At 39.8% G+C, this 144,179-nt stretch overlaps 1 pseudogene; it reads right to left on the reverse strand.

The window, feature by feature from the left end:
• Positions 1 to 14,325: 14,325 nt before the first annotated feature.
• Positions 14,326 to 88,425, reverse strand: LOC121519183 (annotated as a pseudogene).
• Between the last annotated feature and the right edge of the window lie 55,754 nt (positions 88,426 to 144,179).

Below are 144,179 nucleotides of genomic sequence, written 5' to 3' on the forward strand. Positions count from 1 at the left end.
AACAGAGAATAAGAGGCTTGAAGTGGAAGCCATGCATCTCCGCATCAAGAGTGTTAGAGCTTGAAAGACTAACACCTATGACCTCCAACCTTTTGTCTGTTGTTAATGAGAGCACTGTGACTTCACATGCTGGTTTTGACATTAGCAAAGACATTCCTTTAGTGTCTCCATTTCACGAGTCTAAGGTTGATTTTTATTTCAGTGCTTTCAAGCGTATAGCAGCTGCTTTAAAACCCTGTAAAGTGAAATTGAATCTGTTTCTAGGTTTGTTGTATGACAGGTCAGTGTTATGAACCCCTAAATCAAATTTCAGTCAAATAAAACATCTCCAAGTTTATTAAATTAAGCTTCAAAATCATGAAAAATGAGGCAGTAAAATCTGCTGAAGCCACGCCCTCTCAGGAGAAATATGATCCTCTCAGACTTTAAGAAAAAAAAAAAAAAAAAGGTCATAATCTGGATGGTGACTTTAGGATCAAAGTGCAGCTGCCTGGCTCTGTGCCAGAGAAGAGACAAAGCCTGTTTTCTGTCTCATATCTGTTATGATGCTTTAAATCAGTGATACTCAACCCATGGCTCTCGAGCCACATGTGGCTCTTTAGTGACCCGTTATGGCTCTTTTAAGGCTTACTTGAAAAAAAAAAAAAAAAAAAACTTTAACTAAAAACATTTATGAAGGTTAACAGTGTCATCAGTAAAGATTCATGGTAGGTCGCATCAACAAATCTGCTTCCCACATGAAGAAGACAGGCTTTAACTTTCAAATTTAAACGTTTATTGTTTTAAATCCGTATATTATTACCGTCGGATGTGCTCGACGGCGGAGCGTGTGTAAGAGAAGAGAGCAGAGGAAGTCCGTAGGTGGTGCATCTCTTCACTAAGCTCATTCATTGAGGCGTGCTGACTTGTGTTCAAATTGAAGCTTCCCATTTCCTCGTTTTAACTTTTTCTCCAGCAATGCCTGCCGATGCTCTCTCACACCCAGATCTTCTGACAATTACGCCGATGCGCATCATCAAGTAGCCTACAACGCACACAGATCACATGTGGAGATAACGTCATATTTAATATCTAGTGAAAGTTGTTCAAACGTGGGTGTTTTATTTGATCTTTAATGCACCAATGATCATAAATATTGTCAAAAGAGCAGAAATATAAAACCAAAGCTCCAAAATGAGGCAGGGTGAAACGATGTGTCTGGAGAGCTGTAGGTGTGAGGCAGGGCTGGTTTGAGTCATTTGGAGGCCCAGGGCAAAACCAAAATGAGGCCCCTCCTCCTTTAACTACAGAATTGAAAATGAGCAGAAAAAATGAGAAAGCATCTCTTTTATGTTAATAAAGCCACAGAACTACAGTAAAGGCCCCAATGTGAGATATAAATACCCAAATAGCCAACCATCATTCATCATTTTCTTTGAAAAGCATCTCATTGCTCAAACTCAGCTCATTCTAATATCTTAAAAAATCTTCAGGCCAGGTGGAACTTTCACAACGCTGGTGTTGGGCCAAACACTGGTATCTCCAAAATGACCACTTTTCAGGGAATTAAAAATTTATTAAAATGATATAAATATGATGTATAAAAATAAATTAAAATCATGAAAAATTGAGATACAAGATTTTAGCCTGACATCAGTGATAAATAAAATAAATATATGCTCATTATCAGTGACATACTGGTTTTTCTGACACTATGAAGACATTTGCATTCCATTCAACCTCATAATTATCCCCCAATCCATTGTTTTATTTCATTTCAACTACAGATTAACTGATCTATAATCCACCTTTCATTCCGGGTTTGGATTGTCGCTCTCGCTAAAGTATACTTTAGACAATTCGCTCTTTGGTAGAATAAGGTTGAGGACAACTGCTTTAAATGATCCATAGACCACTCTGGCTGATAGAGTTGGTAAATTTACCAAGAGTGACCTGGATGCAGCGGAGGACCTCAACCACATACCAGAAGTCAGAAAATCGCTGCCACATCTCGTCGTCAAATACTGGAAGTAACTTGAACTGAACATCTTCTTTGTTGTTTTCACCGTGCATCGCCACAACATTAATATTGGCAATTCTGCCACATAATGTAATACATGTAGATGAAAAATATGTGTTTTCAGACCAACAAGCACAGCAATTACATATTATTAATTTTATTAAGTCGATTTATGATCCAAATGCAAGTATCACTAAGCACAGACCTAATATGCTTGTGTGCATTTTGTCTGCTCTACAGGATTTACCATTACCGCATGCTGAATTATAATAATGTAACAAGAAAGGACAACTTGTGACAATCATATATCCCTCCACCAGTTGCACAGGCTCCTTCAGCAAACGTGCATGCGACAACGTAGGACTGATTTATCTTATGTTAATAATAGTTCTACAAAACGTATTTAATAAACTTTATTTAGCTTAAGCATTACGAATTAAGCCAGACTTCATCTAAAGTTTACTGTACGATCTCATAAAAACTACAGTGCTCAACCAGCTGCTCTCATCATCATTTTTACTCTGCAGGAGGCTGTCATTCTTTTTGTGATGATGTGAATAGTATATAAAGAGAACACTATTTCCTATAAATAGTTATGTAAATGCTCAGCCTGTCTGCCGATGATTCTTTAAAGCGGCCGCTCACAGATGTGCGGTAAAAAAGATTTTTTTTTTCTATCTAAAATAAGAGTCACCATTTCTTCAGTTTGTGCAGCATACTCATCGCTTAACAATCTACATGCTGACTTGTGTCCTTCTGTGACTAAAAGATTAAATAATCTCCTTGATAGTCCATGTGTACAAAATGAAAAAGGTCTATTCATCTGTCTGTGTGCATGCCCTGAAACGCAGGTTCATCGACATTATTGCATCCGTAAAAATGACAGCCTTCAAAATTCTCTGTCATCCTTAAACAATACATACACGGAGAATATTCAGTTAATAATTAAATACACACACACACACACACACTGAAATTGTCTTACATATACAATTATTTTATTCTAAATCATAGATGGAGTAGGCTACATATTTTTATTTAGCTGAGACAATACAAGAAAGTGGATTCTGCTTTTATGTTTCACTGTCAGTTATTATGGATCATTTATTATAAATGATTAATTAAAATCCATTTAATTCCATTGTTTGAGCTATTTATACCGAATACTTGCACAATCCTTGTCTACTGTATTGAATGACGTAGAGACTTGCCTCTGGCAACATGGCGGTGACATCAGCGTCAGGCCGGCCAGCCAATCTCCTGTCTTATATTATGTCTGTGCTCAGTGATGCTTGAATTTGGATCATAAATCAATTTATTAGAATTAATATTACACAAACGCTGTGCTTGTTAGTCTGAAAAGTCACATATTTTTCATCCACTTGTATTTCCTTATTTGGCAGACTTATGGAGGAAACAATGAAGAAGACGTTCAGTTCAAGTACCTTCCGGTATTAGAAAACGAGATATGGCGGTGATTTTCTGACTTCCGGTATGGGGTTGAGGTCTAAATACAGTATTTAGTCACATATAGATCGCAGTGTTTTTACGTGTTTACAGCAGCCATATTCCAACATATCTAGTGTGCTAAGACACAAACTTTGGATTTCATTTTACGGGGTCTTTAAAGAGTACCGGCCTCTGACTGTCGGCCTTGCACATGCCTCAGTTTTCGCCAGTCATTTGGGCACTAGGAAAACGTATAGCACAAGAGCTACGTAAATTCTTTTGGCCTGGTTTAAAATCAGATGTGTCTAAATATTGCCGCTCCTGCCATACCTGCCAGCTGGTGGGTAAACTAAACCAACTCATCCCACCGGTGCAGCTGCACCCAATTCCTGTGCTCAGAAAGCCCTTTGAACATGTGATTTTGGATTGTGTAGGCACGCTGCCAAAATGTAAATCTGGTGACCAGTATGTCCTGACTATCATGTGTGCTGCAACTCGCTACCCTGAGGCAGTTCCTTTGCACACAGTAAAGGTAAAACCTGTGGTTAAAGCTCCAACCAAATTCTTTTCCACATTTGGGCCACCTAAAACAGTGCAAACTGACCAAGGCACTAACTTGACATCCAAAGTATTTGCACAAGTAATGTCAGAACTAAAAATAAAACATAAGAAGCCCGTTTCTTTCCACCCTGAGTCTCAAGGTGCCTTGGAACACTTTCATCGGACACTGAAATCCATGTTGCACAAATTTTGCCTCAAGACCAACAGAGAGTGGGATGAGGCCTTCCTCTTCTTCTCTTGGCTGTGAGAGAAACCTAGCAGGAGTCCCTAGGTTTTAGTTCGTGTGATCTTGTGTAATACAGTTCATGGTCCTGCGCGTTTCCTCAAAGAAAAGTGGCTGCCTGAGTCACCAAAGCTCGAACATAATGTGCTTGATTATGTCTGTTCATTCTGCGAGCGCCTCTGCTTTCTATATCTTACATTGCATATAGTTCATCTTTACTATCTTGTACTTATTAATATGAAAATCACATATCAAATGAAAACACAGAACAGTGAGTAAATTTGTTTTATTGTAAGAAACATTTGTTAACATGTGTTGACATGTTTAAAAAAATAATAATAGGAAAATAAATACCTGAAGTGCAACAGTTGAACTTTATATATTAACTTAAATATCAATATGAAAATAATAACAAAGGAAGAATGTAGTTACCATGGATGTGAACATTCAGTGCTGACTTTATATTGGATTGTGTCCAGCCAATACAGATACCTAGCCTACAGAAGCTTTGTAAGCTGGTGTTTAGGCTTCCTCAGGCGGAGAGAGAGAGTTGCACTGCCTGTCTGCGTGGTGCTGAGGATTTGTGCTTCCAGGTTTCCTCGGATGACCCGTACCACAGAACACCTACGAGAACTACTGTCACAAGAATCCCTGAACTGTATGACGGCTAAAAAGGCAACTAAAGTGGAGCAGCTGGCCCAAGCTACATTTATTACACTGACGAAAGACCACTGGACATCAGTCAGCAACTTCAGCTACCTCGGGTTAACAGCACACCTGATCATTAATTTTACAGCACAAGTTATTTTCTACCTGATGTGTTTGTCTGCTGGGCTCTACTACAGTTTATAAATATTATTGCTCAGTGAATTAAGACACTCTGATTTACAAACCATAAATACATTTAAAAACTGTAGTTTAATATTTCTTCATTTACATGACATACTTGTACTAATTTATCTCAAACAAAAATGCAAATAAATGATAGTATTTTAAATGTTAATTTATAGATAATTATAACAATAATAATAATGATCCTTTTTTTTTTAAGTAAAAAGCGCTTTCAAAGAGCTGTACATAAAGTTAAGATAATGAAAATTAACACTTGATGATAAGAATGTTTGAAATTCCAAAAATTACTAAAACTAAAGAAATACTGTGATTAATCATGATTAATCACAGCGTAGTGATGTAATTAACTTGATTTTTTTTTTTTTTTATCAATTAACAGCACTACTTATAAGCCATTTTGGTCTCTGAAATTGTTCAGTTCTTTTCATTGAAGGTGTTTCAGTTTCTTCTACTTTGTTTTCTTGCTTTCTGACATTTTTGGCTGAGTGATGAAGTCTGATATTTTTTATCTAATCATTTATTTCAGTGTGTCCGTCTATATCGTTCACCTGTAAAAAGGGAATTATGTTTTAGGAAAAAGAGATTACATAAAAAAGCTATATTGTACTACAGCATACAGAAATAAAATGCGTTTTTTGTGTCTTTAATAAGCATGTTTATTATTCAGGTTAGAAATAAAACATGGTTATCACAGCTTAACGACCTTTAGCTGAGCTTGGTGGGCCCTACATTTGGCTGGACCTCAGAAAGCTCTTCCCTTTATATCCTTTATGGCCTTGCACATCAGGATTTTTCAAGAGTACCTGGATGCATCCGAAGACCTCCACTTCACACCGGAAGTTGGACAATCGCCACCATATCTCGTTTTCTAATACCAGAAGTCACTTGAGCTGAACGTCTTCTTTGTTGTTTTCACCGTGTGTCCCTGCCATGTTAGAGAGGCAAGCCCACCAAATAAGAAAATACAAGTAGACGTAAAGATGTGAGTTTTTTGGTTAACAAGCACAGCGATAACGTTACATGTTTACAGCACAGACATAATATGGGACGGGAGACCGGCTGGCCAGACATTGGCGTTTCTGTCGTGTTGCCAGGGCAAGTCGCTACGTCATTTAATACAGTAGACAAGGGTTGTGAAATAAAAGCTCAAACGACGAGATTGCATGGACTTTAATGAATAATTTATAACAAATGATCGATGTTAAAATAATAACTGACAGTGAAAAATAAAAGCAGAATCCACCTTCTTGTATTTTCTCAGTTAAATTAAGAGATGTACTCCATGTTTTAAAATGAAATAATTTTATATATAAAACAGTTTCATATATGTGAAGATATTTTCATTTGGAATCGATATATGCATATTTATATATTAATCTGATCGTTTGACCTTTTTATTCCAATAACTTGCACAACAAGGCCTTCTTCACATGTATTCGCGGTTTCGTTAATTGTGCCCGACCACTTCCGCCATCTGCATGAAAAACAATTTACAACTTATTTATATTTACATACTTACTTTCCACTGTCAGTTATTATTTTAATATGGATCATTTATCAAATGAGTCATTAAAATCCATGTCATCTTGTCATTTGAGCTTTTTATTCAGAAAACTTATACAGTCCTTGTCTACTGTATTGAGTGACGTAGTGGGCTTCTGGCAACATGGCGGCGACGTCAGCGTCCAGCCAGCCAATATCCCATTGCATATTATGTCTGTGCAAAGTGATTCTTGAATTTGGATCATAAATCAATTTAGTAAAATTAATATTATGCAATTGCAGTGCTTGTTAGTGTGAAATGTCACATATTTTTCGTCTAATTATATTTCTTTATGTGGCGAACTTGCCTCTATTAATATGGCGGCAATGCGCAAAGAAAACGACGAAGAAGGAGCTCAGTTCAAGTGACTTCCAGTATTAGAAAACAAGATATGGTGGCGCTTGTCGGACTTCCGATGTGAAGTGGAGGTCCTGCGATGCATCCAGGTCCTTCTTGGATTTCTGGCCATAAATGCTGAACATGTTTAATACTTACTATTTTAAATGAAAGTGGCTCTGATTATCTTTCAAACAGACTGGAGAGGGAAAGATTGCTCTTAACACACATCACAGCACAGGAAGATCTGTTAATCTTTAGAACCATATAATAATAGGGATGACTTTGGTCCGAAGGGAGGAATCAGGCCCAAAAGTGTCAGGATTATCTTGTAGAGCTTGGCTTTTAATTCAGAGTAAAAGGAGGCGTTGGTGCACAGAGTTGTCAAACAGCATAGCAGAATCACTTCATTAGCCAATCACTTGGATCTATCACTGACATCTCTGCTGTGTGTGAGCGGCATACGAGATGTCTAAACCCTGTGATGAATCCTCTCTCATTGTTAACAGAGTCATCACAGTTATTGAATCAGACTAGATTGACAGCATAGAGCAGTCAAGTGCCTTCTTTAAGCTCTCCTTTCACTCTATCACTTCCTGCTTTAAAGGCTCCAGCATTGTGTCGAACATTTCTGGACTACAAACACTTTGCAGGGTTGCTGTCCGGCCTGCTGACACAGCTGAACTCGACAAAGATTGCCAGAAATGTCTTGACTCCAAAAGGCATCGCTCCAAATCGCAGCAGCAACAGCAGCAGCAGCCTCCTCGCTCTTAACTCAGGAAAATTGGCCACAGCACAGAAGCGTTCACAGACTCTGGCAGAGGATCCTGGCCCTGCTGAACGCCTGATAAGGCTGATTCAAATGAGTCCACATTCCCTTTTGTTTTGATTACAGGAATTATAAATATCAGCTGTGACCCCTCTTGTGATGCAGCTCTAAATTAATATATTCAAGCCGTCCCAACAATCTGGACTCTGTATTTAAACATGACTCAATGATGCCCTCAAGTGGCCTGAGACCACCATCTGCAGCCAATACAACTTTAAATACAATCACAGGCAGCAGATTTGTTTAGGACTTTGAGTTCAGCCCTCACTTCAGTTGTTGAAAATGCAAATTAAGAACATTTACAATCACCATCTGTCTGCTTTTTTAATCTCCTCCTGCACCAGATGGATGACGGAGAATGAGGTGACGGCTCCTAATGACTTGAAGAATAAGCAGACACTCTTTAAGGTTTCTAAGAGAGACAATGTTGAAATCATCTCCAATATTTTAGCATAAAGAGAATCCAAAAGCTGCATATTAATTTCTTTTTTTTTAAATGGCCTAAATTGGCACAGGAAAAACACCCACATATGCTTTATAATTGAACTTCCAGCGGAGGCATTTGTGCATTAGAAATCTCTGAGTCCCTGCTGTACACAAATTGCAACTATTACCCACCAGGGAGGACTGCTGCCTTTGTGATTTTCGGCTGTACCGAAATAATTGCACACTTTATTTCTGGGGATGATTCAGTGCTTCTGCACAACAGTCGAACAGTCCCACACGGTGACACAAAGCCACATGTATATAATTTTTTGGTAAGTATAGTTCCTGTAATTGCAGCTTTCTGTCCAGGATGCTGCATCAGGTTGTTTTTGGCAGCATTAACACAGTTAGAAGTAGATGTTTCATGTTTGCCACCTGTTGGTCATCAGCTATGTCATGGGAAGAATGGAAGCTGCCAAACAGGAACTAAAAATATGATTGAATTCAATTTTTTTAAAGCGTATAAACCTGGTGAACGAGGGGGCTGGTGGCCAGGGCCCAGGTTCAAATCTGGCTGATGACCTCTCATACCTACTCCTTTTTTCTCTCATCAACCGTCCTTTCTGAATAAAAGGCTAAAAACCTCCACAATAAATCCTTAAAAATGGTGAACTGCTCCTTAACTCTCCACCAAAAAAAAAGCATCAATAGTATTTAGCTTATTTAGTTTCTACCTTACATGAGTCTGCAGACTCAGCAGTGTTTTAGTCCCTCCAGCCCTGAAATTACATGATCCAAAAATAAATGCACTAAAAGCAGAGAGTCTCTCTGCTGAGCTGAAGTGGACTGTTTGGTTTGACTTTGGATGTTTAAAATTGGAAACTTTTATTTACTTTTAGAGGGGAAATAGTTCATTGAAATTACAGGAATTTCATGTAATAATGTTCAGCCCTGAATGTTTTACCTTTAATTGACTTTAAAATCAATCATGGTCAATATTATTAGGCTTTTTCACCAAAAAAATCCCATTTTATTGTCAAAGTGAAAACAGATTTCTACAAAGTAATGTCAATTAAATGGGGATGTGTAATGTGAAATAAGTAATAATAATAATAAACTTTATTCGTATAGCACCTTTAAAAACAGAGGTTTACAAAGTGCTTTGACAACAAGCAGAATCACAGTTACAAAGCAAAACACAAACAACAAAAACATCACAAGAAAGAGAAAACCCAAACAACAGAAGAACCCATGAAAAACTCAGCCAGCAGTGTAACTCCAACATCATAAAAACTAGCTGAACATTTTAAAGACAACATGGGGTCAGCTTATAGAGACATCATAAAAACTCAGATATGAAAAGATTTTGTAATAAAAAGGAAGACCACGAATAAAAATAAAAATAAAAACCCAGAATGACCTAGACCAATCCCAATCCAGGCAACACAGGAACCGACTGCGAGACCTAAGGACCAGAAATGTAAAAGCATTTAAAATATTAGGAAGAGACAGAAAGGAATATAAATAAAATGGTAAGAATGAGAATAAAAACAATTAAAATGTGTAGAGATTAATAAGTCAGCACAAGAAAATTAAAATTCTAGACAGTAAAAGATATTAATGATAATCATGATAATGATAATAGTCTGGTAAAACCGACATAGCAGCAAGAAGAAGGGGACACAATTAAAGCATGGGGGCTCTAAAAAGCAAGTAAGAGTGGTGGAGATATTGCATAAGAATCAATAAGCATAAAATACAAAGTCGTAAAGAGCAGATATAGAGGTTTTAAGGTTAAATTTGACAGTAAAGTAGAAGAACTAGAGAGAAAAATGATAAAAAGACGGAGGACAGTAAAAGACATTCAGCCCATGACCCCTAAAATAAAGGTGCCAGAGACCAGGGACCCCAACTGTACGTGAAGGTGGTTGAACACAGCCATGAAGAATAGCCATGTGCAGACATTGCTGCCCATAAGGGGGATAAATGAGGGCTTTCTGGGTCTAAGCCTAACTGGGGGCCCATGGAGGTCAGGAAAATCAGGTTCCATTGTAAAGTTAGCTAGATAACCATATCCATATTTCATATTTAACCTGAATAATAACCACTCTTAACATAGCAAATATTTTTCATTTGTGCTGTGGTTTCTATATTAAAAATCCCTTTAAATCCCTGTAAATCCCTTTTCTTAAAAACAGAATTAAAATAGTAAAAAGTTTCCAAAAGGTGGTGGGAAAGGTGGTTAAATAGGATTTTAGAAGTAGCAGAAATGTGTTAGAAGTGGCATAAATTTGATAACAAAAAATGGGTTGAAGTGGCAAAAACAGGCACAAAAAGGGGTAAAGGGGATTAAAAAGTGGCAGAAAAAGGTTTAAGTGGCAAAAATTGGTGAAATTGAATTAAAAGTGGGAAAATGTGTTTAAACTGGCAACATTGGTTCAACTCGGGCAGATAAATAGGCAAAAATATTGACAGAAATGGGTTGAACTGGTCAAAATGGGCATATCAAACAGTGAAATGTGGTTGAAATAGGCAAAAATGGGTGTGGAATGTGATAAAAAGGTGTTGATAGTGGCAATAATGGGTTAACAGCGGCAACAATATAAGGAAAGTGGCAAGAAGTGTATTAGAAGTGGCAAAAAGGCAGTAAAAAGTGGTGTAAAGGGTTTAAATTTGATTTAAAAAAATGGTTCCGAGTGGCAAAAATGTGTTGAAATTGGCAAAAATTGTTGGTAAAAAGGGATGAAAATGGGTTAAAATGTGGCCAAAATTGAGCAAAGTGGCAAAAATCCAGTCCAGTCCAATTTGTGCAAAACTGAAACGAGGCAAATAATGGTAGCAAAGTTGGGTGAGAAAAATCGTTTCAAAAGTACTCTCCAGGCATCTGACGACCCCCTCTTAGTGTTTCACAACCCCCAATGAGGTCCCGACCCCAAGGTTGAGAACCACTGGTATAGAGACACCTGTGTCTGGAAGGTCCAGTCACTGATTAATCAGTATCCATGGCTACCATTGCACTATGAAGGCAAAAGAACACTTCAAGCAACTCAGAGAAAAGGTTACTGAAATGTATAAGTCAGGGGACAGATATAAAATCCCTTCCAAGGCACAGAACATCTCCCAGAGTTCAGTTAAATCCGTCATGAAGGAATGTAAGGATTATGGCACATGTAAATCTGCCTAGATCAGACTGTCCTCACAAACTGAGTGAGCATGCAAGAAGGAGACTAGTGAGAGAGGCCACCAAGTCTCCTATGACTACTCTGAAGGAGTTCCAAGCTTCAGCAGCTGAGATGGGAGAGACTCTGCAGACAACAACTGTTGGCCGGGTTCTTCACCAGTCAAAGCTTTATGAGAAAGTTGAAGAAAACTCAGATTAAATCTGGACTAGAGTTCACCAAAATGCATGTGGGAAAGTCCATGGTCAGTTGGAAGAAATTTTGTGGTCTGACGAAACCGAAATGATGCTTTTTGGACATCAGACAAGATGTTATGACACAGCACATCACCACAAACACACCATCCCCACTGTGAAGCACAGTGGTGGCAGCACCATGCTGTGGGGACCAGTGTTAATGTCGTCAACTAAAACTATGACTAAAAATGTTCGTCGACAGCCTTTTTTTCCATGACAAAAACTAGACTAAGAGTAACAAAAATAGATCTGTGATGACTTAGCTTTTGTAAAGATGACTAAAACAGACTAAAATGTAATTTAGTTTTTGTTGGACATTCAAAATCCATGATATTTCTCCACTGTGGGTAAATCTGTCAAAAACAATACATCTGTAGGTATTCTGCCTCTCAGCTGTAGAAAGCAGGGACCCCAGGATCAGTAGGGTAAATAGAACACACTACCATGGCTTGGTACCAGATTTATGCAAGAAAATAAATCCTAAAATGTAAGGGCTTGTTATGGACTTAAACTAGACTAAAGTGTTTTGAGTTTTCATCACTAAAACTAGACTAAAACTAAAAAGGATAGAAATGACTAAAATGTGACTAAAACTAAAATGCATTTCATTTAAAGACTAAAACTAAGAACAAAATTAAAAAGAGCCACCAAAATAAACACTGGTGGGGATGTTTCTTGGCAGCTGGCCCTGGAAGGCTTGTAAAGGTAGAGGTTATATGAATGCGGCAAAATACAAGAAAAACCTGCAGGAAAATCTTATTCAGTCTGCAAGATTACTACAGATTGAGAGAAGATGTAGGGTGAATCCTATTTTTTAACCCTTAGCCCTTCCCTTCAGTTTCATGCATTCACGTCAGGATAGGGGTGTCCCAATTCTCTTTTGAATCGAGGGCTAAGGCTAAGGGTCAAGGGCTACATAGGCTTTGAAACAAAGATTTTCCTGGACAACACTTAAAATAAAGGGGTATGATGAATTTCCCACCATGCACTTCGCTCACTTCCGAAATGGCACAATGGCAGACATAAATGTAAATATTTTCAGCAGTGATTATAGAAAGTACGACAGCTGTGTTTTCTCATATATTCAATCTTTAGCAACAAGGGATGGGAGTCTGTTATGTTTTAAGTATGTACACGCGTAAACCAGGGCCGTTAACTGTATGAATAAATGGAGAAGATCAAAATGGAGATCCACAGTATGATCATGATGATGATGGTCGAAGCTTTATTGTCACCTCTGAAGACGATGTGTGATGATTAACAGCAATCAAGTGGCATCTCATTTCTTAAGGGATAGTTTTGCCCCTGCCCCTTACCACTGTGTTTCAAGAGACAAGAGGAAGGGCTAGGGTGAAGGGTTAAGGGGTAGAAATGGGATTGGACCTTCTTTTCTAGCAGGAAAATGAGCTGAAGCATACAGAGAAAGCTACACAGAAACGGTTTAAAAAGAACAAGATGAATATTCTTGAGTGGCTCAAAGCCCAGACCTCAATCCAACAGAGAACAGATTTGAAAGTGGCTGTTTATGCCTGGTTTAACCTGACTGAGCTTGAGCGGTTTAGCAAGGTAGAATGGAGTAAATTTTCAGAGTCCAGATGTTTGAGCCTGATTGAGGCCTATCCACACAGACTCAGTGCTGTGATTGCAGCCAAAGGTGACTCTACTAAATACTGATTTAATGGGGCTGAATATTTATGCAATCACTTATTTTACATTAAATATTTTTATTAATTTGGGTAATGTTTCAGCGCGCACCTTAGTCCTCTGCACCTGATTAAATGACATCAAGTCACTCGTGTGCTCCAGTTTCTTCATTGGTTTTACCTGGTAGATCTGTTGAAACACCCTTGAATGTTTCTGAGAGTTTGTCTCCCGTTATTCCTGTGGCTCTTCTTCTAAGAGAAAGTGTTAGTCATGTCCCTGGCCCTCCTTATCATTTAATCTGCTCTGATCAAAAATTAATCTACTCATTTAAAAGCATCAGATACTTAAAGAGTTTTTATCCAAGTAGAAGTGAAAAATGATCTATTCTAGTTTTACTTGAGGACCCCATTGATAAGCACTTTTCCTTTAGAATGGCTCTTAGAAACTTTCACAACTGGAATAATTTCAGGAAGGAACTGAAGAAGGAAACAAGACGTTTTTGTAAAAACTTTATTGATATAGAATAACAAGCATTACAAAAACACTTCATAATCATATGAACCTTATCTAGGTTGTTGTTAAAGTAAATAAAATAAGAAAATGAAAAGAAAAAGATAAAAACAACCAATGAAATATAAAACACATCCTTGTTGAGCACATGTGCAGAAAATTGAAGTCTTTTAGCTGCTACTGTGAGTTTTTCTGCTGTTTTATCCTCATTTTAGACTTTCAGAACTTCCTGAATACTTTAGATCAATACACTTTCTTTTTGTCCTCAAACCTTAAATACATAATCACTTTCACAGGCTTTCCTTCCACTATAACGCTCTGAAGAGACAGAATAACGTCTGATGCTGCAGATATAAAAATAATGCTGGAAACTGACAAATCAAACTGCATTGACATTTCCAGTCAGAACGATTTTCCTGTTATTCTAAGAGAGGTGATTTTGTGTTCAGTCTAAAATAAAAAAATCTGATTGCTCTCCCGTCCACGCTCTTTGTGGGTAAAGTACTCTTACGGCTACTTTAGCGACCACCCGCTTGTTATCACATTGATTTGGTCCGTAGGAGGCCTAGTAATGACTAAATGGTGCGGTCTCCTTCAACTCATGGTACCCCTGGTGGTTTGGCTCTGTGAAGAGACAGAGAGGGCAGTTAGGGCTCTGAAGTACCACAAATCTATCTCTTCTACATTAGCCATTAACTGTCAAAGCTTTAGTTCAGATAAAAAGGCAGTTCATGACTTTAAACAAGGAAGACAAATCTATACATCTGAAGGTAAATCATCATGGGAGGGGAGAGTCACTCTAGGTTTAAGACTCGTTTTATTGTGAGATATATGAAAAAGCTGAGTAAGCTTTTATGTTTAGGCAGTCTTAAATGGGTCCGAACATCTCTTTCACTCTATAAAGGTGTTTTTAAAACCTTTTTCCTAGAAGTATAGATTTTACTGCCGTGGTGGTCTCAGTACATTTACATGCACAGATGAGTGTAGCTCATTCAACTGGACTGTCACAGCAAAAGATTCTAGATGAGAGGCAGGATGTGATTTCCGCACTGAGAAAAAGCTGATGTTTTTTACAATACAAAATACCCCAAATGGTGGACAGCATTAATAACCAGCAGCAGAAACTATCAAGACACTCATTAAAAGTTTGATTAAAGGCGTTTACTATCAGATTTACTGGTGTGGATTTAGTCTTTAAATATCCTGGAAAGTCAACCAAGCTCCAGGTCCACTAGAAAAGCCTCTCCAAGACCTACAAAGGTGTGGGTTGTATATTTAGAACAGCACAACAGAGGGCTCCCATGAGAAAAAATGAGTAAGTGGCGACAACTTATGGTTAAAAAGTGATGTAACTTTTTGTAACTTGTGTCTCTTTTTTGTCTTACACAACAATACTGGCAGAGAGGGTTAAATACAAGAGCTGGTTTCCATTTTTCCATTTTTGTTGTAATTTTAAACATTTTAAAAGCCAAACTGGTACCAAATGAAGGGCCTGTTGGAAGCTCTTATTACTGAGCTGAGCCAAATGACATGGCTTAAATGAGACTCCAGTCCTTAAATTCATGCCTGCCTCTGTTTTTGCTTCAATGTGTCACTAGTTTATAACCTGACAGGCCAGATGGATTTGTTTCACACATCCATCTGGAAAACCTTCAATACTAAGTGTTTGGGAAAGGGCACAGGATTTGAAAAAAAAACTTGGAGTGTGATTGGATGAATGTTCTGTCTGTCACATCTTTACGGGCCAATCAGAGCAACAAAACACGTGACGTAGCCGCGACTGAGGTGCACGTGTGCAGCTACTGAGGAATAACACGAACCATGACAACTGTAGACATGCCAGTACATGACTTTGGTTGTTTGTGAAAACATCTCACTGCTGTTCTTTGTTCTTCTTTTGACGAAAAAATGTTGTCAAGTTGTGATAAAGCTGGCGCTTAAGCAGCATCTACGCTAATCTCTTCCACTATAATTGCACCGGCCTGTGGTCCCTGCTTGTTTATGTCATGACTCAGCCGCACCCAAAAGCACTGCCCCTCATCGCTGATTGGTCCCGTCATTTTCTAACCAGGCCCAAACGGTTTAGATGGATTCGCCAATGAGAAACACAGAAACGGGCGTATTCATCTGCTTTTCAAGGTTGGCTAGTTTCAGGACATTAAACAAGCTCAACACTGTTTTTTATGTATTGCAATTTAAATGGTTGTCACAGCTGCAAACAGTGAAAAGAATTTTAAATGCACTTCTTTACAGAAATCACCTTCTGTCCTCATCTGGAGTTCTTTACTGAGACACGAAGTCAACTAATAATGACCCAAAACCCAAAAATTGCTCTGACTTTACTCTCATTAAATAATGGTTTCAATCTGGCAAAATATGGTCTTGAAACTCATTGATTAATAGCCTTTATAACTTAAATCTATTTCTTTTGGCTCATAAATCTACAGCTCTAATTTGAAATAGCACAACTCTCTTCTCCTACAGCTTAGTCCCCATTAAAGTTTGACTCTAGTGATGTTTAGTGTTGAAACTTTAGTCTTATTCTTTCTTTTATATGGCCCTGTTCTCTGTCAGAATATCATTACTTTAAAATATATTTATTTCTGTTTTTGTTGTTTATGATTTGCCATGATGCCTTGGAGTTCATTCTGACTGTTTTTAAGTATAAATGGAGAGATTACAGCTGTATAGCACTCTTCCCTTGGGATGAAATCCCCTTGTGCACAATATATTATGTTTTATTTAATCTGATCTCCAGGGAGAAAAAATACTCTTAGCATTTGTATTTGATTGACTGCAAGTATGCAAATTTTCCTCTTTTCTTTCCTTACATTCACTCCGAATTGACCTCACTTTGCATTCAGTATGTGTACATCCAGCCACCTTGTGTTTAAAGCACTTGATATTCATTTCCAGTCTGTATCTGTAGTCTGAAGGTCACTTAATGATTTTCTGCACATCCCAAATGATGTAGACAAAAATAGCGACTAGCAGGATTCGTTTGAGTGAGTAGATAAGTGTTACGGTACCCAGACTCATATTCTCCTCAATGAGCGGCCTCTTCTCACTGCAGTTCACCACTCGTCCCTGAGCTGCTCCCAGAACAGTCATGATATCCACCAGGCTCAGCTTCCCCTCCTCCTTGGCCTCCTCCACCTCCTCCGACAGCTCCTTGGCAGCCTCCTCCCGCTCCTCCAGCTCCTCTTGGGTAAGCATTGCGTTCAAGCCTTCCCCTGCCGTGGCATTGCCCACCTGCGGTGGTGGCAGCGAGCACAGCGCTCTCACCTTCCCGTACGACTTCAGGTGAGCTACGTTTGCGCGCAGGAAGAGGAGCAGGACGTTGAGGTCGTTCAGCGGGCAGCCAAGCCTTCGCTGGTTGATCAGGTCCAAGGCCGGGAGGACCTCGTAGACCGAGATGAACGTGGTGTCCCAAACGAAGAGCCGGAGCAGGCTGAAGAGGACGATCGGAGCCAACAGGACGTAGATGGCGCCGTTAGCCACACTTATCACCTGGAACACCAACTGGCCAATCATTTTACACTGAACCAGCTCAGGAACCCAGTTCTGATCCCGCAGCATGCCTGTGCGGACGAAGCAGCTGAACTCATCCTGCAGGAAGGCGGAGAGGTGGAAGTAGGCCAGGTAGAGACAGGCAGCGGTCATGAAGGTCAGGAGGAGGAAACCCCGCAGGAACAGCATGCTAACCAGGAAGTAGGACCTCTGTTTGCACTGCATGTATCTCTCCAGCAGGGGGTACTCAAAGTACCGCTTCCTCTTTGCCCTAAAACAGAACAGACAAAGACACTAAGAACCATGTTTTCCTTCATGTTCCTACAGCTATTCACATCTGGGAGCCTCCCAAACAAACCACCAGCTCTACTTTTAACTCCAGCGAGCTCCACAACCACACAGCCAGGCCTCCATTACACATGTTGAAGGTTAGATGCCATCTGAAAGTGAACATTAAGGGGAAAGGCTCAGCATGGTCTTAAACGTTCCTAAACCACATGCTTCCAGTCTATCAGGAGGTACAAAATGACAGAATGACTTTTCTGTTTAAACCTTTAATCATGTTATCTCAGCAGCAGATGGTTACGGCTCAAACAGCCCAGGACACTGACATGACTCCGGAAAGTTTAACGCTGTAATAGAAAGGAGTCTATTTTTAAAAGCATCACTGTGTTGCTGTTTGTGATGACATTTCTTGACTTTTCCTTGAATATTCTGCTTACGCCAGGACTTCTAAACCTTTTTTCTGTCAAAGCATATTTACTAAATTAGAAGTAGACAAACCAAACATGCAGAGTGTGCAGGCAAAAAGGTTACACCTCTGTCTCTCTTAACCTTCTGAGCTTTTTTTGTTTTTTTTTTGTTTGTTTGTTTGTTTTTTTAGTTTCCCCCTCTTATTTGGGATCAGGAGGACCTCAAAGGTATCAAACCAGGGTCTTGTGTTTGAACAGGAATTCGTTTTCACCAAAGGGGGCACATATGGTGATGTGATCTTTTTAATCATGGGGCAAACTCTGGAGGTCTTTCTAAAACATTGCCATTTTTTTTCTTGACAAAATACCACAAAATAGCTGAAAATATGTCCCAAAGTGTTTTACTAAACTTTTCTGAAAAGTCTCAATATTTACATTAAAAGTTAATGTCCATGAAGATTTCTGAAAAAATTAAAAGGACATTCCATCCAAAATTTAGAATCAAATTCCCACAAATTTGCAAATAAATCCACTGAAACTTCCATGGGAAATTATGAAAAATTTCCACAATAATTCCTCCCAAAAAACAAACTTAGGCAGAAAATTCGCCCACCTCAATTTCCAATGAAATTCCAAAAGATTTACAAATACCCTCAAAATCAATCAATCAATCAATCAGGAAAGATATTTGAAACCAAGTATCTAATGAAATTCCTTAAAATTTAAAAATAAATTCTCTAATTTTCATGAAACTACCAAAAAAAATTTCGAAGCACCTCACCCCTCCACAAAAGAATAGAAATCTCCAAATCATACTGAGATAAAGTGGAACTATATTAAACACAGAGTCATGGCGTAGAACGGCATGGACTGCTTGGGGCTAATAGCGAGGGCTTCATCTCTCTTCCTCTCAGCTGGTTGGTAATGCTCTGGGTGTCCTGGTTAATAAGCAGCAGCAGCAACCTAGGATAACCTATCGATCAGCAGAGGACTGGCCCAAACTGTCAGAAATCAATTGGCAGGGTGCAGTTGTGGACCTGGGTTTCTTAAAGTTATCCCAGAGGGATAACGACTAAAGTGATATTTGGGAAAGAGAAAAAAAGGGGCCAAAACTAATCGGCAGTAAACCAGAACTCCGAATCTTCCCAACTTAATTAATACTGACAAAAGAGAACCAAACCACTGCTGCCTAGCAGCTGACTAGAAAAGTTTAAGGGGTTGGAGAAAAGCTTTCCTGAAATGAGACACTAAGGTCACCAGTGTAAAATTTAACAAAAGGACTGGGCAAAGGCCTCAAGTACTAATCAACTTCAACATGTACATCACAGAAAATACTCTCTGATACAGTGCCAGGATTGCTTGTGCAAACTCTCACTCAAACACTCAGGAAAACACAAGGAGATGCGCTCACTAACTCTGATGGTGAGATAATAAGTCAGCACTGAATGCTGCTACCCAAGAGTATATAAAACCTCATCACTCCTGGTCCCAATCAGTGGCAATCAACCCCAACCAGCCCCACACACCTGGCACTGCAGTGATTGATCCACTCATTGCGGGGCAGGTGTGGTTACCCTCACACTGAACTCTCCACTGTGGATCTTATGTCTTTTCGGGACTAGTCCCAATAAACCAGGATGGTTGGATTTACTGCATTAGCGGAGGCTACAGTTAGATCAGGGCTGATGTTGGACAGTGGTGTCTAGTTAACAAAGCACTGGTGAGTTATATGATTGGACGATTTGTTGTTGTCAGTGGAAGGAGGTATCTGGCTGTTGTAAGCTGCTAAGTTATGGTAGCAGCTAATGCTAACAGGCTAATGTGAAGCTAAGTGCTGTCGTTGTTTGTGTTTAATACTGCAGGTGTAACTGACTGCATGTGTGTAAGGAAGTACATAGTTTTTATTTTGTTTGTTTAAACAAATAGGAAGTAGGCAAATAAGCGAACATGTTGGTGCAGTCATTTCTAAGGTCTGGTCATGCTGGTGTCTACCAGGCTAAAAATAACAGGGTAACGGTTACTCTAGTATAGCTTGGCTCGGCGTTTACTGTGTCAGATTTGGGTCACGTTTGGAAATAAAAATGTCTCCTTTTAGCGCAGACTTGAAGCTGTATCACCGAGTGCAGAAAAAACAACGGTAGTTGTTCTAAATGGCAAAAATTCTTGAGGACTAACAGTAATTTTGACTGGAGACAAGTCTAGCAGACTCTGGGCTTTGTGTCTGACCACTCCTAGTGTCATGAATAAAAAAACCACAGGGTATCCAGCGCTGATCAAGTGGCAACTGAACTGGTTCTAATTTCTTGAAGATGTTTTGCCTTTTGGAGAAGAGGCGAAATGTCTTCAAGAATTTGGAACCAGTCCAGTTGCCACTTGATCAGCGTTGTATAACCATGACCTGGATGACTGAGAACCTACACAGACAAACCACAGGGTATCAACAGGAGCTCAAGTTCATTTGCCATTCAAACAATGTGAGTGTGCGTGGTAATACCACAGCTGCCTCAGGTGGAAAGGATTAAGAATGTTCTACTCCACACCAAAACATTTTGTACAAGATATACAACAGGGCTAACAAACTTCAGGCTTGCACTCACAGGAGGTCAAAGTCCTGGAATAAAGACTCTAGCTGTCATAGTTTGGGTCTCCTTCAGTCTAATTAGCATAATAAAAATGGTCCCACAGTTGCTCCTTTCAGAGTCTCACCAGTCATGTTTTTGGAGCTGCTCCACACTCATTAGAAGCAGTGACTCCAACAAGTCCATAAATATTGACACGTATTAATGGCTCTATGAATATTAAATGTAATGACAACATTGGGTGATTAATATTCTTCCTCCAGGCCAACCGTCCCCGCTCTCTTACCTCTGCAGCTCGGCCTGAAACGTCAGCGGGTTTTTGGTGTTCTGCCTCATATCCAGGATGCTCTGGGCCAGCCGGATGGAGCGGTTGTACGACTTGTCCAGTTCGTCGATGATGAAGAGCAGGTCTGAGGCCAGCGTGGGCATCACCAGCTGACGCCAGATCAGAGCTGGCAGGTACATCAACACGGCCATGGCAAGGAGAGAGTACGGGAACATCTGAACGGATGATCAAAGAGAAGGAGACGGATGCAGAGAGAGGAAAAGAAAAGAGGAGGAACAGAGATGTGTCATTTAAATAACAGATTCAAGGCAAATATAACACATTCACAGCTCCGATCAAACCTGAGAACGCTTTCTTTTTCTGCAGTGCTTTCTTTACATGGTTCACATTGGGTTTACGACTGAACATCTGCCAGATACAGCAGGGAAAATACAGTGGCAGCAGTTTAAAGCAACCTAAACTCCTCTGCTTTAACTGGTGTTTGGATCAAATAAAGAAAAAAATTATAAATGAAGAGGGATCAGTGTTTAAGGTAAACAGCTCTGACTAAAGGCTTTACTTGAGGAACTGGTTCAATAAACATTTTCCACTCTTTGCACCACACTGTTGACAACAGAGGACTTAAAATTGGAACGGTGTCATGGCCATATTTCCTTTTTCACCAAACCAACTATAAATAAGTCCTATCAACAAATATGGGTGGATGACTTCCTTGCCTGACTGTGGGAGGATCTGGTCTTCAAGCTCAGGCTTTACTTCTACACAAAGAGAGAGAGTCTAAGTCTTTTGATAATATGTTTTTTTAGTTTTAGTCACATTTTAGTCATTTCTACTTTTTATAGTTTTAGACTAGTTTTAGTCCATAAAGGTCCTCACATTTAGTCTTTACTTTTAGTACAAGCGTTTATTTTCTTTCCTAAATCTGGTACAAAATGATGGTAGTATGTTCTCTGCACTCTGCCAAACCTGGGGTCCCTGCTTTCTACAGCTGAGAGGGAGAAGAGATACAGATGCATTGTTTTTGACAGATTTACCCACAGTGGAGAAATATCGTGGATTTTTAATGTCCAACAAAAACTAAATTGCATTTTAATCTAGTTCTAGTCATCTTGATGAAAATTGAACTTACTTTCAGTCAGTTTTAGTCACCATAGATACATTTTTGGTGGAAAAAAGGCTGTCAGTGAGCTTTTTTAGTCCTAGGAATTAAGACTGGTCTAAATCTGATATTTCACTTTATTTTAATACATTTGCAAAAAGGAAATTCTGTTTTTGCTTTGGCATTAGTGGAGAGCAGTGGTTCTCAACCTTAGAGACACTAAGAAGAGATCTCCAGATTCCCTGAACAAAATGTACAAATATTTTTTGAATTCCACTGTTGCCACTTTACACCAATTTTGCCAACTTTTAATCAGTTTTCATCATTTTTTCCCCACAATTTTCAACCAGTTTTTGCCATTTAACACTTATTTTTGTCCATTTTAAACTCTTTCCGCCACTTTCTTTCTGCCTGTTTTGTCACTTCTAAACCAATTCTTGCCACATAATCCTAGTGTTGCCTCTGTTAACCCATAATTGCAACTATTAACCCCATTTTACCACTTTTTATGCTCATTTTTTCCCATTTTAACCACATTTCACTCCCTGATATGCACATTTTTGCCAGTTAGATCAATTTCTGCCAATATCTGCCTTCTTTTCTTTCTCAGTTAGCACTATTTTGCCAGTTTATATCAATTTTCTCCCATTTCACCAAATTTACATCCCTTTTTGCCAATTTAAAGTCTTTACAACCAATTTTTAATTCCCTTTTCTATTTATGCCCATTTTTGCCTTTTTTCTGCCATTTTTTCCCATTCTCACATGATTTTTGCCACTTCAAACCCATTTCTGCTGTTTTTTAAGCTCAATTTCACCACCTTCCCCACCTTTTTTGCCATTATTAACCCTTTTTTTTTCAATTTTTAATCCATCTTAATTTTTTTTTTTTTTTTAACAAAAAACATTTTTAAGAAGGCTATTTACTACACAAATGATTTAAAAAAGAGATTTGTTTTAATTGATAAGAGTGATTATTTTTACAGGTTAAATATGAAATATGGATATCCCAGATTAACTCTACAACTGACCATGATTTTGCTGACCCCCAGTTTGGCAGGGCTCCAGAAACCTCCCCCTTTATCCCCCCTTATGGACGGCCTTGTCTGCACATGACTTTTCTTGAATGTGCATGGCTGTGTTCAACCACCTGCAGGTACAGTGGGGGTCCCCGTTCTCTGGCACCTTTATTTTTGGGGTCACGGGCTGAAAAGTTTGAGAACCCCTGGTGTAGAGTAATGAGAATGAAAATGAATGCAAAGGTTTGCAGCATCAGGCTACGACATAAGAAAACGCTGAACTATACAGTATATCAAACACTAAACAAGCGGTCTTGTGTATTGGGAGGAAGTGACAGGAGGTGGAGTCTGTCTTTGTACAGGTGAAGCCAAAGGTGAGACCTGATTCATACATTTGAGTGAATGAATTGTTTTGTGTTGTAGTTGTTGACAAGGAGGAAGTGGTGAGGCCTAATGCCAAAGTAACATGAACCAGTGTGTTGCAGCTTATTAGCACTCACTTTTTCTCTGTAATGAAGAATTTCTGGCCTTTTGTTCTGCATGACTTTGCTTGAGGCTGACAAGGGACACAACGGTTAAAAACATTCTGTGACTAACAGTTTTCAAAATATCTACATATATACACAAAGAAAAGCCCATGTGCTTTTCAGTTAGATTTATTTGTGCCATTCCTCAAAGCAGTAGAGACCCAGCTGGTCGACAGCCCCTCCCACAATGCATTGCTGTAAACAATAAGGCGATGCCCAGGGCAGAAAGCCGAAGTAAATGATCAAAAATGGATAAAAGATGGATAAAAAGATGCTTATTATCAGATCTAACAATGTGGATTCAATCTTTAAAGACCCTGAAAAGTCACCAAAGTTCTGTTGCGTTATCAGCGTTTTTATAAACTTGTCACTTCTTGTTGTATATGACAACGATGTCCTCAGAGAGTTAAGTTCCGGGCTGACTAGAAAATGTTCTGTAAGAGCTACCAATGCATGAAGAATACATTTAGAAAGGCACAACACAGCACTTTCATAGGAAAAAACAGGTAAATGTCTACAACTTCTGGTTCAAAAGTTACCAAGCAGTTTACAAAGGGGTGTGGCTGCGGCACGGATCCGTGCCGCGTGAGCTCTAAAGCCTGTTTCAGACTGGGAGCGTGTTTCGCTGCTTGTGTGTGCCGCATGTGTCAGCTCCGGCTCCTGCCGCTGCGACTTTCACACAGGGCGTGACAACTGAATCTCCCTGCTCTCAAAGCCCTGTCCTTCTTCGTTAGTTTGACCTGAATAGCCCCCCTACAAGCCACTTAATTCAGAGTATAGTGGAAGTGTGTCCGGATTTATTCAAAACAAAAGCTTTCTGTACAAGTGAAAGGAGTTTCTCTACAGAAATGCTAAACCGGGCCTTTAATTTGAAAAGCACAAACCAGAAAAGCACTTTCTGTGTTTGACTTTCCTGTGACATGGACAGAAAGTTTCACTAATAGTAGATCTTCAGAGAACAACTTTATCAAACAGGAGCATTTAAGCTTGTGGCCTTCCTCAGGGTTATCAAGAAACACATTGTAAACATGTTCTATGTGCATATTTGCCACAACAATGTAAATATAGCTCTCCATCTGTCATTTTCCTGTCTAATATGGTACATAGCCCCCCGCGATGCACGGAAATAATAGGCAAGACTTCAAATCTCTAAAATCGCCATGCCTGAGCCGCATGTATCAGGCAGTCTGAAAGCCCTGACTTGTTAACATGCAATCAAACTGAAAATCCAGGGGTGTCACGGTCGAGACGCGCATGTCACGCTCCCAGTCTGAAAAGGACTTAAGGGTTAAGGCTGACCTGGAATAAAACAACCATTGTAGTTAAAGTGCGTAAGGCAGATGGTAAAGTGCTGATGTTTTGCACATGATCATCAGTGTGCTTTAATGAAACTGCACATTTGCAAGGAGTCAGATTCTTCATGACAGCAGCTATACTGGTATTTTAACATGTCTCAGCTAAGTTATGGTTGGGACCTTCTGTTTTGTTGATTTAAATACCAGGTAATACCAGCTCCTGTAAAATATATCCATCTCTCTCTGCTCTTGTCAGAATGCATTGAAAAAAAGAACGCCTAGTGCTGCAGCTCCACATAGTGGTCAATGCTGCTACTTTTTGCCCTGCATGAACCATGGCAATCATTTGAATGAGAGTTAGAATTATTACCAGTATGAAGTCCTGATGGCAGTCAGGTTTTTCCAGTGAAATATTACATACATGTGCTGACTTATAGAAGCTTGTGTGGGCCTTCTAAAGATTTTTTTTGCAGCTCATGCCTCAACAAATTCTACCACAATAAAGAATAAACTGATTGAGAGTTTTCGCAACAGTTTTTACTCCATGTTTATGATTAGATTCAGATTTGTTGGTATGTCAGTGCATCTGAGAAGCTGCCATTTGCCATCAAGACTGTAAAAGTTTGTTTTCAGCTGCTGCTGATATATTCATGAATAATCTCATCCCTCATGTGAACTATGTGTGCTTGTCTGCTGGTTTGCCATCCATAAATGAACATTACATTTGGCATAGCAGGATAATTACGCTGTTTACTGGCTTTCTAAAAGCTGGCAGTATGGAAGAAAGGGGGCTCCAGGGGGCCGGGGCCTTTAAGAGATCTGAGATGAAATGTCCTATTTCAAACTGAGGCTAAACTGAGGGACCTTTAATGGTTTAGAAATGTTTTTGAATGCTGAATTCTGCCAGGCTGCTCCTGTGGAGTCCCAGGATGAACATTTAGAGCTGTGAAACGAGCATATAGGGTCTTTATCATCGTCAGACAATCTAAAAGGGAATTACAAGACAAGCAAGCTTAATTAGAATTTCTCATCTTACTTTGTGTACCCACAGCGAGCGCTCCTCGAAGTTCCCATCGCTGTCAAACTCGTGATGCATGAGAGAGTCCCAGCAGTACGTGTCCACATAGCTGGCCTGCTTGATGGTGAAATTGCTCGGGGGGAAACAGCTGATCTGAGGCCCTGCAGAATAAACAAATGTTGATCTGTAACATTATCTGCTAATGTGGGGAATTACTTTCTGCAGCATGCTTTCATCCTCCAAGTAATCTCTCAGCTCTCACACAAACATGGAGCCAGATACGAGCGTCTTGGTGGAGCATGCATTCACAGCAGAAATCACACGTTTCCAAACAGCACCCTGGCATTACAAACCCGGGATGATTCTACGCCAGAATCGGGCTCCTCCACCTTATATTTAGTTCACCTTGATACTCCCACATCAAGTCCAACCACTTGAATCCCTGCACTGCTGCCATCTGTCATTTTCCATGGGTGCTCCACCCTTAAACATCCAGCGTTGGAGGGAGTCCAGCCAGGGTGTGTCCAGAGAAACATGGAGCTTCTATTTTTTACAAGCACGCTCCACATCTGCCCAGTTTTCTGTAAGCAGAAACAAGCTGCTTCTAATTTACTGCCAGGATATGATTTCAGCTGCCAGTCCACCTCGTTACACAAGCACCAATTACACGGGCCAATTATACCATAGGCATGTGTGTGTGTGATTATCAGCCACATTTAGACGTATGGATAGTGACACCTCAAATATAATTATGGTTGCAGTGGAGCATGTTTAACGTGACCTTGTATGGATGAATACACTAAAACAAAGCTTAACACCGCTATTCTTAGACCAAACGGTGGAACACTGACCTCAGTTTATCATGTATTATTTAAGTCAGTAAGAGTCCCCTAGGGTTAGTACATCCAATTTAACTGCAGGTTGAAAGATTAATGGTGCAAATAAATCAAAATACATATGATGCATTAGATATGAGACTATAAAAGCAACAATGCTCATCCAGGGGAGTTTTCAAAGCAGATAAACCCTCAGAAAGTCTAAAATAGATTATTACACTGAGGGTGTCTGGGACCAACAATGGCAGCATGCATAAAAAAAAAAAAAAAAAACATCTTTTTCCAACTTCTTTTTCATGAATCATTTAGATCAAGATCATACCTGATCAAAAATGCAAAATCCTAAAGTTTCTAATGTAAAAAACACTCAAAAATGAAACATCTTTTATATACTGTATGCAAAATGGATATCGCTGAAGGGAGTTATCTCAGCCTTGAATATGTTTATAATATAATAACTCTTGTGCTTCTCGGGTATTTTTGGCCATTTTTCTTAGCTTTTCTGTTTTTAATTTGTGATCATTTTGCCAATTTTACAGCTTGTGGCATGAATTTTTACAGGAACTATTCTTTCTAGTTAAATTTTTGAAATCCAACATGTTTTACTCTTAAATGTCATTCATACTCTCTCATTGAATCTTTACCCTCTGGACACCTTCGAGGCAAAAATGTACACGTACAAAAAACTGCCATTAAATCACCATCCATCAATATTTTTTTCTACTTTTTTTCCATACATTTCTTAAACAATTTTAGACCTGCTCAAATCTACCAAACATTCAATAATTTTCAAGATTTTAACCCTTTCAATGCCAGTTTGTTAATTGAAATATTTTATTCTCTACTGCAAAACACGCAAAAAGTGATTTATTTTCCATAAAATTAATAGTGGAAAGATGGGGCTTTGGTGCTGATGAGAGTCTTGGATGCGTCAAAGATTGGCAAAAAAATTTGGTGCGCCGGTGGTCAAGTGGTTAAGGCGCGTGCCGTGTACACAGGCGACCTGGGTTCAAATCCAGCCCGTGCATGTCTCTTCCCTGTTTCTGACTCTATCCACTGTCCTATCAAATAAAGGCCAAAAGTAAATAAATAAAGATTAGCAAAAAAATTAATTTCATTGCACTTGCATTTTTTATGTAGTGCCAGCTTTAACATTCGGGTTTCCTCTTGACACCCTCAAGGCAAAAATGTACATGTTAAAAAAAAAACTGCCATTAAATCAGCATTCATTATTTTTTTCTACCTTTTTTTCACAAATATCTTTAACCCTCTGGTACCTCTTGTGCCAAAAATGCACACTTAGTTCTTTTTTTTAAACTTTGTCCTCTTTCACAGTTAATGTTATCATGTATTGTATTTTTTGTTCATTTTTGCACAATTTTCAAAATTCTGTCCCAGCCACAACAATCAGCCCAACATAAATAAAGTAAACTTTTTTTATATAGCATTAATATCCCTGGCGTGCAAAAAAAAATGTGCATTGAAACCCATTCAAACCATCTAATTTTAATGTAGTAACTTGAAAAAAAAATCTTTTTTTTGTGTATTTTGCAGCTAAAAATGCAGTGACATCATCAATGAAACATGGCATTTAAAGGGTTAAAAAAATTAAAATGAATGAGTATTTGACGTTAATGATTAGGGCTGACCTTAAATGAGAAAAATATAATTCAATAACAGTAAAACAATTTTGAAATGTATGATATTTATAACATGATTTAAAGGTGTGCATTTTTTGCGCAGAAGGGTGAAAAACGTGAGTATTTTACAATAATTGACCCCACAAAAAAAAATAATAATAATGCATTTTACCAATGTTTACCAATGTTGCTACTAATCAATGACATGCCAGGCTGCAGTCATCCATAAATAAGTTATTCACTTTCAGTGTAGTATCTTGAAAAAAATCAATGTTTGTTTTTTTCATCAAAAAAAATGTTGTTTGTTTACATAACAAACATGGCATTTAAAGGGTTAAAAGATATGACAATTATTGAGTGTTTGTTTTTTTTTTTGTTAATGGCACAAATTGATGAAGCAAGGAAAAATGTAACAATTAAAAATAAACTAATATAACTTTTTTATTTACAGTAATAACCTCCCGTGCATTTTTTGCACACTAGGAGGAAAATGAGGCAGCAGTTTGTAGGGATACCAGAGGGTTAACAACTTCAGACTTGCTCAAAACTACCAAATAGAATTTGAGGAGGGCACAAGGGTTAAATAATTAGATGATAAAGGGGACATATTTTACCCTTTTAAGACAAGTTTATGTTGTTCTAAAAGGTCCCCAAAACATGCCTGTGAAGTTAGTTGTTGAAAAAGGAGCAAGAGGAGCGTGGAACCTAGGGGCGGGTGCTTACTCCCCATGTGACATCACGAGGGTAAAATCTGAGACCGACTTGTTTCAGCACACATTTTCTGAAAGGTGGAGAGAGAGAGGGTGGAAGGGAATGGATTTTTCTGGTCCTTTAGGGGATTGTGGACAAACCAGGGGCACATATTTTTGTTAGAAAAGCCTGAAAAGTGATTTTTGCATGTTGCCTTTAAGAAATTGTTATACTCAGGGTGTAAGTGGCCTAAATAGACACGTGTAAAAAATCTATTAAAAATACTATCCATAAAAAATCTACATTTTGCATCATTTTTTTGATCTGATGTCATCATTCATATCAAATACTCATTAATTCTTCTATTTTAATCCTTTAAATGCCAGGTTAAATGTTTTTTGTAATGTTAAAACAAAACAAACAAACAAAAAAAAAAAACAATGAAATATTTTCTAAATTTTACATGCAAACTAAATTTCCTTGAGTGGCATTATCACAGGCTTTAGTGTGTTAACTATGAGCAACAACTTTTTTCATGCATTATTATTTTTTGTTTAAGATTATGATAAAGTGTGTTGGGGCTGCACAGTGACACAGGGATTAGCGCTGTTGCCTCACAGTAAGAAGGTTCCTGGCTCTCTTCCCGGTCAGGGCCTTTCTGTGCAGAGTTTGCATGTTCTGCCCGTGCACGCGTGGGTTCCCTCCCACCACCAGAAACATGCTCATTAGGTTTATGGGTGGTCCTAAATTAGCCATGAGTGTGAGCATGCCTGGTTGTCTGTCTCTGCTAGTATATGTCTGTCTCTGCTAGTACATGTCAACCCTGTGATTGACTGGCGACCAGTCCAGGATGTACCCCGCCTCTCGCCCAATGACAGCTGGGATAGGCTCCAGCCCTCCCATGACCCCGAACGGGATAAGAAAATGGATGGATGGATAAACTGTGTTATACAGGATATTATGGCCAACAAAATACAACAAATTAAAATAATTTTCCTTTTTTTTTTTTGCTTTTTTTTTTTTGTATCAAGATCAGACCAGATTAGAAAATATTTATTAATTCTTGAGAATTTGACCGTTTCAGTGCCAGTTTTAGTGCAAACCCCTGATTTTTGTAAAGCAAAGAACTCCAAATGTATTTTTTTAATGTACTATTATGCAAAGCAGATATCCTTGAAGGACATTATCACAGCCTTGATTATGTTAATAATAATGAGCAACAAATCTGATTTTTATGCACTATTATTTTTCCACATTTTAATGATGTGTTACACTCAAGGTAACTGGCCAGTTATATAACAAACTATACATAAAAAATCCTATCAGACCTGATCATTAATACCAGATATTGATGAATTTTTAGGAATTTAACCACTTAGATACCAGTTTAAGTGATTTTTGTACAGTAAAAAACACACACAAATAAATAAATATTTTCCATACAGGCAAACTGGACTGAGTGTGATTATCAGAGCCTTGATAATGTTGATAATAAGCAACACTTTATATTTTCATGGATTATTATTATTTTATTCATTTTTAGGTTTGTTTATATTCATATATTAGTGCTCTTATAGGAAACAGCATGCAATTTCTTCAGTCTCCCCTCATGCCAAATATGGAAAAATGGCTGACATTAGAAGTAGAACAGGAAAATCTGCAAATCCAAAGCAATGACTTCAGAGTGAAATAAAAATGGAATAAAATGCATGCTTTCTATTGCAATGCCTGGGGAATCCAAATTTCTAGTTGTGTTGGTTTCAATGGAGCATTTTTGGTCACCAAAACCACGAGTGTATGCAGAAAGTGTGGATAGTGTTTTAACAACTCGTTTCAGGTTCTGATAATAAAATTTCAAGATTCTATAGAAAAAATATTTCCTTCAAAATTTGTGTTGTTAGCATTAACAGCATCAAAATAATCTTTATGAGAGGAACTCCTTCTTTATTTACGTCTGTGATGGGCCACTGGGGGCAGAGATTTTAAAAGTGTCATGATGATACAAGAATTAAATCGTATTTACAAGACTGAAGTCATAAGATAAGAAAGTAGTAGTTTCATGAGAGTAAAATAGCAAATTAAGGAGATTAAAAGATTAAGATTGTAAATTGTACAAGATTGTATTTTAATTTTGGAGAACAACTTGTCGGTGACTGTTATTGACCTGTTCTGAACCAGATTTTAACTGTCATTTTTTTTTAAAGCAGGGAGATTCTACTCATTAATTGTTTTTGTAGGCAAGGATTTCATGAGGTACAGTCAGTATGTTGTGCACCATTAACACTCACTCTGGTAGACCATGTTATGAACATAATTTCCATCAATGATAAAGAGATCTAAAAATAGACCAGCCTGACTTTTTTTAGTCTTTTCCTTGCATTCATCTAGAAAACCTCCCAAAGAGGTGATTGGATGAACGATCTGTCTGTCTCATTAATCACATTCCAATTAAAGCAACAAGACAAAATGAGGTGGCGGACATGTACGTTAGCGTTTATGAAGGCCCGGCTGTAGTTTATGAGCAGCAGAGCCTGCTAGGTGGTTAAAATTCATGCCAAAGCCAATCTGAAGACATGCAAAAACTTCTCTGCTAAGCTTTCAGTGCTGTTCTTTGCTCTTTATTTCATGAAGAAATGTAGTTTAGGTCTGATTACACTGCTGCTTTTCTACAGCTCAAAGCTAATCCCTGCAGCCGTGGCAGCCATTGTATACACTGGCTAACAGTACAGCTGAACCCCCTTCACCAATCACAAAATCAGGCTGAATCTTTCCCATCATGAAAAGCTTTCAGTGCTGTTCTTCGCTCTTTAATTCCTTAAAGAGTTGTAGTCCAGTTCTGATAAAACTACCGCTGTCGCTACATCAGGGTTAATTGCTACTCTAGCAGCCGTATTTACTGACTCACACTGAACGCATGCTGAAGCAGGCTGTAAGAAAAATGAATGCATCGTTCTCATCATGGAAGGCTTTCCAGGCTGTTCTTTGCTTTATATTTCACAAGACATGTGGTCCAGTTCCGATAACACCGCCCCAATGCTACAACCACGTCCAAGCTAACGGCTACACCAGTGGCAGCCATTGCTATTGGCTTCCAACTAAACCCCGCCCCTTTTTCTTTGTGAATGTTGCTGATTGGTCTGAATTAATTTCAGGTTTGGCACAAATGTAGATTGGAGCTTTGCAAAATGGATCTGCCTGATGACGGACATGGAGTCTGGCAATCCATCAGCTTTGCAAGGTTAAAAGTAGACTCTATCTTTAACAGATACTCCACTTCCACTTTCTTTGCTGGTTAGTTGCTTTTCTAATATAACCTATAAGATAAAGTCTGCTGTAAAAGTTATGTCAAACTTGGAGGAACTTGGAGGCAAATACTGTGAGTCTGCTGAGGAGAAAATACCACCAAGGACACGTCGAGAAGACTTTTCTTTCTTATTCAAGAAGTAACGACCGTATGATAAAACTGGCATTTTAGAAGTTTTTTTTAAGGTTTTCAGAAGTAGTTTAACAAACTTTTCTCCGTTTAGCTCCACTTTACCACCCCTTGCAGGTATACTAGAGCAATCAAAGCCGTTCTTCTTCCAGAGTTGCAAACGTGTGAACATTTAGAGCAGTGGGAGGGTCTGCAGGTTCAAAGTGGAGCTGAGTGAACATCATGTTAGCGGCCTTATGTTTGATCTTGAGCCGAGCTGAAGCGCGTTCATACGGAGGCAGCCGTGGTCCGGTGAGTGCTGTGGTTGAAATATAAGCTGACATGTTACTGTATGTTCTCATGCAGCCTCCTGTGGGAATCTATTTTTCCCACAGTAAGCTGCATGTGTGGGCGCTCATGATGACAAGTCAGTCTAAATAAAAAACAACAGCGCGGGCCTCCTCGTCACATCTCCTAACATTCTCCCCCTCAGCTCAGCGCCCCTGTGAGCCATTTGGCAGAGTTAGGATGCTAAATTTCTTCTTCTACTCATATCTCGTACTCCCACTCCCAGCTCGCATTGGCACATCATCCCCTTATTTGTGTGTTTTGTAGTATAATTCTTGGCTGAGAGTCCAGGTGCAAGTAAACCAGACTGCAGACAGCAGAGCAATCACACAGCGCTCAGGAACCGACAACCTGGCAGACATGCAGCCAAGATCCATTAGCTGAGCTGTGCAGCCCCGACACCACATCATGTTCTGCACCCACCCTCTTGTTAATCAACATATCCTCTAATTTGACTCAAATCGAGGGGAGCTGCCACAGAAGAACTTAGCCTTGTAATTAGAGCGTGCCGGCGCTAGTGAACGCTGCTTTCAATCATCCCCCGTGGCAATTAGCATCAGGAGCAGCAGGCTGATTGCAGACCAACCCCGAGGAGAAGACGTTTAGTTCAAAGTGGAGGGAGTCAGCCTCCTCAGTAATGGACTTACTGAGACTAGAGATGTGCCACGTTTACTCTGGATCATCAGATGTGCTTTTTGTGTTCTTCAAATGACCACGGACAGCTGGTTGTGGTTGTGTTTCAAATAAAAATCCAGCCCTTCGCTCGTTAAAGTCTGAATTTACTGCTCAGCTGACAGAGTTCTGAGAATAAAGCAACATTTTCCTAAAGTGTATTTCTTGGAAGTGCTGCTGCCTGTGAGTGAGTTTACATGCTAAATGTAGAGGAGCTATGATCCTTCTCATCATGCCTGTTCCCTGTGCAGTCTCGCTTCTTTGCAGATGACATCACGCAGCAGCGGAGAAATCTCAGTGGGGGTCAAATAGTGATTTCTGCAAAGCTACCAAACAGGCCATGTTTAAAGCTGTTCATATATGCCAAACATTCAAGGTGAAAAAAATAAAACATTATTTTTTAAGGTACTGCTTAAACTTACTGCTTAGTGAAATTTTCAGGCAAAAATAAAAAGTAAGAAATAAATGAAAATTACGATGAAACAGCAGCAGGCGGGAATTAACAAAGCCTCTTTCTAAAGCCTGGATGAGAGGCATCACATCCCGCTTGTGTATGGTCCTTTTCCACATGGCGGTCTGCTTTACTTCACTAAGTTTAGCCGTGGTTAGCTCATTAAGCTCTGACCTTTACATATTTTTTAGCTAATACCAGTTCAGCCTTGCTTGTTGTGACGGGAATAATTTATTTTCATTTCTAAATTCATATTTTTTTAATTTTGCATCTCACAATCATGACTTAAACTTATGATTTTGACCTTTTAGGTTCACATTTTAAATATTAAGTCATATTTGACCTTTAAAAAATGTTTACTATGTCAGAATTTGCCTTTCAAAAACATTATTCTGACATTTAAAGTGAAAAAGTATTAGCCCAATTTCTGATTTCAGATTTTTTTTTCATATTTATAACACCTGAATGTTTCAGATCATCAAACCGATTTTTATATTTCACAAACACACTCAAAGTAAATACAAAATGCAGTTTCTAAATGATGATTTTATTTATTAAGGGGAAAAAATCCAAACCTATTTGGCCCTGTGTGAAGAGGTATTTGCCCCCTGACCCTAATAACTGGTTGTTCCACCCTTGGCAGCAATAACTGAAATCAAGCATTTGTGATAACTGGTGATGAGTCTTTCTCATCACTGTGGAGGAATGTTGTCCCACTCTTCTTCACAGAATTGTTTTAACTCAGCCATATTGGAGGGTTTTCTAACATGAACTGCCCATTTCAGGTCACACCACAGCATCTCAATTGGATTTAAGTCCGGACTTTGACTTGGACGCTCCAAAACCTTATGTATTTTTTGCTTTGTGTTGTTTTTTAATCCATTCAGAGGTGGACTTGCTGGTATATTTCTGGTCGTTGTCCTGCTGCATAACCTAAGAGCACTTGAGCTTGAGGTCATAAACTGATATCTCGATGTTGGCCTTCAGGATTTTCTGGTGGACAACAGAATTCATTGTTTTATTAATCACAGCAAGTGGTCCAGGTCCTGAAGCAGCAAAGCAGCCCCAGACCATCACACTGCTTCCACCATGTTTGACTGTTAGCATGATGTTCTTTAAATCAAATGCTGTGTTATTTTTACTCCAGATGTAACGGGCCGCACACCTTCCAGAAAGTTCAACTTTTGTCTGGTCAGTCCACAGAATATTTCTCCAAAAGTCTTGGGGATCATCAAGATGTTTGTTGGCAAATGTGAGACGAGCCTTTGTGTTCTTTTTGTCAGCAGTGGTTTTGGCCTTGAAACTCTCCCATGATGCCATTGTTGCCCAGTGTCTTTCTTATGGTTGAGTCATGAACTCTGACCTTAACTGAGGCCAGTGAGGCCTGCAGGTCTTTGGATGTGGTTCTGGGTTCTTCTGTGACCTCCTGGATGTGTCGTCGTTGCACTCTTGGAGTCATTTTGGTTGGCCGACCACTCCTGGGAAGGTTCACCACTGTTCCCAGTTTTCTCCATTTGTGGATAATGGCTCTGACCGTGGTTCGCTGCAGTCCCGAAGCCTTGGAAATGGCTTTGTAACTTTTCCAGACTGATAGATTTCAATCACTTTGTTTCTCACTTGTTCTTGAATTTCTTTGGATTGTGACTTGCTGCGTTTCTTTCTGAGATCTTGTAGCCTACTTCACTTTGTCTGACAGCTTCTATTTAAGAGATTTAATCAAGGCACGGCTGAACTGGTATCAGCTGAAGAAATATGTAAAGATCAGAGCCTAATGAGCAAAACCACAGCTAAACTTAGTGACCTAAAGTGTGATAAAGATTTGCCCTCTTTCTGATTCTCCAGAATCAGAAAGGGTGCAAAAACTTTTTCACAGTACTGTAATGTCATGTTTTGACCTTTTGACCTTATTAGTATGATGTACTATTTCAGATTTTGAGCCATTAAACTTGTCATTTTCTCAAAATCATTTACCACCAGAGTGGTACGTTTTTTCCTCCATAATTTGTTGCTGTCAAAAATCAGGTCAGCAGTTAATGGTTCAATGTGGCCTTAGGTTTTATGCTGTCAGGTTAGACCTGTATTCAGGGTCCAGCCCCTGCTGTGGTTTAGTTTGTCGCCACTGATGTCAGTCATTTTAAAAGGGGAGTGACAGTTCAGAGCAGCAGCTACAGCTCTGTCTCTCTTCAGAAATCCCCAGAGAAAACATCGGACAGTATAAAACACAAATGAAGCAGCAGAGCAGTCAATAAAGCTCGAGTAAGAGGTGATTTTGTTCTCAGTAATTTTGTGTTGTTATATCATCGTCACTTCTCTCCCATCAGCTCAGCAGAGTCTCCAAATGAATTCATCTGTTTACATCTCCCTTTATGATGAGATGTTGTTTAAGGATTCTCTCCCACTTCTCTCACAGCAGCCTCATTTTCCTCAGAAAAGTGCTGTGTGATTACAGCTCTGCTTGTTATCACTCTTAATATATAGCTGCCTTAAGTAGGATGCATCTGAGAGCAGAGATAAGAGGCTGCTGGAGTAAAGCTCTGATACGCTCACTTGTCACGGTTCAGGACTTTTAACTCGGCTCAGAAATGGGTCACTTCGTCAGAACATGAAAGAGTATTTTTGTGTGGACCCTTGTGTTACCTTTGGATTAAAGAGCAAAGGAATAATAAGTATCTTCATATTAGTATGTATGGTATTCCTCCTTATCACAAGCTCAACTAAATGCACTTTAGCAGGTAAATAATAAACAATTCAAGGACAAACAGAGCATACTTCACAGAGGACGCTGCACAGAAGCTGAACCACGAGGACAGAATGGAGAATAAGCACTCATGAATAAAGGGTGTAATTAAGGTCGAACTGAATGGAATATCAAATAAATAACCTCACATATCCCGTAAAAAAGGGTAAAGATGGAGTTTTGGCTCACCCAGGGAGATCTCTCGAGCGAAGGCCATGCACACCAGCATCAGCGGCAGCCCCACAGACACAAACTTGATGACCTTGTCCAGAGGAAGCTCCAGCTCCAGGTGCTGAATCTGGTTTATTACCGAGCCGTCTTGCAGCAGGGAATCAGATAGCAAGGCCTTGGCTGCTGCCTGGGCGATGGACATTTTGACCACCTACGCAGAGATAAGAAAAAGGTGATTTTTGACACATTCAAGCAGGAGGAGAGAGAGATAAAGTCAGATCGCTGTGAGAACAAATCAGAGTCATGACCCTGGTAGCTTTCTGGTTATCTTATCTGCTCCGTCATTCTCCTCTGTGTCTGAGACCTTTAAAGAAAAAACCTTCAGTTTCACTGATCTCCTCTATCAGAAATGCAATCATTATTCAAACAGTATGTTTGCAGGGTAAAATCAGAAATGCGCTTCATTATAGCTGGGGGAATTGGTCTCATTAAAAAACAACATGAAAGGGATAAAAAGGAAGGCTTAAGGAGCTTGAATTTCAGAGAACACCTTTTACAATTAGCTCAGTCCCTCAGTGTGGCTCATTTGGACTAGATATGATTTCTATTTGGATAAAGTTAATACTTAATGCTGATCAGGCCCTCCTACAGATGATGATTTGTTGATATATCAGTGCCTGTGTCTTGTATCAGTAGCATTGGTGCTAGTGTCCTGGCTAACAGTGACTTCATTTTGGAGCTGAGAAGTGTGTCACACTGTTACTGGGTTCTGATGTTATAATTACTTACTTGCACCACTCTTTATACCACTTTTCTGCTCATTTTTTCCAAGTTTTTCCGACATTTTTCCACTTCTTTTGCCACTTTTTAACAGCTTTTCACCATTCTCCCTCACGTTTTTGCCTTTCTTGACCCATATTTCCACTTTTATCCCATTCAAGCCACTTTTAACAGCTTTTCACCATTTAAAAGCTGCTCTGAGTAAAACTTAACCCGGCCCATAGTGTTTCCCTGAATGGTTCTGAAAGTATCATCACTCACTCAGTCACTCAGTCATTCGGTCACATACAGACCCATAGGGCTGTCCCCAGTCAGTCTAAAAGTTTCAACGTAGAAAGAAAGTATGCTATCTTGATGTGAGATTACTCTTCCAGTCACCACAATCCATTTAAGACAGTAAAGGCCGACTGGCAGTCTGGGGTCCACATGGTGGCCCTCCTGCTGACTCAATGTGACCTGCAGGTCACTTTTCATATATCAAGAAACATAAAGAAAACATGAGTGGATCTGCCATGAAAATAGAACAAAAAAATCTGTAATAATCTTCCATTATTACCCCCGCCAAGGAGGTTATGCGATTGGGTGGGTTTGTTTGTTTGTTCGTTTGTTAGCAACATAACTCAAAAAGCCATGGACAGATTTTCATGAAATTTTCAGGAAATGTCAGAAATGGCATAAGGAAAAACTGACTAGATTTTGGGAGTGATCTCGATCACCATCTAGATCCAAGAATTTTTTAAAGTATTCTTTACTATTGGGAGATAGGGCTAATGGCGGAGGTCTGCACTGTTACCACTTTACACCAGAAGATGGCGGACTTCAGTAACTTATTCAAAGTTTTGGAGTTTATAGAGTTTAAAAGGCGCACGCCTGGTCGAGGAGACGAGTCGGAGCGTAACAGAGAGAAGGACAGCAAATTGTAGCGAGAATACTCACAATGCTGGGGGGAATAGAGGAATATTCACCCTCTGCCATGACTTCCACACATAGCGAAGCAATGCTTTGCTTCACCGTGTCTCCACCCCACCGGGGAGGGCGTAATCAGCGAATTAGATTTTGTGAGTGATCCGGATCACCATCTGGATCCAGGAATGCTTTTAAAGGATTCTTCACTATTGGGAGATAGGGCTAATGGTGGAGGTCTGCACTCTCTGAGTGCTTTTCTAGTTTATAAATGTTATGAGCCAAAATAAGAGATATATTTGGCCATAAATATTGCTGCAAAATCTTTAGTCAATGATGAAATGCATTTGTTTTGATAAAGGTAAACATGCAAATGAAATAGACCAGTGTTTTCCAGCATTTTTCATTGGAGCGCCCCTACATGTACCGAAGAAAGGCGGAGTCCCCCCAGGACACAAGCGAGACGAAACAGTGACACACTGTCACCAAAAATCAACACAGACTTGAATTGTTTCATTGATTTAACCCTTAAAATACCTATGCATGCTTTTCTCATCCAAAATATTTCTATAAACAACTTAATTACTGCTTTATCATGGTTTGAGTCAATATTTGTAAATCTAATTTTGGCAGCCTCAGAGCAGACAAAGCCCCCCCCCCCCCCCCAAGATCTTTGGCGCCCTTCCTGGGGGGTCCCGGACCCCAGGTTGGGAACCCATGAATAGACCATAATAACCAGTAAGTGTGCTATTCAGTGCATTGAACACAGCTTAAATTGGTCTCAATTATTTGTTTAGCTGATTGAATTATGTTTAAAAACATTAATGGTATAACAGATTGTGATGAAAGCCTTATATTTGCTCTTTATATTCAATGATAAATGATTATGATTATTAAATTAAGTGCATCCTACAATTTGTTAAGAAACTACGTGGCCCTCTGGCAGTGAGAATAAAACAGACGTGGTCCTCTCAGAAACCAAAGTTTACCACCTCTGAGGTTCAAGCTGACTTGTAAACATGAGTTGTTACTACTTTTACAAGAGTAAACAATAAAGAATTAAATATATCTGATAATTTATAATATAAGAAAACAGAAAGACCTTTAAAAGTAATCCTACAGACAACTCTCAGAGAAGAGGATGGTTTTCCTGTTCAGAGGAATCCAATTAAGAGTGAAATCACTGATATTCCCGTTTGGTAATTTAAAAAATGATGAAAGTTAAAACCATCTTACCTGAAGTCTCCCCGATCTCTCTGCTGAAATGATTAGATTGGATGTTTGCAGAGAGTTCCCCTAAAGGCCCGCTCGGTGCTGGAGAGCTGTTTAAGTATTCAGGGAGGGTCTGCGTAAATGAGAGGTTGGATCTGGGCTGAACCAGGCCGAGCCGGGCCGGGCCCAGCTCTAATTACAGAGGGGACATCTGGGAGCACGGCGGCGCCCAGATGGTACTGACTGCTGCATTTCTGAGTCCACGCTGAGAGTCAGGGTGGCTCTGGCCCACTTCAAACAGCTGAACCATGGCCCGTGGTTTTTTCAGCCTCTGTCATTGTGGGACTATTTTTACTGCAGAGCCTCAGAGCTGCAGCTCGCTGACACACAGAGGTGGTGTTCCTGACCTCTGCAGCTCTGAGTGTTTGAAAAGCTAACAGAGAGAGAAACTGGGTTTGATTGAGTGGATCTCACATACAGGAGCTCTTATGATGGCGTTGTTTTGTTTTTCTGAATCGGTTCAGAAAGAAAGGACTCACACAGAGAATAACAGACTGTTTTCAATTTTCCCATGATGCAGCCTGTTTCTACAATTTAAGAAATACTTTTTATGCTCATTAATCTACTCAGTACCCCATGCTGATTCAGACCCTTTACAAAAACACTTGAAATTTACCACTTGAGCATCTTATCTCTGGATCTTTGCTGAGATGTTTCTACATTGATTGGATTCCACCTGTGTAGATTTAGTTGACATGATTTGGAAAGGCACACTCCTCTCAGAAGTTGATGGCAGAAGTCTGGCACAACCAGGACTCTTAAGAGCTTTAGTGTGAAAGGTGACCAAGAACCTGAGGGTCACTCTGACTGAGCTCCAGGGTTCCTGTGTGGAGATGGGACAAAGTTCCAGAGGGTCAACCATCACTGCAGCCCTCTACTGATCTGGATTTTATGGCAGACTAGCTATAAACAGAAGCCTCTCCTCGGTGCAAAGCATATGGAAGTCTGTGTGGGGCTTGCAAAATACCAGAAGGACTCTCAGACTGTTAGAAACAAGATCCTCTGGTCTGATGAAACCAAGATTGAACTGTTTGGCCTAGGCCCATCCCAACAGTGAAGCATGGTGGTGGCAGCATCATGCTGTGGGGATGTTTTTCAGGAGTCGTGCCAGGGAGACTGGCCAGGGTTGAAAACCTGTTCCACAGCTTTCAGGACCACAGACTGGGCCGAGGGTTCACAATGACCCCAAGACCACAAGACAGCAGAGGAGTGGCCTAGGGCGACTCTGTGAATGTGCTAGAGCGACCCAGCCAGAGCCCTGACTTCTGGAGAGACCTGAAAATAGCTTTCCACCAACTGGACTGAGCTTGAGAGGATTTGTAAAGAAGAATGGCAGAAAATCCCCCTGTAAAGGTGTGCAGAGCTTGTTGGGTCATTTTCAAAAAGACTCAATGCTGTAATTGCCGCCAAAGGTGCTTCAACTAAATCAGGGGTGTCAAACTCAAGGCCCGGGGGCCAAATCTGGCCTGTGATACAGTTATACCCGGCCCACTGGATCACATCATCTCTTTATTACGGTTGGCCCTCTGGTCTGAGGTCTGCAGATTTCCTTCAGTTTAGAAATGTAAACTTGACCCTGATGATTTAAAAAAAATTTTATAAGTAAAAAAAATTAGAAAAATAAAAAAAAATTATAAAATAATTAGATAAAAAGTCAGGAATGTGGAAAAATACATTTATGTTTTCATTTCATATTCTTAATTTTGCATCTCACAGTTATGACACAGAGTTATGATTTTTACCTTTTTATTTCATATGTTCATATGTACCTTTTCAATTCACAATTTTGACTTTTTATCTTTTTTTTTTTTTAACCTTAATTTTCCTCAATTTTAAAATTTTAAGTAGTAGTTTGACCTTTTCAATTCATTATTTGGAATATTTCTCACATTTTGACATTTTTAGGTCCTTACTGACTTTTATCTCATAATTTAGATCCATAATTTTAAATTTTAAGTATAATTTTGACATTTAAAACACAGAAATTGAAATCTTTTCTAAAATGACATTTTAAACAAATGATTTTGAATATTTAATTTTGACCATTAAGAATTATGATTTCAACTTTCTATTTCATGTATTTGCCTTTTGTAGTCATTATTTTGACTTTAAATGCCATGTTTGGACCTTTTGAGCTGATGCGTTTGATTTTTTATCTCAGATTTTGAGCCTTTAAACTGATCATTTTGACTTTTTACTGAGAAAAGGGTCTGAGCAATTAATACAAAGGGATTTTTCAGTTTTGATAAGTTTGAAAATTTCAAAAAAGGGTGTGTGAAGATTTTCTGGATGCACTGTATTTATTTGACCTTAGACTGTAGTCCTGTAAATGCATTTATATTTGTGTTTAATCAGATGGGATATTATACACCTCAGATCTTGGCCAAGGTGAACAAAATCCGTCTGTTTGTCTTGTATTGTCCACTTTACCACAAATTAAACAAAGACAGTATAACACCATCATTATATGACTTCATAAAAACAGGAGAAAAGGGACTGTTCAAAAGGAAAAGGCTCCCCTCACCTACAACAGCCTGGTCTGTTTTGAGGATTGAGAGTATTTACACAGAGCTGAAATATTTTCAGAGTTTGATAGCAGCTTTATCTGTTTAAGCTGTCATTAATCAACACCCTCTTAATACTGTTGTTGTGCTAGGCGTGAAGGAAGGTGGCATTCATGGGTGTTTTGGCCGTTCCACTTTAAAGCATCTCCAATCAAGTCCCATCCAGTCCATCATCTCCTGCCCAATCACCAGCTGACACATGCCAGGCGGTTCTGTCCGACCACAATAGGCACCTGCAGCACAAAGAGGGAGAGGCAAAGGAGCAGCACCACCTAGAGGCAGCTACATACCTGCTAACCCTGTGTCTCACTCTAAAAAACATGTTAGAGATAAAACTTTATGTTGTTTAGGAATTTAAGGGGTCTGTAGCATAATTGACAATGTTGTTATTAGTGCTTTTAAATCAAGAAGCATGCTATCAACATTTAATGTTCAGGAGGAACTTCTCCCTCCAGTGTCACTCCTGGGTCCTGAAGTGTTGCTCTAAGTTCTGTTTAGTCTGGTTGTCTGGGATGACGGATCTGTCCCACAAACAAAGAACTAAAATCCAGAACACTGTGGTTAAATCTCCTCTGAAAACAGAAACTGAAAACAGAAAGTCTCCTTTTTTTGTTGTTGTGTAGCATTTAATAGTTGTTAACTAAGGACAGGGCTGTCCATAAGGAGGGATAAAGGGAAAAGCTCTCTGGGGCCCAGCCCAATGGGGGGCCATGAGGGTCAGGAAAACCACGATCTGTTGAAGAGTGAATCTGTGAAAACCATATTTCAAATTTAACCTGAATAATAACCACTCATAAAAGCAGCAAAAAATGAGCTTTATTTATTTATGCTGCAGTACAATAGTGCCTGTTTCAAAATGTAAACATTTCCTTAAACCAGTTACAGTTGTTGTAATGTTAACAATGTGCATGGACACACTGAACTAAACCATATGGACAGTAATGGCAGACTTCATAGCTTAGCCATGATGTGCATAAATGTCAGGATTTCAGAGAATAAACAGCTTTAGCCCTTCATGACCTACACAGAACAAGTCTGCCAGAGCATATTTTTACATTTTCACATGCTGTAGTGCCATTGTTTGGAGTATTTGAATTGGCTATACATCCATACAACCCTTAGAGCCCAAATTTTAATGACATGTATGTCATGAGTCTATAATAACAAATGAAATTGCTCAAAAATGGAAAAAAAAAAACAACATACATATTTTCCTAAATACAAAGATGCCATTGCTGTATCCCTTAAAAATTGTGATGTAAAAAAGTTGCACAAGATACTTTCAAAGCACAACAAAATTATTTCAAGTATGGTCATAACTTCATTTTTGAAATACACCCATCTTTATAAACTGTGTCAAAAATGAAAATAAAATGAAATTGTGCCCAATTTGCAAACAGAATCTTATACAGTAGTGCAATCAAATCTCTAAGTGTGCAGATACTTTTGAGCATACATGTGTTTGCAGGAGACCATGTTGAAACAAAAATAAGTGTGACTTGTGACCTGCAAGAAAACAACACTTTTAAAGCCTGGATTATATTATATTGTTTTAGATGCATGTGCTTTTTACTACATTTCTACAAAAAGAAGGATATTTCTAGAAGGAAACAGTACTCTAGGACACGTTGAATGTGTGATGTGTTTCTCCTCTGCAGTGTTAATTTTGGCAGCTATTTTTAATCTTAGTCTTAGTTTTAGCCCTTAAATGAAATGCATTTTTGTTTTAGTCATTTGTATGCTTTTTAGTTTTGGTCAAGTTTTGGTCAAGCATTTATTTTCTTGCCTAAACCAGGTACCAAATCTACAGCTGAGAGGCAGAATAGCTATGGATGCATTGTGTTTGTGACAGATTTACTCACAGAAATATCATGTATTTTGAATGTCGGACAGAAACTACATTACATTTTAGTCTAGTTTTAGTCATTTTGACAAAAAATAAACTTAGTTTTTGTCAGTTTTAGCCATCACAGATCTATTTTTGTTAGTCTTAGTCTAGTTTTTGTCATGGAAAAAAAGGCTGTCGATGAACATTTTTAGTCGAGAAAATTAACACTGCTCCTCTGGTTTTATAATGCAAAAAGTATTCTGCTCTATCTCATTTGGTTACAATTCTACCCGTGGTTAAAAGTAGATTTGCAAATGAGAGCACAGGCGATCCCGTAGGTTTACACTAAAAACTCCTGTGTTAAAAACGACCCATTGTGTGTTGTTTTTAACCCAACCTAAGGGTAGAAAGTGACCAGCACTTTCCTGGTTTGAATTTAACCAGGAAAACTGTGCTATACATTTAACCCAGAATAATGGGTTGAATAGTCAACCCAGGGTATATTAACTAGAGTTCTGGGTTATTGGGTTGGGAGATAGGGGGGAAATCTGCATTTTCTGAGTTTTATTTTGTGGTGAGCTGTGATGAGGAATGGCTCCCAGACAAGCTGAATGAGTTTGACAAGTTTTTACATGGAAAGCATGAGCTGCTCTCATTTATTCAGAACCATGGATACGGTCCTGTACAGACAGGGTGGTCTGCAACATTGACCCCCTCACTCATGGTGTCACATGTCAAAAAAACACTGCTCACTACAAACATGAACTAATAAACTAAACATGCAGAATTACAACTTTGCAATGAACATGAACATTATACAAATTATGCATGTTTAGTTTATTAGTTCATGTTTTTAGTGAGAGGTGTTTTTTGAAGTGTGACACCATGAGTGAGGGGGCCAATGCTGCAGAGCACCCTGTCTGTATGTGACTGTATTTGTGGTTTAGAGTAAATAATATCTGCCCTGCTTCCTGTGGTAGAGCTTGCTAAAGTCATTCAACTTGACTGGGAGCCATTCCTCATCACTGCTCACCACAAAACAAAACTAGAAAAGCACCCAGAAAACACAGGCTTCCACCATTAGCCCTATCCCCCAATACTGAAGAGTCCATTCCTAGACCCAGACAGTGATCCAGTTCAGCCCAGCACTTCCTCCCTGGTGGGGTGGAGACACAACGGGGCAAAGCGCTGACTTCGCCACATGTGGCAGTAGTGATGGAAGCACTGCCTGCCGGTGCCAACAGATGCGCTGACAGTCTCACCCATGGTTTTTGGAAAATTTTGAGCAATGGGGTGTTAACCCAGAAATATAATTAACTTAAGCAACCAGAAATTGGAATTACCCTTTCAACCAGAAAATGGGTTCATTTCTGAAAATTAACACAGAAATACAACCCAACCCTTGCAATCCAGGAATTGTGTTGATTATGTAACACAGAATTTTTAGAGTGTTTTAAAGGGTTATGCGGGAAAAAAAATCATTAAATACTAGCAGGAGAGAAAAAAAAGGCAAAAAAAAAAAAAAACGTTTTCAAAAGTGGTAAAAAAAAAATTGGTTGGAATGGATAAGAGTGGTACAATAGGTTGAAAAGGGCAAATGTGTTTGAAGGAAGAATAAAAGTGGCCAAAAAAATGCTAAAATTGGCAACAATGGGCAGTAAAAATGTTGAAATGTGGTTAAAAAGTGGCCAAATTGGTTAAAAGTGCAAAAAGGGCCAAGCTTGAAAAGTGAAAAGGGTTAGAAATTTCAAAAATTGTCTAAAAGTGGCAACAATGGGTTTAACCCTTTACCTGCTGAGCTAGCGCCGGCGTTGTTTTATATGTCAGGAGTATTATTACCGTAACTCTGTCAAAGTTTGTCTGATCAGAAAAATTCCAACAGCGTTGGAAAACTGAGAATTGTGGGCATACTCACATATTTGATTCATTACAGTACTCACAACCATAAGGCGTTGGCATTCATAGCAAAACACCACAGCAAAACACCAGAAGTATCGCGAGACCGCTACACGGATTCTCAACACTGTAACTCCTCAAAGGTTTGCTCAATCTAAAAAATTCTAATGCTGACAGAGAGCTGAGAATATGTGCTTTCCGGCAATATATGATGTGTGGTATATATATTACAGTAATGTTGAACAGCACTGCGAAAATGGCAGCTTTGGCAGAAGGAGAGTGACTAAGGGACTGAAGGAAAAGAGTAAAAGGAGAGCGAGCCAGAGTGGTGTTTTGTTTTCAAAAAATAGCGTTAAAATGTGGCATTTGTGCGTGTCTGTCATGTGCAATAACAATATGTTACTTGAGAATGTTGAGAATGCATTTTTCAACCTGTATTCGCACTAATTTTCACCTATGTATATAGTTAGCTTTTGCACTGTGTTTTGCACACTCAAAATCTTAGACTCAAAAAATGACTGCTGATTGTTCTAAACATGTATAGGTTCACATTTCAAATCTCAAATCAAAACTTCATGAGCAATAACAACATTTCTTCTCATAAAAGCCATGAAAAACAAATCCATTATTGTGTTCTTCTTCTTTTAAACTGCTGACAATTCCATACAATGTGCAATAATCATTAACCAGATGCTGAAAAGTCAAGTTCAAGTACTCCTGGGAAAAGGGACCAAAGCTCTCAGACTTAGGGCATTTCCTGACTATTTTACAGCCATAATAACAAACTATGTCTAAATCGCCATTTTCAGACTCAGTAGGTAATGTGGAAACAAATGTGGCAAAATGGGCGGAAACAGTGATGAAAAGGTGTTAAAAAGTGTCATTGATTAATAACTTAAACATCAGAAACTAAAAAAATCTTGACACACTTTCCAAATACTTTTATCTTCATACTTTATGTATAACATGTATCATAAATCCAGCTCCCTGTTGCATGAGAGAGTACTGTTTGTGTTTTTGTTTTTATATCTCTACTCGCTCCTGCTGACCCTTATTTCTATGTACTCCACCTATGCTGAAATCCATGTCTAAACTGCTCCATTTCTATTTAGTCTTTAAAGTTCTGCTGTGTGCACTCTGATCAGTATTCGGTGAATCCCAGAAGCAGTACTTTGCTGGAGATCTGCACCTGGTCTGTTTCAGCGCCACATGCTGCCCAAGAGCATCCAAACAACCAAAATGTGCAAAGCATCTGGTTTTCTTCAATGTGCAACACAATGACCCCTAACGGTTAATCATCACTGTATCAACATCACTGCTCATCCTGAGGCACAGTCACAGAGCTAGAGCCAATCATGAAGCTAAGTTATTTTCTAAAGTGGAAAACTATTAAATTTTACATAAAACCACAAGTCTTTTAAAGAAAACTCAACCCTTTTGACTTCCTATGTACTCAACCATGGTAAAAGCATTAAAAACATGAATTAATGTTGAAATGAATGTCAAATAAACTCCCGACAGGCAAAATAATCTGTTGTCTACATACTCTTCCTGTGTGAACCCATAGTTCTCCCGTGATCTCGTGCCCTCTCGTCTCCAGCTGCTCAGGGCCGTAGTCACTGAGGCTCTGGGGTCACTCCACTTGGCGAGGTCGCTCACTGTTGGCCGGGACTTAGCACAGGTGGAGTATGTTGAGTGTGCGAGTTGTGCACAGTTAAAAGCCCAAATACAGCATTATGTGAAAAATGTTGTCTTTCACACCTGTGTTCTTTTAAAAGTTGGGTCAACCTCCAACCTCCTGATTCTGTAAATTCATCTGTATCGAGCTGCTGCCTGTTGACTGCAGCTGACCTCTCTCAGTACAATATCCTTCATTTTAAATGAATTTGTGACACTGGGGCCTGAAAAAACCCACTGCTCCAATGTAAATGATTGAGTGGGCTATGCTGTCTGCCTGGACATCGTCCTATGGTAGACCGATGAACCGATGAGGTTTTAGAACACGTAAAATAAAATAAACCATCTCTGACATAGACATGATGTAAGAATTAAATCTGTGTAAATCATCTTGTCTGATGTTTGACCCGCTGTAGAATATTATTACCGATGCGTCTGTGACTCTGCAGCTGAAGTAACAGCAGAAATAAGAAAACTGAGCTTTCAGCTGTTGTATGGAATAACTCAGGATATTTACATTGACTTACATCTTTAATCTCACAGGGTCACTGACTGCTCTGCCCCTCTGACCCACTGTAGACTTAGTCCAGAGAGAGGGGATGTTCTGATGCCTGCCAGCTCTGTAACATCTTGTTTTTATGAGATAATTCATAAAAAATATGGAGGACTCCTCTCCCATATTTGTGAAGTTTGTAGGTAAGCCCTGATGACAAAGTGGTACCAATAATCTCTGGCTGGTTGTCTCTCAGCCTAACCCCAAATTTCCATATACAGCGTGCCCGCCGCGCACCACAGCGCCACGGGTTTGCTCCGACCAAAAGGAGCGCAACCTCGCCCACTGGAAGCGAGTCTAGAGCGCTGCGCCGCGGCACGCAAGCCCTGATCAGCAGGAAGAGATCACGGGAGGACTGCGAATTCACGCAGGAATCGCATGTCAACAGTGGACTACTTTACCTTTTTGGGGTTAATCTATCATCCTTTCCAGTATAAGTCCATGATATTATTGCTTCCTCCATTGAGTGAGTACATTAGGAAGTTAAAAGGTTAATGTTTGCTTAAAGGATCTGTGGTTTTATGTCAAATTCTTTGGCTAAATATCCCCAAAAGTGAACTTTTCCTCGTCAATGGTGCCATAGTAGCTCTGTGACCCACTCGGTGACCCTTTGCTCTCGCTGCAGGATGAGACATAATGTTGATATAGTGATGATTTATGATCAGGGCATCCATGCATTGTGTTTTATTTTGAAAGAATTGGATGTTCTATGCTTGTGACTTCCATGGTTGGTGCTTTCTGAACAACAGTGATTTACGAGGTTTGGCAGCGGCCGGGGCTGAAATAGACCTGCAGCGTATCTGAAATGAAGCGAAGCGAGATGCCGCTCCAGGCACGAGCTGCTGCCGGTCTACAGTGCCCACTATGGAAATGCTCTGATAGACTAAAGAGGGAGCGATGTGCTCCGCAGTACAATTCGCTCGGCATTCAGAGCGCACACTGTATATGGAAACTGGGGGTAAAGTAATGCACACCTGAAAGGCAGCAGAGTGAGAGTACATAGATTTTTGGGGTCATGATGATGTGTAAGGAACTTGAAGAAAAAACAAGGGATAAGGGTAAAAATTAGAAATGGTCTCTTGACATTTCTACAAACTGAACTAGCCGACAAATAACCTGGCTCATCCTCTTAACCCAGCACTTTATAATTACTTTCCAGCTATTTTTCACCTTGGAACAGTGTGGTTTTCTGGACTTGCTGGGGGAATTTGGCTTGAAATGAGCAATTCACCCTCAGTTGAATGAATTTGTAAGATGTGGCAGAATTCATCAGCTTTTTCTCTTGAGGATCGACACTTCTTCTTGACTAAAGGTGTTCATTCTGTCACCTTTGACCATGTGCCCAATCCCTGCATCCCATCTCCTACCTTGAGTACACGTTGAGTCCATGCAGGGGCGATCTCTCCTACAAAATAAGCAGCTGGAGGAGGATGAAAGTACTTTCATTACACAGAGATGATGCAATTAGATCTAGAAGTTTAAGAGGGCAGAAACAATACAAGGATGCAATTACACCCCAGTGAAGGAGTCATGTAAAAACAATAGGATGTAACACACCCACAGCAGCGGTTACCAGGCTCTCTGAGGCAGCAGCTACACTTTCAGAGGTCCAACCCCGTGGTTGGCGCTCTGCTGGGCTCTATCATGGCAGCGGGCGGTTAAAGGTGGGAGAGCGCTCGGGTGGGCGTTGTTCCAGCGAAATCACAGGCTTCAGAAATAACCAGTAGGAGGGAGACTCAGCATGTGACGGGAAAATGAGGGAAGTAAACCAATATTTACTAACTGTGTAATCTGGAAATACAGTGAGACAGAGAAGCTTTACAAGTGTCACAGTCACAAGTCTCTGTTGTAATCCAGGCTGTGAAGTGTGTATCAGGAAACGACACTCGTGCTAATTGTCTTGTGGTTTTTATTCCTCTTGTTCAGAGTGTTTCCTCTATAAATAGTCTCATGAATCAAATTGACAACTGGCTACTGGAAATGTAGCACCTCTTTGCATGGGAAACCCTCTGAATAAAACAGAAGCCACAATAGGAAATGGAAAAACGATTATTTGTGTGGCTTGTCACCCTGATGTTCAGAAAAGTTAGGATGTTGTAAAAACAAAGTAGAGTGATTTGCAAATCCTTTTAAGAGTTGCTGTACTTAAAACAACATATAAATGTTTAAACTGATTTATTCTGTTGTGTTTTGTTGACATACACGTGCTAGATTTAATGTCTGCAACATTTTCCAAAAAAGTTGGTACAGGAGCATATTTCCAGCAGTGTTGTATCACTGTTTCTTTAAACAACACTCTCTTGGTATCCGTGGACTGAAGATACGACAGCAGAAAGGAATTCTTCCACATTCTTGCTTCGTGTACATCTTTAGTTACTCCACAGTTCGGGGCTTCAGCTGTCCTATTTTTGGTTTCATATTGTGCCATGCATTTTCACTGGGAGACAGGCAGTCCTGCTTGTCTTTGCCATCTTTCGTCGTGAAGCCATGCTGTTGTAACGTGGCATCGTCTTGCTGAAATGAGCAGGGCTGCCCTTGACGCAGAAGTTTTCCTGATGGAAGCATATTTTTTATTTGCTCCAAAGTCTGTATGCACCTCCCAGTGTTAATGGTACCATGGTTGTAGCAAAGGGGGAAAAAAGGGCACTGATTACCTGGGCACACAGTGGGGAGGGGCCTTTGAGAAGCCTGCAATGAATCAGTCCACAGACTGATTTGTATCAAACAGACCATTAGTTCCCAATCTGGGGTACCGGACCCCGTACAGGGGGGCGCCAAAGATCCTAGGCTTTCTCTGCTCTGAGGATGCTGAAATTAGATTTTGGCATTGACTAAACCATGGTTAAGCAGTTATTAAGTAGTTTATACAAAGGTCTTTTGATAAGAATAGCATGCATAGGCATTTTTTAGGGTTTTATCAGTGAAACAGTTCAGATCTATGTTGACTTTTGGCAGCAGTATGTCACTTTTCTTCTCTTTTGGGTCCTGGGGGGCTCTGCTTTTCTTCAGTACATGTAGGGGGGGCTCTAAGGAAAAATGGTTGGGAAACAATGAAATAGACTAAAATAAAATACTGGCGGGGCGGGGCGGGGGGGGGGGGGGCCTCTGCTCCTCCCTTATGTCCAAACGGTGTTGCCCAGTGCTGCAAAGTAATGAAAGTAAATTCAGTTTAACCAGAGTAAAAAATATTGCTCATAAATGGTGAAATTATGGATAAAAAATACATTAAAATGCACAGATGTAAAAAATTCTGCATCATGTGTTGCTTGGCTAGCTGGTTAAGGGGGGCCCTGTGTAAAATCTCTAGCTACGTCCCTGATGGTACCTTCACAGATGTGCAGGTTACCCAAGTCATGGGCACTAACACACCCAACCCCATCACAGATGCTGGCGTTTTTTTTAACTTTGCATTAGTAACAATCTTGATGGTCTTTTTCCTCTTTAGCCTTGGGGGATTCGAAGGCTATTATTAAAAAAAAAAAAAAAAAGAAAAAAATTCTAAAGATGTCAGACTGATAAGTCTGATAAGTGGGTGGGGCCTCTGGTGGTAGGTTGATATATAACTTTTCACAGGAGAGTCTTACTTTGCATTTGCAGAAGAGTACTAACTGAAAATGGTCTTCTGAAGTGTTTCCAGGCCCATGTTCTAATATCCATCATAGAATGATGAAAGCAAGCATGACAGAGGGTCGAAAGTCAAAGGCATTCAATGCTGTTTTTCAACCTTGCCCCTTGCATGCAGAAAACTCCAGATTGACTTAGTCTTTTGTTGATATTCTGGACTGTGGATGCTAAAATTACTAAAGTCCTTGCAGTTGCACATTGAGAAATGTTGTTCCTTAAGTGTTGGACCATTTTCCCACATGGTCTTTCACAAAGTGGAGAACCTTGAACAACCATTGACTGCGAATGCCTTTCCAGGAGTGCTAATCATAGCATCATGACAATATCACCTGTTTGCAATTCACCTTCTTAGATGTGGAATAAATCTTATCTGATTTGTGTGGGTGGATCTGTGCACAGATGTACAGTTGAAACCAGAAGTTTACATACACTATATAAAAAGGCACATAAACTTTTTTTTTTCTCACCGTCTAACATTAAACCAGATTAAACTTTTCCTGCTTTTGGTCAATTAGGATTACCAAAATTATTTCTATTTGCTAAATGCCAGAATAATGAGAGAGATAATTTTTTAGACATTTTTTTATTATTTTCTTGAGAGTCAGAAGTTTACATACATTTCAGTAGTATTTGGTAGCATTGCCTTTAAACTGTATGACTTGGGGCAAATGTTTTGGATATGCTTCCACAAGCTTCTCACAATAGTTTGCAGGAATTTTGGCCCATTCCTCCTGGCAGAACTGGTGTAACTGAGCCAAGTTTGTAGGCCGTCTTGCTCGCACATGCCTTTTCAGCTTTGCCCATAAATTTTCAGTGAGATTGAGATCAGGGTTTTGTGATGGCCACCCCAAAACACTGACTTTGTTATCCTTAAGCCACTTTGTAACCAGTTTGGCAGTATGCTTAGGGTCATTGTCCATTTGGAAAACCCATTTGCGCCCAAGCTTTAACTTCCTGGCTGATGTCTTGAGATGTTGCTTCAGTATTTCCACATAATGTTCTTTCCTCATGATGCCATCTATTTTGTGAAGTGCATCAGTCCCTCCTGCAGCAAAACAACCCCACAACATGATGCTGCCACCCCCATGTTTCACAGTTGGGATGGTGTTCTCAGGCTTGCAAGCTTCCCCCTTTTTTTTCCAAATGTAACGATGGTCATTATGGCCTAAAAGTTCAATTTTAGTTTTGTCAGACCACAGAACATGTCTCCAAAAATTAAGGTCTTTGTCCCTGTGTGCATTTGCAAACTGTAATCTGGCTTTTTTATGTTTCTTTTGGAGTAATGGCTTCTTCCTGGGAGAGTGGCCTTTCAGCCCATGTCGGTACAGGACTCGTTTGACTGTTGATAATGACACACTCTTACCAGCTTCAGCCAGCATCTTCACAAGGTCTTTTGCTTTTGTTCTTGGGTTGAGATGCACTTTTCAGACCAAAGCATGTTCATCTCTGGGACACAGAACCCGTCTCCTTCCTGAGCGGTATGATGGCTGGACATTCCCATGGTCTTTATACTTGCGTATAATTGTTTGAACAGATGAACGTGGCACCTTCAGGCATCTGGAAATTGCACCCAAGGATGAACCAGACTTGTGCAACTCCACAATTCTCTTCCTGATATCTTGGCTGATTTCTTTTAAATTTTCCCATGATGTTACACAAAGAAGCAGTGTGTTTCAGGTGTGCCTTAAAATACATCCACAGGTGTGCCTCTAATTAACTCAAATGTTGTCAATAAACCTATCAGAGGCTTCCAAAGACATGACATCATCATCTGGGCTTTCCCAAATTGTTTAAAGGCATAGTAATCTTAGTGTATGTAAACTTCTGACTCTCAAGAAAATAATTTTAAAAAATGTCTAAAAAATGATCTCTCTCATTATTCTGGCATTTAGCAAATAGAAATAATTTTGGTAATCCTAATTGACCAAAAGCAGGAAAAGTTTAATCTGATTTAATGTTAGACGGTGAGAAAAAAAAAGGTGTATGTAAACTTCTGGTTTCAACTGTATGTTTGCATTTGCAACCCCAATTTAAATTGTGGGTAGTATTTACAAAGTTATGAAACATTTTAGCTCACTTTGAATTTGATGGCAGCAACACATCTCTAAAAAGTAGGGAAGAAAAGGCTACAACAGACTGGAAAAGTAAGTGGTTCCAAAAAAATGCAGGAACAACTTCAGAAAAATGTTCCTCAAGGTGGTGTTGGGGCTCTCAGTGGTCACTGCATCCAAATCAGACATGAACTGAACTCTGTAATGAAATCACTACATGAGCTCAGGAACATTTCCAGAAATCATTCTGTCAGCACAGTTGGATCATGCAAAGAAGAAGCCATATGTGAACAGGATCCAGAAATCCCGCCATCTTAAAAGCTCATTCAGAATGGACTGAAGCAGAGTGGAAAACTGTTCTGTGGTCAGATGATTAAAAACTTATAATTCTCTTTGGAATCCAGTGAATACGATGTCCTGCAGACAAAAGAGGAAAGGGATCATCCTGCTTTATCCTGGCACCGTTTTAAAGCCTGCATCTCTGATGGTATGGGGTTACATTAGTGTCTGTGGCGTGGGCAGCTTACACATCTGGAAAGGAACTATCAATGCTGAAAAGTAGATAAATGTTTAGAGCAACATGTGCTCTCATCTATCCAATCCTACAGTATGGCTTCACAGTAGAAGAGTCCGATTTCTGAACTGGTCTGCCTGCAGTCTGGACAGAAATTATTTGGAGCATCATAAAAGCAAAAAGTCTGGTGAAGAAGACCCAGGACTGTTGAGAAGCTAAAATCCTACATCAGACAAGAATGAGACAACATTCCTCTCCCAAAACTCCAGCAACCGAATCCTCACTTTCCAGGCTGTTGCTAAAAGAAGAGGGGATGCTACACAATAGTAAACATGGCCCCTGTCCCTACTTTTTTGAGATGTTATTTTTTATCATGAAATGATAAAATGTCTCAGCTTCAACATCTGGTATGGTGCTCTTTTTCTACAGTGAATAAAATATGGTTTTATGACATTAGGCAGACTTCTGTTTTTTTTATCTAAATTTTCCACAGTGTCTCAACTTTTTTGGAGTAAAGGTTATAGTGTGTGACAGCAACGCTGCTGTGTGACTGATCCAGAGGTTTTAAAGTGTTTTCAGATGTAAATTTGTCCACAGCAGATGTATTTGTCCAAACATGAGGCGTCCTCCAGAGTCTGTACCTTTACATGTTTAATTATTAAAATTGTTCTATTGAAACACAATAGATTATGACAACAAAGTGTACAAATGAAATAGAAATATTTTCTATGTTTGCCACTTTCTCTGGAAGATCCATTTAAAAAAAATCAAGAAAAAAATTATTAATGAGCAACAAACGTCACGATGAACAATCAGAACATTCAATGTAACATGGTTTTTCTTTTCTAGACATCTTCACATGAGAAACAAACCACTCCATTTCTGCTTTTTAGTACAAAACAGAGCGCAAATTGTTTCACAGTTTCTTCAAAATCCTTCACATTAAATTCAAAGACATGTTCAGTTTTTCCATTCCTCTCGGCCGTTTTCCTCGACATCTTTCAAACAGTTTGTCGGTAAATGACATTTCCTCTTTTGTGTCTGGATCCCAAAGTGTTTTCTCTTCACGTCGAGACGTGGGTGAGACAGTTTGATGCGTGTCTCGGTTCTCGCTGTGCTCGTATTTCATGACAAACTCACCCATGGTCACAAAATACAAAAGCCTTGTTGAAAGGTTTGCACGCTTGAAAGAAAAGCAGAAGCAGCTGTCATTGTCTTGTACTTTGAGACCACACAAACGAAAGAGAATAAATATGCAAACCTTCAACACCAGAATGCAAACGTAAATCCATGTACATCCTACATGTGCAGTATTCACTGGGTTACTACAGGGCTTTTTTGCTCATGGGATTAAAGAAATAAACTAAGATCAGTTTGAAAAGTCATGCTCATAAAGGTTTACTGGAGCGTTTCTCTCACTCTGAAGAGTCATGCTGAAGGAGAGTGTTCAACCTGAGGACCTGGAGTCATTTAAAGGCCAGAATAACGTCTCAGCATCACATCGTAGTCCATCACCTCTGCAGATATTAGAACACCTTCTCTCTGCTCCATCTAGAACGTTTTTCAGGAAGCAAAATGAGACATTAACTGTGAATTCAAGGAGTCATATGAAAGTAACAGTTATAAAACCTGCAGCCCTTTTTGTAAACCGTTTCATTGTGCCAAATATTTAAACTGATTACATTCAAATAATCTGATTCTAAAACTTTTTTTTTTCCCAAACTAGTCGATGATAACAGCTCGGTCAGCAGCCCTGCACTTTATAATGTGACTCTTAGGTTGCATGTACCTAAAAGATCTACTGTCAAGTTAGCACTAATAAATATCATTTAGATCAGGGGTGTCAAACTCAGTCACAGCAGGGGCCGGATTCTGGATTCAGGTCTAACCTGACGGCCTAACAGGGTCACCTTTTCAACCATAAACTGTCCACCTTGTTTCACCGGTGCTAAAATATAAACCAAAAAACTGGTGATAAATGATTTTGAAATTTAAAAAGTTAAAAAGATAAGTTGCCTCACAATCTGGGAAAAGTACATTTATTATTATTATTATTTATTTATTATATCAAAAAAGCTCAAAACAGGAAGTTGAAAAATAATGTTTTTTTTTTTAATATACTAGAAACTTTAAAATATATAAGAAAGAAAGTCAAAATTATGAGTTAAAAAGATCAAAATATGAAGTAAAATTTATAATCATAAAATTAAAAGTCAAAATATGATTACATTTTTGAATTATGAGTCTAAAAGGCCAAACTATGGGATTAAAAAGTCAAAATAAGGAGTTGAAAATATCAGATAAAATACAAAATAGTTAGTTAGAAAGGTCAAAATATGATTTAAAATGTAAAATTATTAATCTAAAAGCTCAAAATATTATATAAGGCGGCTTTCACACTAGGGGCCCGGTCCGGAGTGCACTTGCACTTGCATGCGCGATTCAAGTGAACTCTGGCGCGGTTCAGACAAGATGTGAATGCAACTGCGCCCGGATACAGGATGGAGCGCCGTATCAGCTTTGTGACGTCATTGTTAAAACTAAACGTCTTTCCACGGCGCAGCAATTTGTTTACTTTTTTTCTAAATGAAGCGGAAATCATCAGAATCCAGTCAATAAACGTTTTTTTGTGACTTACAGATGAACACAAGTTGGAGTCAATGAGAGGAGGGGCAAAGGTGACAGAAGTCTCCTGTCACCTCAAAAACCACTGTATCTGTGCAGCACGAGCCCATTTAATCCTCTGAGCTGCACGTAGATGTGCAGATATGGAAACAGAGTTCCTGCCATCTTAAAAAGTGATTTTAAATCCTTCATGGCTGCAGGATGGACTTTTTGCCAGGTTAAAACAAAAAACAATCTTCTCTCAGGTCATGACCTGAGTGGATGCCATAGTAGCTTCTTCTTCTTTCTCCTCCTTGGCAGGTTCGTGAAACAGCTACGTGCATACCGCCACCTGCTGTCTCAGACTGAGTACAGCCGCAAGTGGGCCCGGGCACGGATCGATGTTGCTAGTGTGAAAGCAAGCCAGGAGGAATCGCGACACGTTTGAAACAACTGGGCCTAATGTGAAAGCGCGCTAAGAAGTCAAAATTATGAGTTAAAATGCTCAACGTACGAAATTAAAAAGTCAAAATCCTAAGTTTGAGTCTTAAATTTATTTCTTTTCCCACATTCCTGACTTTTTAACTAATTATTTTTACTCCTTACTTTTACAGATTTTATGACTTAACAAGGATATCTTAAATCATCAAGGATAAGTTCACATTTTTATACTTGAGGAAATCTGCAGACCTCATACTGATGGGCCAGTTAGAACAGAAATATGAGAACATCTTGGGGGCTGGATTTTGCCCTGGGCCTTGAGTTTGACACCCCTGATTAAGATGAACATGATTTAGAAATGCCACACCCAGAGACGCTAATAAACAAGGAATCAAGTGAGTAAGCTTCCAATAGCAATCTTTTTTTTTTTTTTTTCTAGCCTAAAGCCCTTTGAATGTGGAAAATTTGACTGCAGCAGCTTCTGGAAATGTCCCAAATATTCAGGCAGATGAATATTCCAGATTCCATGTTCTGTCAGTCTGTTCCTGGTCAGAGAATAACTAGACCAATCAGCATCATTTTAGGAGAAAGAGGCGGTAGCTGTGGGCGTGGTTTAGTTGAAACAATTACAAGCCTGTAAGGAAAAGCGGCTAATGAAGAGATTATTGTTGGTGCAGTAAAGTATTAAAAACTATCCTTAGTGGTAAGGATGATGTTGCTTCTCTCCTGATGTGCTTCAGCAAGACTTTAAGGTATACTATGTGATATTGTGGACAGGCCACAAAGCCTCTACAACAGCACAATATCCATGCTGAAGCACATGATTTTATTCCATGTTTGAGTGTTGCAGAAGCACAACAGGCTGCACGCAAAAAACCCCAAAGCAGAAAAAAAAAACACCCAGGTTTTTCAGTTCAAATTTAAAAGTCAGTGCTGTTTTTCCTCAGCGACTTGTTTTCTGGTTAAGTTCTGTTAACTTCTGACTCGACCATGGCTCATAACTGTCTCTCTAAATCAATTTTAGGTATTGGTGTGTTCATCGCCTTTCTTTACCTGTACGTGAAGTCAACTAGCAAGACGACTGAATGGAGTTGAATCTACATCCTCATATTTTGAAGCGTTTATACACTGACCGAGCTGCTGAATCTCACCGTTTAAACATCATTGGTGCTTGAGAAACCTCTCCTTTCTTTTCACTGTCATTTTGCAGATTTTGATCCTTTTAAATGTAAAAGCTCTCCGAACACTATCTGCGTCTTTCATTTGCTTCTAAATTGGGTGGAAACTTCCTGAACTTAAATCCAGCTGTATTCGTTTAGTCCTGTGCCATCTCTTTCAAAAATGCAGAGAGCAGAAGAGTAAAAAATGTGCTACCATCCAAATATTCCAGGAGCCCACTGCATGGAAACGTACTATTTTATAATGAAACACACATATTGATCATTAACTAATAATTGTCCTTTATAACCGTGATCATGGCGGTCTGATTCATCTCCATGTGGTCTCTACAGAAGAGTCTGATGGAGAAAAACGCCCGTTTAAAGCTCTACTGAGTCTCCCAGCCTCAGTTTTAATGAGGCTGTGTTCAGGGCTCCACTGAGGTCGAGTTCATGCCGTCTTTTCTTACTCCAGCTCCTCTCTGTGCTCCATGCTCAGCTCTCTCCTCCCCCCTCCTCCCACGCCGGACATTTGTCTCTCCCTGCTGTTGTCCTCTTCCCCGTCCTCCTCCTCTTCTTCCTCCTCCATGCCTTCCTCCTCTTCCTCCTCCTCCTCTTCCTCTTCCTCCTCCTCCTCGGTGCCGTCCATGGAGTCGTCGGCTCCCAGCATGGCTTGCTGCATGGCCAGCGTGGCCGAGTCCGATGACAGCGAGTGGAGGGAGTCCATACTCAGAGGGTCTGAGGGGAGACACGGACACAAGAAGTGGAATTATAACAGTGATAAGGCTTTTTTCTTTGACTTCTAGCACTTTTTACTCATTTTCTGTGGTTTTGACATCGATAATGTGTGAGAAGATCTATTTATTTGAAAGGACGGTAGTTTGGAAACAGGGATGAGAGAGAGTCAAACCCTTGGCCTCTGAACATGGTACCACTCAGCTCTACAGTCTCCATCGTCTTTCATTTCTCTTTGACAATGCTGTCACAGGGATTGCTATCTAATTTTGCCATTCAGGTACCACTTGGTATTCCTTAATGCTTTGAGATGACACACTTCAGTCTGGACTGAAAAAGGTCTGATATTCAATAGCTAAGACTACAAACAGAGGCAGCCCTTCATCTGGACTGGATAGGTTGTAAAGACTGCCCCATTTAAAGACATCCCCCCACTGATGTGATCTGCTTATAAAGGTTAGTAAGGATTGTGATTTGATTGCTCTTTTGAGAGATCTAGATCAGTGGTTCCCATCCTGGGGTCCAGGCACCACTGGGAAGGGGTGCCAAAGACCTCCCGGGGGGCTTTTGGCCCTGTCTGCTCCAACGTCAAAATTAGATGTGCATATACTGTATGTTTTTGAAAGATGAAAGGAGATTCATTTTTGGGCTTTTTCATGCCTTTATTCCATAGTGGAGAACGGTGGATAGAGTCAGAAACAGGAGGGAGAGTGGGGGGTGACATGCGGTTGGGGGCCACAGGCCGGACTTGAACCCAGGCCGCCTGCATACGTGGGTAGCACCTTAGACCGCTAGGCTATCTGGGCGCCCCCAGAGTCTGATAATTTTTGAGGAAAAAAAACAACATTCTGATATTATAAAATCATATATTTACAAGAAACCAAACTGGAAAAAAAAAAGCGGTTGGATGACCAAAGTTCACAGAAACGTCTCCTCTAAGTCCAGACGATAATGTTATACCAGGATCCTGGGGAAAATCAAACCCTTATAGAGCAGTCCCAGTAAAAGCATCATTTGATTATTATGCTCTCTACTGCAAGACGTATGAAGTAATGAAGATTTTCCGTCTTTTAATGAAAAAATACACCCACTTAATTTTAATCTGAATCTTCAAATGAGAGAGAGACTCCACTTTAATCTTTTAAAAGTCGAATCCAGCTTCATTCTGACAGTTTTTAGTTCTAATAACTCAGGAAAATGAAAAAACATCAACAGCAGTGATAGATGAAGTCATATAAAGCTTGCAGCTTTTTGAACTCAGCAGATAGAGCGACATCTGGTGGCTGTAAAATGTATAACAGCCTCTCATCAGCAGGACTGGAGCACTACAACAACTCACTGCTAGAACTGTGCTTAGTTTGGGTTTCCTATAAGAAAAATAAATGTTTCAGTACCAACACTGCATGCTTTTAACAGCTAAACAGTTAACAGGCTTTTGTGTTTAATGGCTAGTTCAGGGGTGTCAAACTTAAGGCCGGGGGGCCAAATCTAGCTCATGATACAGTCACACCCGGCCAACAGGATCATTTAATATTTTTTATTATTAGTGGCCTGCTGGAATGAAGTCTGCAGATTTCCTCCAGTATAAAAATGTAAACTCAACCTTGAAGATTTAAAATATACTGGAGTCATAAAAAATGGAAAAAGTAAATAATAAAAGTAATTCAGGGTTGTAGAAAAAGAAAATAATTTGTGTTTTATTTCATATTTTCAATTTTGCATCTCACAATTATAATTTTAACTTATGATTTTGAATTTTATGTCATACTTTGATCTTTTCAATCCATAATTTTGACTTTTTATTTTATGTTTAAATCTTTTAAGTTCACAATTTTAGTATACAAGTCATATTTGACCTTTTTAGCTCAATACCTCCAATTATATCTCACATTTTGACTTTTCTATCTCATATTTTCATCTTTTAGATTCACAATTTAAATTTTCAACTCATATTTTGAACTTAAAGCATGATCATATATTTTCCCTTTAAAAAACTTTTTTTGAATTGTTATCTCAGATTTTGAGCCTTTAAACTTTCCATTTAGACGTTTTTTAATCTCAGAATCATTTATCATCAGTGCTAAGTTTTTCCCTATAATGTATTACCTTTTTAAAATGAGGCTGATGGTTTATGGTTAAATCTTGATCCTGTTAGGTCGTCACATTAGACCTAAATGCAGAATCCAGCCCCTGCTGTGATTGAGTTTGACACACTTGGTCTAGCTCTACAAGGCTATAAAATATTCCATTTCAGTACACTTCAGTGTGTTTATTAACCAGCAGCATTAATGTGCAGCTCTGCAGAGCTGAAATTAATGTCATGTTTAATTGCAGCACCGTGATTTTAAAAAATCAGATCTTTTAAATAAAAGGAATCAGGAGAAAAGTTTAATCTCTTCAGAGTGCATTTCCATATTTATCAGTTATATTCTTCACTCTTTATTTTTCACTTGATTGCAGACTTAAGCTGTTAAACTGACTAAGCTTTCAAACTCAATTGAAACTCTATAAACCACAGCGATGTTTGGAGCTTCAATATTCATAGACGTTTCAAAGTTTCCAGGCTTCAGTGTCTCCCCACCTCAAATAACAACAACAATCAGAGTCTGCTAGGAGAGAATCACAGCTCTGTAAGTGTAGGAGCGTGCCGTACTGTCAGAGTTGTTTCCTGATTGAGATCGGTGCGTCTGCAGGACTCCAGCTACGATGGAGTCGGGCCAGAAGCGCTGAGTCGGACGGTGCTGAGACTTCATCTTCTTGGCTTTAGGAGCCGGGTCTGGATTACTGGCATCCAGCATGGGCTGAAGGATACGCCGACGGGCATTAATGAACCTGTGGGAGATGGAGTCAGAGGATGAAGGGAGGGTAATTACACCATGGAGAAAGGAGAGTTGGGAAAACTTTAAAAAGTAAAGAAAACAACTACAAAGATGGAAGAAAATTCTCAAGTTAAAATTCTCTACATGAATTATGAGGTGCTATCTACATACACATATATACATTACTATATGAGTAAATTAAAAGGTCACATATTAAACACTTTTAAGACAAGTTTGTTTTGGTCTCTGAGGTCCCCAGAACATGCCTGTGAAGTTTGTTGCTGACAAAACACTCCAGTATTGGATTTTTGCATGTCTAAAACTCCTCTGTTTCAGCCCTGCTCAGAACGAGCTTTTTCTGTGTCTGTGGCTTTAAATGTTAACGAGCTGTCTGACTCCGCCCCTCTCAGGAAATGGATGTGGCTTAATGAATGTGGCTCTCCTGATCCTCCTCTCCTCTCTTCATGTGACCTGCCAATTTTAGCAATGTCATAACATGTGACCTACAGTGGCTTGCTAAAATATTCATACCCCTTGAACTTTTCCACATTTCTTCACCTTTCAACCACAAATATAAATATAGTTTATTGGAATTGATGATGAGACCAAAATTGAACTTTTTGCCTGAATGCAAGGTGCTATGTGTGGCGGAAAACTAACACTGCACATCACCCTGAACACACCATCCCCACCGTGAAACACAGGGGTGGCAGCATCATGCTGTGGGGATGCTTTTCTTCAGCCGGGACGGCAAGATGGATGGAGCCAAATACAGGACAATCTTGGAGGAAAACCTGTTAAAAGACTTAAGACTGGGGCAGAGGTTGACCTTCCAGCAGGACAACAACCCTAAACATACAGCCAGAGCTACAGTGGGATGGTTCAGATTGAAGCATATTCATGTGTTAGAATGGCCCAGTCCCAGTCCAGACCTAAATCCCATTCAGAATCTGTGGCCAGACTTGAAAATTGCTGTTTACAGACGCTCTCCATCAAATCAGACTGAGCTTGAGCTGTTTTGCAAAAAGGAATAGGCAAAAATGTCAGTTTAGGTGTGCAAAGTTGGTAGAGACATACCCCAAAAGACTTGCAGCTGGAATTGCAGCAAAAGGTGGCAAAACGTTTTCACACCACATTTCTCAGATTTTTATTTGTAAAAAATTTCTTATAAGCAATGATTAATTTTCCTTTTGCTTAACAGTTTTGTTCTACTTTATGTTGATCTATCATCTATATGAAATGAAATCCAAATAAAATATATTTATGAATTAATATGACACCTGCACACACATTTCTGAGGTAAAAATCCGATCTTGCTGTGTAAAATAATCTTCTTAAGGGCTAACACTTCTGAATTAGTCTGTGTGGTTCATAAAACATATATTCGTGACAGTCACAGTTGATAAAATAAGAATTTTTTTGTACAATTTTCATAAGAATCAAATGTTCCCATGTAATTTTTATAAGAAATTAATGTGGGTCATTGTTGACCCACTTAAGGTGGTCACACATTACATGATATTTAAATCTTAAATTATTTTAAAACCATGGGAGACCACAGACATGAGGACAGTTTCAAACAATTTTTCTTTTTTAATTCTCTGAATGCACACACTAGACGACTGTCAGACTGTCAGATCACTGGAGACCGCACACCTGCTGACCTGCCGACGACCTCGCGTGCTCACGTGACTTAAAAAAACCAAACAATCACGTGAGCACGCGTTACCGTCTTGCTGTCTCTCCACAACAGAGTGCCCTGGCATGCTTTACAGGTGCAGCAAAATCATAAAACAAGGGAAAGACTCAGGATGAAATTGTTTGATATTTACGATTCAGGGTCTGGGAGGCTACGACGCGATTTGGAGCAGTAAATTAATTGTGCTGACACCACACACATGCAGTTTACTCAGACAAATAATCTTTTGCAGTGAGGCTCCAGTCAGTATACGCCCCAACGATCGTTGGGGGAGTCAAAATCGGGCTTAAAATCCTGTAGTGTGTGGCCGGCCTTATAGAAAAGTGGGGTAAGCAATGCAAAAACTAGAATTTCTTAAAATGTTTGAAAAAATATAAATGATATGCATATCAATATGTTTTTGAGGAATAGCTGCAATATGGACTGATAACTTTTCATTATGCAGATATTGCAAGAAAATAACCTCCCTGGGTCGTTTTTGTCACACTTATGCATCTAAGGGTTAAAGCGCTCAAAGAATAAATATCACCTTAAAGGCACGATGAAATTTAAACAACATTATATGTGGATCTACAGAATAAATAATAACAAAGTTCATTGATTTGTTGTTTTTTGCTTTGTCTGTTGAATTTTTGTCAAGGTTTTAAGTTAAGTTTAGGATCATATCAAAGAAATGAAAGTTTGCTTTAAGTGTACCTGCTGCATATGACCAGAGGATGGCACTGCAGAGCTAAAAATGCACCACAGAGCACAGGCATGCTCAGATTTGAATTAAAGGAAGCCTCTGGTCACAGTTTGAATATAAAACATTTAGATTTTGTCCACATGAGGACAGCATCTTACCAGTTATTCACTTGGAGCAGGGTGAGATTAGTTTGTGCTGCAATCTGACGTTTCTCATCTTCTGTGGGGTACGGGTGCTGGAAGGAGACAAAATTAACAATCTTAATATTGGCTCCTCTTTCTCTACATGTTCACTCTGTCTTAATTATTATCATTCTACATCCTATAACTCCTCATTTTCCCTGCAGTCCTCCTTTTAAAGATAACTATAACCCTGCCACATGCAGCCTGGACCATCTCCTCCGCCTCACCATGAGATGCTGGAAGAGCCAGGAGCGCATGATGTTGGTGGCGTGTTTGGGCAGGACGCCCCTCTTGTTCTTGGACTTCTTGTCTTCGCTGTCCAGCAGGGACGAGAGGTCCACGTTGACCTTTAAAACACAGACAAAAAAGAGGAGAGGAGAGTCAGAGAAAGGAGCCGATGGAAAGGCTTCGTTATGGTTGCCACGGAAACAAAGGGAGACTACCAATTACCTGTCTCTTTTTTTTCAGTGGCAAGGGCAGAAACACCTCCTCAAGTGTCACCATGGTAACTGAATTTGAGTAATGATACTTAAAGCATAAGAAGCCGAACCCTCGAGTCTTCAGTCAGAAGTTTGATTTGTGAGCGGGGTGTGTGCGTGTTTGTGTTGACCTGAGCGTGTCTTTGTGTTCTCTCAGAAATCGTTATTTACACGTTATTGTTTGGAGTGTGAGCTCTGAAGGACGACACGCTCCCAGACTATTGACAGCTCTGACAGCCTGCGGTGGACATATGGATCTGTGTCTGTGGGAGTCAAAGTATTTAGTGACAATCCCTGAGACGCCACCAGAAAGGCCTTCATTGTGGTTTTGGGTTCTGGTGGTCTCGAGTTGACCAGTGTAAGGTTCAGTTAAGGTTGTTTGTGTTTCTTTAAGGTACAACATGGTTATACTTTCACTGAAATCTCTACTCATATGGAAAAGGAAACCCCAGAGTGCTTGCATTTTCTCACATACGTCCAACAGTTTTTAACTTCTTAGACTTCTGGGTGAAATGAGTCAAAAACACCGACACCGGTACCCGGACTAAAATGAATGCTGTGTTTGAACCATCACACTCACTGAAGCTGCAACTGGTACTCAGTAAAACAACAAAAAAATCGAGTTGTTTTTCTTTCCCCTGTCTGAATTTGTGCTGTGAAACAGAGGCCTGTAGGTGAATGCAGCTGGGAGGTAGTGGTGTAAAGATAAACCGATACGGATTGGTTACCCAGTCTTAAGGTCAAAGGTCTGAGTGCATCGGTCTGTAGAGCCCTGGATCAGTAAAAATGAAGCATGAATCGGTCTTTGGACTGGTTTTAAACATTAGAGACCGCTTCACTGAACACACTGCCGAAACGTCTTTCAGTTACAGTTCTGCTTCTCAGAAATCAACTCGTGGATGTAATATGAAGGAACTGTTGAAATATCTCCACACTTTGGAGAAAAGCGATCAAGGACAACAGCAGCACATAAACCTCACCTGCTGAGATGGCAAAGCTAAAGTTCAGCTAACACGCTAATGCTAAACGTAGCACAAACAGACCAGAATGTAAACACTTTTCTTAGTTAAAATCTCAGGGAAGTCTTCAGTTATCACCGTAAAACAGCCCGGGTTTAAAACCATAATGTGTTGTTGGGAGTGATTGATCTGGTGACATAATCAATACGTCTGAGCCCACTGATATATCAAACACAGAAGACTTCCCAGAGAGATCAACTGATCTCCAGTGAATTAATTCAAGAATTAAAACAATCAAGAACGGTCAGATACAGAGAGAGGAGATAACATTTTGGCGACATGTAGACTAAATATAATCTTGCAAAGCAGATGGATACACCCATTTCCTTGTTTTTCACTGGTGAATCCATCTTGCAAAGCTCCCATCTGAACCATCTGGGCCCGGTTAGAAAGTGACAGGACCAATCGGCGATGAGGGGCAGTACTTTCAGGCACGGCAGAGTCGTGATGTAAACAAGCAGTGAGAGCTGGTGCAATTATGGCGGAAGCGATTAGCGTGGATGCTGCTAAAGCGTACGTTTTATCAGAACTTGACATTTCTTCGTTAAAAGAAGAACAAAGAACAGCAGTGAGCTGTTTTCTTTTAAAAAACGACAAAAGTCAAGTATTTACATGTCTATAGTTGCCATGTTTCCCATTATTCCTGCACACGCGCAGCTCGATAGCTGCTACGTCTTGTGTTTTGTTTCTCTGATTGGCCCGTAGAGATGTGACAGACAGAACGTTCATCAAATCACACTCTGATTTTTTTTTCAAAGCCTCTGCCTTTTCTCAAACGTTTCCTATTGAAGCTTTCCCAGATGGATGTGTGAAACAAATCCATCTGGCGTGTCAGGTTAGACTAAATATTAACTTTAAGAGGAATTATGAAAGGAGATCATTTAACGTATATGTTTTAGTTTGACTGTTTTCAATATAATTTTAACCCCTTGTTCTCCTGTACCAGCAGACACACAGAGCTCTGTCCATTCAAATCCTCTAATGATTTTAAATTAGCTTTTAATTTGTGCTTCTTGGGAAAATGTGATATTTAGTTTTTACTGTTATCAGTATGAATAATGCCAAGGAAGTCAGAAACACAGAAGGACCAACATGTACCAGTAAAAACTCATTTTAATATTAACCTTCCAGCTATCAAAGTGAGACACCTGGGCATATGTGTGACGAAAACTTTCTTAAAAATAATTTCATAAAGTTTGCACATGAGGCCTGGGATTTAGTCTCGCTTATAAATAAGCTCAAAGACACATCGACAATTATGAAATGATTTTGTTTTCCCCTTTTTAAAATTTGTCTTAAAGCAAAGGGTTATTTTGATTCCATTATTGGTTTGCACCAGATCGAATCAGACCGAACCAAACCAAATCAAATCAAACTGAATCGAATCGAATCATTCTGTATTTTAATGAATCATCAGTGAATCGAATCATAGCCTGTGAGTTCAGATTCGAATCGAATCGTCTGTAGAAGGAGAGACACCGGGAGGAATTTTCTGGAAAACTCCACTAAACTAAAGAATGATCTTTAGCTTAGCTAGCTCAGGTTCAAAGATGATCAGAATAGAACAGAAAATGAGTTTAACACTTGTTTTTATGAGGAAAAGGTCCAGGCATTTTCAACCTGGAGACTCCAGAAAGCATGGAAGTTGGCAGACATTTTTCTATATAGCGATGCTAAAAAAAAAAACATTATTACAGCAAATACAGTGGCTTATTGAGAACAACAACAGCTCATTTGAAACTATACAAAACCAGTGCATGGATTTGTATGGATGTAATCCTGTTTTTTTGTAGCATGAGTGTTTTGATGGAATGTGATCAGGATAATACAGGGGAGCTTTTATTATTCTTGGTTTGTTGTCTGACAGATGCATTCATTGTGGCTGCTGTGGTGGTTTTATCCTGATAATATACATCAGAATCTGGTCAGAATCATGAGAATCAGAGCTATGGCTATGAAGTAGTTCATTTTGCCCACCTTCATTTGTAACACACTCAACAAAAAGGATCATACTATTTTAAGAAAAAGGGGGTTTACACTCTGAAACACCAGCAACAATAAACAGTGTAATTTTGTTGCATAAGTAAAAATAGTCAGCATTTAAGTTAGAAATACATGAATGTCACAGCTTCACCTAACAATGGACTGATCACAACGGACAGATGTTTTTACTGATCTCCATGGACACCCATGTGCAGCTGGGCCCCAGATATTCTTTTCTTTATCCCCTCTTATGGGGGGCCTTGTATTTAGGGCCCAGGACCAACCTCAAAACAAGGACTACACATGCCCAAAAACTGTAACCTGACACACAGAAAGACTGTTTCATATCTCCTCTGAATGGATGGATTTCACATTCATCTGGGAATGGCAGGACTTTTTCAACAAATTCAGAGGTGATGGGACAAACCTTCTGCCTGTGACATCCATGATAGGCCAAACAGATTGACGACAAAATGAGGTAGTTTGCATGCGCAGCTACATTACTGAACTAAGACTAACACTGCTATAGTTTATGAACAGTAGAGATTGGCCCAGTGCTGTTTTCTCTGTACCTGCTTCCACTCAGCCACATATCAAACAGCTTTAAAGATGAATCCTATCACTGTTATGTGGATGACATCCAGTTACATGTATCTTTTACACCTCAAAGTACTCAAAAGTGTCAATACTACTCCCTTGTTTGAGTGCAATTAAAGATTGGATGGCAATCTTTAATGGCATGCAAAAGGCTGACAAAACTGAAGTTCTTGTCTCAGCCCCAGATGGCTTAGTGCCATGTTTACTAGAGAAACTTGGTACCCTATCAACCTGTGGAAAACCTGTTCTTCACAATCTGACTGTTTCTGTTTCTTTTTGCCAGTCCTTGTCCCTAGACCAACATGTTGATAATCTGGTTCGTTCTTGCTTTTTTCTACTCAGAAATATCGCTCATCAGGATGATTATTCACACACTTGTTTCCTCCTGTTTGGACCTCTGTAACTCACTTTTCACCTGTCTCAGTAAAACATCTGTAAATCATCTACAATTAGTTCAAAACGCTGCAGCTAGACTACTTACCAAGTCTTCAAAAAGGTCACACATAACACTGATCCCTTATTCTCTCCACTGGCTTCTCATATATTTCAGAATACTTTTCAAGATTCGTATCCTTACTTTTAAAGCCCTGCATGGTCAAGCACCAATATACCTTTCTGAACTCTTAAAACCTTACAATCTGAGGACTCTTCAGTCCTCTGATCAGGGTCTGTCGGTTGTTCCACACTCCAGACTTAAAACCAAAGGAAACTGTGTGTTTAAGGTCATTGCTCCAACTCTTTTGAATTCTCTTCCTTTGGGTTTAAGACACTGTTGATTCCTTTAAAAAGCAACTTATGACCTGCTGTGCCTTTGTATCATTGCCTGTGTTTCTTTTATCTCTGTGTAAAGCACTTTGTGGCTTTGCTGTTCTTGAAAGATGCTATATAAATAAACTTATTATTATTATAACCTTTCAATACTTATGGCAATCATCACCAAACTTCCCAGGGTTGATCACAAATTGAGCCTTAATGCATTCATGCATCAGTATAATCTCTCTGTCACCGTGTCCTTTCTGCCAATTGAAAATTTCCTCCTTAGATTTAGGGTTTCTTCCTCCATAATCATTTCAAACATTCAGCCCCTGCAGACCACTTAACCTAGGCTGATGATTTTCAGTCAGTACGGTCTGTCATCACACCCAAATCCAACAGGAAGTCCAGCAGCACCACCTGTGTTTCAAAATAAGGTGTTTTTGGTTATGCCAAGTGACTTTAACCTGTTCCTACTGCTCTTTACATTATTCCATGTTCTTCAGAATTTCATTTGCAAGACAACTGAATGAGACTAATACTCTAAAATCCTCCTAAAATCCTGCAAACATCTCATCATGGCGCACCCATTGGCACAGGAAGTGACACAGTTATTCAGTTTGTTCAAGCGTGTTGGTACCTAGACCTCAGGACTGTCATAAAATCAGTCCATGGCACTGACATGTTTCCTTAAAGGACCTCTCTGTGGTGAGGGCAACCACTTTGGGATCTCGCCAGTCGACAGGAAGTTGGCATTACTCCCATTCAGTTTGCTTCAAATCTCACATTGGTGGGTAGGTGCCAGCCAAAGTAGGTAGCAGTTCACCACAAAAGCACTGTCTAGTTGTAATTTCATTCAGTTGAACCCATTTTATGTCAAAGCCACAGACCAGTTTTTTGACCAATAAAGAGAGAGTTTGACCACTCCTAGTACCGCAGTACTGAAGAGGGGTTCACGCCGTTGATTCTTTTTTCCACTGTCAGAGGAGGCCTCGGTGACTAACCCTGCTGAAGAGAAGAGCGACACGTGTGCGGGGAATTGAACACAGCCCCGTAGCTACTCTGTCGACAAGATCCGAGTAATCACACTCTCAAGCTCGCTGCCACCAATTAATTCAACCTCGCTTTACCCCGGAACACACACAATCCCAGAGACACACACACACTCCCACGGCTGAGGGGGGATGAGAGGAGGGTCACCCACGTGACACCCAGCTGCATCTCTAATGAGTCTGGTTTGTGGTGGGGGGATCTGAACGAGTGGGGCCGTGTATTTATGGACATGCTTACTGTAATTTATCTCCAAGGCAGCTCAGATTCTTTTCACTACACTCTGAATAAAAAAAGTCCATTTTACATTCATGAAAGATAAAAATGTAGAAATATTAAAACCCTTATGCTTGTAATTTCCAGTACTCTCTGACTGTTGAGGGTATGCACTAACATCACTTTTCTACTAGACCATGCTTCTCCTGTCAGACCTTGCATCAAGACATTCAAAGACACGGCTTCCTGCAATAAAAAAACAACCATGAAACCACCAATCAGGACCAAAGGAGCCTTTCCCATAAGTGAGATGAAGACCTGGACAGGGTAGCTTTCAAGCTGAGAGACTTTGGCTTCTCTCCAAGGGGCCTGGATGACAACATGGAGTCACCATCCTGTAAGCTCACTACCTTCAGCAGGGGCCTACAAACTTTTGATCACCAAGGACCAAAATACAAGGATGACTGGGCCACTTTATAGCCATGGGCCCAACAGCTTTGGTTGTGCATTGACATGGGCCCAACCTAGGGCTAGAATTTGCATGCATATGGTCAATACTTGTTGAGGGTGTTGGACAGGCCAACCAGATTTCCAGGGGTTGATTGAGTGCAGTGTATACCAGGTGACAGGCAAAGGCAATGGTCTAGGTGTGCCACTGCTTACACAGTGGCAAAGACTCACTCTCTGTATGTGAAAATTCAGCTCTCTGGTGCAGAAGGAGCTGAAGTTGTTTCAGAAGGCAAAGTGCTACCAGCTAGATATTGTTGGACCCATGTCCATGTGCAACTCTGCCTTTGCATGGTCATGGGTCCAACAGCTTTGGTTGTGCATTGACATGGGCCCAACCTGGGGCTAGATTTTGTATGCATGTTCTTTTAAGATTATCTTTGTTTGCCTTTATTATAAAAGAGCAGCTGAAGAGAGACAGAAAAAATGGGAGACAGAGTTGGAGAAGGCACTTCCCAAACAGCGCTGGGACCAGAAACTGATCCTGCAACCAGCATGATGAGGACTGTAGCCTCCATACATGGATGCCAAACCAGCACCCAGAAAGTCTGTTTTTTGTTGTTTTGTCCTGTCTCTTTGTTTAGAAACGTTTTCTACCTAAAGTCACAGCTTCAACATTTTACATTAAATTGCATGGTTAAAGTTTATGGACATGGTTTCTCATTCAAGAGATGGTAACAGGTCCTGAGGCCGGAGAATCACCAGTCTACAGGCAATGCATATGGTAATTCAACGTTTCACCATCCTGCTACTGAAGTAGCCAATCTCTAATGAATAGTTAACAATCAAAGTCCTAAACCAAGACGAATTATGTGCTCCCATTTTCTCTCACAAATCTTAAGGTGTCTTCATGGTTTTAATATTTCTTAAATGTGAAAAAGATGTCATACCAAATCAGTGTTAATCTCTTAAGAGAGAATGAGGATTGACTGATTGAGACGTCCTTAGTTTTCACAGGATGAGTGAGAGAGTGGGACTGTTGTTTATGAGTTTAGTGTTGTGCATCTGTTTCACTGACTCATAAATATATTTAATCTTCAGTCTTCTGAACATGTCCTAACACGACTTTCCATCATGTTAGATCCTGACAGCTAGCTCTCTGATCACCCTGGGAATAAACAGTTCCTCTTTTGTCTGTCAGTGGGGGGTCTGACTTCAGACAGACGCTGAGAGGACGCCCAGAGGTGTTTCTGTGAGATCTTCAGACATTCTCTTTAATAATAACGGAGAGAGATCTGCTGGTGACAGGAGAAACAAAGACTGTCGACCTCGGCTTCATGTGTGGAGCTGTGTTACCTGTGAGTTCTGGATCTGGATGGTTCCCGGTGGCAGCGCCTGTGTTAACACTTGCCCTTGCGATGTCACCATGGCAACCGGCTGATACAGCGTCCCACCTGAGGGGATAATTTGCAGTCATGAGTATTAAGTGGCTTCAGCCGCCACAGCCTGCACTACAAATAAAGCCTTATTAACTTCATGTCAGCCTCACAAAAACAAAAACACGGCGAACAGGAGACAAAGTGATTAAATTCAAGGTGTGTTAGTGTCCTCTAACCCAGAGAGAAGAAAAGGAGCGGCTGTTGTTGCTGCTGGCTTAATTAGCCTTGATCAAGACGCTCTCATCACAGTCTGTTTGAGCTCTTCACTGTGTTCTGATCAAAGCTGCACACATTGATTTATTTTTGGGTTAAAAGGGATTTCCAGAGGGCAGGATTAACATTTCACTGTACAGGCTTGACATTATAAGGAGCCATCAGCCATGAACCCTGTGAAGAAAACCATCATGGCTCTCTCACATTCAGAGACATATATGCCATTTATATCCACCAGACTCAGGCTACATGTGTAGAAATGACTGTTTATACGCTACAGCCATGCTGGTGATGTTTGACATAAAAACAAGCCAACCAAACTGATGACAGTGTAGTTACAAAAATAAACTTAGGGTTCAAACACCTTTTCAAGGTCAAATTCAAGCACTTTCCCAGCTCCTGAAGATATGTTTCAAGCCTTCATAAATGTGATAAATTCTATTATTATACAAATACACACATATTTAAAATGCTAGTCCATTTCATTGTCCTTCATAAACAGATGTTATGCACCAAACAAACAACTTAAAGAAATTCTTCTTGAAAATGGGAATGTGTCGACAGAAATGATGACTGATACCTCAAATTAGTTTATTTACAGCCAGAGAAGCCCCAGTCAAGGCATGGACCAAAGTGGACACTGAAAACAAGAATATAGACTAGGGGGGCCAAATCTGGCCCGTGATACATATATATATATATATATATATATATATTTTGTTTTATAGCAGGCCCACCAGTCTGAGGTCTGCAGATTTCCTCCAGGATAAAAAGTAAACTTAATCTGGATGATTTATAATATCCTTGTTGAGTCATAAAAACTGTAAAAAGTAAACAGTAAAAAAAATTTGATAAAAAGTCAGGAACGTGGGAAAAAAATTTGTGTTTCCTTTATATTTTCAATTTTGCTTCTCACAGTATGACTAAAAGTTAGGGTTTTGACTTTTTATTTCATATTTCAACCTTTTAGATAATTTTAAATTTTAAACCCTATTTTGACCTTTTAAAGTCATGATTTTGACTTTTCTCTCATCTTTTCCAACTTTAAAACTCATGATTTTTAATTTCATCTCAGTTTTTTAATTTTTTAAAATCACCATTTTGACTTTTATCTTATGTTTTGACCTTTTTCAACTCCAAACTTTAACTTTTGTCTCATTTTTTTACCTTAAAAACTCGTGATTTTAATTTCATTTCATATTTTGACATTTTAACTCGTGATTTTAATGTTTACCTCATATTTTGACTGTTAAAAATCAAGTTCAGAATCCGGCCCCTGCTGTGATTTGAGGTTGACCCCCCTGATACTGAGGATCTGCAGCACCATGTAAGACCACAATAGTCACTGAAATCATTGCAAGTTTTATGTTGTGGTTAATTCTTTAAGAAAAGGAATTTTTTTTCCAAAATTGCAACTGTCAGTATCTTTGTCGCAGGTTTACATGTTGATATGTGGGGTCAATTTTTTCTAACATTATTTTGTCAGTTTTATTATATTTGATGTTAAAGACAGTCGACCTTATTCTAGTTCTCCATAGTTTTTTGTTTTTGCAGTCATGTGATCCCAAATGTCTGATGGGGGTCAGGAAGTAAGGGACAGCCACTAGCCACCAACTTAAAAACACAGAAACACAAAAAATCAGAATAAAATAGAGACCAGAATAAGAATAGAGGATAAAACCCAGAATAATCTCCAGGGAATGCAGGGAGTACAAAAAAATTAGACCAAGGGACCAGAGATGTCAGCGTTAGAAATTAGAAAGGGACAGATTAGAAATCAAAACAGTATAAACAGAATAAAACGAGGAAAATGTTTATAGAGTCATAACTCTTAATCCAATATGAGAATGCTAGAAATTGTATAATAATAATAATAGTAATAATAGTAATAATAATAATAATAATAGTAATAAAAATAACTTTATTTAGATAGCACTTTTATAAACAGTTGTTAACAAAGTGCTTTACACACAGCAAGAGCAAAAGACATCGTAGGACAAAAAATACATGAAGATGACGACATCACATCAGTGGGATATAACAAAGATAAGATTCAAAACAGAAATGTAATAGAATGAGGACAGGTAAGTAAAATTTAGGTAAGTAAGCACGAGATAAAAAGTACATGAACATGAGATAAAGAAGTCTATAAAATTATAAACAAAGAATAAAAGTAGCAGTGTAAATAAACACATTACATCACATTAAAGTAAGTCTGTAAAAGTGAGTTAATAATAATAATTAAACTGTCTTTGGTAAAGAAAATAAGTGTTACATCACTAGCAGTGTTATAACCACACAGAATGTGGACATCTTTCTATCTAAAGGTAGAATCAACCAATCAGACATGATGCTGTGATACTCTAGGGTTGGAGGTTATAATCATAATCAAGGAAGCTAGAGAGATTCAATCGATAATCCGATTAATCAGAGGCTGATCAGACATGCTCGTGCTGATGTCTGAGGGTGCTACCCTCTAAATGTTGTTGTAGATAATGCTTACCTGATACCACTTGAGAGTTGATGGTTGTCATGGCCACATTGCCCTGTTGCAGAGTCCCGGCGGGCACCACAATCCCAGACGGGTTAACAGAGCTGGAGACAGAGGTCATGGATGGAGAGGAGGTCTGAATTAGTTCCTGGGGGATCACAGAGAGACACTAGTGAGAGAAATGTGGATATATATATCTACTGAGTATGACTGAAGCACTGCCTGCAGCACAATCTACCTGCTGATACAAGAGAGAGGGATCTATGGAGGGAAAGAGTCTGAGACTCACCCTAATGGTCTAATAGAGAGGGATCTATGGAGGGAAAGAGTCTGAGACTCACCCTAATGGTCTAATAGAGAGGGATCTACCAGCAGGTCCCTCAGAGAGGGATCTATGGAGAGAAAGAGTCTGAGACTCACCCTAATGGTCTAATAGAGAGGGATCTACCAGCAGGTCCCTCAGAGAGGGATCTATGGAGGGAAAGAGTCTGAGACTCACCCTAATGGTCTAATAGAGAGGGATCTATGGAGGGAAAGAGTCTGAGACTCACCCTAATGGTCTAATAGAGAGGGATCTACCAGCAGGTCCCTCAGAGAGGGATCTATGGAGGGAAAGAGTCTGAGACTGACCTGATGGTCTAATAGAGAGGGATCTACCAGCAGGTCCCTCAGAGAGGGATCTATGGAGGGAAAGAGTCTGAGACTGACCTGATGGTCTAAAAGAGAGGGATCTATGGAGAGAAGGAGTCTGAGACTGACCTGATGGTCTAATAGAGAGAGATCTATGAAGAGAAAGAGTCTGAGACTCACCCTAATGGTCTAGTAGAGAGGGATTTATGGAGAGAAAGAGTCTGAGACTGACCTGATGGTCTAAAAGAGAGGGATCTATGGAGAGAAGGAGTCTGAGACTGACCTGATGGTCTAATAGAGAGAGATCTATGAAGAGAAAGAGTCTGAGACTCACCCTAATGGTCTAGTAGAGAGGGATTTATGGAGAGAAAGAGTCTGAGACTGACCTGATGGTCTAATAGAGAGGGATCTATGGAGAGAAAGAGTCTGACACTGACCTGATGGTCTAATAGAGAGGGATCTATAGAGGGAAGGAGTCTGAGACTGACCTGATGGTCTAATAGAGAGGGATCTATGAAGAGAAAGAGTCTGAGACTGACCTGATGGTCTAAAAGAGAGGGATCTATGGAGGGAAAGAGTCTGAGACTCACCCTAATGGTCTAATAGAGAGGGGTCTATGGAGAAAAGGGGTCTGAGACAAACCTGCTGCATGTTCAGACTGGTGTGGGTTGGAGAGTAGGGTCCTCCCAGGTCGTTCCTCAGGAGGTTGTCGCTGTGCATCTTGGTCTTGAGACAGGTGATGTAGCGGTTACAGAAATCTTTACAGAGCTCATTGACCTTCTCCAACTCCAACAGGTGGATCCGTAACACCTGGATGGCCTTCACCATCTGGAGGAAACAGACAGGGATCATCTTCACATCTACTGCAATGAACTATGGGTTTTTAAGGTATAATCGGCCTGCTGCACCAGATATGACATGGTGGGCTTATTTACCGACGGCTAGCAATGTCAGCACTGTATTATACTTTTGTTACTACCAATATATGGGTGGTGAGTTTGCTATTAATGTTGAGGCTACTTAATATTTGACTAATTACACAATGCTTATAAATAGTATTCACCTCCTCTGATGTTTAACCCTTTTATTAATTTTATAAATAAATTATGGTCAAAATCATTCAAAAAAGTTACATAAAAGCCCCTTTAATGTCAAAGCAAGAACAGATTTCAGAGTAATGTCCAATAAGAATATGTGATGTAAAATAAGTGAGGGGTGAATACTTTCTATAGGCACTGTCAAAGAGTTTTAACTTAAAATATCAACAACGCTTCCACAGTCATTGGCTTTAGCCAGACAAGTATTACCTATATTTCATTTATCATTAAAAGCAGCATGGATGATGGCAGTTTACTAGAGAGAACAGAATTCAAATTTGTGGCCAAAATATTAGGAACACCTTTCATTATCAAGCATGATTGTCCTTCCAAAAAGTCATCTTTAACATTTTGTTTTCCTCTTAAGCGCTCCATAACAGAAAACTGATAAGGAAAGCTGTTTAGCCTAAGGATAGCTCTTTATCTCCTGATAGGTGCAGAGTAAATCACAGAAGAATGTATTTCCATCTGTTCAGCAGTAATCTGACCATCAGCAGCCCAACTCTCCTCCTCTCTCTGCAGCTGTCAGTACTTCACTCCTCAAAGTCACCGCTAAGGTCACCAGAATGGACAGAAAAGTGCTTGGCCAAGGAGGAGATAAATCAGCTAATTAAACCGCGCTCACTTAATCAAGGGACCAGGAAGTCTTTGGCCATCACAGCCAGTCAGGCCCGGTGTTACATTACGGCCCTGAGGAAGAGTTAGAGCCCTCTGGGAGGGACGCCGGCACCCAGTGCCTCATAAAACACACAGATGCAGGGTTAATTGACTGTTCAGCTCTCGTCGGCAGGCCGTCCAAAGTACTGTAGAGGCAGAAGTGCACTTTTTTATTCTTGTCAGTGTCTTTGTCTGACTTCAACTCCTCCCCCTCTTTTTGTCCCTGAACATGATCAGCATCCCCCTCCTCTTAATTTGCAATTACTGCTCACTGTCATGCAAGGAGAAGTTCAGGGGGGAGGACGAGGAAGATTACATACAGAGGAAGGGCATGATTAGTGGTAGTAATGATGGGATGCACCGCACATAAACAAGACTTTCTGCAGCATTGGTACATCTTTTTTTGGATAATATTGAATTATACTTTCTAGATAGAGTGCTGCAGGCGACAGTTTTCACAAATGAACACTAATCATTTTTGAAGGCTAGATGCTAATGGCAAGCTAATGTGAGGCTAATAAGGTTGTACACCACAGTCGACAGATCTCAGCGCCCTCAGCTTCCAACTTCATCTCTTCTCAAAAACAGACTCCTAAACCGTCATCCTAGTTAGCTCTAACCTGACACACCAGATGGATTTGTTTGACATATCCATCTGGAAACCTCCCATAGACAGCGTTTAGGAAAGGGCAGAGCCTCTGAAAAAGGAGAGTGATTGGATGAACGTTCTGTCTGTCACATCTTTGTGGGCCAATCAGAGCAACAAAACACGTGATGTCATAGGTGTGCGCTGCACACAGTGGTTCTCAACCTTGGGGTCTGGACCCCCTTGGGGTTGTGAGGCACTAAGAGGGGGTCTCCAGATTCCCCTAAAAAACTATGAATATTTTTTGAATTCCACTATTGCCACTGTACACCGATTTTTAACAAATTCTAACCGGTTTCATCATTTTTACCCAAAAATTTTAACACATTTTGCCATGTAACACTTATTTTTGTCCATTTTAAACCCTTTCCACCACTTTTTTCTGCCTGTTCTGTCACTTCTAAACCAATTCTTGCCACATTAGCCAAATGTTGCCTCTGTTGACCCATAATTACCACTATTAACCCCATTTTACTACTTTTTATGCCAGTTTATATCAATTTCTCTTCCCATTTCACCATTATTAACCATTTTTTTCAAATTTTGACCCATTTTAATTCTTCTTCTTCTTTTTTTTAACAAAATAGATCTACATTTTTAAGAAGGCTGTATGCTACATAAATATTTTAAAAAAGAGATTTGTTTCATTGAGAGTGGTAATTTTCAGGTTTAATGTAAAATAAGGATATCACAGCTTAACTTTACAATAGACCATGATTTTGTTGACCTCCATGGTTCTCCAGTTTGGCGGGGCCCCACAAAGCCCTCCCCTTTATCCCCGTTATGGACGACCTTGTCTCCACATGACTATTCCTGAATGTGCATGGCTGTGTTCAACCATCTTCAGGTACAGTGGGGGTCCTCGGTCTCTGGCACCTTTATTTTGGGGGTCACGGGCTGAAAAGGTTGAGATCCCCCGCCATCGAACACTGCATAAAATGAACCACTGCGACTGTTGAAAATGATAATGGCTACAGTGTTATATAAAATTTGAGAGTTATTTCCTCACACACTGCTACAACAACAAAAATTAATGTGATAATGATGTTTGAAGCAAAAAAATGAATGCCTGAGTTATTTTCCAAGTAACTAGTTACTTTAACAATCCAGTAACTCAGTTACTTTTTGTTAGCAGTAACTAGTCACTTTTTTTACAGTAACTTGCCCAACACTGGTCATATCCTATTGTATCCTGTAGTATTGTATTGTATCAGTATTAAACACTGCTATGTTGGCTATTATAAATGAGTCAAACAGTTACACACAGACCCAGACCTGCATGTGAATTTCTAGGTTACCATTTTTGAATATATGATGGAACAAAGTTAATCACAGGAAGTTCTACTGCTACATTTACAGCCTAAACAACACATTTATCTTCAAATGTTGTTTTTCTACTTCCTGACATCCTACGGAAAAATAGGACTCTCTTTTTTACCAGTGATATGGTTTGCTTCCTTAGTCCTCTCCTCTTGCTTCTACTGCTTTCCAGCCACTGTATGAGCATGCACAACTGCCGTAAATTAAACATGATGTCGACTCCAAAGTGGTCTATTATTCCACCGGAAGTTAAAATCTAAGAAACGTCAGTTTTCATGGACTTCCTGAGTGTAAAGCTTCACCTTATGATGTATTAATGATCAGCATGAACTCCTCCTGTCTTACCAAGTTGTCCAGCTCTGGATCTTCACTGAAGAAAGGTTTGTGTTCTCGCTCCTGCTGGTGCACAAAGTTTTCGATGTCCACATCAAAACTGGCTGAGGTGATGCACTCAGATCCCTGCGTGGCCTGTTCACATTTCTCAAATAACAACGCCAGCAGAGGGAACAGCGGATGTCTGAGGAGGAACAGAGACAGACAGCGTGTGTCAGTTTGTGTACATGATCTATTTTATATGATAAATACCTCTATTATTCAGAGTTTAAATCATTAATGGTAGATGTAGATTTTTTCAAGTTTTATTGCTTCTTTAAATTCAGGTGAATGATACAGTTACTTTTACATAAAAATTATCAGCTCAAAAACAGTCGAACATTTACGTTGACCACATCTGATGCTGACATGAAGAGAAGTGTACGTGGCTACGGTGTCAAAAAATCTACAGCGGGTACAAGGATCAATGTTTAGCATTACAAAAGAGGAACGTGAATTTTCAACAAAAGAGAGACATTTTTTTCTGCACTACTTTTCCATTGTGACTGAAATAATCAGAACCCATGTTTTCATATCAAGGATGTCATCTGCTACAATATTCAACCTTCAAACATCTCTGAGTTCAACTATCCCACTGCTTTGACAGTTAATGAGTCAGTGTATAAAAAAGATATCAGAGAAGTTGGAAAAAGTTTAATTATTTAACTTTCAGTGATGCAAGGACTGTGAAAATCAGAGCTGATCTGGACACCAATGTTTAAAATAACATTAACCATTAAGGCCATGTCTACATGTAAACAAGCCACTGATAGAGTTGTTTCACACGTGCAATTTACATGAAATGGAACTAAAGAAGTTTGTAACATAGAACCTTAACTGGTTGTGGTGGGAATGTTAAAGGATCCATTAGTAGTCTTCACTAAAAATGATAAGTTCACATCACAAATTTCTCTTTTTTAGTTTAATTTGCATTACATTATTATTTTAGGTACAGCTTACATTGTGCATACTACGTTGGCCTAATGCAACAGTTTGACGTTGGCTCGGCAGCACAGTTAATTCTTGCTAAAAGCATAAATTTAACAGTGGATGTAAATCTGGTATTTCTAACTTCATTAATTATTCAGTGAAAAGTAATGTACATTCAAAGATTGCCACCTTACATTAAACTACTGCGGAAATTTGAGGAGTCTTATGGCAATAATGGGGTAATATTTAAAACTAGTGGTGGCAGTATTGACACTTTAATATCGATATATCATACTTACAAAGTACTCTTTCGGTATCGATTACTTTAACATATTATTGATACCAAATAAGAACTTTAAAATATGTCTTGCCAGTGCTTCCCTGTCTCCTCCAGAGTGTGTTGCCTTCACTGCTTGTCGGGGTCACGTGGCTTATGAGACCAATCAGACATGTCTACCCTGTGGTACCATGTGACTTTGGGGACCAATCATACACAAGTCACAAATCTCAGCTGCTTAGCTTGTGCATAGTATATGAACTTGGCCATCCTTCTCACTCAATGTGGCCTCCAAGGCAATTTCAAAACAGTAAGATCACTATTTTGAGCCCTCTAAAGGAAAAAGTATGACAGAGTGTCCTCTTAAAGGACAAAATGTGTAACAGTTTCCCCTTTGCATGGTAGATTTCCCTCTCAGAGGACAAGATTTAACAACGTTCCCTCTTTGGCTCTATCAAAATGACACAAATTTAAATTGCCCTCTTGATTTCCATCTTAGTGGACAAGATTTGACCAATGTCCCCCTAGATTGTCCTCTTAAGGCTCAGTCATTCTCTTTGCATGCATGAAAATAGATCTGTGCATTTAAACTTCAACAACCTTCCCCTCATAATGACGTGTGTCTATCATGGAGTAGACATAGAAAAACAAATCCACTAGAGGTCCTTGTCTCTCACTGAGCTACTTGGATGCTACTCCATCCATCCCATTAGGTGAAGATAGAACGGTCCGTCCTCTGCTGTGCTCTTGTAGCTGTCTACCTTTGTGCCCAGGAGAGCTAACATCATTGAAATGCTTGTATTTTCTAATAACTCAAGCGTTATTTGCTTATTTTTACAAAGAAACCTCGATTAAGTTCTTTCAAATCTGTCTTCTTTGTTGTGTTTGCTACTCTGGGTTGAAATGTTGGCTGCGTTGCTCAAAGCTGCTCCATGATTGCTGGCATATATTGCAACGTTTGATCCGTATCTGTAAGTTTCGAGAGAACTGCATATGGATTGTGCTCAGACCTACAAAAAGCCTCTTGGATCCATGCCAAAATACCAACAGGAAGTCCACCAGCTTCACTGGAATTTTAAAATAATGTCTCTTTTTGGAAAATTATTCACTGAAAACTGATGTAACTTTGGGGGGTATCATTCTAAGGTCTTCAAAGTTTTTTTTGGCAACACATCAGTCTCTTACTGAACGCACCCACATGAAAACAGTTCATCATAGCGCCCTCTATTGCCAACAGGAAGTGACACAAATGGATCATTTCTGTATTCATCTTACTGTGTTGAACCTTTCATGCTCTGATGTTGACCTGAAGTCCTCAGTATCTGTCCCAACATTGACATGTTTCATTAATAGATGCCCCAGTGGCCATGGCAGCCATTTTGATCCTTTGCCATCACACAGGAAGTTGGGGTAACTCTCTTATGAAACATCCAATTTCTTTCAAATTTCATACATATGATCAGGGTTTTCCTCTCTCCAGATTTAAATGTTAGTTTCATGGATTTGCAAGATGCCATTTTCATAACTTTTCATTTCAGACAGCCTGAATACTGTTGTTGTTTCAACCAACAACCAAACGCAATAAGATGGTATTTTTCAGCTGTAGTCACCACGTAAACAGGGCCTCAAAGACTGCATGATTTCAAAGTTTTTACAGGTATTTCCAAGACATTAAAACCAATGTTAAGATTTACTACCAGCTCTTTTCTGAAGCCCACCAGTCTAACCCACACTCATAGTCAGCTTGGTGACTTTCCCTAAAGAGCGCCTTTAACATCTGGACCAGGTTCAGCCTGAGATTTAAAAAAATCTATTTAAGAGTAAAGTAATGATCCAGAGCCAGGACCAGGCTCACAGTCTCACCTACATTGTTACCATCTGCTTTTTATAGAGGGTCAGTCAGATAGGATCCCCCAGACACGCGGTGCAATGGTCCATACTGCTGCTGTGTGTTCGACACTGTTGAGTTATTGAGTGAGGAGAAGTCGGCCCAAAGGCCTCAGGGTGACAGAAAACTGCAGCTCACTTCAATCTGACCAAAGCATGGACAGAAAACCGATTCGATAAGAAAAGTTTTTACCATTCAGGCAGAGAGCTTCTGTTTCATAGAGATGGTTTCTCTCTGCCTCTTTTCTTCTCTTTTCCTCTCACTTTTCTCAGAAGCTGTGTTTGCCACTACCTTTGACTCAGAGGAAACCTACAATATCGGTCTACACCCCTGTTAAATCCACTCTGATAAGCACTCTTGGCAGTATGTAATATATCCGGTGTAAGCTGTTTACTGGTGGCACATTTCATTATCTCGGGCTGCTTTTGCCACAGAGTTCACACAGAGGTCTCTCTGAGGGAGGAGAAATATCAGGGAGGGTTTCAGCATTCAAAACCAACTATTTTTAACTGACACAGTCTCTGTGCATCTATATGGCCGGGATAAAATAAGACAAAAGAAAACTATAGATGTATTCATGTTCTGATGCAGTCATAATTACCAGCAGTCCTCTCTACTTCAGTATCCTAAATGCTAATATGAGAAGGAACTGAAAAATGTTGGGCCCAAATTTAGGGGAACTGGGGAGAAGCCATACTGAGACCTGTGTAGGTCAGCAAAAACATGGGTCATTGTAAAATTAAGCCGTGACATCCATATTTCACCGATTCCTGAAACTTTGGCAAATACGTGTCCTATTAAGAAAAGTGCTAATTCTGTTGGAAATTAAAAACATTTTCATGAATAAAAAGAATCAAGATTATAACCAGGTGATCCTTTGCACATATGTAAGGTTCTTTTATAGGTTTATTTTTATTTTTTATTAATTCAATGATTATATGCTGGCCCATTGCCTACAAAACCTGTAGTCCTTGGATAGAAGATAATCATTTCAACTTGATTAAAAAAACAAAAAGTAATTATTGAATTGAATAATATCTTTACCGCATGAAAAAGTACATTATAATATGTATTAAAAACTACAAAGAGTGAGTTTTTAACAATATTTACTATTATTTTGTGGTTGCTCAAAATGTGTCCCACATATTTGTCACCACCGTCAGATATTTATAAAAACAATAAAATCAGGCAACTACCAGGTCAGCTACATTCCTGAGGACCCCCTTTTCAAACCTTCAGCTCTACTGCATGCTTCAAGATCACTCAAGCTCCTGTGAGTTTGCTATTTTCTCTTAAACTCGTTCATTTTTTTGGACACCGCTGCTGTCACAACCATAACATGTCAACACCGTCTCTTCTGTATAAAAAATATTTGATTAGATTATGAGATAGATGTTGACTTTTTAAGAAGAGGTCTGAAGTAGCCAGCAACAGAGGGAAAACAAGATGGCTAACGTGAACAACTCATGCATATCATGTGAAAGAGAAGGTTTATGTCACCACCGTCAGGTTTTCTGTCTGACGGTTGTGACAAAAACCTCCAAATGGTCCTAAATGAAGGCTAGAATAAAGTTGTTGATCACAATAAATACCAATATGACCTGTAAAGTCTCACTAACCTCTTTTTATCTTTATTTATGTAATTCCTCCTATATTTCTTCTATATCGTCCAACCCTAGGGGATGACGTGTGCCTTCCCTCTCTCAGTTCACTATTATGCCATTTTCATTTGGCTTACATCATTTGAGATGCACATAGTGCACCTACTACCCACCTACATAACACATAGTATACAATATCTCTTGTAGGCTATGCAACAACAGCATTTAACCAAATCTAACCTTCACTGTGAGTTTACAGAAGAATATAATGTATTATTTTATGAGTAGGGGGCACTAGATGACAGTTTAAGATGATGTCAGTGATGCATCGTACATTATTCCTACTGGTAATGACTTTATATCTTACTATGAGGATTTGATATTTGATTATATGGGGATGGGGTACTTTTAATCATGATGTTGCTTCTTTGTACCTTATATTCCTTGAAAAATGTTTATCACAGTTCTCAGGATTGATATTTTTTGGACCAAATAGTTAAATAAAGTTGTTAAGCAGGAAACCATTGACTGGAGTGGTATACACTTTGGAATATTATGTTATAATGAGGCCACTGCCACCACCATCAGAGGGAGTTTTATTTGTTTTAAATAAATATGCTTACAATAGGTTTCTTCAGTACAGTTGAGTTATTAAAGTAATAGCCTCTTTTAATGCTAAAATATGTTTGTTAAATAAAAAAGCATTACTTTTTCTATTTAGACTAACATACTGACAATAGAGGTTAAATGAGTGACAAAAATGGGATTAAAGGGGCAAAAACAGCTTCCAAAAATGCAATAATGGGTTAGAAATGGGGAAAAGCGGATAAAAAGTGGCAAAAACTGGTCAAAATGGCATAAAAATGGCATGAATTGGTAAAGATGGCAAAAGTTTGTAAAAATGGCCCAATTTAGTGGTAAAAAGAGGCAAAAAGTGTCAAAAATGAGTTAAAACTTGAAAAAAGTGGGCTAACATGAAAGAAAAGATGGCAGAAATGAGTGGAAACAGTGTTAAAAACAGGGTTAAAGAATGTTAAAGCGTGGCATGAATAAATAATAACAACATCAGAACCTAAAAATAGCTTGACATACTTTACAGCTCCAAGTGAAGTAACTGTTAGCTAGGTGACAGCCTCAATGCTACTGATCCAGTACACACACATTCATATCATCAATAAAACAAGACTGGGCAAAAAGGGGCTGAAAGTGGCATTACTAGGTCAGACGTGGCAAGAAAGTGGTGAAAAGAGGTTTAATGAGGGACAAAAATGGGATTTAGGGGGCAAAAACAGCTTCCAAAAATGCAATAATGCGTTGGAAATGGTGAAAAACGGATAAAAAGTGGCAAAAAAAAATGGTATGTATCGGTGAAGATGGCAAATTTTGCAAAAATGGCCCGAAATAGTGGTGAAAAGGGGCATAAATGCAATAAAACTGGAAAGGAACTGGAGTTTTGCCTTGAAATTCCCAATTGATATATCCAATTAGGGCTGAACGATTTAAGATAATCTAATTGCAATTATTTTTTTCAAAACTGCGATTTAATGTGCAATTATTTTTAAGGTCCTTATCCAGTGCTTTTCCTCCAACACAAGCAGTAAATCATTTTATATTTTAACCAGAACAATATTAAATAGATTAAACTGGGGCAGAACAATTCTGAAAAATGTCCAATTTGCAATTATTTTGACTTATATTGAAAATTCTACATCAAATGTTGCATTAAAGGGAATGATCATTTTATGTCACCCTTATTTTGAATAAGAAAAAAGTAAGAAAGTAGGATTTTCGCAAACTAACACTTAAATGTTTGCACAAAAATGAATGGAACTGGTAATTTAACACATAGTTTAGGTCAAAGTAACATTGCACATTTGTGATCTTAGAATTGCAGTAGAACATATTGCAATTTAATCTAAAATTTGTTTAATTGCCCAGCCCTATATTCAATTTGTAGTAAGAACAGTGCACAAATAACGTTTGAAGATCAACGTTTTCCAGGACACCCAGGCCCCCACACATCGCTGAAGTAAATCCTATATTCCTAAAACCAGAAATTACACATCCTATTTTAACCCCAGTTCTGATGTCGACAACATTACCTTTATGAACAGTAAAACCTCTTGGGTTGAGATGAAAAAATCTAAAGATACAAATATTAAGCTCAGTAATTTTAAAGCAGTTCACGAGGGTAGCATGGAAATCTCCCTAGCTCTGTTTTTGGACCTCAGCTTTTTCTTTTAACCCTGATTGAGTCTCTTTGAACCAACAATCTACAAACTCTAAAAACAGCAGATAACATCACAACAACAGCATGATTGTGAAGTCTGATCTGGTGCCATCGTAAAAGAAGATGCTGCCTTAAAAGGGCAATGAAAACTTTGGACCCCAAAATATGTAATAAAAAAATATGAGTGAGGTTAAAAATGGAATGAATCGCCCTTTAATGGTAATTGTTTGCTTAACGACCGTCTCCTGAAAACGCGTATTTCTCTGATTTTTTATTTCCCACTGCATCTGTGTTGTGGACCCAGCCTGTGCCAGTCTGATGAGTGAATATTACAGGGGTCTGCGGTGACACGGAGGCAGACTGGGCCCCCGCTCAGGCTCTAACCCATGGCTCTCATTTGCAGCCTTTAATAGTCGTCTATATTATACTCTAATCTGCCTGATCCCAATTTAATGCCGCTCCCTGAGCCAGACGTGGCACGAATACTAAACAGGAGCGTCACGTGCAGAGTGGAGAGCCTCTGCCTTGTCTGTTTCATGTCTGCTGGTGGAGGGGTGGGGGAGAATTTGGGTGGGGGTTGAAGGAGTGCGGGTGCTAAGTGAGAGAAAACAGGGTGACTCTCAGCTCTGCAGATGGTGTCTTAACAAGTTATTTACTGTCACATTCAGCCTCTGTGTTATTTTTATGGCAGAAAGTGCTAAATTCTGCCAGTGGGGTGAGAATATTTAACTTTTCCTCTCTCCTTTAGAGTCTAAGTGTCTTTAAACACAGAAGAAGAAGACGTGTCAGCCCACCAGTGTCAACAAAATGACTCGGAGTCGTGACTTGCTTCATAAACATCACGCAGACATTAACTTGAATGCACTAACTCGTCTATTCACAGAAATCTGCTGTCAAGGAGATGTGGCACTGCAGGGCCTGGGGACCCAGGGGCATTGTGGGTAGAGTTACAGAGTACACGACGTCTTTATTGACTGGTAAACGCTGCTCTGTGAGTGTATGGCAGAAAACAACAACGGCTGAACAAAGAAAATACAGTAATTAAAGGGATACTCTGTGATATTTACATGTCAAGGAAGGAATGTCTCAATGAGAAACACTGAAACATAAAGGAGATGTTGACAGTCCTCTTTAATAAAACATGTTTCCTGATATATTAACACATTTATGAATAGATGATTATATCAGAGCGTTTTCACTCCCAGCTTTTCAGGCACAGCTGCTTATTCACCATTAGTCAAGGACTTTTCCAGGACATTTCAGTGACAATTGAGCTAATATTAGAGAAAAACATTACCTTGTACATCACTGATTGTCAGCTGGAGGCCCGGGGGCCATATCAGGCCCCCCAAAGCTTCCCTCCAGGCCCCCAGAAGATCATTAAATTCAGAAAAGGAGGAAAAGAAGATGTTGTGGTTTTAAGATTATTCTTTGGCTTTAACTGTTTGCAGCTGTTAAATCCACCCCAAAAACAATTAATATTGAAAGAGTTTTAAAATGAATTTGATCTGTTTTTATGGAAATTCACTTGTAAACAATTATTAATAGATATGTAAAAACAAAAAAGGGTTGCAGTTGGCAGAAATGTTGCAAAAATGGCCAGATAAAGTGGTAAAAAGGGGTTGTGAAGTGGCACAATGGGACAAAAATCAGCAGGGAAAGTGGAGAAAAGAGGTTCAAATGTGGCAAAAAAGAGGAATAAAGGGGTAAAAAGTATCAAAAATGGGTTAGAAGTAGCAAAAAATTGTGCAAAAAAGTAATAAAAAAGGGTGACAAAAATTTTACAAAAGGCACAAATGGGATAAAACATGCAGGAAAAGTGGTTTAAAAGGGGTTAAAGAACGGCAAAGATTTGTGCTAAAGAGGCAAAAAGGGGCAGAAAGTATCAAAAAGGGGTTAAAAGTATCTTTAATGATTTAACAGTGGTGCTAAATCACCAATAGGAAGGGCCCATTCTCTGGGATTTTCAGGGGCCCAGCCAATTCTTCATGTGGCCTGCTACATTATAGATAGTAGGGATAGATCTCACTGTTAGTGCCTACAAATATCCTGCATTTTGAAAGAAATACAAATACTAAGATAAAATATTGATTTAATTTTGTTTACTAGAAAGTCTGGCATTGTCCAAAATGTCTTGGTATGCTGAAGCATTAAGATTGGTCTTCACTGGAGATAAGGGGCCTAGTGTAAAACTAGAGTAACAGCCCCATACTGTTGTCCCTCCTCCACCAAACTTCACAGTTGGGACAATGCAGTCAGGTAGGTAATGCTCTCACAGCATCTACCAAACCTCCTCCTCTCGTTCGTCTGTCACGTTTGAGAGCAGCAACCGCGATGCATTATGGTAAATATTGCTGGGCTAGTGACCATCAGTTGATTCACAATGCATTGTGGGATAGAATGAGTGCACTATGTAGTGAATAGCAATGCTCACTCAGAATTCGGACACCACTACAAAGTGGCGTATTCACTATATAGTGCACTACATAGTGAATAAGGAGTGATTTCAGACACAGCGTTTGTGTTTACAGGGATTGAATCTAACAGACACTTTGATTGCAAAGTTGGCATCTATCACAGCACCACGCTTGAAGTCACTGAGCTCTTCAGAACGACCCATTTTGTATTACAAATGTTTGTAAATGGAGACTGCATGGCTAGGTGATTGATTTTATACACCTGTGGCAATGGGTCTGATTGCAACACCTGAATTAACAGGTGTGACCAAATACTTGTGTCCATATAGTGTAGATTTATTGTGCAGCAACTTTGAATAGATCTGAACTGGGCTTGTCACTAATATTCCCAATTTTACATACTAGACCTTAAAAAGAGAGCAACAGCTCATATTTTCACCACATCTCCCCTGGGTTTTTCAGTGTGCACTGATATACTGTAGTTTTATGTGTTAATGTGTATGGTGAAGGATGGGGGGCTTGAAAATGTTTTCATCTGGCTGAAAAAGTTTGGGAACCACTGCTAAAACATGAAAAATCAGTGCAATGATGCAGTGGATTTAACAAGGCTCTCTGTAAGTAATGCAGTTTTTTTTCAGTAGGACATTTCTATTTCATTTTCATTTTTTTATTTCAACTTATTTTAACCAACTGTTTACCTTTATAGCATGATTCAACCTCTGGAGTTTGTACACAGACAGCAGATAACTTTCAGAGCAGATTTGATGTGTTTTTGATCATTGTGAGTTAGTTTTTGTGATTAGCTGTCGTGCAGCTGCTCTTTAGCACTTATGAACTCTCTCTCATCACTGGTGCTGTGCAGCCAACAGGCCGATTTGGAGTAAATGATGTAAAAGTTTAAAGCCATTAAAGAAATCAGAGTCTGCATGGAGAAACGTCTCTCCCTGATGATGTTCCAGTGTGCACAGTTGGACCTCCACAACTCAAAGTGAGCCAAAAACGCCACCCTTTGGCGTTTTCTATGACCTTTACACAGGAAGTTGGGATTAAGGTAGATGGGGTGTGAAAAAGCATGCATTTTTATGAAGCTGAACATAGCTGCATGTGTCTGTGTGAGTGCATGGTCACACTATGTGTGTTTTCCAGTTTCCCACTACCTCCCGCCACCATCCAGAGCCCACCCCCCCTGCGTCGGCTGCCAGGAGCAGCAGGTTCTATCTGCAGTGCGGCGGAGTGGAGATTGCCGGCTGGGGGATCATTACAGGGGCCATAAAAGAGCGATTTACAGGAGGGCCGGAGAGTGGAGTCAGCACGGTCCCCACCCTCCAGCACTGCACCGTGCTGGGTCACCAACCAAAAGCTCAAAACGCAGAATCAGGCCAGCGGGGAGACGAGATGACTTAAACATGAAGGTGAGGGACACGGCAGAGCTACTGACATCTGCTTTATAGCGGTGGTTTAACAGACTCAGGTAGGAAATATGGCGGCTCATAATTCTGATGTTCAATCACAGAGCGGTGAGTAAAAACATGAAACACCCTGCAGCGATCTTAGAAAATATCATTTCAAGAGATTTAGTACCAAAGTAAACAACAAACAAACTTTTATCTGCCCAGGAGTTCTGAAAGTTAGTTTAAATCGTTTAAGATTCTGTAAAGGAACATTCTGTCTGTTTTCATCAAAGGTCACATATTTAAACTCTTTAAGACAAGTTTATATCAGTCTCAGAGGTCCCCAAAACATGTCTGTGAAGTTTGTTGCTGAAAAAACACTCCAATATTGATGTTTTCATGTCTAAACCCCCCCTCTGTTTCAGCCCTGCTCAGAACGAGCTGTTTCTGTCGGTGGCTTTAAATGTTACTGAGCTGTCTGACTCCACCCCTGACTCCGCCCCTCTCAGGAAATGGATGTGACACTCCTGATCCCCCTTTCAGCTTGCAGCTAAGAGCAGGATCGGGAGAGGAGGACAGAACTTTCTTCCAAGGGGGGAGTGTCATACGAACCTGGGGGCGGGGCTAACTCCCCACATGACATCATGAGGGGAAAATCTGAGAACGGCTTGTTTCAGCACACATTTTCTTAAAGGTGGAGAAGGAGCGAGTGGATGGGGAATAGATTTTACTCATTCTTGGTGGATTGAGGACACATTTTTGTCAGAAAAGCCTAAAAAAGTGTATTTTGCATCATTTGTAACCTTCAGAGTGAGGTTTATAGATAAATGATTATCCTCATCTATACACTGATTTTGTCTTGCACATGTGTATTTATGTATGTATGTAATATCGCCTGTGTCCACACCTGCTGTTTTTTGAGCTGTTAGTGCTGCACCATTATTGTTACCTGGACTACTTCTGTGATATCTATAATGTTAATTTTCCAAATCTGCATGCTTCACAATTTCCTTTATTTCTAAGAAAACATGAAAACAATGTAAGTAAATCACGACAAGCCACTGTTGTTGACAAAGCTGGGGTTATAAGTCCCACCCCTTTTGACTGTGATTGGTCAGTGAGGGAGAAGGGACACAGTCGCCTTTTTTCACCTAAGAGCGCGGTGAATGCTGCAACGAAAACCCTGACACTGATTCCATTTATCCACTAAGGGAGCTGAGCATTAAAATGCTGAAATGCTGAGAAAAAACAGCAGCTTTGGAGACACAGACCCTTATTCGCCATGAGCTAACCCGTGACAGTGACCAGCAGGGCTGCACATAAGGGGAAAAAGCTTTCTGGGGCCCAGGGGAATGAGGGGGCCCATGGGGGCTGCTGATCCATTGTGTTTCAAAATTTACAGATGCACAAAGCTGTTAGTCAAAAATGTCACAGCTGTTAACAATGTCAGGGCTTGCATAAAGTAGGAGATGCCCAAAAAGAAGGAGAATAAATCACTAAAATCTGACACTTAAAAGCTTCAAAAGCTAATGAGAGAAAGGCCATAGAATTCAATGTAAGCAATGAAGTTTGCACTAAGACTACTGATCTGCAAACATAGAAATACAATGCAGTGAAAAAATATTTGCCCCCTTTCTGATTACTGAGTTTTGTTGCATATTTATCACACTTAAATGTTTGGATCATCAAATCTATTTTAGTATCTCACAAAGACAACCAAAGTAAATACAAAATGCAGTTTCTAAATGATGATTTTATTCATTAAGGAAAAAAAATCCAAACCTATCTGGCCATGTGTGAACAGTAATTGCCCCCCTTGTTAAATCACGAGTTAACTGTGATTAACCAAAGTTCTTAGAAAGCTGAGTTCAGTTTTACTGGCCACACCCAGGCCTGATTACCTCCAGATTAGTTGAATGAAGAAATCACTTAAATAGAAGCTGTCAGACAAAGTGAAGTAGGCTACAAGATCTCAGAAAGAAACACATCATGCCATGATCCAAAGAAATTCAAGAACAAATGAGAAACAAAGTGATTGGAATCTGTCAGTCTGGAAAAGGTTAAAAAGACATTTCCAAGGCTTTGGGACTCCAGTGAACCACGGTCAGAGCCATTATCCACAAATGGAGAAGACTGGGAACAGTCGGCCAACCAAAATGACTCAGAGAGTGCAACAATGACTCATCCAGGAGGTCACAAAATAACCCAGAACCACATCCAAAGACCTGCAGGCCTCACTGGCCTCAGTTAAGGTCAGAGTGCATGACTCAATCATGAGAAAGACACTGGGCAAAAATGGCATCATAGGAGAGTTTCAAGGCCAAAACCACTACTGACAAAAAAGAACACAAAGGCTCGTCTCACATTTGCCAAAAAAAAAAAAAAAAAAATCTTGATGATTCCCCAAGACTTTGGAGAAATATTCTGTGGACTGACGAGACAAAAGTAGAACTTTGTGGAAGGTGTGCGGCCCGTTACATCTGGAGTAAAAATAACACAGCATTTGATAAAAGAACATCATGCCAACAGTCAAACATGGTGGAGGCAGTGTGATGGTCTGGGTCTGCTTTGCTGCTTCAGGACCTGGACCACTTGCTGTGATTGATGGAACAATGAGTTCTGCTGTCTACCAGAAAATCCTGAAGGCCAACATCCGGCCATCAGTTCATGACCTCAAGCTCAAGCGCTCTTGGGTTATGCAGCAGGACAACGACCCAAAACAAACCAGGAAGTCCACCTTTGAATGGCTCAAAATAAACAAAATGAAGGTTTTGGAGTGGTCAAGTCAAAGTCTGGACTTCAACCCAATTGAGATGCTGTGGTGTGACCTTAAACGGGCACTTCATGCTGGAAAACCCTCCAATATTGCTGAGTTAAAACAATTCTGTGAAGAAGAGTGGGACAACATTCCTCCACAGCGACAAGAAGGACTTATTACCAGTTATCACAAACGCTTAATTTCAGTTATTGTTGCCAAGGGTGGAACAACCAGTTATTAGGGTCAGGGGGCAATTACTTTTCACACAGGGCTAGATAGGTTTGGATATTTTCCCTTGATAAATAAAATCATCATTTAGAAACTGCATTTTGTATTTACTTGGGTTGTCTTTGTGAGATATCATAATTGGTTTGATGAAACATTCAAATGTGATAAATATGCAAAAACATCAGGAATCAAAAAATGAGCAAATACTTTTTCACGGCACTGTTCTGCATGTTTCCAGATTTGATAGTCTAAAATCCCACTGGTTTCCACTGTTACCATTAGAGGTGTCCATTGCAATCTAGAATCTGACTGTTAAGTTCACAACACACCAGCGCTGCAGCAGCAGGCTTGGTCATATAAAGCACCTCAAGAGCCGTCTATAGCACACACCTGCAGCAGTCAGACTCCCCAACAGCACGGCCCAGGCCCTTAATCGAGAAATGAGGGCCCACTTGCTGCTCTCCTCGCCGGGTAAGCGATGAAAACGCTAACAGTAGTGATCGTTCTGCAACAGCTGAGCCCTCCCACTTGCTCTCCACCTAGAATGGAAGATAACGCTAATTTCTTCTTCTGCGCTCTCAAAAAGAGCCGCTGCTACAGCAGGCAGGATGTATAAAACAGCTGTTTGAAACGTTGCGTACGTCAGCCAGCTGCTGGAAAAAGAGCAGTGGTATAAGGTGCTACGGTGCATCCTGGTGCATCTGGCTGCCACCAGTGTGGGTTTGCACATTGAAAACAATAGGGACAGCTGTTTGTAGCATATATTTAATATGCACAACCTGTGCAAATAAATAAATAAATAAATAAATACATCTTCTGTAGAACTATTAAAGTATTCCAAAGTTTCCTAGTTGTTTTAGTTTGTTTTAATCTGGACATTACTGGTATCTTGCTTCTCTTACTGCTGTGTGCCTTCTGTGTTTGCAAACTGCCCTGCAATCCCATGCCCTTATATGGGCACAAAAGGGACATTTCCTGATCTATTAGTGGAAATGTGCATGTGCTTCCAGCACCCAGCATTCATCAGCTGAAGAGCTAAGACGAGATGTTTAAGCAGATTAAGAACGTGTCATGAATCCCACGCAGGTTTCTCTGAGAAACTTTCTTAAGGACAACATCAAAAAAAGATATCAGTGAATGAGGCCCATTGTTATTTTTTGCTATGGCTTAGTGTCAATAAATTGGTTGATAGTTCTTCCCACATCTTTTCACTCATGTAAACTGAAATAATCAAGGATATGTGGATGGAAATTATTTTCTTTGCTTGTTATTTCCACTATTTTTGTTGTTATTTACATGTGATGTAAAAGTGTCAATCAACTGTGTGAATCTTCATGGCACAAGATCGTGACTCGACAGATTATTTCCAGAGTTTGAGATGACATTTTCATTTCACCAACCAAACTGTCAAACCTGCAGAAGCAGAGCCGTGCATGAAAACGAGCTCCAATCAAAGCGTCGTCGTCTTCGTGGAGCGAGTCATGTTTTCGTGCTTTCACAGTAATCTGTCAGGCCACCGGGGGGGTACAGAGGCAGGAGGGGGAGGGGTCTGGAGGTATGTGTTTATGTGAATATTTGCATGGAACGAGCTAGCTGGAGGACTCTCTCTCTCTCTCTCTCTCTCTGTTCTCCTGCTGTTTGGCAGCCTAATCAGGCCTGCTCTGCTCCCATATATTAGAAGCCAGTTTGTGCTGGAGTCTTGCTGCGTCTGCTCCCGACAAGGCCCCCGTTTCCCCAGGCTACATGTCTGAAGCACACCCTGTGTATGGCTGTGTGTATGTGTGGGGTTGGGGTACACACAAAGTACCCCAGGCACTATCTGAATAAATCCTGTCTGCTTTTCTCTACTTTTCAAACTCCCCTTTTCACTCTCCTGTCTGGTCCTGAACTTCACTGGGGGTTTTGTTTCTCTGAGGCCTCCCAAACCAAAAAAGCTCCATCCACTCTTTGGTTTGTACAACTTCTCTCCTAAGAAAAAAAACACCACCACATCCCTGCTCAGAATTCAGAGAGGAAACAAGGAAAACCTGCAGTTTTCCTTTCCGCTCAACCAAACTTTTCAGAGGCCAAGAAAGATATGAAAATATTTCACATGAATGAGCTCAACTTCTTGAGACTGCATTTATGTTTTTAGGTATTTCTGTTATGTCTTCTGTTTAGAGACATCGTCCTTTACACAAGCTGGAGGTGAGATAATAAGATTACAGAAGAACTACAAGTTCATGAGGGAATTAAACATGATAAGAGTGCTGAGAAGAACCTGTAAACAACAGATTACTTTGCCTTTATAAGTTGATGAGTTGTTGATGAAGCTCAGCAATCATTCATGCAGGACACGGAAGTCATATATCCTGCTTCAATCAGCTGACTGCCAGCTGATTTTAATCAGGCTCCCAGCTCTCACAGCCAATCACAGCTCACTCTCAACAAGGTGGTCCTGTTTCATCAATAAGACCATACTGCTGCTCCTCGACCAGCAAGCCGTTCTAATCTGCATTATACTCTACATGCATAATCATAAATATACACTATATTGCCAAAAGTATCTGATGGATGAGTCTGGGTTTGGCGGTTGCCAGGAGAACGCTACTTGTCTGACTGCATTGTGCCAACTGTAAAGTTTGGTGGAGGGGGGATTATGGTGTGGGCTTGTTCTTCAGGAGCTGGGCTTGGCCCCTTAGTTCCAGTCAAAGGAACTCTGAATGCTTCAGCATACCAAGAGATTTTGGACATTTCCATGCTCCCAACTTTGTGGGAACAGTTTGGGGATGGCCCCTTCCTGTTCCAACATGACTGTGCACCAGCGCACAAAGCAAGGTCCATAAAGACATGGATGAGAGAGCTTGGTGTGGATGAACTTGACTGGCCTGCACAGAGTCCTGACCTCAACCTGACAGAACACCTTTGGGATGAATTAGAGCGGAGACTGAGAGCCAGGCCTTCTCGTCCAACATCAGTGTGTGACCTCACAAATGTGCTTCTGGAAGAATGGTGAAAAACTCCCATAAACACACTCCTAAACCTTGTGGAAATAAGGTGTTTTGGCAATATAGTGTATCTGTATGGGGCTTTCTAGTGCTTAAATAACACAGGGAGCATCTTCTGAAAAGAGCCTTCACAACCACCAAACACCATCCTTTAAATAACCATTTACTGCAAAATCCATGTTGCAATAAAAGGGTTAAATGTACAGTGTCTATTAAAAGTAATGACCCTCTTGGATGTTTTAACCTTTAACTGTTTTCATAAATCAGTCTAAGTCAGTATAGTTGGCTTTTTTGACCACCCCCCAAATGAAAACCTAACTGTGTCAAAGTGAAACAGATTTCTACAAAGTAATGTCAATTAGACAAAAATATGTGATGTAAAATAAGTGACTGCATAAAAATTCAACCCCTTCAAGTCAATTTTACTCCATTCTTCTTTCCTAAACTGCTCAAGCTCTGTCACAGGACCAGGTGTGGTCAGCCCTTTTCAAGTCCAGCTACTGGACTGGTCTGGGCTTTGACTCGGCCACTCTCCAACATTCCTTTTGTTATCGTTGAACCATTTCTGTGTAACTGTCTTTGTATGCTTCAGATTATTGTCTTGCTGTAAAATGTATTCTCTAATTCAGGAAAGTCAAACTCAATCCCAGCAGGGGCCGGATTCTGGATTTAGGTCTAACCTGAGGGCCTATCAGGGTCACCTTTTAAACCAGAAACTGTCGACCTCATTTCACCAGTAATAAAATATGAAAAAAAAACTTAGCACTAATGATAAATTTTAATAATAATTTTTAATGATTTTGAAATTTTAAAGTTTAAAGGCAAATATTAGAAAGAAAGTCAAAATCATGAAAATAAAAGTCAAAGTATGATTCAAAATTTAAATTGTGAGTCTAAAAGCTCAAACTTTGGCATGAAGTCAAAGTTTGGAGTTGAAAATATGAGATAAAATACAAAATAACTGGTTAAAAAGGTCAAAATATGACTTAGAATTTATAATTATTACTCTTAAAGCTCAAAATATTATATTAGAAGTCAAAATTATGAGTTGAAATGCTCAAAGTACGAGATAAAAAGTCATAGTCCTAAGTTTGAGTCCTAATTGTGAGATGCAAAATTAAAAATATGAAATTAAAACACAAACTACTTTTTTCCCATATTCTTGACTTCCTATCTAAATATTTTTACTCCTTACTTTTTCAGATTTTGTGACTTAACAAGGATATCTTAGATCATCAAGGATAAGGCTGCAGAAATCTGCAGACCTCATACTGATGGGCCAGTTACAACAGGAATAAGATATAATCTTGCTGGCCAGATTGAACTTTTCCACGGGCTGGATTTGGCCCCCAGGCCTTCAGTTTGACACCCCTGCCCTAGTTCTCTTGTAGAGTGAATACGATTGTATTGAATTTAATTTATTTTATTTGACTGGGACGATGCAGTTTAACATAGTTTCATAACAGAGCATGAATCTGATGTGCTGCTCAGAGAGTTTATGGCAATTGCTAATTATTAACTCTTGTTAGGCCTTTGAGTAAACAGCTCATAAAATGACATCCAACTGCATAAAATGGCACAAAAATTCACAGAATAAAGGGATAATAAGCCTTCCGGGGCATCTGAGAAGCATCCCCACTGCATGATGCTGCTGCCACCACCATGTGTGTTTATGGTGATGTGCAGTGGTCGGTGAAAATAGTGTCTTGTCTGTTGGTCACTTTGTACCATCAAAGCTCCATTTTGGTCTCATCAGACCACAGAACTTTCTTACTCTTGACAATGGAGTCTCCCACATGAACTTCGGGGAACTCTAGTCCAGATTGAATCTGAGTTTTCTTCAACAGTGTCTTTCTCTTTGCCACTCTCCCATGAAGCTTTGACTGGTGAAGAACCCGGCCAACAGTTGTTGTCTGCAGAGTCTCTCCATCTCAGCTGCTGAAGCTTGGAACTCCTTCTGAGGAGTCGTAGGTGTCTTGCTGGCCTCTCTCACTAGTCTCCTTCTTGCACGCTCACTCAGTTTGTGAGGACGGCCTGATCTACACATGTGCTACTTTTGAGGTTTCAGTGTGAGGGCGGTGAGAGAGAGAGTGAGCGAGTAGGAAGCTGCGGCTGCTGTACTGAACAATCAATCATCCATTTAAATGCATTGGATGTGTGCAAAAACACACACACAAAAAGAATCATTTCCCCAAAAGTAAGGATTGAATGTTTTGACATCAGTGTGCAATCATGATTAACACATTTTTTAAAAATGTGCTGCAATTTTGGTTGAAAAAACAGACTCAGTGTGCAAAGGCCTGCAGAGTGAATGTTACTTGATGTCAGCCCCTCTACCTGGCTGGTATCATCCATTTTCTATACAGCGTATCCCGTTGGGGGTCATGGGGGGCTGGAACCTATTCCAGCTGGCACTGGGCAAGAGGCGGGGTACACCCTGGACTGGTCGCCAGTCAATCACAGGGCTGACATATAGAGACAGACATCAAGCACGCTCACACTTGCGGGCAATTTAGAGTCACCAAATAACCTAATGAGCATGGTTTTGGTGGTGGGAGGATGCCAGAGTTCCCGCAGAGAATCCAAGCATGCACGGGGAGAACAAACTCTGCACAGAAAGGCCCAGAATGGAAGGCAAACCAGGAACCTTCTTGCTGTGAGACAACAGGGCTAACCCCTGACTGGTTATTAGTCCTTTTAATTTAACAAATAAATCACTGTCAACAGAGAATAGTGTCCAACATCTATAAACCTAGAATACATCCTATTTTCTCTTTGTTTGCTGTATTGATGGAGAAAAGTGGACATATATGACAACGTTCCCTGAGAAAAGAGCATGAAAAGGGAAAATAACTTGTGCACTTCCTTTCTCATCCAAAGTCAAGCAGCGAGGAGACTCATAAAAGCGGGTGTCTGAAAGAAACAGCCAATAAAAGCACTTGAGCTTTGACACAGTTTCCTGCTCTGAGCAGCGTCTGAGCGCAGACACACGCTGACCTGCTAAATGGACGAGGCTCGGCCTGTTTAAGCCCGTCAGACATGCCAGTGTATGCTCTGCAGGATGAGCTGCACGGCGGTGGAGGATGCATTGATGCATCGTGTCAGTGAGGATAAACAGACCCTACGGTGCATTACAGACAAACACAAACACGGAGAACATCGAGTGTGACGTGTGAAATTTAACACACTGCCTCCTGATGGGTCCGACACGAGACATTTTCAAATCCTCTGTTCCTTTATACATTAACAACAAGAGCATAAAGAAGCATAAACACAGCCGGGCTGAATAATAAATTTCTGTTTCTCTCAGAGATTGGCGAGTGTCAGCATGACGGCATGTCAACCTTCCGACAAACACACTCACAAACCCTTAAATCCAGTCTCAATGCAAAACAGCCGCACTGACCAGCATGAGAGAGGCTTTCAGCAAAGACCCACTATGGAGGGAGTAAATGATAATATGCTCCATACAGAGCTCTGCAGACCTGCTGCATCTTTAAAGAGGAAGTCAACATCTGCAGTAACAGAAAATAAATCCAATTTTACTCCTGCTTTCTCTACGTATTCTCTGATACAAATAAATCATGTTCACTAAACTGAAGCAGAAAAGTGTTCATTGTGTTGGACCAATCGTATAAAAGCAAGGTTAAAACATTTCATATCACTTCAGATCCCAACCTGAAAGAGTTTGAGCAGTTATGCATAGAAGCATGGAGTAAAATTTCATTGTCCAAATGTTTGAGTCTGATTGAGACCTATCCACACAGACTCAGAGCTGTGACTGCAGCTAAATGCCACTCTACTGTACTTAATACCGACTTGAAGGGGGTGCATTTTAATGCAGTCACTTATTTTACATAACATATTTTTATCTAACTGACATTACTTTGTAGAAATCTCACTTTGACATTAGAGCGTTTTTGTTCTTTTTTCAAGGGTGGTCAAAAAAGCCAATTATATTGGCTATGATTGATTAACCCTAGGATCCTACTATGTCCATTTTGAGGACATTCATCATTTTTATCATCATTATTTGGTCACATTTTTATAGATTGAGGCATCAAATTTGGCCAAAGTTATTATTTTCCTCATATTAAAAAATAAATAAATAAAAAGTTTTGCCCATAGAACTCTACTGATGCCAAATAGCTCCATCCATCCTTGTTTGTCCAAAATCTGGACAACAGACTTCCATTAAAAACACGTTTTTTGACTGTGTGTCTATGGTACCAAAACGATAGCATATATAGCAGCCTTTTTTATGCATTTACTCAATCACCAGGGCTCTAAATTTCACCATTCCACAGTGATCTAGCAGATAGTGCCAGCGCACCATTTTAACCCCTTCAGCAACGCGCATGCAGGATTTCTTCCAAGGACTCAGAGTGTTTGAAGTGCTATTTCATCCACTAAACATCATCAGAATTAAATGAACCGATTCGTGCCACTAGATATGGATGTGGGCTACATGTGTAAGGAAAAGTTTGTGTGCTCCTACGTGTGTGCTCGGGTGCGAATGTGTGTTTATCTTTACAACTGGACATGCTGTAAGTGGAGTGTTTACAGTCGAAAATGCTGCTTCCAAGTTCTGCAGTCTAGGACTAAGAAAGGGGGACATTTGGACAATTTCAACTTTGCCCTCACTTCATTGCAAGTGGATGGACATGCATGAGGATGCACGGGTCCTTTCAATCAATAGGAGAGAATATATCATATCTCATATATGCAGTAAATTTATATCTGTGCGTAGTTGGCATATTTGTGATCACATTTTGGTTAGAGGTGGAAATGCGCGTGTTCATGATTCATATCCTACATATTTCCTCTAATTCTTTATGCCTGTACATAAAATAAACTTAACATGAACAAATACAGTCGCTCACATATGACTTGGTAGAGGAGGAAGCTCGAGAAAAGGAGGGTAAAACTGCCGTGTTTTTCACTCCGATAGACTCATCTGTTTAGCATGGACGCTATCTCACTGAATCCAAGTCATAGGCATAGTGTACAATAACTGGCATACAAAGGGTGTAACATTAATTTTTTTTTCTTTTTTAGTAATCAGGGTTGAAGTTGTTGAAGAGATCTGAAGCAGTGAAAGTAAAAAAAAAAAATGGAAAAAAAGAGTGTTTTATTAACAGTTTTCTGTATGTCCAGAATATGGACATACAAGGACAGATGGAGCTAAAATATGGCATTTGGCACTACAAAAAAATTTTAATGCATCAAAATCAATTTTACTCATCATTGACATATGGAAGATACTCTATATTGCCAAAAGTATTCACTCACCCATCCAAATAATTGAAATCAGGTGTTCCAATCACTTCCATGGCCACAGGTGTATAAAATCAAGCACCTAGGCATGCAGACTGTTTCTACAAATATTTGTGAAAGAATGGGTCGCTCTCAGGAGCTCAGTGAATTCCAGTGTGGTACTGTGATAGGATGCCACCTGTGCAGCATGTCCAGTCTTGAAATTTCCTCGTTCCTAAACGTTCCACAGTCAACTGTCAGTGGTATTATAACAAAGAGGAAGTGATTGAGAACGACAGAAACTCAGCCACGTAGTGGTAGGCCACGTAAAATGACGGCACCAACTTTCTGCAGAGTCAATCACCACAGACCTCCAAACTTCATGTGGCCTTCAGATTAGCTCAAGAACAGTGCGTAGAGAGCTTCATGGAATGGGTTCCCATGGCCGAGCAGCTGCATCCAAGCCATACATCACCAAGTGCAATGCAAAGCGCTGGATGCAGTGATGTAAAGCACGCTGCCACTGGATTCTAGAGCAGTGGAGACGCCTTCTCTGGACTGACGAATAGGGCTTCTCCATCTGGCAATCTGATGGACGAGTCTGGGCCAGGAGAACGGTACTTGTCTGACTGCATTGTGCCAAGTGTAAAGTTTGGTGGAGGGGGGATTATGGTGTGGGCTTGTTTTTCAGGAGCTGGGCTTGACCCCTTAGTTCCAGTCAAAGGAACTCTGAATGCTTCAGCATACCAAGAGATTTTGGACAATTCCATGCTCCCAACTTTGTGGGAACAGTTTGGGGATGGCCCCTTCTTGTTCCAACATGACTGTGCACCAGTGCACAAAGCAAGGTCCATAAAGACATGGATGAGAGAGTTTGGTGTGGATCAACTTGACTGGCCTGCACAGAGTCCTGACCTCAACCTGATAGAACACCTTTGGGATGAATTAGAGCGGAGGCCTGAGAGCCAGGCCTTCTTGTCCAACATCAGTGTGTGACCTCACAAATGCACTTTGGGAAGAATGGTGAAAAATTCCCATAAACACACTTCTAAACCTTGTGGAAAGCCTTCCCAGAAGAGCTGAAGCTGTTATAGCTGCAAAGGGTGGACTAACGTCATATTAAACCCTATGGATTAAGAATGGGATGTCACTTAAATTCATATGTGAGTCAAGGCAGGTGAGTGAATACTTTTGGCAATACAGTGTAAATGCATGTCTTGAATATCTGTTCTTTTTTTATGAATTATGAGCATTTAAATCGTGTACAGTCCTCCCTCCTTGCTGACTTACATTCATCAGCAGCAGCTACTCGCCCTCTTGCATATGGCGCTGGTGTGACGTATCAGAGAAGGCCAAATGTGGCATCTATTGATATCTATCACTGCCATGCGAAGATTTTGGATAAAATTCCCTGGTTGCTGACCAATGTGATCTTCCTGGTTGCTGACAGAGCTGCCTTAAAGGCAAGAGAAGCTGCAACATTTAGAGCAAAGCACCTCATGCTACATATCTGAGAGAAACTCCCAATGAAAAAACACCATTTTTAGAAGATTTGGTTAAAGATAGTGTCTTTGAGGTGAAATAAATCATGCATTAAAGGGCTGAACAGATTAGTTCAGAGCTCTAGATCTTGATGAGGGAGGAAAAACATGAAATTGTAGTGAATGCAGCTCTTTCCTTATTAAAAAGATGTGCTTAAATCTCTCCTCAGTTACTGTTCATAACTAATTCCCTGAGTTTCCTCCATGTAAGTGAAGCTGCAGTTAACTCAACCCTCAGAAAGCATGACCTTAAAACAGAGTGTTCTGTAAACACAGTTGTTTCTGCGAATCAGGAGCACATTTGTGTTTAAAAAGAAAAACACCGTTATGATTTTTCTTTTAATTAAAAGCCTGTTTCTGTCTCTGAGCAGAACCAGCTCCCATCAGCTGCAAACGTTGCCTCCACAAGCAGAAAAACAAAAGCCTACCAGCTTTTTAATAAGATGCAGAGGATCCAGAAGGATCTTTATAGTAAATGCCACAACTCATTAGTCTAATTACCCTATCACACATTTACTCGCTGGTAATAACAAAGTGTGCAGAGAGACAGAGCGAGGCAGAGAGGAAACCACACATCTCCTCGTAAAGCTGCCATTCCAGCAATTAGTGAAAAGACACATTAAAGCCCACACAGACTTCCTGAGCTAAAATAATTAAAGAAAAGTGGCAGAGATGTTGATTCTTTTCTCTTTTTAAAGTCTACAGCCCCCATATAAGCGCAGGAACAGTGGCAGATCAGACTGCAGTTTAAGAAGGAGACAGCTATTTGTGTCTTTTTGCATAATTTGACTCGCTGTGGGAGACGCGACTCGAGAAGGCAGATTTAATTGTGTTTATAACAAGGTAACAATGTGCCTTTTGTAATTAGCACCCAAAAAAAAATCAGTCCTAAAATCTGAATGTGCTCGGCCTCCTCTGAGTACAGAACAGCGTGGATTTCACTTAAGACTTAGAAATAATCACGTTTTAACGGCTCCTGCTGATGAATCCTCGCTCGTGTTGCTCCCTGAGCTCAGCGATGACTCTCGCTTGCTGATTGGGACGTTTTAATTGGCCGTCTTACACATAACACACAGAAACCCCTTCCTCTACGTTCTCCATGGTCCAATTTAACAGGTGAGCTACTCGTGTCAGGTTTACATCTTATTTTTAGTCTCATACTCCCTGTTGTATCTCTAATGGTTTTCTAACACGTGCACGAAACTCCAAAGGATTCCTCACAACTTTAAGAGCATTTCCTGCATGTGTGAATGCAAACTAACACATTTTGAACACCTTTCTGGTTGTAAAGACTGCACAAGAAGTTTGTTTTGAGCTGCTGTACAAGAAATCTTCTGAAAAATTATTGGTCAATGAGGTGATAAATTCATGCTAGGATTGGGCAGCATTCATTTTTTAATGCCATTATAAGTTGCCTAAATTTTCCGGTGGTTTACACTAACAGCAGCCTTTCCAAACTTAAATGTCACATATTACAGAAAATACACTTTTTCAGGCTTTTCTAGCAATCCACAATCCCCCCAAGAATCAGAAAAATCCATTCCACCCCCCACTCTTTCCCCATCTTTCAACAAGCAGATTTTCCCCGTATGATGTCATGTGGGGAGTTAGCCCCGCCCCCCAGGTTCAGTCGGCCCTAACTGCTTGGAAGAAAGTTCCACCCTGATCCTCCTCTCAGCCACATGCATTAAGCCACATCCATTTCCTGAGAGGGGCGGAGTCAGACAGCTCAAGCAATAGACTCAGACAGCTCATTCTGAGCAGGGCTGTAACAGTTTTTAGACATGCAAAAATCCAATACAGGAGTGTTTTTACAGCAACAAACTTCACAGGCATGTTTTGGGGACCTCTGAGACCAATATAAACTTGTCTTAAAGGGATAAAATATGTGACCTTTAAGTCCATCTCAGCCCAGTTAGAAATATTCAACTCTCTGCTACGGCTGTCATAAAATCATAGAGACTCTGATTATTTACCTGCATGTTTTAGTCATAAACAGAATTTCATTGCCAACGTTTGGTTTTAAGAGCTAGTCGTGCTAACAAAAGTATTTGTGGAGTCAAAAATAAAATAAAATGAGCCAATGTTTGTTTTAGTCAGGCAGCCTTAAGGTCACCTATATTTAGGGCCTGAGCACCGAAGATGTGGAGGACCCTCTAACAATCCTAATCCTTCTGTGGGTTTTCTCAAATTTGAAGGCCTTAACATATTTGGAAACTCTTGAAACTTGGCACGTGCTTTGGGCCTGGTGTGTAAATAAGATATTACTGCTGTCCAACATGGCTGAGATTCTCAAAAATTTAAAACATGGTACCAAATGAGGAGCCAATTTGAACTGAAAGGACTAACATTATTGCTGAGCTGAACCAAAATATGAGGATCACAAAAAGGTCACAATTACCATCATAGTTCATTTGTCATATTTAAAAGACCCAATGAAATACAGTATAACAGCCTGAAGTTAAAACACCAGCACCGTCTGTCATGTGTCCAAACCCTCACCCCCGTTATTTTCTACATCTGCAGCAGCATGTAGGAGACTCCATGGTCCAGTGGAAGAAACTTCTGTGGTCTGATGAGACCAAAATGGAGCTTCTTGGCCACCAGACAAGACGCCAAACACTGCACATCAACACAAGCACACCATCCCCACTGTGGAGCACAGTGATGGCAGCATCATGCTGTGGGGATGCTTCTAAGTAGCTAGTATCATAGGGCTGATATCTTTATCATCTTCTGAAGAAAAAAATGTCAGCAAAATGGAAAATTAACAAAACAGAAATACTTATTTAACTGTAAAACATGCAAATAGCAGTTGGCTCTAACAGAAGGATTTACTTTCTGAATTGACACCGTCAAAGTAAACTTTAAGGAACAAAAACACTGATTTAAATCAAACACTTCAGTTTCTCAGTTATTTAGTCTGTTTATCTGAATCGGCAGGCTGATTATGCTCAAAGGCTAAGATAAGGTTAGAAACAGATACCTGGAAAATGATCAGAGTTTTAAATCAAGCCCAAACACTGACAACTGAATTCATTTCCTACAGCACAGAAGAATTTCAAGAGTCACAAACCTTGGAAGGTGAGCATATTCACTAGTTTAAGGGGGACACTTCAAATACAGTCTGTTTGTTTTTGTGTTTCTACTTCTTTAGTCTGTTTCTGCTGTCAAATCTATGAATATTAGTCTTTTTTTCTTTGTGCATTTGCATGTGTTTTCTTAAACCCTTATGCTAAGCAGTCAGCACCAACTAGATAACATCCAGACTGCTAACATGTCTTTGTGAGCGTGTGCACATCTCCCTGTGTTGTTCAGTACACTTTACACGCTCAACTGTTACTTCAATTGTCTTCTTGTCCGTTTCTGTGTATGAGATTTAGAGGAGGAAAAGTCGGAATAGGGAAACCCAAAATCCCACATGGATGTGGATGAGGAAGTGGAAGAGGGGGCTGCTTTAGTCCAAAACACCCCCTCCCATCCCCTCCCCCATCAGCAGCACCCGGAGCTGCTCCAAACATGGCCGCTCACATCAAAGGCAGCCGTGGATCTCAGAGGAGCTGCTCAGGACTTTACAGCAGCTCGCCTCACAGGAGCTCCCACCTCCTCAGACGGCGGCTGCACTGGCGGAGACCTGCAGGGGGGGCCTGAGGGTCCGGGACAGATGCCCGCCTCAGTCTGCAGTGTCATCGTTACGGAGCTGCACGACGCCGGTGGAGTCTCGTATCACAGCAGAAATTCATAGTAAGCTGCTGTTAGCTGCCTGCACCAGGAGATCATCCAGCTCGATTAAAAATGTCTGCATTTGAATAATTTAGCTCATAAATAGATAATACAGGCTCATTATCAGACGGCATCAATATTCTAGTGATAAGCTGGGAGGGGAACGAGGTGCCTCATGGTTTTGAGGAGTTTGGGGTTCAGCTGTGATTTATTTCTTGTTTTCTACATGCAACAAGGTGGAGCCTTGGAGGGTTACCACAAGGTAAATGAAATAATAAAACGTGAAACAGATACGTAGGGACACTAAAATAAGAGTGGAAAAATAGTACAGTTCACTGTCAGACAACAATCAAAGATGCTTTGTTAGACCTCATGATCAAAGATAATTCAGACTCTGAGGAGAAATACAAACAATACAACCATTGTTTGATGCAATCAGTGACCAAGGATGTCATCTCTGTGTGTCATTTTAACACGTTTTAAAATAAAGAATCCCTACTAGAAGATATTTAAACTTGCATATGATGCTAGGAGAAACAGAGGTGTCTAGATGTTTGAAAATGTTGTTAGATTCTTTCACCAGGGGGTTAAATCAGCACAATAACAAAAGAGCAGAGAGGAGCTGCACTTCCAGATTCTCCCACCTTCACTGTTTATTTAATGAGTCACTACAAAAGGTGTATTCAATTACCAGTAAACCACTGTTTTCAATTCATGGATGAGTTTTACACATTGAGGGAGAAAAGCTGTTAAAAGTGACCTTCCAAGTGTGCCCTGAAAGCGACTTGCAAAGCTGGGATCACTTGTAGCACAGGCCTGGAAGGCCACTTTTAACAGCTTTGCTCCCTTGTTGTGAAAAACTCATCAGTAAAAACCAAAATGTTAATTTACTGTTCGGGGGGGGTTGATTAGTCAGACCCATAGTAGGGAGGGGCCCTTGAGAAACCTGCAATGAGAAGTGTTTTTTTTTTTTTTTAACTTGCTAATTATTGTCATTATTGTACAGACTGAAATTTGTATAAAATAGAGTGAAATAAACTTCATATAACTGAAATAAAATACATAACTAAATAAATCTATATAAGTATAAATCGATAAATAAATTCATATCTCCCTAAATGACCAAAGAAACCACGGTGGTGGACGGCTCCTATCCCTGCAGGACAGAAAGATTTAGAAAATCTTTCATTCCATCAGCAATTAGACTTTATAATTCTACCGTAAACAGATGAGAGAGACTCCAGACAATTGAATTTCCCTGCAGGAATAAATAAAGTTATTGTATTGTATTATATAAAATACTGAGGGGCCCCTGCTCCTCCTTTAAAGATGTCCAAATGGTGTAGTCAAGCACTGCGAAATAAGGCAAGTAAATCTAATTTAACCATAGTAAAAACATTGCTCTTACATTGAGAATTATGGTTCAGAAATATATTTAAATGCATTCTTATTTGTAAAAACGAGGCACTATTTGTTGCTTGGATAGCTGGTTAGGGGGGCCCTGTGTAATATTCTTTCTGGGGGCCATAAATCCCAAGCTACACCCCTGAATACACAGTGGAGCAGCTTTTATGACAGGAAGTCCAGTACAAGGTTCCTACAAACTTTTGAAAATTATATTTAAGACTTACTAAGACCTTTTTAAGAAAAAGTAACACCACTATTTGTGCGACAAATGGTTGAAAAAAATGAAATATGTGAGATTTATTGGTATGCTGGAGCAGGACTGAATTTTCTCACCCAATGTTTATGAAAGGGCATCAGAGAATTTTTTTTCCATAAATATCCAAATTTGATGATTTACGTGACATTGAAAGCTCTTTTCTATCAATAAGCCATACAGTGATATCCAGCCATCCTTTTTCTACACCGCTTATCCCATTCAGGGTCTGGGACCTATTCCGGCTATCAACGGGTGAGAGGCAGGGTACACCCTGGACTGGTCACTGGTCAAACACAGGCATATAGGGACAGACAACCAGGCACATACGGCCAATTGAGAGTCACCAATTAACCTTCTTGGTGGCGGGAGGAAGCTGGAGTACCTGGAGAGAATGCACAAATGCACAGGGAGAACATGCAAACTGTGATGTGAACCAGGAACCTTCTTGCTGTGAGGTAACAGCGCCAACCTCTGCAGTGCAAAATTTTACTGAAGAGGTTGAAATAGTAATGCTTTGCTAGCTCAGTCTTGTTATAAAGAAGATATCTGCTGAGAATAATTAACATTAAGCAGGATGCTAGGCACTTTATGCAAACATACACAAGAAATTCAAGGCTGTAGGAGCAAAATTCCCTATGGAAAATGTTTTATTCTCAATAGACATCTTTGTTACAACAACAGCAAGCAAAAGATTTTTTAGTTTCTATGTGCTGTAAGAGAACATTCAAGCTACAATGTTAATGTTGAGAAGGATGCAGGTATTAATCACTCTCCTGCAACTCTATGACATAACTGCTCTGCATTATCATGATGTAAAAAAGAAGCAAAAACAGTTAATGTGCAACAATATCCCTCTTGTAGTGACATATTTATTGTACAGTAGCTTCAGGAATTAATCACTTTAAAGTGAGTGTCCATGGGAGCCACTGTAATGAAAACGATGCATCATGCCCTTCAGTCGCAGCAGTGTCAACTTGCATATGTTTAAACATTGCAGAGTGGACCGTTGCATGCAGCTGCAAGTTTTAACTCTTCCTGTGGAGAGTCTTAGGTCTGAACAGGGCTTCAGAATCATGCAAGATGCAAAAATTTAAAGATGATGGAGCCTGTAAAGGGGATCCTCCTAATGTATATGTTAGGCACTAATTAACGATGCAGCTTTTGGCATTTTGTCTCTTTCCACTGTGCACTGATCCTCTGATCAGCTGTGTGGGTCTGCAGGCTCCTACAGGGATAATAACACTACACCAAGCTAAAGCAAAGATAATATGAGCGATTTTGACTCGAGTGATGATGTAGTGCCATTTGCTGTAGATACGAGAGGATATTTGAATAAACGGTGTACGCCTAAGAGGAACTTGTACGGATGGAGAGTCAGCGGGCTGAAAGAGAGAGCAGAGAAACTTCATTTGAAAGTTTTGAGCAGGAGAGATTCCGGGTTACCTGGCGGTGTAGGTGTGAAAAAATGCAAACCTATGAGCGGGATCTCTCAGGAGTTCCCGGCAACTTGGCAGATCAGATGTTAGAGAACTGGACTGGTGTTTTGCAACAGTACGGAGTTTATTCAATCACAGGGGGCGGACCACTAAAATCAGTTAAGGGGGGGCGGGGGGGTCTGCATGGCGGTGCAGGTGTTAGTGTTGTTGCCTCATGTATGTTCCTGGTTCGCTTCCTTTATGGCTTAACAACTCCTCCCTGTGCATGCGTGGGTTCTCTCCAGGTACTCTGGCTTCCTCCCACCACCAAAAACAGCTCGTTGGGTTAATTGGTGACTCTAAATTGCCCGTAGGTGTGAGTGTAAGAGTGTCTGGTTGTCTGAATCTACATGTCAGCCCTGCAACTGACTGAACATATTAGAGCTAACATTTATAAAACTACAGACATTTTAGATTAATGTAGACATTATAGTGATAAAATTAAACAACTGGTATATTTAAAGGAGTGTAACTGCAAAATGAGATCTAAACCACTTGAAAAGTGAAGCTTACCTTTGAAAATGACTGTTTGCGTGAAAGAGAAATAAATGATGATTTACAATTTATGTCTCAAACCTGAAACAAAGCATCTCTGTTAGTCTGATCAACATTTCTGGTTTTCTAGATGTGTTTTTGAATCTACACCAGTCCCTTCTGGTGTTTCTAACCCAAAACTATGACTGGGAATCATTCATTCATGTATTCACTGATTGTCTTACGTCTATAACCACAATCAAGAGGTTAAAAGTTCCCCTGTTTTTACTGCACAGAGGGAAAGAATCAGTCTGCTGCCTGAATATCAGATGAATATTTTAAAGCCAATTTCTGAAATTGAAAGAGAAGTAAACTCGGCGTGCGTCTGCTCTCCTTTGATGAGTAGAGCATTAAGTGAAGGTGCTCTTTGGTTTACGAACGCCTCTAAGTGGAAACTGAAGGAGACAACCTTCAAGTACAATTTTCAAAAGCTTTTAAGTCACTGCCAGTTTGACAGAATACATTAAAACCAGCACTCGTGTTTGTAGCACATCATTGGCAAGTGGCACATCAAGTCAATTTGGTACACTTTTCTTAAAGCTGGCATGGTGCTACAGAGAAAATACAACCATTAATCTGAAGGACGGACAAGTGCAGAGGAACCGATGGGCTAAATGGTGCTGGGTGATTGTTTCACAATCACATCCTGCTTCATATCTCTGAGTCTAAACCTGCATTGTCCCAGGAAGGTAAATTAAAGTTTTTATGACACATAACCCTGTGAGGAGATATTCACCCACCTGTAAACGGCCCTCTTGTCAGACTCGAGCTGGGCCTGGGGGTCGAGGGTCACACTGACTGAGGTGTTTCCTGCTGCAGAGGCTGCTGGGATGTGGACCTGGGGGGTCTTGGTGTTCTGCTGAGTTGTGCCCGTCATCTGAAGGAAAAATTAAACAATGAAAAACTTTAAATTACTCTTAAATATCCTGCTATTGTGCTGTTATCATCGCTGGTGGTTTAACTATGACTGCTTTCAGTGTCTCTGCCCATTTTTTCTTGTACTGGTAATTTTTGGAGTTTGTATGTTAGGACCATGGAGATCTAACCTGACACGCCAGATGGATGTGTTTCACACATCCATCTGGTAAACCTCTCATATACAATGTTTGGGAAAGGGGGAGGGTAATTGGATGGTTGCAACAAAACACCTGACGTCGTAGCTGCTACCGAGGAGTAGACTCCAGAGAGAACTGCATAATGCGAACCATGGCGACTGTAGACATGTCATTATACGACTTTTGCCGTTCTTTGTTCTTATTTGGTGAAGAAATGTCGTCAAGTTCTGATAAAACTGGGGCTTTAGTAACATCCACGCAAATGTCCTCCACCCCAACTCCACCGGCCTTTTGTCGCTGCTTGCATACGTCATGACTCAGCAGTGCCTGAAAGTACTGCCCCTCAATGCTGATTGGTCCTGTCACTTTCTAACCGGGCCCAAACAGTACAGACTGGAGCTTTGTTGTTGATATGAAAGCATCTTTAATTTGTGTTAGTTTCTGCCTAACCCAGGCTAAATCTGAGCCCATCATGTCCATAAAGGTTTTATCAGTGCTGTATCCTCTTACGATGTAATCCCTCTAGTCTCAGTCGTGAACATGTGGCTGTTGTGAGGTCTGAGTAATTTTTTAATCGCTCTGTCAAAGCAATAACATGAATGTGATGCAGACGGACTATCAATGAGGCTGTAGCAGCAGTGAATTATTGTAGCCTGACGGGTCAGCAGCCTTGTAATGAAGCTGTTTAACAGAATGACTGATGGGCTACACTGAACAAGGCGTGCTCGAGTTAAAAATGAATTCATGTTTAATATTAATAAAGACTTTAGTGAATAAACAGCCTGTTCATATTGTGTTGTAGGCTCCTCTGCTCTGGAGGAGCACAGCAGCAGTGTCGGCCCAACATGGAGCCGTTACAGGATCTGTTAGCTTCCTTTGATGTTATTTGTGCTTTAGGCTGACGATCTGTTGTCTTCTTCATCCTCTACCCCACTTTCCTCTCTCCATCGTTCTCTCTCAGGAAATGAGTCTAACAACCGCACCCCCACTCTCTTTTTTTCCATCCTAGTCAGGGTGAGATGGGAGGAAGCTTCAAGTCTTAATCCCAGCACCAAATGGGAAATAAATTAGCTTCTTCACACTTAACTAGCTCTCATTTGCATTTGCCGAGTGCGCAGACTGCAGCTCGGGAGCTCTCCCTCGGCACTAATCCTCGGGGCGAAAGCAGACAGAGGTGGTGTGGACAAGGAGGAGGGTGAGGCGGTCGGATGAACCTGCTCTACCTCCATCACACGGGGTGGTCTGCAGCGTGACAAAGCCAGAGTCCGGCCACAGCCAGGCTTCATTTTTACACTGGCCTGCTGCTGAAATCATTAATTTTTTACCCTCATAGATACAGAATAAAACACTCATGGTTTGACAGTGTTTTCTCAGCTCGTTTTACACATGCACTCATAAAAATCTCTGCAAAATGTCAGGACACCGCAGAAATCACTGACATATTTGCATCACAACAAAAACAGAGGAGTTTAATGCTTAAATGTTTTTGCCTTTATATCGATACTTTCCATGGTCGTAAGATAAAGTGCTTCACAAGTAATCTATTTCTACTTACACACTATTGGATGTGTTGACAGTAAATAGGAAATAAAAAGAAAGCTTATGGTTGAGCAGAAAGTATGGAGAGACTTCATGTCCCATTTACAGGATGTAAACATCATCCCCACTCACTTACTCACTTACAAAGGAGCATGTAGAAAAGAATCCAGATTATGTCAGGGTGCTGACTCCAGCTCTTTGTGAAGCTGATTTTGGTTATTTTTGGAACTCATCAGGATCGTAACGCATGTTTTAGAGAGGCTGGGGTGTCAAACTCAATCACAGCAGGGGCCGGATTTGGGATTCAGGTCTAACCTGAGGGTCTAACAGGGTCAACATTTAACCATAACTGTCAACCTCATTGTCACCAATAATAAAATATAAAAAAAAAAAAAAACCTGCACTGATGAAAAAACATTTGGAAATTCAAAAAAGTAAAAATGATACATTTAAAGGCTCAAATCTGAAATAAAAAATCCAATTTATTAGTTCAAAAGCTATATATGCAGAGAAAGTTGAAATCATACGTTTGAAAGGTCAAAATATAGGATCAAATTTGAAATTATGAGTTCAAGAGTCAAAATATGACTTAAATTTCAAATTGTGAGTTTTAAGGGTCAAAATATGCAATTAAAAAGACCAAAATTAGGAAATAAAAATTTTAAAATATGAGCTAGAATTTAAAATAATGACTTAAAAAGTTAAAAATATTACTTAAATTCAAAATTGGGAGTCTAAAAGGTCAAAATATGATATAAAAAGTATGAATTATTCATTTAAAATGTCAAAATATGAGAACAAAAATTGAAATCATGTTTTTAAAAGTCAAAATAAGGGATCAAAAAGCCAAAGTAAGGAGTTGAAAAGGTCAAAATATGACTTATAATTTAAAATTTGGAATCTAAAAGATGAAAATGTGACATATAAAGTCCAGAATTTTGAGTTGAAAAGGTCAAAGTATGAAATGAAAAGTCAAAATCATAAGTGTGAGTCGTAATCTTGAGATGCAAAATTGACAATATAAAATAAAACACAGATTAATTTCTGTCCCCACTATCTGACTTTTTACTAAATCTTACTTAATCTTCACTTTTAGATTTTTATGGCTTAACAACTTAAACTGAAGGAAATCTGCAGACCTCATACTGGTGGGGCAGTTATAATACAAATCTTGTGGGACGGATATAATTACATCTGCAGAAGCCCAAATTGGACATACAGTAATTTCATACATATGTTGGTTTATGTTTTCCAATGATTATGAGTAAAAGTCAGTATTTTTCTCAAGCTTTTACCTATTTATCTCCCTTATGTTGGGAAAAAAAGCTGGTTTATCAAAGATAACGAGGAAATTCTTCAAGAAATTACTGAACTCCCATGCTATCTCTGGAAAATGGAGTAAGATAAGATGTATGTGTGCAAATCCTTCTGTAATGATGTGCTATTCTATTGTGTCTGTTTTTTCTCTTTGTGCAATAAGTTTTTCTATTTAGGGTCCAAATGTCAACATTTTTTAGTGTTCTTTTGTCCTCATGGTGTAATGGTAGCCAAGAAAACTGATTAAAAAGGTTACAATAGTTTGGGATTTTTCATTAGTTTTGATTTTTCAACAGTAACCTATTCTTCTTAATGACTTCATTTTACTTTAACTAGAGTCGATTTATTGCCCAGTAATTTTACTTCTACTCAGGTGAATTCCAACCAGAGAGACTCTTATTTGAGTGCAATAATCCTGGACTTTGTCCACCTCTGCCTTAAAGGTTGTGTCCACACTTTCTACCCATTGTACCTGAGCAAGTGTTACCGAGTGTGAGTGTGTCCTCCAACAGAGCTTAACACCACACTAATGGAATTTTTCCAGAAAATACACAGTTTCTCCCAGAAATTGTTGCAATTACAAATGTTTTTGGTATCCACATGTTTATTTCCTTTATGTGCATTGGAACAACACAAAAAAACAGATGATTATTTTACACAAAACTTAAAAAATGGGCCGGACAGAATTGTTGGCACCCTCAACTTAATATTTGGTTGCACACCCTTGGGAAAGAATAACTGAAACCAATCACTTCCTATAACCATCAATAAGCTTCTTACACCTCTCAACTGGAATTTTGGACCACTCTTCTTTTTAAACTGCTCCAGGTCTCTCAGATTTGAAGGGTGCCTTCTTCAACAGCAGTTTTGAGATCTCTTCATAAGTGTTCAATGGTATTTAGATGCGGACTCATTGCTGGCCACTTCAGAACTCTCCAGCGCTTTGTCTCCAACCATTTCTTGGTGCCTTTTTGATGTATCTTTGGGGTCATTGTCCTGCTGGAACATCCATGACCTCTGACGTAGACCCAGCTTTCTGACACTAGGCCCTACATTGCAGCCCAAAATGTTTTGATAGTCTCCAGATTTCAAGATTCCTTGCACGCAGTCAAGACACTCAGTGCCAGAGGCAGCAAAACAAGCCCAAAACATCTTTGAACCTCCACCATGTTTGACTGTAGGTACTGTGTTCTTTTCTTTCATCTGTCCACAAAATGTTCTCCCAGAAGGATTGAGGCTTTTGCAAACTCCAGCCTGGCTTTTTCTTCTGTTTTTTTGTGTTGTTCCAGTGCACATAAAGGAAATAAACATGTATACCAAAAACATTTGCAATTGCAACAATTTCTGAGAGAAATGATGTATTCTCTGGAAAAATTCCAGGGGTGCCAATACTGTCGTCCATGACTGTACAAGACTAGCATTCATTAAGACAGTGGTTCCCAAAATGGGCCTTGGGCCCCCCCCAGGGGGGCACAGTGCCATGACGGGGGGGTGCATCAAGGCATGGCTTAGCAGCAGCTGATGACTTCAGCACTGCAGAGAAGAAGCAGTTCACTAAGACATTTTGGATTGAAGTGGAAAAAGAGTTCCCACAAATAGGCAGGAGAGTCTTGGCCACTGTCCTCCCTTCTGCAACATCCTACCTATGTGAGATTTTTTTGCCATCGCCTCAATCAAGACAAATACAGACAAAAAACTTGACACTGAAAAATAACTGAGCACTGCTGCACCCAGGACTCAATAAGATCTGTAGCACAAAACAAGCCCACAGCAGTCACTGAAATGATCGCAAGTAAAAATCTTAAAACATGTTCACCAAGTTATTTCCAGGGAGTTGTTCATCTTCAGAGAGTCAGACTCTTTAAACTTCTAAGAAAAAGGGAGTGTTTTTGACTGGCATGTGTTTGCCTTATGATAAATACTTTTACACGCTGCTGTTAAGAGTTAGGAGTATGTGGGGTAGAAAATGTTTAGGAACCACTGATTTGATTTATTTTTCAGATATTTGTGAAGCTGCTATACTATGTGTGTTATTGCACTGTCTTTATTTATTTCCATTGTCAAATCAAAGATATATTAAATCTGTACCAAGCAGAAACTTGGTAAAGTCTACTGGAGGGCTTTTGTTTATCTATTTAGTTCTGTGCCCTTAAACCCTGCCTGCCTGACAGAGCAGGAAAATCCTGACATTCCCGGCTCTTTTAAAGATTGATGTTAAACCTCTGACCTGTTGGCTCTCCTGGTACGATGGTGGAGGAACACTCTGGGTGGCCATCATTGTCACTGCAGGTGCTGAGGACGCATGTTGCATCATGGGATAGCTTCACATCGAGACTGGAGAGAGAGAAAGAAAACATGATAAATGGAGAGCAGGCAGTGATTTCTAATTCTATTACAGCAGCAGCCACCAGGTGCTGCTATGATTAAATAATAGGAGCAGGCTGTATCTCACTCTCCTGTTTAACTCTGCTTTTTCTCCCTCTGCTGTCTAGATCTTCTTTTATTTCTCTGCTTAGATTTAACAGAGAGAAAAGTCCTTTACAGACGCTCTTTACACAGCAGCAGGTTCAAAACAACACAGAAAACAAACAGGGCTACTTGTTTACCGATTCAAACCGCCATGCTTGTTTACTAATTACAGTACAGTCGGCTTTACAGCGCCATGTTGGAGTCACCTTGGTTGTCTCTATGTGTTTGCTGCTGCTGCTGTTGTTGTTGTGCAGTTACCGAGCCAATCAAGAGGGCTAATTAGAGCTCTTGTTGGTGGGCTAATTGCTATTGGCCGAGACCCCACAGGGCTGAGGGGCCGTACCCTGTGGAACGCCGCTGTAACTGTGGCCCCCACCCCCACGTGAAGGAGCTAATTGGTTCAGGGCTCAGTCACACACACAGAGACACACATATAGACCCCCTACCATCAGTCTAACTTACTATAGACGAGCTCAGCAGGAGCTCCATCCCGAAGCTACGTCTAACCTATGTGTACACGCTGCATGAAAATGTCCTCTAAATTAACGATTTGACCCGCGGCGGAGGCTGTTTTCATAGTTGTGGGCGTAAATGTGATCAAACCTAGTTAAGTATTCTGATTTAAACTATTAGAAAACACAAACATAGATTAACTTCTCTTTCTGCTGCTGCTTTCCCTATCATTATTATGATTGAAACTTTCTATTTTCTTATTGTTGTCTTCCTGTTGTTGCAATATGACTAAAAACCAGCTATTAGAAAACTAATAATTCTCCATTGCTGTCCTTTGGTTCTTTCTCTTTTTACCTCCAATATCATGGCTGTTTTTTCTAACTCTTAGGCTTTTCATTCATCCACAAAACTCGCATTTCCTTTCTGAGCAACAGATAAATAAACTCCAACTTTTTGGTTTTTGTCCTACCCCCATTGGAAAATTTCTGCAGGAAATGGGATAAGCGCATGAGCAAAGATATATTACATAAAAAATGTCTCCACCAACAGCGCTGTACATGCATTATATGGACAAAAGTATTCAGATGCCTGACCATCACACCAACAGGGACTGTAATGACATTTTATTCAAATATATGTTCATTAATACAGAGCTGGCTCCACTTTTGTAGCTTTAACAGCCTCCACTCTTCTTGGAAGGCTTTCCACAAGACTCAGGAGGGATTCTGTGTGAATTTGTTCCAATGTAGGGCATTTATGAGGTCAGCCTGCATCACAGCCTCTGTCCCAGTTACCAGTCAATTTCTTCCCCACTGAACTCATCAAACCATGTTTTTATAATCCTTCATTGTGCACTGGGGCACGGTCATGCTGGAATAGCAAAAGGCCTTCCTAAACTGCTGCCACAAAGTTGGAGGCATAGCATCGTCCAGAATGTCTTAGTATGCTAAAGCATTAAGATTGACCTTCACTGGAGATAAGAGGCCTAGACCAAACCCTAAAAACAGCCCCATACCATTATCCCTCCTCCACCAAACTTTACAGTCGGAACAGTGCAGCCAGTCAGGTTTAGCCCACCCATCTGACTGCCAAACAGAGATGTGTGATTGGTCTCTCCACTGTTTCCACAGCTCTTCAGTCCAGTGTCAGTGTGCTTTACACCAGTGGTTCTCAACTGGTCAGACATCATGACCCACAACCGTCTCCTTAAGAGAAATTGTGACCCAAACTTTTGAAAATTTTCAGCCACTCAAATGCATTTAATAAAGAATTTGGCAGTTTGGACCGTAAATGGAAGAAAACATAATCAATCAACGAGCCAGGCCAAAATAGACATGTTTTAAAAGAGCATGCATGCATGCATTTCGTTTTACCCCATTTTACCAAGACAGCGTGGAAATTTGGTAATTTCATAAAGAATGTCATCGATATCTTGTTATCCAAAGAAAATGAATTAGATAAGTTAAAACTTGTGTCCCCCCTAAGGGCTTCCTTACAATAGACTTTTTGCCACAATTAATATGGTGAAGGTTTGATGGTGTTAAGAAGGGAATACAGTCTAATCCTGGGACATACCGCTGAGGTCACGGAGGTCAAGGCCTCTATATAGCAAAAATAACTGCATTTCTTGAGGCACTGCAAAAATACTACAATGCTGAGAGAGCCATTTGCTCCTCTGATAGCAGTTATTGACTGCATGTGTGGGTGATGAGGCATTCACATCTGTCACATAGTGAATCAGTTGCATTACTGAGCTGTAAGCAGAGTGATCTAATCTGCACCCTGCATGCTACAGACCACGCTCCCTTTTAGAAGTTTCTTTTGAGTTCTGAGTTTTGATAAACTGCTCACTGAAGCTGTGGATCCTGTGTCACTCTGTATTTACCATCTCTGCAGTGCATAGTGCATGCTTGTATGACAGGGTCTCACTCATTTGGAAAAAGCCACTCGCAAACAGTTAACTAGCATTTTTAACATTTGGAACAAAGAAAACCCCAGCCATAAAACAAAAATGTCATCTCTGATTTCAAAAATCAATGTGCAGAGAATCTCACGAAGTCAATCTAGTGCTTCAAACACTGATGCTAACACTCAGATCCACATTTCTCCACAGTCTAAATGCCTGCTGTATAACCTGATCCTCCAGACTTATTGGACAAAAGCCCTGTAACACCACATTCAGCCTTATGTGTCATGAAAGGCGGCCGGCAATTACAGAGCAGCCGTGCACTTGGGCTGAATGGTATTGACCTGCAGGAAAACGTCTGATTATCAGCCGGTGAAATGGAGGAGTAACATCTGAGCAACATCTCTGCACAGGTTACAGCATTCATTCACAGGGAACGCCTCAGGAAATCAAACTGAGCAATAAATCCTCCAGACCACTAAAGCTCAGGATCTGAAGAAACTCTGAGGTCTGAGGCTGTAACCTGATGAAAATTACTGAAAGGCTTTTGTTTATTTCCCTTTCTTTATGTGAATATTGTAAGAAGCAGTGATGAAGAGAGTATCATGCATCAGTGACAGAGTATGCACTGATACAGTCAATAGAAATAATAAAGCTCTCAGATTAACATAAATCTCTAAAGGAAGCCACAAACTCTCTCTTCCAGCTCATCAAACATGGCAGCTAGGAGAGAATGCATCTGTTTTACTGTTAGTTATGATATTAAAGTTGGGTGACACAGTGGCAGCATCATTACTGACGCCAAAACTGTAGACTTTCATCCTAACAGTGCTGTAGGAGAAGTTTTCTCCTCTACTGTAGATGTAACAGTACATAAACATCAAACTTTTCTGACTAGTTGTTTAAAGGTCATGTATGCTACCCTTTTAAGACAAGTTTATATTGTTCTCAGAGGTCCCCAAAACATTCCTGTGAAGTTCGTTGTTAAAAAAACACTCCAGAATCGGATTTTTGCATGTCTTAAAACTCCTCTGTTTCAGCCCTGCTCAGAGCGAGCTGTTTCTGTGGCTCTAAAAGTTAATAAGCTGTTTGACTCCGCCTCTGACTCCGCCCCTATCAGAAAATGGATGTGGCCCTCCTGATCCTCTGCCAGCTGAGAGCGGATCAGGAGAGGAGAGCAGAACTTTCTTCCAAGCAGGGAGGGCCAAGTAAACATGGGGGCGGGGCTAACTCCCTACATGACATCATGAGGGGAAAATCTGCTTGTTTCAGCACACATTTTCTGAGAGGTGGAGAAAGAAAGCAGGGGGGGAATGGATTTTTCTGATTCTTGGGGGGTTGTGGACAGGCCAGGGGCACATATTTTTGTTAGAAAAGCCTGAAAAAGTGATTTTGCACTATAAGTGACCTTCAAATAGTGTATAGGTGCGGTATAGAAGTCCAACGTGATAAAGACTCTAACTTTACATTAATATCTCAGTTATTCTGGGATTGTCAGGTGATGTAAATGTGTTGTTTTGAGAAGCTGGAGAATTATTCCTGGTGCTGCAGCTGCACATAGTGGTCAACAACCGTCTATGTCGGTCACATGACTGAAAGCTAGAGTAGATTCTTTGCAGACGACGTCCCCCCCTTGAGGAACAAGAAGTGATTCCTACATAGAGAAATGCTTCCAAAAGGCCATGTTTTCACCTGTTTCCTAGTGATGGGAATTTCACTCTTTTCAGTGATCCGGCTCATTTGGCTCTGCTCAGCAAAAAGAGCTGGCTCTTTTGGCTCCCAAACAGCTCTTCATTTGGGTGCCAGTTTCATTTAACCTGTCTATTTTAGTAATATTATTACATGATTGATATTTGGGCAGGTATTTTACTCCAACTAGGCTCAATTTTTTAAATTGATGAAAATATCATGGTATGATTTTTTTAAAATGCACTGTCTCCCCAAAACATCTTGCAGGTCAGATGGAATCTGCTCACTGGTTAGGTTGTATAAAACACACCTGAAATTAAACATTACTGTTACACCATCAAACACAAGTCCTTAATGCATGGTGTACCTGTAGTAGACGATAAAATATCATCCCTACTAATCAATCATATAACACACAGACGCACAGTCTATATAAAAATAATCATAATAGTCATAATAGCATACAACAGCTCTCAAACAGGATCCGGCTTTTATCCTCACTTAAAAGAGCCAGCTCTTTGAACCAGCTCGTTCACAAACAAGCCATCGCTATTGTTTCCGACTATACCAAGACTTCAAATGTGAAAATGTAAACATTTTTGTATTCTTAAGCTCATTTGTGTCCCAAAAGTACAAAAAAAATAAAGCTACAGGAATCAGCTGATGTCCATCTCACCAACCTCCAGTCCCGGGCGCTGTTAAGGGAAATCCGTGTCTTTCAGAGACCCGGATCATTTTGGCTCAGTTCAGTAGAGCTGGTTGTTTGGCTTTTGTGAAATAGGGGCAGATTATTTTCTCTTCTTTCTGCTATTTTTCATTCAGGACTAAAGATTTTCTGTCAGAAGATTACATACATTCCCTGGATATTTGGTAGCGTTGCTGCTCTGAAACATTGACTTTTTGGTGGTATGCTTAGCGTCTTTGTCCATTTGGAAGACACCCGAGTTTGAACTTCCTGGCTGAAGTCTTAGACCAGGGGTGTCAAACTCAATCACAGCAGGGGCCTGTTTTTGAATTTGGCTCTAACCTGAGGGCCTAACAGGGTCAATATTAACCATTGACTGTCACCCTAAATGATTTTGAGATTAAAAGGTCAACATGATAAGTTATAAACTCAAAATCTGACATAAAAAGTCAAACTTAGAAGTTTTAAAAAAACGTCACATTTAAAGTCAAAATAACATTTTTAAAAGGCAAAGTATGAGATAGAATTCTGAAACCATGTTTTTTTTTTTTTTTTAAGATTTATTTTTGGGCATTTTTGTGCCTTTATTAGATAGAGGAGGACAGTGGATAGAGTCGGAAACAGGGTCAAGAGTGGGGGAGAGACATGCGGTAAAGGGCCTCAGGCTGGATTCGAACCCGTGCATGGGGAGCGCCTTAAACCACTAGGCCACCTGCTCCCCCAAACCATGATTTTTAAGTCAAAATATGATGTAAAAGTCAAAATCATGAGTTTTGAAGGTAAAAAAATAGCTAAAAGTCAAAGTTAGGAGTTGAAATGGTCAGCAAAACTGAGATAAAAATTCAATATCATGATATTTAAAATCAAATTGTGAGACAAATGTCAAAATCGTGAGTTTAAAATATCAAAATATGAGATTAAATTTCAAATTCATGAATTTATAAGTCAAAATGCGAAACAATGTTAAAAAAATGAGTTTTAAAGGTAAAGAAAAGATAAAAGTCAAAATTAGGAGTTGTTAAAGGTCAAAACATGAGCTCAAAGTCAAACTCATGAGTTTAAAAGGTCAAACTAGGATTTAATGTAAAATTATGAATCTAAAAGGTTAAAATATTAGATAAAAAGTCAAAGTTATGGGATGTAAAGGTTAAAATATGAAACAAAAAGTCAAAACCATAAATTTTAGTCATAACTGTGAGATGCCAAATTGAAAATATAAAGAAAACACAAATTTCTCCTACGTTCCCGACTTTTTATCAAAATTTTTTATTGTTTACTTTTCCTCATTTTTATGACTCAGCAAGGATATTATAAATCATCCAGGTTAAGTTTACATTTTTATACTGGAGGAAATCTGCAGACCTCATACTGGTGGGCCAGTTCTAATAAAAGTATCATATGATCTGGTGGGCCGGGTATAACTGTACTGTGGGCCAGATTTGGCCCCCAGGCCTTGAGTTTGACACCTCTGTCTTAGACATCGACACATGTCAGAACTGAGGAACCCTCAACACAAGAATATGATCGGGACAACAAAAAGACAGCGAGACCGTTTACCCCATCATGTCTGAACTGAACGGTGACGTCAGAGCCATGACGACCAGCTGACACGCTCCTCTATCTGAGCAGCATCTGAATCCCTCTCTGCTGCCAACATTTGATGCTAAACACTGCTTCAGTTTCATTGATTTCTCCTAATTTGGGGTTTTAGCATCAAATCTGCATGTTCTATCATGTCACACTGAGCGTGTGTGTGCTCTGCATGCATGAATGTGTGTGTGCTCTCATTATACAAGCACGGCTGTGTTTGTGTGGCTTGTGTACGTCTCTCAGAGTCGTTTTGTGTACTGATTGCGTCTTCTGGTTTCTGTTCTCATTCCAACTGGTATCAGCTGAGAGGCATCTTCTCTGTTATCAGGCCTCATTTTAATTGCAAATGCACCGAGCGTGTTGGTGATTAAATGGAAAATTGCACATTAATTGATGAGACTGAAGATAAAGCTATTCCAATTACAGCACAGTATTTTAGGCGGCCCTCTCAAGTTTTGCCATCCCTCGAAGGAACGAGTCACCAAACGCCAAATTTGAGCACGCAATCGTGCATCCATAAATATACTCATACAGACAAAATGTGTAGACGTGTTGGATTCACCAGGATGCATAAGAACCGTCCCTGTGCATGTAGGGCCCCTTTTCTTCTAGGTTGATAACGGGTACTGAACGAGAAACAAAGAGAATGAACATTCAACTCAAGTCACTAGTTAACACGGTCACGCTTTAAACCATTACACCAGTGCACTTAAGCTGTAACTCCGATTCACTGGCATAATAACTGCCACTAGCAAAATACTGGTGAGACTGAAATGATGTAGCTTTACCACACATTCAAATGGCGTTTTCAGGTCCCTCAGATTGGACTGTTTTGTAATACTTTATCCAGGATGAGACGAAAAGAAAGTGACACACAGATTGAGTGTGTAATAGAGACAGAGCTGTGTGTGTGTGTGAGAGAGAGAGAGCAACTGAGTCAAGCAAAGCGGTGAGAGGAGCAGGAAGTTGACAGTCTGGTCGTTTGCTCACATTTTGGGGCTTCTTTGGGAATGTTCAGGGCTCATGCCGGCGCCCCCTGCCCAGCTGCCTATTCCCTATGCTGAGGGCCAGGGGTGTCCCGGCAACCACATCCCGCTCTGGTATGATGCTTATGCTAATAAGCCTTGACAAAGTTGATGTGAGGTAGCATGCTGATGATGTTTTCTGCTGTGTGGGGAATAGATCAGGATCTTTAACAGCTACTGTTTAACAGCTAGTGTTCTTCATCATTGTCTGGCTGGCTGCTGCCTTCTACTTTACTGTAAATGCTAACGGTGCTAACATTAGCAGACTATGTGCTAGTGTTAGACTCAATGGAAGCTTCACTGCAAAGTTTTTGTTTCCAAAGGCTTAAAAATGTTTGTATTTGCCCAATTATGTGCCACTAAAAATCTTACCACCAAATACAATAAACTTAACACTTTATATGCCACTCTTTGAAGTGCTTTAAACCCTAATTTTGGTGGACATCCCAATACTTTTCAATTAGTCTTTGTTTGTGCAGCACCCATTCCTAACTGAGTTATCTCAAGACACTTTACAGAGAGGGCAGGTCTAGATCACTGGTTCTCAACAGGTGGGTCAGGACCCAAAAGTGGGTTGCAAAGCTCTTTCTAGTGGGTCGCAAATGTGTGCCAGGGAGAACAGGTGACAAAAACCATCTACAGAAGCCCTAAGTGGACATAGAGTTATTTCATGCATGTATTTTATTTAGGTTTTCCTATGATTATGAGTAAAATTCAGTATTTTTCTCAAGATTTCTCCCTATTTATTTTCCTTATGTTGGGAAATTAAACTAGTTTATCCAAGATAACAAGGATATTCTCAGAAAAAATACCACACTCCCATGCTATCTCAGGACAATGGAGTAAAATATGATGTATGTATGTAAATCCTTCTGTAATAATGTGCTTTTGTAATGGGCTTGTTTTGTCTCTTTGTTTAATAAGTTTTTCTATTCAGGGTCCAAATATCAACATTTTTTGGAGTGTTCTTTTTTCTTCATGGTGTAATGGTAACCAAGAAAACCAATTAACCAACATTTATGAAATAAAATAATTTTTCTTTTGTTATTTGGGTCGTGATTTCTCTTAAGGAGGAGGTAGCGGGTCCTAAAGCCTGACCAGTTGAGAACCACTAGACTCTCTGGTCTAGAAATCACATATGTTATTCTATTTATACTATTTATTTTTACTAATAATTCCATCAAAAATCCTAAGAAATTACAAATCTTAAATGGTTAAATAAATTTTAGCACTAATGGGGCTCACAGTGTAAATAAAAAACTGATATGAAAAACATAGTACAACAAAATGTTTTAAGGTTATGAAACTGACCTGAAATGATTCTTTTTTACCACCTATACCTTGAAAATTTTAGAAATGAGTAAAATTCACTGGTGAATGTTTTACAAACTTGTGGTAACATCTAATTCCACTGTACAGTACTGATATCTTACATAACTAGAAAAGCACTCAGAGAGGCCAGACCTGGAGGTAATAAAAAGTTATTTTTCAAGAAAGTTCCCTCAGTGTGGTTGACAGATGAGTTGGCCATATGCCTTTATATAGACTTTTTACACTTCGAGATGGATGTATGATTGAATGGTTCCTCCATTTTTCCTGTTAAAATTGCAGCAACTGCAGATATCCTACACAAACAAAACAAATCATGGCATTTCCCCTTTATAATGTCTGAGTTTCCCCCATATCATGGTTAGTTATGACGGTAGGGACCAAAAGTGATGTAAAACTGTGTTCTTAAGTTCGAGAGGAAATAGGAAGTATGAGACCGTTGGGTCACTGCTGATTGGTTTGGATGCTGTGATGTCATATCCTGTAATGTTGACTGATCTCCACTGATTGGTTGAGAAGAATCATTCTGGTTCCACAGAATCGCAAAGAGTTAAGAGGAGGAGGAAGGAAGTTGTCTGAAATGACCATATATGGTTCCTTGTTCTATAAAGGGTTAATTCAACTTTGTTAACTTCAAAGTTCAGCAGCAGAGATGATTTGATTTTCTATTATTGACCCTACTGCTACACCAATCATATGCCCTGAAGGTTTCATGATATAGGGTCAAGGGTCACGGCTGGGGTCAGGGATCACGGTTGCTGACTGTACAAGAAGAGACAGGAACAATGATAACAACAACAGAGAAGTTAAACATGCCTTCTTTTTTAAAAACTGAAAACTTTTCCCTAAACTGGAGCAGTAAATATCTGTCAAACACCTCTCTCTGAACCCTCCAAAGGTGTGTGCTTCTACAATAAGTCGTAAAATTCATTTTGGGGACAAATGACATGTTTGTTCCTCAACAAAGGCCTTTGAATTATTACAGAATTCATAATGCATATCAATTGAAAAGTGCCTGTAGCCGCAATCAAAATTCAAAAGCAAGCACAAAATGGAAAATGAGAAGTAGGCATAAAATTATTCCAACAAACATCAAAGGCTTTTTGTGAATTTGGATTGGAGGCAGTCGCACTCTTTCATCGCAGTCTGAGCGCTAAGAAACACTTTCTGCTTTCAATTTTCCAACAATTCTCAGGAACAGAGCCGACTCCATTGTCCCGGTGTAAGGTGAGTCGGAGGCAGAGCTGCTGCTTCACCCCGTTTATCAGCCACATTGAAATGAAAATCCTTATCTGGTCACGTATGATGTGATCACTGCCGCCGGCCTCCAACCAAAGCTTTCCTCTCTGCTCTGGGTTGGAGGTGAATTTACTGTAAAGAGCTGGACTTTTTTTAAACATGCAAACCGCAAAGATACCCAGATCCTCCTGGTGATTTGCACTCCAGCTTGTGACCTGGCAGGGATTTAACACCGCTTCAGTACAAGTTAACTGTGGCAAAAACATGTGATGAACGCTTCTCTCCATAAATCCAATCTAACAGCGGAGGTGACAGAGACAGGTAGACTCACGTCAAGCTGAAAATAAACATGTGGTGAGTTGATGTGACTGAGCTGTGATGTTCTGATTTTTATAGCACTCTTGAGCACAGCTGAACTCTCTCTCCCACCAAACCGAGGAGGGCGGATGATTGCAGTGAAGAGGATGTGCTGTGATGAGTGTTTACAACCCTGCATGTTAGAGCGAACACCTGAATAGAAGGTGTACAGTCTGGCTAAGTGAAGGAGCATGGACTGTGTCAGTGTTTATGCGAACTTCACACTAAAGCAGGATGGCAAACATGCTCAGAATAACATCGCTGACGTAGAAGTGTTCAGGGAAAGAGCTATGGATCACTAGGACTACTGTCTGTGAGGTTTTCACAGATGTCACGTGACGATGCAACCGCCCCCGAGTGGGCAAGATAGGCTTCCCGCTGGTGTATAGAATGACCTACATGTTCTGGCCAGAATCATTTATATTTTTATAAAAATAATACGAGTAGTAGAAATGGCAAAGACTGACAAGAAGGGAAGCAATTTGTTCTGCAGTGAGCAGACCACTGTGCAGACAGAATATGTGTAATTTGGGAGTTGTACCGCATCCTGCCAATGCGTCATGTTAATATTTGAGGAAAGACACTGAGGATGCATGGCAGCCAAGATGCATCCACGTATCGCAGCCTAACACTTCATGTCGTAACCTTTTTCTGCCTGACATAGTCATGTTGCTACTACGAGAGGTCACTAAAGGAACTGGCTGGGTCCCTGAAAACCCCGGATCATGGGCCCTCCTCAGTCATGATTCATTGATGATATCAACGTGCTAGATCAGTAGCATTGGCGTTAGCCTTCTGGCTAAGAGTTACTTTGATTTTTGCTACCCGTCCCCCCTTTCAGCTCATTTTTTTCCACTTAAAACTCATTTTTTGTACTTTTTCTCTCATCTTGCCTATTCAGCCCATTTTATAACTTTTAACCCTTTTTCTTTCTTTCTTTCTCCCTTTTTTTTTTTTTAACTTTTTTGTTTCATCTTCTTAGCTCTTATTTACTTCTTTGTCTGGCAGTTTTTTGCAGCTTTCTGCCATCATTTTTAACTAATTTTCACACATTTTTTGGCTGTGTTTTTGCATTTACCTTTTTTTCACCTTTTTGCCACTTTTAATCTTTAATGCATTATGACCACTTTTAACCCATTTTTTTTTGCAGTTTTTGAACAGCTTTTCAACATTTTTTACCTTCTTTTTGCCACTTTTCTCACTTTTTTTGTCACTCTTAACACATAATGACCACATTTTTAGCCATTTTTGCCTTTGTAACTGATTGTCCCAATTTTCAACCCATTTTTGCCTCATTATACCACTTTTTCACTATTTTTGCCACTTTTAACCCATTTTGACATATTTTAAGCCTTTTGGCTAATTTTAAACTGCTTCTCATCATTTTACACCTATTTTGTATTTTTGTATCCCACATTAACTCCTCTAACCTTTTTAAACAACTCTTTCCCCTTCATTTGTTATTTATAACCAATTTCATCATATTTCAAACCAATTCCGAAACCTTTCAAACTTCTTTGTAAAATCTTCCACCCCTTTTTCCTCTTTTAACCACTTTTTGCACATTTTTTGCCACCTTAACCCAATCTGACTTATTTAAACCAATTTTTTTGCCCCCATTTTACTGCAATCATGGTTTTCCCACCATTTTTTTTTTGCATTTTGTGAATCCTTTTTTTGTCTCATCTAACATCTTTTCACCACATGTTTTGCAGTTTTTGCTCTTGAACCATTTTGACATATTTTAAGCCTTTTAGCCAATATTAAACTGCTTTTCACCCTGCCCCAAGTTTTCTGCATTTTAATATCCCACTTTAGCCTCCTCAAACTTTTTAAAAAAACTTTTCTCCTTCATTAGAGTTACTTAACACCTATTTTGACATATTTCAAACCAATGTCGACCCCTTTTAAACTTCTTTTCAAAATTCTCCACCCATTTTTGCCTCTTTTAACCACTTTTTGCCATTTTTCACCTCTTTAACCCAATACGACACATTTGAACCAAATTTTTTGCCTCCTATTTTTACTGCAATCATGATTTTCCAACCATTTTTGTATCCTATTTTTGTCTCATCTAACAACTTTTTTCCTTACATTTTTTGCAATTCTTGCTGCTTTTTAACCATTTTGACATATTTTAAGCCTTTGAGCTAATATTAAACAGAATTTCACCATTGCACACCCATTTTTGTATTTTGTATTCTACTTTGGCTCTTCTAACTTTTTAAAACAACTTTTTTCCTTCATTGGAGTTACTTAAAACCAATTTTGACATAGCTATTTCAAACTAATGTCAACCCCTTTTAAACTTCTTTTCAAAATTCTCCACCCATTTTTGCCTCTTTTAACCACTTTTTGCAATTTTTGCAATTTTTTGCCTATCTAACCCAGATCTGAGACACTTTAATCCAATTTTTTTGCCCATACTTTTTACTGCAATCATGGTTTTCCAACTATCTTTGCAGTTTTGTGCCCCTTTTTTGCCTCATCTAACATATTTTACCTTTTTTTATGTCACTTTTAACCCATTATGACCACTGTTAAACAACTTTTGCCCTTTTAAATGAATTTAAACCATTTTCCTCCCATTTTGCCCCTTTAAACCTATTTCACCATGTTGATACCACTTTTAACCCACTTGTGTTACTCTTAACTCATTTTTGCATTTAAAAAAAAAAAATCATTTTCCCTCTAATTTGTCTCATTTCCTTCTACTTTATCTTCTGACATCCTTTCCTCTGCACTACATAAAATGTGGTTATCACAGACTGACTTTACAATAGACCATGACTGAGCTGAAGAATGATTTTATCTTTTTAGAGTTGAAAAAAGTTCAGTCGATTGAACGAAATTCCTCAAATGTTCTTAGAAACCATTCAACAGTCCCATCAGTGAATGTCTTAATAAACAGGGAATAATGCTTTGGCATCTGTGGATTCTCATCTCATTTCACTCTCATTTAATCAACGACCAAAGACTAGACCTTAAAACAAGTCATGCTGATGCATACATTTATTTTCCTCATTTAGTATTGATTACCAAACACAAACCTCCTGTGCATTCAAAATTCTTAATGCTGTTTTCAAAACAACCGGCAAAAGCGTCCAAAAAATCAGGGAAAGTCCATTTGCTTTCATTAACCACAGAAATTCTTTGAAAAAACATACCGCTGTCTGCATTTCTCAAATAAATAACCCAATCCCTTTGGTACCAATTTCTTAAAAACAAGAAAACAACAGAGCAGAGGCTTATCTGACTTAACTAGTGATCAATTAGATCCACATCTCCAATCCTGAAGCTATCCAGAAATAATATCTAATGCATATTCATGACAGAAAAAAACAGAGAGGGGGTATCACAGCTTTACACTCAAGGCTAGATTCCAATCTGTGAATGTTGAAAGCGTGACAGATTGCAGCATTTTAACGTGTTCTGATACCTGATCTGATCTCACATGCATGAAGGAGAGAAGCAGCTGAACATTTTGTGTGAAGGAGCCGAGGAGGAGATGTGATTTGCACATCGCTTCCATACAAACCTCATTTAATCTGTCCTGTCTGAGTTTGTTGGTTAAGAGGTTGACCCGCAGATGCAATGAATAACATTTGGAAGAGAGGATGTCACCTTGGTCAGATATTATGCATCTTGATGGCGTGCAAGAGAGGAAGATGAATAAATAAATCAGGTGTTTTTGAATATGAGTAGGATCTAATCATCGCCTTATTGTCAGGCCTGATTTACAATGCAAACACCGGCAAGCGAGGCCTTGATGGCGGCGAGTAAAATGGTGGAGGGAAGGGAGGAATGGTAATGAGACTGGGACTGGGAGGGGGGAGGGGAAAGGGGGGGGTTTGTGTACACATTTGTGGTCGGACCTGCCACAGAAATCAGAAAACACACAGATAGAGCACAAACACCAGGGAACGGGCATGCATGCAAACACAGGCATGTATATTAATGCACAAATGCCAAAATTAAACAGAGAGACAGCAACGCTCCAACCTGTGTCATCCTGAGGGCAACATCACAAACTAACGCACACATGCCTGCACACACAGCCGGAGGCGAAGCTCGTCTCAGCAGTGGTCTTAGGGCAACAAATCCCCCCCAGGCTAACGCTAACTCCTCACATACTGCAGTCAGGACCCAGACCACGCTCCCAGACCACCTCATTAACCTGAGCCAGCCGCCCCCCTCCACCCAGCCGGCTCCTCTCCAGCCCACACTTACAATTCATGCCGCTATCATTTATTCATCTGCTCCTGTTGATTGGACTCATCCTCGCCCACAAGACGGATGCAGCATGGATCTGAAGCCGGCTGAAGGACGTTTCTACATTGTTGTGGACATTGTTAGCTCCAGGTTCACAGAGATCACGGCTAACGTGGGGAGTTTCATCAGACCGGTGGAAGTCTGCTTTGAAATGTTCGTCTCTAGCTGGAAAAAGAGAAGTTTGTGTGGTTTCATGTCTCTGCAGCGACTGTTGCAGACACTCTAGCATGGCACACAGAGGATTATGTTCTGCTGCCCCCAAAAAAAGGACTGTTTGGTTTAAACTCTGGCTGAGGGTGCTCTGATCCAGATTTTGGGAGAAAACAAAAGTCTGATACTTCCACCCAGAGCAGAAAAGGGTCAGATGAAGCTGACGCACTGATCCAAACTCGGCACAAAAAGTAAGGACATCTCTGTGTAGTAGATGACTTCATTCTTGTAACAATGCTTTTTTGCAATAAATCATGGAAAGCCTGTTTACTTCCCTTTCAAATGATGCCACATTTGTAAGGATCATGCATTTGTGGGATGAGCAGCAGAGCTGCGTATGTGGGTTGTGGCCATGAAAAATTTGATCTTCAGATGTTCTCTGCCAATGACAAACAGCTTATTCTACTTTATTTGACTCTTGTTTGGGGGATTGGATGATTGAGGAACAAGACATATTGGAAATTTGACAGTTCATTTAACAAACAGGAGCCTCAGTAGCGTGTGGAAGAACCACACACAGCCACAACAGCCTGGCTCCTCCTCCTCATGCTGGTCACCAGCCTGGTCACACACTGCTGTGGGATGGCATCCCATTCTTCAACCAATGTGGTCATCTCACTCTGGCACAAACAGCTGATCCCACAAGTGTTCAGTGGGGTTGAGGTCAGGACTGCTGGCAGCACTTTATCCTCTCCACTCCCAAATTCTCCTGGAGGTAGTCTCTGATAAACCCCGCTAAGAGGACAGAGTTCAGTCCCAGACTGTGGAGTTACGGGATTGCCACTGGTTGCAGAATCTCATCTCGGTATCTCTCTGCATTGAGATTTTATCCATAGATGACAAGTCATGTTTTCCAGTGAGGGAGATGCCGCCCCACACCATCAAACAAAAAAGAAGTTACTCTATCGGTGCAGCAATCATCATAGTGTTCTCTCCAGTTTCTCCACACTTTGACCCTACAGTCAGCTGCTGTAGGATGAATCTGGACTCACCGCTAAACGTAACAGGTGTCAGTCAGACACCTGATTTTCAGCACAAGACAGTAGCAGCAGGAAAATAAGCAGTTTGGCTTTAAATAAGAAGATCTGGCAAATTTTGGGCGCAACCCACATACTCAGCTCTGCTGCTCATCCCACAAATGCATGATCCTTACAAATGTGGGGGGTTGAAAGGGTTATAAATATTAGCAGAAAACTAAAAAATTTGGAGTTTGAAAAATTACTTTTCAAGTTTTGAAAAAGCTGTAATTTACTAGAAAAAAATACTTGCCCATAAAAAGTTGCAAAATAATGGAAAAAAACAATGAATGAGAAAAAAAGACAAAAAAAAAAAAAAAAATTGGGGCATTAAAAAAGTCACGTTTACATGTACAAGTCAGATTTTTAAGAGACATAAATGTATGAGAAAAAACTGACTTTTCAATTTTATAAAAGTTGTAAATGTATGAGAAAAAATCATGATGTTTTAAAATTTCTAAACACTGTAATACTTAAAAAAAAAAATTTAAAAATGTGAATATCTGTAAAAAAAAAAAAAAAAATTTGCACAACTACAAGAGCAAAATCTTGGGTTTAAAAGGTTATTAATGAAAAACACTCAAAATGAAGGACCTTTAAAAGTTCAGAGTTTTTACTAGAAAAAATATTTTCAGGTTTTTAAAAATTCCATAATATACAAGAAAAAACAAATTTTTGAGTGTAAAATTTCTAACTTACATGGAAAAAAATGGAATTTTTAAATGTAAAAACGTGTACATTTGTGATGAAAAAAAATTAAATTGGGGAATCTAAACAGTCATAAATTGATGGGGGAAAAAACAGAAAATTCTGATTTTAAAAACTTTTAAATATATGTAAAACTGTAAAAAGCTTTGAAATTTCTAAACATCGTACATTTTCAGGAAAAAGCCGCTCAGAATTTTCAGGTTTAAAACACCTCAACATCAACATATTTGAGTTTAAAAGGTGGAGCATTTAGGAGAACCAAAACTTAGAAGTTTTGTGAGTATAGTAAAAAATTACTGTCATTGATTTTTTTTTTCTTTTATTACACACCCACTTTAACAGTGATGCCTGTTTCAAAAAAGTTGGGACAGGTTCAAGAAAAGATCTGGAAAGTTTCGTAGTTACTGGTGGAATGGACTGTATTACACTCCCACATCACCACAGATGCTGGCTTTTCCACTTCAAATTAAAAACACTCTGGAAGCTCTTCTTCTTTAGCCTGGAGGATTTTACAGCGATTATTTCCAGAAACAATCTGAAATGTGTGTCGTGGTCTCGTCAGACCACGGCACACTGTAACACTTCGAGTTTATCTCAGTTGAGCTCCGGCCAGAGAAGAAGACCAGTCCTCTGAATCATGCTTTTAGCTTCCCATTACCATGACAATAATCATGTTTGAACAAGGACTGTGCCATATCTTGTTTTAGGATTTGTCATGAGGTAAAATTTTCAGCATTGTTTTCATATTCTAACCATATTTTTGTCTGTTAATTGTTGTATATAAATACTTTCATGTACTTATGTGTTTTCACTCATTTATTTTCATATGTATTTTTTTTTCCAAAGCATTCAGAGTGCCTAAGTTTCATGAGTGAGTGTGTTAGATATAAATCACTGAATATTTCTGTTTAATAACTGTGATTTCAGCACCAATCAAAGTAACCATGAATGATTTTTGCCATAATCAAGCAGTCTGAAGAAACTCTGTGTTCACTGATGATGGTTTTCTGTAGTGATTCAGAGTCGTTATGTCCATCCCAGTATAACTGTTCTAAAAGCAATGCTGTCAGAGGGGTCAAAGGTCAGAAGCTTTCAGCCTTGTCCCGTACACAGAGAGATCTTCAATGAACCAACCAGTGTTGTTTACGTGTCAGTAAACTCTAGGTGAAACAGGAAGTTTTATTCTGGTGAACATGGACTAACTTAAAGGTTTGAGGGACACTGAGTACAGAAAAAAAAAGTTTTAATTCATAAAGAAACAAAAAAATCAGGGTTGTTTTTTATTGATTTTAATAAAGACAGTGAGCAGAATCATCATTTGTAAACATGGCACCACTCACTTAGACTTCACTAAAGGCCTCCTCTTTCTGTCCTCATCATTTCCCAATGACATTTTCTGCTGGATTTTAAATCTTTAACCTTTCCAGTTTATTCTCTCATAGAGAACTTCTTAATGAACGTCCTTCACATATTCAAATTTGCCCCTCAGCCATAATGAAGACACGAGGATTTCCCTGGGGTGTGACCGTTTGGAAGATTCACAGCTTTCTTTCCAAATGCTGACAATGACGCTCCAATCTGACTGCGATTCTTGTTCTCTTTGTATTTATGCAAATGTTTGTTTGGATATAACACTCTCTGGTTTGATTGTGTTCCTTCCTGCTTTTAAAATTTAGATTGAAGTCAGAAGTAAAACGCTGGGCGCTGAAACTACAGTACAGCGGAACACTTTTGTAATTCCCCGAGGACAGACCGTTTGCATGCAAATAACCTCATTAGCATAGCTAAAAGCCCTTATTTTAATGAGGTGAGTTTTTTTCTGAAGAGGCTAAACATTTAAGACAAAGATGAAGAGAATATTCAGACTGCAGGTGAATGATTTTACCATCTTTAATCATCTCTATCAAGACGTACCTGAACATATAACCTTTTACCTTAATGAGAAAAAACAAGGAAAACAAAAGAGCAACAAAGTTCACGCTTTTTTTTTCTTTTTTTTTTTGCAAGATTCATGAATTTAAACCCACATACGGAGAAATGTGTAAAATCTAAAAGCATGTAGGATGATTCTACAGGTCATTTTTTAAAATCTTACCAGCATCCTATAAAAGAATATCTCTAACTTTCATTTTGTTAGATTTTTTTCTATTTTAATTCTAATCTGCAGTTTGTTCAATTATGTGCAATATTGACCCCAAAATGTAATGACATTTTTTTTTTTTTTTTTGATGCAGCTGCTCGGCCATGGAAACCCATTCCATGAAGCTCTCTACCACTGTTCTTGAGCTAATCTGAAGGCCACGTAAGGTTTGGAGGTCCGTAGCGATTGACTCTGCAGAAAGTTGGTGACCTCTGTGCATTATGCGCCTCAGCATCCGCTGACCTCGCTCCGTCATTTTATGTGGCCTACCACTTGGTGGCTGAGTTGCTTTTGTTCCCAATTGCTTCCACTTTGTTATAATACCACTGACTAGTGATGGGTCATGCACAAAAGCTGCGGCTCTGAGAGCTGATGCTTTGTAGTGAGTCAGAAGAGCCGGCTCACATAGAGTGAGAGCCGGCTCCCAGTTTTTTTTCCCTTCCTCTGCTTAGCTCTCACAGTGCTCAGCCTCAGCTCTGGTCAGAGCTTTGTTTTGATTGGCCAGCATGGTGGCCATGCAGCCAATCACATGTGAGGATAAAGGATTATACCATTATGTGAAAACAGAGAGAGGGGTGTCGCTACGTGATTTGTACCCAATCCGAAACCCGACTTGTACTGCGCACGTGCAAAGATGCGTCTACATCCGCTCTGCATTAATTCTAACCCTAACCAGAGGAATTTAAATGCTAAACCTTAGAATGGTTTTGTAACAAAATAAATGCACAAAATTAGGCGATTAAAAGGCTTCTCATAAAAACACTGAATGCAAAAGGGTTTTCAACACACTAACCATTATTTTTTTGTGAAGTTAAGGTAAAATATAGGGCTACAAAACATCCTAAAAAAAGAGCCATTCAGGAGTCGAAAGAGCCAGCTCTCTGAAAAGAGCCGAACTTCCCATCACTACCACCGACAGTTGACTGTGGAACATTTAGGAGTGAGGAAATTTCACCACTGGACTTGTTGCACAGGTGGCATCCTATCACAGTACCATGCTGGAATTCACTGAGCTCCTGAGAGCGAGCCATTCTTTCACAAATGTTTGTAGAAACAGTCTGCATGCCTAGGTGCTTGATTTTATACCCCTGTGGCCATGGAAGTGATTGGAACACCTGATTTCAATTATTTGGATGGGTGAGTGAATACTTTTGGCAATACAGTGTAGGTGGGCGCCGCTACCGAGGAGTAAACTCCATAGAGAGCTGCATAATGTGAACCATGGCGACAGACATGTCAGTACACAACTTTTGTCGTTTTTGAAAAGAAAATGACTCACTGCTGTTCTTTGTTCTTCTTTTAATGAAGAAATGTCGTCAAGTTCTGATAAAACTGACGTTTTAGCAGAATCCACGCTAATCTCTTCCACCATAAGTGCACTGGCCTCTTGTTGCTGCTTGCCTACGTCACGACTCCTCAAACGACGCTGATTGGTCCTGTTACTTTCTAACCAGGCCCAAACTGTTCAGCTTTGCAAGATGGATTTGCCAGTGAGAAACAGGGAAACGGGCGTATCCATCTGCTTTGCAAGGTTAATGATATAACACACTGACATGGTATCTGTAAATGATGTTTCTTCAACAATCACCCTTACAACACCAAATGATGACGTCTTAAATCTACAATAGGTAGGATTTTGGCACTGAAATGTTAATAATAATTACAAAATGACTCCTCTGTTGTTATAAATATTTCGTAGCTGTAATAAACTAGAGGAACTCTTTATTTTGTAAAAGTTACTGTATGTGTCTTATTATTGTGGCTGTCATTGGTTGCTAATTCAATCACTGGACTTGTATAAAATGTGTATGAAATTCAAAGGCAGTTGTAAAAATCTCTCAGCTCAAATATGAAATCCATTTAGAGGAAAAAAGCTTTAATATTGATTTCTTAAATCCTGAAATATTCACATAAAAGCTGGTGCAGCAGCAGTGTGGAGGTTCGCTTCCTCTCTGCAGACTGCAGCACACTCCTACATAACAATGTTATTAAGGACACACACCTGCTTCACTACAGAGCAACAGACACATTAGAGAGCAGCTTTGTGGTGACTAAACACCGCTCAGACCTGCATCAGTCAAACTATTTTAGTTTCAGCTCTGTGGTGGATCCGTTACACAAACTGCACGGCGCTGCATCACTTCCTAAAACAAACACTCATGAACACACACTCCTGGGAAGCAGGTGGGTGGGGTGGGTGAAGAGTGCCAACATTTCCCTCCTCTCCACCAACAGAAATAGAAACTGTAACATCGTCTGTGTGGAGCTGAAGGCTCAGAGAAGCATGGAGATGATGTCTGCGAGGAAAACATTTAACTCCGCTGTGCACCCTGAAAGGACTGATGCCCAAAATCTACCAAAGAACCGACAGTACTGACTCTATGAGCTGGTTTAGGCTATTTAAAATGACATACAGGGGAAATACGCTGTATGCTGACTCCTTCTTAGCCAATCTACGGTAACATATGGTTAAAAAAGGCTTTATTTCTTCTTTCTGGAGCCCATAGATATCAACACAAACATATCAGAAACAGTCCAGCGTCCACTGTGCACACGCAAACAACATTATAGTCAACCATACCTGATTTAAAGCACACCAAACATTACTGCACAGTATCAGATCCTGTCTGATTATAGGTTTGATTATTTATTAAACTAGTGAAAGGAAAACAGAGCACATTTGTGACAGTTTGTGCAGAAAGAGAAGACAAACAGAAGACATTTTAATTTGATCCTCTACCCTGATGTAACAGTGAAAAGTGTGAACAACACTGCACGTCTGAATCACTTCCACCTCGTCTGTTATAAATGCTGAGTGTCCTTATTGTGTTTTTTGACTTGATAAAAGAAGCATCTTCTTAAACTCTTACTGACACAGATGCATAAATACACTCGGTAGCGGCTACATGACGTGTTTTGTTGCTCTGATTGGCCCGTAACGATGTGACAGACAGAACATTCATCCAATCACCCTCAGGGTTAGTTTTCAAATGCTCTGGCCTTTTTTAAACACCATCTATGAGAGGTTTACCAGATGGATGTGTGAAACAAATCCATATGGCGTGTCAGGTTACATGTGCTCCACATGTCAGCAAGAACTTAGTCCAACCTGCTTCTTGTTTAATGTGATTTTCAATCATGTTCCTTACTATCATATAACCTGACCGGAATGGATGATAAATTAACCCCAAAAGGTAAAATACTCCCCTGCTGACATAATATTCCTGTGTGAACTCGAACAGTTCTTACTGCAGCACAGCACTCTAGACTTCCAGTGGGCGGGGTCACTCACCTTCGGTCAGGGCAAACCGACGCAGCTTCAGTGTGCAGCGCAGTTGTCGTGGAAATAACAGGTTAGTGTCTCTGTTCACTGGGGCGCTCCTGTAAGTGCGTGTGTCATCCTGGCAGCGCCACTGATAGTTGAACCAAATAAAATGGCCAGTGGGTATATACATGAGGGGATGTCACAGAAAACTAATCAAAAAATGTATTTTTAATTTTAACAGTGTTGTTTCTCCACTCCTGAGCATCTTCCATCAAGGGCAATTTGACAGATAAACACTTTGTCAAATTTTGCCCACTCACAGGGTATGAAATGGGGCATTATGTCTAATTTTGTCTACTTAAGGGGACTGAAGTTGGACCATATGAGGTATGGAGCAGTAGCAGTGGCATTAGCCTCCAGTGATTTCAGTGAGCACTGCTCCTTTAAGAAGGACTCACTGGTTGCACCGGCCAGGAAGCTAGGCTACAGTGGAACAGATGGGTACAGTTTTTTTGTGGACTTTTGCAAGTTTTTGGTAAAAATAGACCACTAAACAATGTTGGCTCAAACATATGCACTACTGAGACCTGTTGAAGCTTTTTATTTTTTTACCCAGAAAGCCTCTGTGTTTTTGTCACTACTTTGCGATGCAGGCTTTGGCAACCAGTTAGGTGCTCCTACACTGTAAAACAGTGACAAAAACACAGAGGCTTTCTGGGTAAAAAAATAAAAAGCTTCAAACTCTTTGATATTGCATGTTTGAGCTAACATTGATTTGTGGCACATTTTTTTATTACCACTATTAACCCCTCTTTACCGCTTTTTACGCCACACTTAACAATTTGTTATGCCCAGTTTTACAAGTTTAACTAATTTCTGCCTCAGCTAACCCTTCTGTGCCCATTTATATCAATTTTTCATCCCATTTCACCACATTTCCACCTATTTTTGCCACTATAATGCCATTTCAGCCTCTTTATAATCCCCTTTAACCACTTAAAATGCCCTTTTTTACCATTGTTTTTTGCCACTTTTATCCAATGTATGGCACTTCTAACCCATTTCTGCTACTTCTAAAATCCAATTTCACCACTTTTCCCACCATTTTTCCTTTTTTTTTCTTTTTTCTTTTTCTTTTTTTTTTTTTTTCTTTTAGCTTTTTTACCTTTTACCAAGGAGGTTATGTGATCAGCAGGGTTTGGTAGTTAGTTTGTTAGCAACATCACTCCAAAAGTTCTGGACGGATTTTGATGAAATTTTCAGGAACTGTCTAAGGAAGAACTGAGTAGATTTTGGAAGTGATCCAGATCACCGGTTGGATCCAGGAATTTTTTAAAAGATTTGTTACTATTGGGAGATAGGGCTAAAGGCGAAGGTCTGCGCTCTCCGAGTGCTTTTCTAGTTAACGTATTTTAATTCTCTTTTTAACAAAAGGATTTACACTTTAAGGGGCTGCTTACTACACAAATAAAATATTTGCTTCTTTGATACAAGTGGTTATTATTCAGGTTAGATATAAAATACCGCAGCTTAACTTTACAGTGGACCATGATTTTGCTGGCCCCCAGTTTGGCTGGGCCCCAGAAAGCTCTCCCATCTTTCCCCTAATGGGCGATCTTGTCTGCACAACTAAGACTATTCTTGAATGCTCATGGCTGTGTTCAGCCTCCTTCAGGTACAGTGGGGGTCCCCGGTCTCTGGCACCTTTATTTTGGGGGTTGCAGACTGAAAAGGTCAAGAACCACTGGTCTATTTAATTATCACAAAAGAGGTACTATGTTAAATTTTGTCCACTTAGATGGCACAAAGACGTTTCTGAATGAACCCTGGATGTTTTTATTATTTAAGACACCAACAAAAACCCTTTTTCTTGCTGCCGAGTTGGAGAGAGTATAAAATGGTCCTGTACTGCCCTGAAATGATGTTTTTTTTAAAGAACCAGAGATGTTTTGTATTGGCTTTTAAGCTTTACCCATTCACGACTACCACTATTCAGACATGGCTGCATTCATAAAGACCTCATACCGTCCACCTCTAAGTGTCATCTGTCCCTCTCTCTCTACTCAAACCTCAGATGTAGCAGGTTATAGAGAAGTAAACTAATGTTTTATTAAAGCTGTCCTCTTTTTAGCTGCACAGACTGATGGATGTTGAAGTATTAAATATGTACACACATACATGTGCTCCTTCATGTGATCCACTCAGCTGTCTTCTATCAAATCCAAGAATAGCAGCCGAGCGTTTTAATGCTGAAAGGTGTTGCATGGGTTGAGTGTCTGCGGTCTGCGCACAGAAGAGGAAGCATTTCCTCTGCTCAGCCGATAACCATCAGGACACTGAAGGCAGAAAAACTCAGACTGAAATTGGAACGGCCGAGCTCATGGAGAGGAAACGTAATCTACAAGTTTCCCTCTGAATCCTCTCCAGACACTTTGCTCTGCTTCTCTTTTCATCTCTCTCACACACATAAACACACAGCAGCTCTCCTCTCCTCCTCTGACATGTCTGTTGGCTCATACATTGTGCAGCTTATCTGCTGATGCATCTGAAAAGTTCTCGGTTTTTAAAAAGGACTCTTTCTTATCAGTGGCCGTGTCACTCCTGAACTACTTCAGCTAACGGGTGAGTGACGTGACTGACGAGTGAGAGACGTGTTTCAGGAGGGTGTTTGCTTTATCTATAAAACAACATGCTCAGACCGCAAACTCATCAAATATGCAAGATCAGGGTCAGCGATACTAGCCTTCAAAATATGATGTGAAAGCCCACACTGGAGTGTCAGCTTCGGTCAGCTCATCAGTGGGCAATCTTCAGTTAGACCTTCAAAATAAAACATACGGAGGTACTGAGGTGAGGCCAGTAGCAAGAGCAGAAAACAAACAGTAAGGGACCGATTGCTGATTGCTAGAACTTCGGTCCTGATAGGTTTTGGTTAGATGTGTCTGTCAGTCAGCGTGCAAACTTTGCAGGAATGCAAAGGCAGCACTTCAGTGCAAGGGGAACCCCATGCCCTATTTGCTCAACAGTCTGTGTTTGGTGGTTCTCTGTTAGGAGATTTAGAGCTGAACCCCCAGAACTTAGCCTTCTATTCTCCTGTTTTGGTTAGTTTGGGATGTATGGCTTTAGTTGTCATTTTGAGGACAAAAGTTACTGATTGTAACTGGCTACTTTGGGGTTTAGTCATGGGAATATTACCTTTAAAGAACACGCTGACACACTACTAGGCAAATCAATATAATGAGCTACTGGTTAGATCAGTGTTGCTCAACGCTGCTCGACTAAAGAGCCAAATTGTTGAAAAATGCCTTTGCAAGAGCCTAAATCTAAGTGGTGCAAAGCGGCAAAAATGGTTGGAAAAGGGACAAAATCAGCATAAAATGGCAAAAACTGGTTGAAAAGTGGTAAAAATTAGTGAGAAGTGACAAAAAAAGAGTTACAGTTGGCAAAAATGTTCAAAAACCAAAAATGGGGAAAAGTTAACCTGACATGCCAGATGGATGTGTTACACATCCATCCACTGGGTGAAATCCTTCAATACTAAGCATTAAGTAAAGGGCTGAGGCTTAAAAAAACTCAGTGTGATTGGATGAATGTTCTGACTGTCTCATCTTTACGGGCCAATCAGAGCAACAAAACACGTGATGTAGCCGTAACCAAGGTGCGCGTGTGCAGCTACTGAGAAGTAACGCGAATAATGGCGATAATAGACATGTCAGTACACGACTTTTGTCATTTTTGAAAAGAAAACAACTCACTGCGGTTCTTTGTTCTTCTTTTAACGAAGAAATGTCATCAAGTTCTGATGAAACTGGTGCTTTAGCAGCATCCACACTAATCTCTTCCACCATAATTGCACCGGCCTCTTGTTGCTGATTGCTTACATCACAACTCCGCCGCACCTGAAAGCTCTGCCCCTTGTTGCTGATTGGTCCTGTCACTTTCTAACCGGGCCCAAATGGTTCAGACTGGAGCTTTGCAAGATGGATTCGCCAGTGAGAAACACGGAAACGGGCGTGTCCATCTGCTTAGCAAGATTAAAAAATGGTCTAAAAAGTGACCAAAAGGTGAAAAGTGACTGGGATGAATGCAGCAAAGAGTGCTAAATGGGAAAAAGGTGGTACCTAATGGCAAAAGGCAGCTTAATTAGGTGAAAAGTGGCAAAAATTGAAAAAAAGGAGTGCCAAAAGACTTGTGAAAAAGGCCAAAAACAAGATAAAAGAAGCAGAGATGGGTTAAAAGTGGCCAAAAAAGAAGAGAAGACTCTAGCAAGAAATTGCAAATAAGGGCAATGGAAATATACAGACAAAAAATAAAGGTTGACAATTAAATCTGACACAACGTACAGTATACGGTTGGGAAACAAATTGATTAATGAGGGAATAATATTTCAAATTAAGACATAAAAGAGCCACAAATCATCACAAAAGAGCCAGACAATGAGTATCACTGGGTTAGATTAAATGACAACTCATACAATCCAAGTTACAATAGAGTTGTAAAGTGTGGTTCATGTTCAAGAGCTGTCTCTACAGTGGCCACAAAGACCTTTTCATCTATTTTTACTGTTTTAAAGACATAAAAAGGCAAAATGGTGCCAAATAAAGAGATGTTTGGTAGCCAAAAGACAGGCTCTAATTACAGAACTACACCAAATGATCAAGATCACTGAAAAGCCACAACATTCCCATCACTCTGACTCTGGTTAGATAAACAGTCATGTACATATGTTTTTGACATGTAGGGGGGTGAGGATTAATCATGGGGCCTGATTAGGGTGGTCATTTCCACAGCTCCTACACTTTGCAGCACTTAGTAAAGCAAGAATAATCACAACCAATAGGACTCTAGTATTCCC

This window comes from Cheilinus undulatus, linkage group 12 (genome assembly GCF_018320785.1).
Source record: "Cheilinus undulatus linkage group 12, ASM1832078v1, whole genome shotgun sequence".
NCBI classification, from domain to species: Eukaryota; Metazoa; Chordata; class Actinopteri; order Labriformes; family Labridae; genus Cheilinus; species Cheilinus undulatus.